General features: G+C 38.3%; 6 protein-coding genes and 1 long non-coding RNA gene across 14 annotated transcripts; 1 reads left to right on the top strand and 6 right to left on the bottom strand.

Annotated features, from left to right (window-relative positions):
* Positions 1–2064: 2064 nt before the first annotated feature.
* Positions 2065–42729, bottom strand: LOC144632475 (uncharacterized). 2 transcript variants are annotated; one of them, XM_078491143.1, is made up of 4 exons: positions 42581–42729; positions 6673–6877; positions 5435–5613; positions 2067–3540 (listed from the first exon to the last, which is right to left on the bottom strand). In XM_078491143.1, exons 2-4 carry the CDS (start codon positions 6860–6862, stop codon positions 3097–3099), a joined length of 813 nt encoding a protein of 270 aa, XP_078347269.1. In that variant the 5' UTR covers positions 6863–6877; positions 42581–42729; the 3' UTR covers positions 2067–3096. The 2 variants fall into 2 exon arrangements, with proteins under 2 accessions (XP_078347268.1, XP_078347269.1); XM_078491142.1 differs by lacking the exon at positions 42581–42729 and having other exon boundaries at positions 2065–3540; positions 6673–7130.
* On the bottom strand, positions 22590–34884 carry LOC144632029 (uncharacterized). The gene is made up of 4 exons (XR_013566849.1): positions 34444–34884; positions 34294–34344; positions 23488–23552; positions 22590–23395 (listed from the first exon to the last, which is right to left on the bottom strand). It is a non-coding gene; the product is annotated as an uncharacterized LOC144632029 (long non-coding RNA).
* Positions 42730–44951: 2222 nt separating the features above from the next.
* On the bottom strand, positions 44952–59459 carry LOC144632765 (uncharacterized). Of its 4 annotated transcripts, none has more exons than XM_078491487.1 (4): positions 59447–59459; positions 50393–50510; positions 48407–48564; positions 44952–46417 (listed from the first exon to the last, which is right to left on the bottom strand). In XM_078491487.1, exons 2-4 carry the CDS (start codon positions 50454–50456, stop codon positions 45701–45703), a joined length of 939 nt encoding a protein of 312 aa, XP_078347613.1. In that variant the 5' UTR covers positions 50457–50510; positions 59447–59459; the 3' UTR covers positions 44952–45700. The 4 variants fall into 4 exon arrangements, with proteins under 4 accessions (XP_078347613.1, XP_078347611.1, XP_078347612.1 ...); XM_078491485.1 differs by lacking the exon at positions 59447–59459 and adding an exon at positions 53759–53802; XM_078491486.1 differs by lacking the exon at positions 59447–59459 and having other exon boundaries at positions 50393–50573.
* A 1331-nt stretch (positions 59460–60790) lies between these two features.
* Positions 60791–65723, bottom strand: LOC144633047 (uncharacterized). Of its 2 annotated transcripts, none has more exons than XM_078491819.1 (3): positions 65475–65723; positions 61981–62141; positions 60791–61422 (listed from the first exon to the last, which is right to left on the bottom strand). In XM_078491819.1, exons 1-3 carry the CDS (start codon positions 65701–65703, stop codon positions 61252–61254), a joined length of 561 nt encoding a protein of 186 aa, XP_078347945.1. In that variant the 5' UTR covers positions 65704–65723; the 3' UTR covers positions 60791–61251. The 2 variants fall into 2 exon arrangements, with proteins under 2 accessions (XP_078347945.1, XP_078347946.1); XM_078491820.1 differs by having other exon boundaries at positions 61981–62138.
* An 11196-nt stretch (positions 65724–76919) lies between these two features.
* LOC144632491 (histone H1.0-B-like) lies at positions 76920–77888 on the top strand. Its single transcript, XM_078491161.1, has one exon. The coding sequence runs from the start codon at positions 77016–77018 to the stop codon at positions 77601–77603; it is 588 nt and encodes a 195-aa protein (XP_078347287.1). The 5' UTR covers positions 76920–77015; the 3' UTR covers positions 77604–77888.
* A 2866-nt stretch (positions 77889–80754) lies between these two features.
* LOC144632400 (CCR4-NOT transcription complex subunit 3-like) lies at positions 80755–97777 on the bottom strand. 3 transcript variants are annotated; one of them, XM_078491045.1, is made up of 22 exons: positions 97569–97777; positions 97411–97478; positions 97215–97289; positions 96994–97083; positions 96711–96771; positions 92651–92718; positions 91058–91084; positions 90461–90529; positions 89978–90046; positions 88944–88988; positions 88097–88144; positions 87816–87882; positions 86958–87112; positions 86276–86438; positions 85776–85800; positions 85302–85600; positions 84381–84811; positions 83347–83461; positions 82732–82930; positions 82205–82337; positions 81486–81611; positions 80755–81192 (listed from the first exon to the last, which is right to left on the bottom strand). In XM_078491045.1, exons 1-22 carry the CDS (start codon positions 97591–97593, stop codon positions 81094–81096), a joined length of 2457 nt encoding a protein of 818 aa, XP_078347171.1. In that variant the 5' UTR covers positions 97594–97777; the 3' UTR covers positions 80755–81093. The 3 variants fall into 3 exon arrangements, with proteins under 3 accessions (XP_078347171.1, XP_078347172.1, XP_078347169.1); XM_078491046.1 differs by having other exon boundaries at positions 83347–83464; positions 86958–87085; XM_078491043.1 differs by having other exon boundaries at positions 83347–83464; positions 97569–97776.
* Positions 97778–98652: 875 nt separating this feature from the next.
* LOC144633743 (spermatogenesis-associated protein 20-like) lies at positions 98653–120393 on the bottom strand. The gene is made up of 14 exons (XM_078492602.1): positions 120123–120393; positions 114352–114416; positions 113543–113697; positions 112848–112994; positions 111811–112015; positions 110711–110841; positions 109189–109293; positions 108429–108503; positions 107311–107529; positions 103972–104164; positions 102757–102925; positions 102004–102212; positions 101040–101239; positions 98653–100404 (listed from the first exon to the last, which is right to left on the bottom strand). Exons 1-14 carry the CDS (start codon positions 120359–120361, stop codon positions 100153–100155), a joined length of 2364 nt encoding a protein of 787 aa, XP_078348728.1. The 5' UTR covers positions 120362–120393; the 3' UTR covers positions 98653–100152.
* Positions 120394–121896: the final 1503 nt, after the last annotated feature.

The following is a 121896-nucleotide window of genomic DNA, read 5'->3' as shown; positions in this document are numbered from 1 at the left end:
ATTTGCAATTAATTCGTTTCATTTGCGCCGAACAAAATCCATTTTATAAGCTTGGAAGCAATGAGTAATTCGATTTTCGAAATACGATAATAATTATGAGAACTTAACATGTGGCGACACCGCCGACATCCGCGATTTTAAGACCATTTCATTCACTCAGTGGGTTTTCTGTACTTAGCTCAAGTTTGCGTTTCAAATTTGACCTCCGATTTTTGAGAATCCCACAATGGGATATCTAATGGTTCATTTGGTCACCGTATTCTTTCCCTGGAAAAAAATTCCCACGAATAAATTAAAGACTAAATAAAAGAAAGTAGTTTTTGTGTTCTAATACTCAATTGACACTTCCGTGATGGCTGTTTTAGGCGGCGTTTAGCAAATCAGTAGTTCACTGGTCCGAGACACAACACAGAAGAAAATAATTTAAAAAACAATTCTTCTGCGTTTGCACGCAACTTTCGAACTCACTCCAGATTACCATATCATATATATATATAAATCGCAAAATATTAAAACCTTGAAAGATATTTCTTTCTTAGGGTCATTCCATTGAAGTTTGCCATTTAAAAATTAAATTAAATGAAACGAAAAAAGTTCAGACTCTACAATGAAAAGGTTAAGCACCGAAAAACACTCATTAATAAGCGAATAATGTTGTAAAACACTAGGTTGTACTCAAAGCAAAACTAAAACAAAACCGGGACGTCTCGTTTGTCTAGGTTAATTAATCCTCCAAGCAGTTTGACCTTTAAGGCTATCAGTAAATTGAAAAATTAAATTTTCGGGCCTTTGATTTTTTCACCGCGCAACACAATATAAAAATAAAATTATAATGTAGAGTATTTTCAAACCCAGAGAGTGGCAAATTGATTTTCGCGAAACAACGCGAATTCAATACAAAGATTTATTTCATCCTATTTAATTTGCGCGACATCGTTTGCCTTTTAAAGCTCTAGCAAATTGAAATTTATTTAATTTCTGAAGCGAAATTTGCGCTTATCCATCAGCTGTTACGAAGAAAACTGACGAATCACTTCAAAAACCCTAATGCACCTCAAACAACTGGAATTAAAACACCCGAAACGGTCGTCCCAAGTTTTCGGTTCACACTTTCCCCGCCTTTCTGAACCAGTACGCTACAATGTAGCAAATTTATTCTATCTGCGCGGAAAGCTTGTTCAACGTACAGACATCAGCAAAATGTATTTGACGTATTTCTGAAAACGACCAAAAAGGCAAATACACGATCAATTTTGCGAGAACAACGCAAGGGGAAAGTAAATAAACAGCGATCAATTCAGCGCTTAGTGAGTCGTGTTAATTGTAAATGTTTGAAATACAATGTGTGATCGTACAGCTAAAAACCACTAGAGCTTTCAGTTTTGTTCTAAATAAAATTTTACAATAACATTTGCTCCTTGTATGTGGCCTCAAGTGCAGGCCAGAATATATAAAACGTATCTGATTAAGGAATAGTTTCTAGCGCTTTGATTTTTAGCCCAAACATCCTCGAACTGGTTAGGCTGTTAAATTTCCTCTTTTTTTATGCCACGACAAAATTAGGTTAAGCATGACGTTTATTTTTCCCGCAAACGGCAAAAATTCAACTTCTGCCGTCTGCAGTTTGGCGTTCGTACGCGGAAATGAGTAGTTTGTGTTTGTTGCGAATGTGGGATTTTTCCCTTATTTTTATGGAATTCCATAAAAAGGTAACAAAATGAAAGGCAAGCTCGCGTTTGCCGTTTGCCGTATAGTCCGTCTGAAACAAGTGTCTGATTTTCTTAAGCGCTTGAGTTTCTTTTTTATCCGAGGTAAAAAAAAAAGAGAAACGTAGCAAAATGAAAATGAAAGTTGATTAAAAAAATCTCCCAGAAATATTTCAATCATTAGCTCCTTTACAAAATCGAGTCACTTGGTTAACGAATAAATCATTATAATTCGAAAAATCTAAAATACGTTATAAAAGAGTTATTTCTTTTGTGTAGATGATTAATGATTGTGAATAACAAAAGAAGAAGGAAAATTTGATCTTAAAAACTTGCTCAAAATTACCGTTGCTACTGTTTTGGATCAAATGAAACCGAATATTTAATAAACCAAATTGGTGTACAAATTTTCTAATTAACTTTAAGTTTAATACTTTGTTTGTTAAAAGCCGCTTTAGACTGATTAAGCTTGTTCGAAAGGGCAGCACCAAAAAATGTTGCTTCCATTTGCCTCACTAAAGGGTCCTTACAAGAAATAGTGACAATGTTATTTACCGCGTAGTTTTATTTCAAGTACTTGGCCGGAACGACCATTAACTTATTACATACAGAGTTTTAACTCGATTTTGATAATTTTACAACCTGATTATAATATTTAACAATGATACTCCTGATAGCTATCTAATGTTTGTTACTTTTTATCAGAGCGACAAAACGTATCTGAATCAAAATTAAGATAATTACCGTCTATACAGAAGATTATCTGATTTTTCGCCAAGATAAGGCGTCCACGACAGAGCTCGGGGTTCTTTTCTACGTTCTACCAATTCGATTCGACAGCAACATAATCCAATTTTATTACCTTGTCTTTATAAAGACACTTGTTGAGAGGTCTTACATGTTAATCTTAAAATTTACCAGCCAAAAATAGCAGAGATAGGAATACTGACTGGGAGCTTTTTCTTAGTAAAAGTACGGAGGCGTGAGATCGTTCCTGTTTTTTCTGACGTGTTTTGGCCCACGACTACAAATTAGGTTGTTGAGTTGAGTTAACATTTGTTTAGTTATTCTGTCACCAAACAAAGCGTTGTGACATTTGCCTCTGTTGCGTTTTTGGCAGAAACGAGAAACATTATATTTTTATTAATCAATATTTGGCAGTGACTCATCATTTCTCTATTAATAAACTGAGATGTATTCTTTAGAGATGACATACGCAAAATGCGCATCGACTGAACTACTATTTACACTTATAGTATACACGAAACACGCCAACACGATCAGTCACTGATCATGACAAAGAGTTCATTTGTCTATGTCACTGATGCTGTTCAACGTGTCAAACTAAGAATCGTTGGACACAATCTCTAATGATCTTCATTATCTTAAATCACAAATTCTGTGAAGTGAAAAGCACTTCGTGTTCTTTAGCCCTTCGTCGAAGTGCAGCGATGCTTGATGTTCTTATCTTCTCAAAATAATCGAATTCTCTCGGGCTGTGTTCTTTCTCGGCATAAACATGGCCATATCCCTTAAATCGCCCACACTGCGTTGGGTACTCCTCTTTGACTGACTTTCGCGCTGCAGTCCCCTGGCTATATTCGTCTTCCGATTTCTCTTCATCGCCTGTTTCTTGTCCTTCCAAATCCACACCGTTGCCTTTTTCCTTTTTAATTTCCACATCGCCGCTAAGTTCTCGGTCTTCTCCGCTGGCTTCCTTTTTCTCCGGATTCTCTTCTGTTTCCTCGTTATTGTCTGAATCTTTCTCCGCGTCTTCACCATCTTTCGCTTTCTCTCTCTTCCGCCATTTTGCTCGTCGGTTTTGAAACCATACCTGAGAAAATGCATCAAAGGATATTTTTAAAAAAACTACTTTAAAAGCATTGTGTTCTCACAGCATGTGGCACCATACAATAACCATTATTATATTTACAACCATCAATACAAAAAACGACTGGTTTTTTTGCATGTTTTAAAATTATTTCATTTCAAATTTTTAACAATGTTCTTTTCAAAATCTTTATCCATTTTAAGCTGGTATTGTTTGGGAGCGAAAAAAATTGTTGACCTCTCATGTAATAAATGTTTTGATATACCAAGTGAAGTCAAAATCAACGCATTTATCAAAACGCTTTCATGTGCCAAGGTGGGATAAATAAAATATTAGGAAGCAATTATTCTTTTCTTGCTTGTAAATGCTCGCTGTGGAATTAAACAATAGACGGCGATACTTGAATTATCAGCAGAACAAGAGAATTTGCATTTTAAGTCATCTGTTGTCAAGTTTGGTTTAGATATCATTTACCTATTCCTGTTTTTAGATGTAACTGTTTTCTTAATGGTAATTCCGGATAATGAAAAGCGACGAAAGGTGTTGAGTTTTAACCCAAACATTTCTACTCGCGCTTTTGAAGTCAGAAAATCAAATCAAAAACCACATTGCGTCGGGATGGGAGAGTAACATTTGGTACTTTTATGTCAATTCCTTTGATTAAAAATTTCCAATTAAAAGAAAATAAAAGAAACTGAATACAGCATGGCACGCTTTGAATTTTGAAACAGCGAAGAAAAGAACTAAGTGTGGCGATAGATATTCAGTCAAAACAATGACTCTCATTACAAACAAAGATCGCATCCTCGATGGGGGGAAAATAATTGCTTCTTTCTTTTAAAAACCGTCGCTCGTGCCAACCATTAATAAAAAGCGAACTGAGTGATCGCGGCTAATAACACTGATTATGATGCTCATATGGTGTTTTGATGTTTATAAAATTCGTGTTACATTTATTTCTTTTTTCAAGTTACACAGAAGCTTCCGAGAGAAACGAAAAGACAATGCGTGCGGAGTTCAATCGAATTAGCCAGGGTTTTCCGTTTTGCTTTGGCTAGCGGGTTTCATTGGCTAGTTTTAGTCCTCCCACCTGTCATGATTTATGTAAGCGAAAAAGGAATTAACGGATAACGTGTCTAAATAACAAGACAACAGGTTAACACAGTAATACAGATCGTAAATGACACGACGTCAAAATTATGAAACAACTGTGTGGTTTTTCCTTTAACCTTTCGACCGGAAAAATACGTTTTTGTTTCTTGTATTAATTTGCTTACCATCAAAGGTTTTTCAGTCTAAATCGACCAAGAAAGTTTCATAAAAGAGGATGTTTTTATTGAATGATTCTCACAGCTAGTTGCGTTTTTTTTTTCTTTCTCTGATCTCGATTTAGCTTTGAAATCACCGTCTCGCAAGCGAGGTTTTAGGATGTTTTGGAATATCGCTAAGACAAACAGTAACAGTTTGAATAAATGTTTTATTTTGGGGTGTGGAACTCAGCTGTTTAACTTAGGAGGTAAAGCTGTGATGTACAGTAAAGCAGAGAAATAACTTGTAAACAGGAATTGACAAATACAACTGTATCCGCTCTAAATTCGATTTTTAAGTCCTAAAACAAATTGTCTAGTAACAAATAAAAAGGAAAAGCACTAGCCTGAAAAGAAACTGCTTTTATGTGCCTGTCCTAGTCCTGGATCCGGTTAAGACTGATCCGGACTCCAGGCTTTAAGAAAGATCTTGCCCGAAGCAACAGATTTTCATTTTCATAACAAACTTCGAAGTGCACCGGAGGGATGCGTTTTGTATTAAAAAAAAAGTGGTACAGACGAAATAGCAAAACAAAAAAATTAAATTCTGTGGTTTCTATTTGCAGACAACGAAGAAACATAAATTGTACCTGGACTCTGGCTTCCGTGAGGTCTAGTCTCAGCGCTAGAGCCTCGCGCATGAAAACATCGGGGTAGTGCGTGGTCTCAAACGCTCTTTCCAACTGCTCCAATTGCCACGGGCTGAAATTCGTCCTTACTCTCATCCTACGGGGCTTGTGAGGACGTAGATGATCTAAGAATCTCTGGCCTGTGGGAAGAATGAAATTAAAAATGCCCTCATTAATACTTGTAACTCTTCTTTTAATCAGCGCGCTTCTTTATTTTAGGGTGTGACTAATGAAAAGCTCGAAACGTGTCGCAGGGTGTTCTTTTTTATTCTGATTTGCAACATTAGAGTGGAAAACTTCACTGAAAATTAGAGTATTGCCCTTACGTTAACTTTTTCCTGTTATCGTCTTGACATGTTCAGGAAAATTATTCATTGTTTCTTTTCAGCCAACGGCAGCAAAGTTATTCTTGTAAAGTGTAAAGATGATGATAACGGCTAAAAAATATTTCGATGCGTTTTTGCTTTGTCTCTCGCTTACGTCTAGGAAGTCCAATTTATCGCTTAAAACACGGTGTCTTTTACGTAATAGCGTTTATTAAAAAAAAATTAATGTCCCACATTTTAAATTCATACGTGATGCGCATAATTAACAAATTTATTTTTACGAACACTCTGAATTCTTTTCACAACTAAAACGCTTGTTTAAGCGACGACACTAATTTCTTAATTTTTCTACTCAAAATCGTTTCCTCGGGAACGTAACAACAGAACTTGTCCGTCGCTTGTTTGTAACATTTGGAAAAGCAATATTGCGATCATTCTTTGCTTCTGTTTTGATTTAGCTATTATTCTGCTTGGGAAATATTTCCCTTGTGTCTTCGTTACCAAGAGGCGGCATAAAACGGAATGAAAATCTTGATAACAAAGCCGAACGTTAATTTGTTACAGTTATCTCTTGGTTTATCCTCAAATCTCGGTTATCGCAAAAGATAATCCGGTGAAAAATCACCGTGTTTAGTTTCTACACTCTCTTTTTATCTAATCATAAGTTCATCTAGAATTTGACATCGTTTTATCGGCCCCCAAAATGTCGAGAACAAATTAGTTAATGCGATTTTTCGCGGCACGAACAATTACTTAATGTTGCGAGACAGATCAAAGACAAAACTGAATCACCAAACAAACTCTAAGCTTGAAATTCGTTCACGCAATTTAAAAGTGATTATTTTGCGATCGAAAATTAAAATTTGTTCTTACCTTGAAAAGCCGCGAGTTGGAGCTGGGGATCCACGTAAGAACTTGGGTGATACACGCAGGGAACTTCGTACGGGCGACTGGCGAAGGAGTGGTGATACGGCTGAAGGTAGCTTGGAACACTGCAGCAAGCATCCGCGGCGTACGGCAAACTGCTGGCGCTGGAGATGTTCTGGCCACGGGGAGACACCATCGCGTAGAACGGCGACTGAAAAAATGTACGATGAGGATGCCCTTGTAAGTTACTTTCCATGATTAAAGGTAAAATGACCGGTTAAGATTATTTTAGTGACGCGATCAAGTTTGCTAAAACGGTGATGCTCGATGTTGATGTGACGAGGCGCGCGGCCAAATGGCTGACTACAAATATCGAATTATGTCGATATTTAAAGCCTGCCTATTATTTTTTGCTAATGGAATTATACAATGAATTCTGAAGTGTATTCTTTGCTCATCCTGAAGTTTGCAAATCAAATAACTATTCAATCAACTGGTCATAATATAATACAAAGGCCTCTAAGAGTGGCTGTTTTTCGCTTGCTGGCTTGTGATTGGCTGGCTGTGCCGGACCGACACCAAATTGGGTTCGGGCGTTAAAGGCTCGGGACTGGAAAATTATTTGCCTAATTAGCGAAAGGAACATTGAATTAAACCGTGTAATAACGCACAACTGGTTAGCGAGGGAAATGTTCCCAAGGATGTACCCGTGAAGGATAGCTTGACGTGAACCAGTTAGTAAGGCCTAGCTGTCATCGCTTCAATGTGGATTCGACTCGGTTGCCATTTTAGCGCAAACACTCCATGTTGCTATTTGAATTGTGGGAGGTACGAAAATTTCACCTGCTCATCGTATGCACAGCTGGTATCTAGCTTAGAGCTAATAGGATCACAAGTGATAGTTTAATGAATTATTCCCCATGTAATAAGGAGACTTAAAATTAGGGGGCGCAAAATACGCGTCAATTGCTCCTTTCGAGCCTCTCGACGAATGAGCAATTTCTCGTCGCCTGAACAAAGCGGCTTCGACCAAATGGTCACACTTTTCGAGAAGCCATCCTAAACGGGGACAAAAACAAAAAGCGAAATTTGGAATACTGTGAATGAAGAGTCCGCGTTCGATATCGGCTTGTTGTCAACTTGTCATGTTCAGTCAAGTGCGTTTGCCTTGTTCAAAGAAAAGAACAACAGCATGAGTAATGATTAATTAATTTGACGAGCTAGCTGCATCGAAAAAATAATTGAAATAAATTCATCATTTAAAGAGATCACACACCTCGGCACCATCGAAGGTAAATTAAAATTCGAATGAGTGATTAGCAACTAAATAGCCATATAAAAATAACACTTTCGGTAGATTTTTTATTCGTCTAAAGTATCGTTTCCTTTTCGTTTGCAATTTAATATTTATCCTTTTTTCTCCCTGACTAATTCCAGACAGCACGTTTAAAAGAATTGCGTTGTTCTATTTATATTTGGTCTCTCCAGCAGGTAAATTTCTTTAGATTTTAATTAAACGTCTCACCCGAATATCCCCGACAACTGTCATAAATACAGAGGCAGCCTTATCGAAGGCTGGTATATTCTGATCTTTTATCGACACTGACTGGCCACAGACGACAAAAAGACAGATAATTGTTAAATTGACCGAGCTGTAAACATTGTATCAGATTAAAAACGGCAGATGGCCAAAAACGTTTTTTAACAACAAAAAATTACCCCGGGAATGGTGTTCTTTGCTATTTTCTTCTGCATTTTTTTCAAAAACCGTTTTTTTTTTAGCATTCAGCTTGAGATTACAGCAAAACAAGACTGACATTTTTTGTTTTGATGTTACAAATACATTGTGAAGCCTGTGGAAGGGAAATAAATAAACTGACGGATTTCGCTTAGCTAAGCATGATAAGAGATCGGAAACCGACCAAGAGAATCAAACGATCGGAATATATCAAAAACAATGAAGGTCAAATTCTTCAACAATAATCTGATCAAACAATACGAGGAAACTTGAAACTTGCCTTTGGATCATTTAGACTTTTCAGAGTTGTTTTTCAAGAAAAATATTAAAAAGGATTTAAGACACATCTTCTTCAGCTGAGTAAGCTAGCATTCAAATTGATGGGCATTAACCAAATATTCCACTCTCATTGTCCCGATCAGCGCTGATCACGTGACCAAACGTGTAAATTGCTTTTACAAAATTGCTTTTAAACACACTTCACTGGGTGACAGAAACGATAAGGCTTGAAAAAAGTGATAACGAGGGTATTACGCATAGAGAGCGCGAAACAAACTGGCGAACAACCCGCATATCTTAATTAAGCAAATTCTTCTAGTTGTTGAGCCGGAATGAACATAAGTCATGAGTCAGTCACCTTCTTCAGAAATCTGACCTTGTTCCTAAGTCCACACCGTAAACAAGAATTTGATATTTTCATAGCTTTTCTTGAATTTGTACACTTCTAGCGAAGTTTTTATTTTTCTATTTTTATTTTCATTATCTCGTGGCGTACCTGTAAACTAGCTTTTAAGCTATGACGCCAGTATGAGCGTTCTGACCACGTTAAATCATGATAAAGTTTATCTTATCTTATCTAATCTTTTATCACCCTTCTCAGTTTATCCCGTTTTTGTTTTGCCTTTGGCAGAGTAAGGATACACCTGTCTCACACTGCAAATGAAACCCAATCGGGTTCAGTTTTCTTTTTTGATCGAGTTACAGTGCTTCGTGTATCAATGGGCCCGAAGAAAGGTTTATTCCTATAATAAGGTAATTGCGATTTGAAATTGCTTTACTCTACGGTTTTTTTATCAACAACTACTAAGTTGGATAAATGTTGAGTTAAGATCACATTTAAACGGTCATAATCTCCTAGGACGCAAACGAATAGCGAAACTACTTTAGCGACAGCTGAACGAAAATCATTTTTCTTTATGGATAGGGATAATTACGTGTTAACTCAGTGTTATTGTAAATTGTATCGACGTTAATGACCTTTGAAAGAAAAGTGGCCAAATAAAATGGCTTTTTAAAAGAAATTAAAACTCCGTTTCGTTAGGTTTACGTTTGAAGCAAATAAAAATCACTCTTAAACTGATACATGCATTATCGGTAATCAGCCGTGAGCTGGTTTTAGAAGCTGTGATGTAGTTTCGGCTTTCATTTTAAAAAATGAAGACTCTTTGCGTTGTAATGTACCATCCCTTTCTCAGTCAAAAGAAGATTTTGAGCAATTCAACACACCTATTATTTTTTGGAATGCGAACGAAAACAAGCCAGTGTTATTCATTGGCCCCACAATTTTCGCGTGATCCTATTTAAGCCGTAGAAAAATTGTTTCTTCGGTATTAAAATTTTGCACTTAACTTGCCACAACACTTTTGCGCCTAAAACAAATCTTCCGTTCGATACAGTTTCGTTGATATTGTAAGCTCCGACCTAATTATTCAATGTGATACGACGTATCTAGACTTAACGGTTAATACCTTCTTAGTTTATTTACCAGTAGATATCGCAGGCACTGATGGACGACTGGAAACCGAAGCAACGAAGCCCGAGCTTCGTTATTACGAATTAATCTGCTTTCTTTTTCACGCCTGCGGCCACAATCTAAGTCTCTGCTTCCTATTCGCTTCATCCATCTCTTAGTTACAGAATAAGTAGCTACTTAATGACCTTAATAAGATATGTTTGCAACCCGCTGCCCTTTGTAATTTTCGGTCAAATAAAAGGAGCTAAACCACCGTGCAGGTAGAAAAACAATCCATTAATCCTTGTTTTCAACGCGCATTTTTGTTTTTGTATTTTGTCTTTATACTTTCGATTTGCATTATCCTATCATGCAAAGTTAGCCTTTTCTATTGCGTCTAGATTCTACCCTTAAATGATAATAATATTGACTGACTCTGTAAACCTTACGTGATGCTGGGATGATCAACAACGCTAGCGTACTAACCGATTTTTTTTAGCAGAATAGCAACACAACTACCGGTACATATTAAATGTCATCTATACAACTCTGCTTTCACTCCGCATGCATTTTACTGAAGCCAAGGCGTGGGTGTTAAAAACGTGCTCGCTTCCATTATAAAACAAGCTCAATAAGAAAACAAACCAAAGTGCCAAATAATGATTTCTTTTGTAGTTATAATTTTCATCACCGTTTCTGTTCATATGAAAATCATTTGATTTTAAACAAGTGGAATTTTAAAATCTGCTCTTCACTGTCAATGCATACCTTACCAACACTTCGGCATCCCGGCACAACAAAAAAACAAGAAACAAAGTTTAATTAATTTTGTGTGGTCCACGCGACCGACCCGGTGGATTTAGTACAAAACAACATTGCTGAAAGACTATCAAAGTATCGTGTTGAAGGCGAGAACTTGTTTTATCTGTATCAAAATGGGCAACGTGCTTTAAAACATTTGCATCATAAAAAAAAAAAACTTTTTTCGGCACGGGCCTTCATCTGCATAGCTTACACTTAACAGGGTTTTTCTTCTCAGAATAGAGCTGGATGGTTAAAGCGAGGAAATGAGGCCAAATGAATGCTTGCATTCGCGAACTTAAACCATGTCTATCAAGTCTATCAATATACTGAACTTTAATAAATTAATAATAGAGCGGAGATGCAAGAATCACATTGGGTATCCAATGCTTCTGATGAGCGAATGATTTCCGTGAAAATCATTTTTTATAACGGTATAACATTTTTTTTGGTCTGGGCACAACCGTACCAAAACGCTGAATAAAATAAATCAACTTTGTTCGACAAGGGTAACACATAATAGCCTTACGACGACTTAAAAACCCTGTGGCCCTCCTTTAAATTTTTGTGGACGCTGGAATAATAATAATTTTAGTGCCCGCTAGTTGTATTAACTTTTGTTTAAACTAGTATACTAGGTTTGGGTAAATTCGAATCACGCAGCAGGACCTTATAGATCGTTTAGGCAAACGAAAAGGCGAAGATATTTACAAGGAGTCAAAAACTGCAATTCGGCTGAGTAAACTGTCAAGCAAATGTTCCGGCTCTTGTCTCGGAAATTATAACTTTGTGTCATAGAAAACTTAAAAAAAAAAATGGTCCATTTTTATTAACAATCTCTATTTTAAGCATTAAACTGTTTAAAAGCGAGTTTGGCTGCGGATGGCTCAGATGGAAATGGATTGCAATTTGAAAACGTTAGCCAAAGTTTCAAAGTTGTTTCCGCGCACCTTCAAAAAAAATCAATATTTATAGCCGAAGTTTGATTTCTATCTCCAAATAAAGGTTATATCTTCCGTTTAATGCTCAAAGACAATGTTTTTCATGGGTAAAGTTGCCTACCACTTATTTCAGAACAGTTTAGACCAAAAAACTGCGAAATCCCTGTGACATAGTCCCTTTAAACTACCTAGTTATGTTGAGCTGAGAGAAACTCGATCTCCAACAGGGTGATACGAACATATATATTTGGGCTGTTCAAAAATCTTTTAAAATCCCTGACATAGCCCCGTAAAGCTGTGCAGTCGAGCTAGGCAACGAGAAAGGCGTTCAAATTAGCACAGAGGAGGTAGCCGCAGGGTGTTCATAGCCAAACAGCAGGGAGCCTGACACCATCTATACTGGTGGCATATTCAAAGAGACGGCTTTTTAAACAAATTAAATGCGGAGTAGTTATCTCTTCTACCTGTTCCGCATGCAGAGGGAAAGAAGAATAGAGGGGAGCCACTAGGTCTGAGGTTGTGGATTTTTTTTCTGTTATATAAACTGGAAGGAATGTTTTTTTTTCGATTCAGGATTGATTGTAAAAGTTCCACACAGGTATATAAAATCCTGTCATATCTAAAACCATCTGAATTTAAAGATAAAGAGCGTTATAACTTTGACTTCACTGCTTGGAAGGATTTTATACTTGATACACGCATGGCTGTTCATGCTAAGAAAACTCAGTCAACTGAAAGACAGAGAGGGAGCTTTCAAAATGAAAAAGAAAATAGCCCGCATATACTTGAACTTATGGGCAGTGGCTAGGCTTGACTTTAACGTGTCTTGTTCCAAGAGAGTGACTTAACAATGATCAAACTGGTTAAATCAGGTTAAAACTATTATTTTCCTGCTCTGGGCTGCTTTTAATGAGGGCTGACGCACGGATCTACATTTTTTTATTCACGACTTTGATAGCGTTTCAGTAAGAAGACAATCTTTAAAATTTCAACTTGCCTCTTGCAGCTAATCAAAAAACATTTCTTTAAAATAAACAAAATAAGCATTTGAAACAATGTTGCGTATCTATATTTCACTTCACTCTGATCTTTGATGTACTTCTGACCGAGCAGAACCGAGCCGAAGCGGGTAATATACCAAACGTGAATGCTTCAGCGTTGAAAATTCATTGTTGTAAATTTTGCTTGTGGTCTTATTCTGTGTATAGTATTTTTACGTCTCCATACTGCCAAAAGTTCAATTAAACCGGTGTCCTAACTCATAAACTGAGCAAAAGCCATCGAAAGGTGGAAAAATGAAAAAAATGAATGCACTGAAGTTTGACATGGTGCGGCCGTATCAGAAAACAAAATGAGAAGCTAGAAAGATTAGATACATTTTGTCACAAAACAAAGGCTAATTAAAGAATTGAAAGCCAGTTTTATAAATTTATAGTTCTTAAAGGTAAGAAGTGTTATGAAATCTTAACTAAAGTATTCTGTATTTTATTGCTCACGGAAACTATTTTACCTGCCAGTGGCTCGCACGCATCATAAATTACCTGCATTTCGTTACTGACATGTGGTCGGATTTTTCTATGGTATGAATTTGGCTATACAGGTTCGTGATATTTTCATGGTATGAAGGTAAAACGTTGTTTATTTTATGTTGGAGCGTGCGGACATTTCCCACGGGAAGCTCATTTTGACGGGTTTAATTCGTACCTGTTATCAATAGAAAGTACGTCACCACTCAGTTATCGACAAACGTGTATACTTACTGGTGGTCTATACGAATATATATCCACCAGTTATGTAGACCGACCAGTGAGTCCATACCGGCTGTATCTAATGGTTTGAATTGATTCAAACGGTTAAATGTATTCCTTTTGATTTATGCCTAAGACACTGTGAAACACATTTAATGATAGTTATCGTTTGCTGCTCAATTTAAATTAAATCACCTCGGTTTGAACAGTTTGCTGACAAACATTTTGTTATTTACCGCAGAGAACCTTTTGAAAAGACTTCGTGATAAAGTGAATGAAATCGAGCATTCATGTGGGCCAGCTTTTCATTAAATCATTTTATTTTTTAAGCAAGATAAAACGCCCGAGATCAGCATCTAGTTCCTAATTTTTGTTTCAGCTCTCGTTATTTTTAAAGATTTCTTTTGCCATAGGTGCATTGAATACGGAATAAAATATTGATAGGTATTACCGTGTTATGGTGTCATTTTGTCTGTCTACTCTGCAGGTTGTCGTGCCATTCTCTTAAGTCAGAGAAAGTGCTTTTAGAGTACCAGCAATACAGAAAGAAAGAAAAAATAAGAACAACCCTTTAAATTATTCTCAAGTTGGTATTATACTGCATTTCCGTTTTTTCAATTCCCCGGCTCAATTCATGCAGCGACTTCGTTTTTACATACATGTTCTGAAAATGTCTTCATCAATCAATGCACAACAATGTGATTTTAAAATTACTGATTAAACTACTGGCGTGGTGAATTATAAAGGTGCATTTTAAAGGTGCATTTCATGAAATCACGACCGCGATGGCTCAGTGAAGTTGCTTGAATGTTAGATGATCGTTTGATTCGCCTACGGAATGCACACTAAATCTCTATAAGAGTCATCTCTCGTTCTCTAAAGAGTGCTAGCGATTAAAGTAGGCCAGTATGGCTATGCCAAATATCTTTTTGGTGGGGCTTTCTAATTTTCACAAGTTTCCTTGTGATCGAGCGAGTGCGAGCAGAATGACATGCCTACCAGGCCGTTTAGAAGTAGTTGGCCTTTAGTATTCTCTCGGATGGCATTTAAAAGATCATTTGTAATGTTAACACCACCTAGGTCATCTCGGATATTTTTGAATAAAAAATAAATGCATCTAAGTCGTTCATTGAGGTCGACGGTGAAACTCCTTATGAAACTGACTGGTAAGGCAAAAGTCATTTGATTCGAACAGCTTTTAACCTGCGCTCATTGAAGAGTTATAAGTTAACGTAAGGGAGGGCTTGGTTTGCCTGAATCCAGGGACTTTTCATGGAGAGCCACTGGAGCTGTAAAATATGAAACAATCTTTACGGCAGCCCCACTCGAAAAAGAAAACTTAAACCATTTGTCGCCAAGGCTACTTGATTTAACTAAAATACTCATTTGCTTAATCGTGACAACAGATATCGTGCAGTGTTGAAGACGACAGTAAAGGTCGCTACGCTGTTCTAACTTTGAACACAAATTCTCAATGCCGAAAAATACCCGTTACTCTCATACCCTATCAATTTACAAGATTGTTAAGCAAGTCGATTTGAACTCCTTTCTAGAATCTTAGCTTTTGACTAAAGCAGTTTCATTACTGATCTAGATAACAAGGTGTGTGTTGTATCAAAAACTCGAGACGATTTACGAACTGACTGTAACGGAGAGCGATCTTTTAAAACGAGAAAAATTTGGAACAACAAAATTGAACCGCAAAGAAAGAAAAACGCTGAATGCGGCTACCAATTATAAAAGAAGCCAAAATAAAGTAAAATACCTGTAAATCTAGCTATTAACGCGCTCCCTTTACAAGGACAGAAACAAAAGAATAAGAAACAACAAAATGATAATCGCTTAGAATTATTCTAGTTAAACCCTCTAGCCATCTTCTAAAAGATTGTTAACTACTGATAAATAGGCTGCACATTACCTGGTAAAGATTTTGCCTGTTTCGGTTGAAATATTGCTCCATGACTTAGAAGATTTCACACGAGTGAGAAACTACACGAAAAATACGGGAATGTTTTCCTCGGGTAATAAATGCCGTATTACCTTTAATTGCAATGGAGTACCGAGTATAATAACACGCATGTTTGTACATCTGTCGTAAAGACGGGCCGCTCAAAGACAAAGCCAAATTTGTCGGTCTCTCTTAGCATGGACTTTAAATAAGGATCCTTTTAAATGAGCATTCGGTTAAAAGCATTACAATGTACACGGTTTATTATAAGCTTGTGATACAGCGAATATAACTGCAACGTTAGTTATGGCTTGGTCATTATGAAAATTATAAGCAAAAGACAGCAGAATGCTATAATATAATTGAAAAATCATACTATTTAAATAAACTTCGGAACTAACGAAAAACATCAAAATGTTTTACTAATGAAGAAAAAGTGTTGTAATAAGTCAGAACTGCAGCTGAGAAGATCGCTGGCTGCAGTTTATTTATTTATTAATTGGCTTTAAATCCGTTTTAAGTGGTACACAAGCACAATAAATTCAAATGCAAACACTAATAATCGTAGAGCGGTCAAATCAGTGGGCTTTCGAGGATCCTGGTTAAACTTAAGGCGTTGGTGAAAATTGATTTAGTCAAAATCTGAAAAAGACAGTCGTTCAAAATTGAATGGCAAAAAGTTTGATTTGCAAAAGGGAAAAGTAGAATATAGCGTAATACCAGTAAAAATAGCTATTTATTCGACAAAAACGTGACATAACCATGTTTTCATTTGGTAAAAAGTGGGACGGCTGTATTAATTGGCGTTTTAAAATTTAAATGATCGAAAATATGTTTCAGCGCATGATTTTCAAAATACAGTGATACAAAGATCAGTTATACAGTACAACTTGTTTTTGATTTAAAGTAGCTCATCTCAAAATGTTTTATTTGAAAGATGAGCGCGTTTAAAAATTTCCTGAACAGAGAACATAACATAACACAATTTTCGTTTGATAAATGTCAGAAATTTTATGGTAACAAAACATTGAGGGTTTGATTTGTAAGGAAAAAATAATATATGTAGTGTCACTGAGTTACAGTGCAAATTGAAAGACCATTAAATTGCAACATCAACATTCAGTCATTTGATAAATTTTAGCAACATTTTCTCCGTTTAATTACCAAAGTGCAAACATGTTAATCTCTAACCAACATCTTAATGGAACGATCAAGGGATTATGTTCAGTCATTTGATGAATTTTGGCAACATTTTCTCCGTTAAATTACCAAAGTGCAAACATGTTAATCACTAACCAACATCTTAATGGAACGACCAAGGGATAAAAGTGAAAAAAAATCGAGAAAACTAGCATTTCTGCAATTGGCAAATGATTGAGCAGGCCCTGGCTGATTACACAGGGTGTCAAGGCAATTATCGCCTGATTCATATATTTATATGAGTGTTGGATGGTCTTGTTTTATTAATTTTTCTGCCTGTAAGTTTACAGCCTTGTAAGAGTTTGAAAGGTTTAATTTTCAATAATTTCTAAACTTTACTCAGTTGCCTTGATCTGAAACAATAGGACAATTTGATTGGCTGTCGATTATCTCAGATATGCATATGTCCCTGCTAAATACCACGTTTATTACCCGAGGCTCTATTTAATAACCATGTCAGGGGTGATGCTGGAAAGCTGCGTTTGTCTTTAATTTAAAACGTTTTAAGTTGAAATTAGGTTTGTCAGGTTCTTGCTATTTCTCAAAGTGAGCAACGAGTCAATTAGTGTATGATTAGCAATATGCTTGCAAATTCAATGCGCTCGCAAATTTCAACAACTAAGAAGATCAGTGATATTCCTTTGAGTCAATTTGAGCAGAGGCCGTGAAAAGAATACAAATAAATATTATTAATTTATATTTGTCGCTGGACTAAGACTCGAGAACAAGGTATATTACAAAATCGATTGTGCCCGTTTTAGCCCTGAGATTTGTGCCCGTTTTAGCCCTGAGATTGACATTAAAATTCTCCTTATTTCTTTACGCGTTTCCAATAATTATCCTTAGAAGAATTTGATTTATCGTCAAGACTTCTTTTCTTCACCGGTTATCACTCGAAGTGAATGCTTCTTTTTATGACACATTGAGAAAAAGTTTAAATGGGATTGCTTCTGGAAAATACAAAGTTTAGCCGACTTGTTTTTCGCAAAATTCGCAAAAAAAAAAAGAAATCTTTATGCGTGCATGGCATCGAAAACGCGAAGTTCATCATTGCACTCTAACTCTCTCATCCTTGTCGTGCCCACTGGCACGTAAGGGCTTATGTGCCCTATTGACTTTTGCGTTAACATCATTTTCAGATACTTTATTTGACCATTAAGTCTCTCTTTTAAGTTTCATTTCCGAAGTGCTAACCATGTATTTCAAAATGAATCGTATTGATAACGTAAAAGATCTCAGATGTTGAGATTTGTTTTCACTCCTGGATGTAACCAAGGATTCATGTTTTTTTTGTTATTATACTCTTTCAATTAAATATATCCCAAGTTTGGCAAGCTTACATAAACTACTGCTGTAAAACCTCCAACAGATTTTATTTTACATGCCTGAAAGATCTTTGGCATGTCGTGAAAAATCCGTTTGCTATTCGTCGTGGTAGTCAATGGCGGCTTCTCCGCTCCTTGTTATCGGTCATGTTATTTGCGGTTTGCTCCGATATTTTGTCTTGTTTTTGTTGAAATAAAGTGTTGTTGTTGTAGGTACAATAATAATTAAATGTATCACCGTTTGTCTCACGATGTAGTCGCTCGGATTGTAGAGCAAGAATTTCAGTGCAACTATCGATATCATACAGTCAACGACTTCGTTAAAACTCGCCATTTCTGAAAGAGTGCACTCATGTATGTAAAACGAACAGACCTTGTGTGTCCGGCACTACAAAATCACACGAATAATAAACTAGTTAACACCCGCTTTTAAAGTTGTAATTATACCCAATGAAAGGGACGTTGAAAAAGTCTGTCTTGTGCAACATAACTGGTTGTTTTTTCGCTTATATAACTTCTGTTTTGGAAAAGCACAGCGAGTTCGAGTTCTGGCCTGTAGCACTGAAGGCGTTTAAACGGCAAAAGGAGTCTTAAAAACGAACTACGGTACCTCTTTGTTTACGCTTTCAATGTTAAACAAAAAATTCAACACGGCGTCTCTAAAATGGCGCTCTAGTGACTGACAAGTTAGAATTCATTTTTTCCACACCTATAGTCAGAAAGGAGCGCTTATTTCTAGAGTTTGTGTCCAAACCTATGTATTATTTAAAATCGTTGAACGTTATGATATTTTAAACGCTTGGGTTAAAGTCGAGATAACCTAGTGCAACAGAGAAAACAGCTCGGACGCCAACAACGAACATCTAAGTTCATAAGTGAGCCAACAGATTGTTTTTAAAACCGTGTAAGTTATTTTCTGCTACAAAACGTCAAAATGAACTACATGATATTGTGCTAAAATATTTTGTTGGACTGATCTACAAGGTAATGATTACTAAGATGAGTATCTCAATGAAAAGAAACTTTTTTAAAAACTTATTGGTTTCGTAACCTCACTCACTAGAATTTAGCCACTAGCAGCAAAGTTCTCACCTTGTGATAGAGTACAAATCAAAGTCTTAATCATACTGCTGAGATTCAAATACGACAAACTCAGATTTATACCAATTTTAGCGGGTTGTTTTTGTTGCTTAACTGCTTTGTCATTTTATTTCTATGATAAAACATCTGCCTTTGCCCAAGCAAGCTTGCTTGTCCTGATTCAGGCCAGTGGATTTAATACCCATTGTCTGAAAAGCGACTTCGTAAGAGATCATTACGATAAACATCTAATGTATATGTATCAGATTTTTCAGTATCTTTGAAACTGCAGGTCGCATGTTAAGTAGGCATGAATGACAAATTTGTAACAATCCATTTAGGTAAAAGTTTCACTCGTTTTAATATATCATCCGATAGGTGTATTAGTGAAAAAACGTTAACTGTGACAAAGTTGCAAAGTTTTCGGTGATTTTTGCTTTGTGATTGTACCCAGTTACTGTAAATCCTGCTTCACACCATAGAAGTGTGATTCAAAAACCTGTTTCCTCAGTGATTAAGATAAAAATCTAAGACGAATTGTATCAAAATGTGTTCATTTTACGTCTGTACAGATTTGAAGGATTAAGACATAAATAGCAAAGGTTCATTAAAATTTATTAGTTTGTAAAACACTGATAAAGAAAGTCTGTGTTATTGAGTTTAAACTTTTTAAACGTTGGCACTCACTTAGAAATGTTTTCAGTAGACTTTAGTCGATAAAGCAACCGTAATCAGTGTTGTGCCGTAAAAGCTTCAGTTGCATGAGGGGTTTGATTGATGGCGCTGTAGTCCACTGCTTACAATGTCAGCCTGTTCAAATACCTGAAATGGCCTATACTATGCCTAACAAGAAGGCCAGTTTCTCATACTTAATCAGCTGTTCCAAGTTTAAACACGGCTCACGAGTCATTAATACAACGCAAGAGAATATTCATATTCTCTTGTACGACGCAATTTGTACATCGAGTCCCATTGCATCATGATTAAAATAGAAAACTCCTCTTCTCAAAACAATCTTAATGAACAATCGATCTTGATTTAAAGAAAGATTGAAAAATCGCTATTTCTAAGTTGGACAAATTTTGGTTACTTTCGTATAAAAAGTCGTCGTTGAATAGCCCACACTTTGTCAATTCAGATCAACAATTTCTGAGCACCTGTGCATTATAAAAACAAACTAAGAGATAGAAAAAAGTTTCTTTAAAAGGCTCAGCCTTAAGCTAAACACGAATTATAGCTATTTACTAAACCCTTTCAGCTAAAAGCAAATCAAACAGTCACAGAGAAAAAAACAAATAAACCATAGGTTTTGCACTTATCCAACTAAAACGACTTGGGATTTTACAACACTTCGATTGAAGTTATGAAAACTTATCCATGGAAACGGTTCGAAATGAATTTTGGAAATTCTAAACACAATAAAGATCTACTTGCCTTTATTCCACGTCAAACCCGCCTAGAAAACCGTCAACCCAGTTTGTTTGTCTAAGTGCGCCTTTAAAGTGCAAACACCTTTCGCTGCGCCTAATGCGTCACGTTTTCATATTCAGTCCAGTTCTTTAACAATAAAAATTCAGATCTCATAGAATACTTCAGAAGAGCCCCAATGGTTCCTTGGAAGCTATTAAAATTTTTATTTTGCTCGGGTGATTAACATATAAAACCGCCCCACAAATAGCCTTCACCAAACTTGTTAACATGAATCAACATGGCGCTTGAAAGTACTGTCGATCGATGGGTTTACACTTAACACCGAGACAGGTGCCTGTTCAGCAGTTATAAACACTCTTGATTGATCTATTAAAAACGATATTTGAATGCTATCACGTGAAATATCTGTCTTCTAATTTGACGCCAACTCGTGTCTAAATAGAAGGATCCATTTGCAACTTACAATCGGTTTCTTTATCGAAAATTCACCGTAAGTTCTGTTTATACCTCTCGTCTTTCGAAGACCACGAATTTATTATTCCCCGCAATTGAGCAAAAGAGAAACGTTTTCCATTTTAATGACCTTGTTAAGTTGTAACAAGTAATTCTTAAGCTGCCATTTATTCAGTGTCAACAATGACTATAGAGTTTGTCGAACACGCTGCTGTTAAATTTGGCAATACCATTCTTACGATATAAGCTGAATCTAAAAAACAAAAGCTTCTCGCACCAAGGATTACGTATGATTGAGAAACATGAGACCTCTTTTAAAAAAGACTATTCAAAAATCGAAAAACGTGGTTAAATGGCATGGGTTGGCACGCGAATCAGTTCTATGTCACGCAAGCTCATGGTCAACTTTTGTCAGCTGTCCCGTTCATTAGTAGGAAAAAAGCTTTTTGAAAGGAGGACTCGGTATTTGTCGAGCCTGAGTGGCATTGTTTCATGCACAAGCCGGTTAGTTTCACTAAACTTCAAAGGAGGGAAATTTTGTACTGATCGAAAAACCTTGAACTTCCGTTCAGAAAAAGATTGTAATTTACAGCATTAAATCTTTTCGATATTCTCTCAGTTTTCCAATTTTTTTCTGAATCTATTCACTAATTTGTTGTGTTTGCTTTGAATGACATTAGAATGAATTAAAGAAAACTAAAAGGCGACTATTTTGCAATTTTTTAACCGCAAAATAAAACGTTAGCCGCCGTTTAAGCAGCTGTTTGATGAGCTATCTTAGTTGTCAGACCTACGGCGCTAGTTTAGCATATAATAACAAAAAATTCAACACCGAATAATGATTGATGTTAATGATAGACTGCTTATTTTCAACCAAAGGCGCAGTGAGTTTGTAAAAATGTGTTAACAAACAGCACTAAAACATTAAACAGTCGACTTTATTTCTATCATCTGTACCCTAACTGATACATGATTTGAAGTAAGCCCCTCGTTTCCAGTAAGCCATCCCCTCCCCGCCCCCCAAATGGTCTTACAAAGAAATAAGCCCCTTACAGTAATTAAAACTTCACCAGAATGTGCCTATCACTGGCAACATTACTGGCATTATAAATTGTAACATAACATCGTACTTAGCAACTTTTAAAGTGATTCATCAACGCTATTCTGGACGTTAACCAGCTGTAACGAGTGTACACAAGCGGATAGGGCCAATTGAACAAATGTGAAAAATTTTTCGAATTGCCGTAAGAATAAATCTTAACAAAAAAAATCTTTCAACGGTCTTAGGAAAACTTTCAGGAAAACTGATTTAACCGTCGTTCTCTCAGTGATAAAACCTTCTTGGCGTTCTACTTCGTAGTCGGAATACTTTTTTTTCTTAGCAGTTTTTTCTACCTCTAGGTTTTTTTGAATGGAAAAATTCTAAAGCGCTATGACTATATGCAAATTGTTGCAGAAAAGCCGACAAAAATCAACATAAAAGCCAGCGTTGAATAGAAACGCGAATAAACAAACAATTTACAGGAGTACCCAACGAGAAAATTTTCAAAATCGATTGGTCGTTGCCGGAAACGATTACTGGACACCCAATAAGTTATTAACGGTTAATAATTAACCACCGTGGGAAAATAATATCCGCTCTTCAGTGCCAGCTAGCAGTAGATACCTAATTCGAGTTGCCAGCCAGGATCACTTTTAAATATTTTTTTTTCCCAGCCAGAGAACTTATTCGAAGCAGGTTTTCCCAGCGAATTTTAACTAATTCTGATTGCCAGCCAGTATCAATTTCAAATATTTTTTTCCCAGCCAGCGCACTTATGCAAAGCAGGTTTTTCCTGAATCCCATTTTTGCCAGCCATGAAAATTGTATTAAAATAGTTTCCCACTTTATTAAATAGCATCAAAGACACAAGTTTACCTTACTGTTTTGATGAAAATTTTGTATACATTTTACTAACCTTACGAAGACAACAGACTCTCCAGTGAAGGGCAGTATAATCAGGAAAGTATCCTGTATCCTTGCAATTACTTTAAATGAAATGTCGCTGAACGTATTTCATGCTGAGATAAATAGCCATCAGTGGCCAAACCTCAGTATTCTGCTCAGCTTTTAATGGTAAATTCAATTTCATTGTATGCTGTATGTTTTTTTAAATGTAAGAATATCTGAAATAAAGCGCGCATTCTTTTGGGGTTATTCTGTCTACTCCTGGTAGCGGGAAACAAGTAAACAAAAATATCAAAATTAAGCGCACCTCCATGTTAAGTGGGAACTTACCTCCAACAATATCACAAGCAATATCACACGTATTGACAACTCGCCCGGAACAATCTGAAAAAAAGGAGTAAATGAACAAATTGATCAATGAAATGGCGCATGTACGATTGAAAACACGTAAATAAAACTTAAAAAAGCAAACGCACCTCCACATAAAAAGTAATTTTCTTCTTACAATGTCACAAGTATCCACAACTCGCTCCAAAACAATCTGAAAAATAGAATGAATAAACGCATTAAGGAATAAACAATGGAATGTATGAGAGAACGAATGAACGAATGAAAACACGAACGATTGAAAGGTCTGACGGAAGGATGAACGATTGATGTATGATCAAGTCACATTCCAGAAGACTACCACAAACTTCATACAAAAATAATTGCAAAGTTTCGCAGCAAAGGTCAAGTCTTGTCAGTCGACAATCGCCGCAAAAGTTTCACAAACTTAATTGCAAAATTCGCAGCAAAGGTCAAGTCGTGTCAGTAGACAATCGCCGCAAAAGTTTCACAAACTTAATTGCAAAATTCGCAGAAAAGGTCAAGTCTTGTCAGTCGATAATCGCCGCAAAAGTTTCACAAACTTAATTGCAAAATTCGCAGAAAAGGTCAAGTCTTGTCAGTCGATAATCGACGCAAAAGTTTCACAAACTTAATTGCAAAATTCGCAGAAAAGGTCAAGTCTTGTCAGTCGATAATCGACGCAAAAGTTTCACAAAAGATAATAGCAAAGTTTGGCAGTCAAGGCCATGTCCTGTCAGAAGACAATAAACGTGAAAGTTTCACAAACTTAATTGCAAAGTTTCGCAGCAAAGGTCAAGTCTTGTCAGTCGACAATCGCCGCAAAAGTTTCACAAACTTAATTGCAAAATTCGCAGAAAAGGTCAAGTCGTGTAAGTAGACAATCGCCGCAAAAGTTTCACAAACTTAATTGCAAAATTCGCAGCAAAGGTCTAGTCTTGTCAGTAGACAATCGCCGCAAAAGTTTCACAAACTTAATTGCAAATTTCGCAGCAAAGGTCTAGTCTTGTCAGTAGACAATCGCCGCAAAAGTTTCACAAACTTAATTGCAAAATTCGCAGAAAAGGTCAAGTCTTGTCAGTCGATAATCGCCGCAAAAGTTTCACAAAGGATAATAGCAAAGTTTGGCAGCCAAGGCCATGTCCTGTCAGAACACAATAAACGTGAAAGTTTCACAAACTTAATTGCAAAGTTTCGCAGCAAAGGTCAAGTCTTGTCAGTCGACAATCGCCGCAAAAGTTTCACAAACTTAATTGCAAAATTCGCAGAAAAGGTCAAGTCGTGTCAGTGGACAATCGCCGCAAAAGTTTCACAAACTTAATTGCAAAATTGGCCGCAAAGGTCAAGTCGTGTAAGTAGACAATCGCCGCAAAAGTTTCACAAACTTAATTGCAAAATTCGCAGCAAAGGTCAAGTCTTGTCAGTAGACAATCGCCGCAAAAGTTTCACAAACTTAATTGCAAAATTCGCAGAAAAGGTCAAGTCTTGTCAGTCGATAATCGCCGCAAAAGTTTCACAAACTTAATTGCAAAATTCGCAGAAAAGGTCAAGTCTTGTCAGTCGATAATCGCCGCAAAAGTTTCACAAACTTAATTGCAAATTTCGCAGAAAAGGTCAAGTCGTGTCAGTGGACAATCGCCGCAAAAGTTTCACAAACTTAATTGCAAAATTCGCAGAAAAGGTCAAGTCTTGTCAGTAGACAATCGCCGCAAAAGTTTCACAAACTTAATTGCAAAATTCGCAGCAAAGGTCAAGTCGTGTCAGTAGAAGCCAAGTTATAAAAGTTTGACAGTAAAAGTCAGGTCTGTTCAGAAGACTAACACCGCAGTAAATTAAAGCAGAAAGGTCTGCCTTGTTTTGGTAGCCAACTACCGCGGCCCCTCTTTAATGTTAAGCTTATTTTTCACCGTTGCACGATACGTGGATAATTTGTGTCATCAGTCGTTTGGTTCTCTTCAACCACCGTGACTCAATCTTGGATTGAGAGAAATCTGTATAAAATGCAACAGACAGCAGATATATACATGTTTGAAAGTAATATTTAGTCAAATTCAAAGCGAAACGTTAAGCATCAGTCAATTCCAGCTGTGCCCGTCCCCTCGGGCACAGGGCTTTTACTCACGTTTCGGGAGTATGGCATTTTCAATTCTATCGTTGCCAGTGGGTCGGAAATTTGACAATCCCGGGATGACACCGGGACATTTGACACCATTGCCATTTTGGTCTAGCACGTGGCAGAAAACGGAAATGTGATTTTTGTTTTGATTTCGTCAATGCGCTGTACACACACTTCGTGGACGATCCCGGGTCTGGGACAAGCCTGGGCATTTGATCAAGAAATTCGTCTCCACCCGGGAATTTGTCAAGCTAAAACCGGGAGATTGGCCCGGGATGGGGATGGGCACTGCTGGAAAACATTGCTGTAACAGTACATTTGAGAGTGCAAGGTGATTTAGCAATAAATGGAACACACAACACGTGAAACTACCGCAGTATTTCCTACAATATGTACGGAAAGAGGGAACGCTAAATTGTCAAGAAATATTTGTTGTGTCGCAAAGAGAGGTGTTTTTGTCCAAGTGCAGATGTTTTTAAAGTAGCTTTAAAGGTTTTCTTTATCAGCCATTTTGATATATTAACAAAACTCATCTCATCAGGATAACACTCAAATTTCGCCGGAATATTCGCTTAAGGTTACCGTATACCTTCAAGGGGTGTTTTTTTTTTTTTTCAAGCCAAATCATTGATAACTAGTTTATCGTCATTTTCCAAAAGTAAAAAAATAAATTTAAAAACTTGAAACGCACGCAAGTTTTTACATAAACGTACCTTATCAATACAAATGTACAAGTCAAAACGTGTCAACCGTAGAGTTGTTCGTGATGTTTTTCGCGGCGATCTCATCTCGCATTTCAAGTCGCTTTTATTCTGTTGTTTACAATTTCATCACAATGATTAATGAAGAATCTTAGATTTTGTCGGTCAAAAATATTAACCCAACACATTATTTGACAAAAACATTTGATCCTTTTGTCAGGGATTTATAAGGCAGCGACAACCCCACGACTTTTAAAAACGCTTGTTGTGACGAATTTGATAGCCTGCGAACAATGCATTTCGCAGGAGAGTTTCACGTTCCCTGCACTCCTGGCGGCACACTAAGCGCTCGTTTGCTGAGGAATTTATAGCGAATTAAATTGCCTGTATTTGGCGTAAAATCTGCTTCTCATCCTATTTTTTTCCTCTGCTTCCAAGACTTATTTTCTTTCCATGTCCCACTGACAAACAAGCGACTACGAAGCGCGAAATGTTTTCCTGTCCAGAACGCCCCTTGGGACTCATTTGGAATCTCCTGGTTTTCACGAGCGATTTTTCAGGTCGCTAAGCGAGTCATAACCGGAAATCTCGTGAAAACAGTTACTTTTCCGACTCGCTTAAAGTTAAGCGAGTCGGCAAACTTCAATGCAATTCTCATTAAATTTAAGCCACCAAATCAGGTAGCTTAAGCGAGTCGGTAATTAATTCCCGCCAATGAGAAGCAACTTGCGGTCATTCATCTGACAAGTCTGTCAAATCGGAAATAGAACACGCGTGATTTCTATGCCTACTGCGAAACTAATTTGCCATACCAAAAGCAAAGACGAATAGTTTTCCGTTCGTGACTCTTTTGCAAATGACGAAAGAGCAAAGCATGGAAAGCGAGTTTCCTTCTTTCAACATTGAAATGCAAAGCATTAAGCTCACTTAAGTCTCCATTCGTTATCCCTTCAGTGACGAATGATCATTTTTTGCAAAGCGGAAAGCCGTACGCGCGCGGAGATCATAATTTTTTCCTGCAAAATCAACTGTGGCTTCCACAACCAGCACAACCAGGACTAATCGCATAAACTCAGTTATAAAAAGAAGAAAAGACATACATGCGAGCTCCGTTTGCATATCCCGCCATTATTCAAAAAGCGTTATTCGAGCGTGTGCTCTCTCAAATTATTTTAAAAATGAAATATAATCTTACTCGTGAAAACACCAATAATTTTTAAGTCGCTTAACGAAGTCTGTAAACAAAACACCTTGAGGAATGTTAAGCGAGACAATCGTGCTCGTGAAAACACAGCCAATGTATGGCGCAGCAAAGGCGTGAAATATTCCTAAACCTTTAGAAGCGAGAAAAAAAAAAGCGTTTTTATGCGAGTGTCTCCTCTTTAAATGAATTTATAGGGTACTTGTACTGTTTGCCACGAAATTTGGTCCAAAGATTCATAAGACATTTAGCAAAAGAACCGTGTGAGAGATTTCTATTTTTCGAAATACAGTCAACTCTCGTTATAGCGGACACGCCCGGGACTTCGTTTCGTGTCCGTAATAGCGAGAGTCCGTAATAGCGGGGTGAGAGGAAAAAAATGGCATTAACATAGGCTCAATAGTATGGGTTATGACGAGCTTATCAACAGTCGTGAAACAACTCAGTAGTCGTTAGGTATGGAGAATGACAATGGTCGAGGGTTTGAGGGTTTGATCTCTCCAAAGGAGTCGTCTGGAAGAAAAGGGCGCAAGCTGAAGTGAAAAAGCAAAGTCTGGTGTACAGCTACTGAAGCAATTGATGCAAAAATAATTATTGCAGAAGACTTCTGAAGTGTGTTTCGACAAATAGTATTCAACACACTGCAATTTTATGTGATAATGTTATGTGAGAAGTTCATGGTGTCCGCTTTATCGAGAGTCAAAACAATAAAATTGTTCTTTTGGTACCACGAAAGTGTCCGTAATTCCGTAATAGCGAGAGTCCGTAATAGCGGGAGTCATTTCCAGTCAAACCTCTATAACTTTCGCCGGGGATCTGAATTTTGTCCGTAATATCGAGCGTCCGTAATAGCGGGGTGTCCGCAAGGCGAGAGTTGACTGTAGATTGGCCTTGTACACGTATCGGTAAATTTTTGATAGCCAAAATTGACAGATAAATTGCGAAGCAACCAATTGGAATATCGCTAAAGCCTCACGCGGTTTTGATGATTAACTCCTTGTGACTGATATTATGCAGAAGTTTTGTTATTCGCCCGAAGCGACATAGTACATTGTATTAACTTTGTATTGATCAGTATATAGTTTACGGTGGCTGAGTTTTAATCAGCGCGCTTACAATTTTTTGGTTAAGGACACCCGTAAAGGTATACGGTAACCTTAAGAAATGTAGGTTGTGTTGATTTTTACTAGGCCGATTAACTAGCTGAACAGTTTCTCTAGGTATTTTGTTTAGTAGTTAAACGTGTGAAGTGTTTTCACTGTGAAACTCAAGTCGCTAACTCAAAAGATACAAATTACAAAAGCGCCCAACATTAAAAAAAAGGGGGAGTCGAAGCACTTTTAATGACTTTTCTTGCTATATTTATGCGAAGGAGATGGACTTTCTTGTATAGGATGCAGTAAATATCTCTACAAATGAGAAGTATGCGACGAAATGATCTTGATCCAGCAGCAAAATAACATCGAACAATCCTCTCCAGAAGCGCAAGACACAGGCGCCGTGAACGGAGCTGGTGGAATTGTAGCCTGCGTTGCAGCCGGACATGCCACAGAATCCTCGATATACCGGCGGTTAAGACTGAATTTTAAATTGGAATAAACGGGGAGAATTTTTTTAACTTGTTTGCCATTTATAAAATTAACATAACCATGGGGAGAGCGTCTGGCAAATAATATTACCAGATTGTTTGGCGGCAATCTGTCACTACACGCAATGTGCGACGTAGTATAACTCTGCGTGAATTTGGCGAGAAAACCCTTGTTTTTCCTTGTGGAAACAGTCTGCATTTTTAACTCGCTTAACAATAAAAAAAGTGTATTCACTGTATTTCCGGACTTTTCCGACGTTATCTTGGTCAATAAAATCGTCCCAGAAGAAACACAACCGTACAAAAGTAAGTGTGCTGGTCACACATCCATCAGATCCATAGATATTGAAACTTGTATTATTCTGTTGATTATAAATAAAGCCAACGAACTCCCTCGCCGTATCATAGTTTGTTTAAGCCTACTACAAAATGTTTCAACCGAACGTTATTTTAAAAACTCATTAGAGAGTCAAGACAGGGCGGCCAAATATACTAAAACTCACTAGTGATGGTGGTCTTACGCCGAGTTTCACTGAAATGCTACAACCGATAAAAAAAAATTGAACGTAAAGAAATTTACTTGAAAATACTCAAGCCAAAACAGGAACGTGGTGAGGTCGAGGTGCGAACTGTTATGTAAGCCATTTCTCGCACCAATACCTTTTGTTTCAGTTGTTTCCGATAAAGTTGAAATGCAGTTTTGGTGCCACAAAGAACTTGAACAATATGAATAAAACTCTCAGCAAAATGTGGTTATTTTTAAATTTTCCAGCTTATCCAGTTCTGAGGTGATCTTAGCCGTTGGGGAATTATGGCCTTTTCACGCGCCATCCCAGGCGAGAATTGGACCAAACAGAGGCGATCACGTTTCACGTTTAATAACAAAACAAATTCACGTAAAAATATTTTCAAATTCTCAAACATGCTCAGACTGTTTAGGAATTGGCGTTTTAAGTAAAGAATACGAACAAAGGATTATTTGATACTTAAATGATCTTTCCAGATCAAAGAGTCCCAAAGAGTTGTCGTCACAAAAGTTATATTTATCTGTTCAAAACAGGCCGCTCTATGGGTCGTGACTGTTTACTTGTACGACCCTGAAACCAAATGGTGAATTTGCAAGCGCAATATAAACACAAAGCAAAGTGCTTCGCGAACCAACATACCATTAAAAATTTGCGTTCACGTGCGCAAAAAATATCTTCAATTTGTGGATCTCGAATCAAAAAACGGGAAGGTAAAAAGTGCCAGTGAAAATTTTGAAAATCTGCAATACGCCCAAGAGAGGTTTCTAGAGGATATGGCATGGCCGCGGGGATGTACGAAAATTCTCTTCAAGTTAAAATATTTATATCTTTCATGAACAAGCAAATTAATTCTTAACAGTTTTATTTTCTGGTACTTTCACACGGTATGTACATAGGACGCGACTGGAGCATGTAACACATTTGGTATGCTACTAGAAGGTGCTAATATTTCATCCTTGCTGTAACCTTGAGATTAATTGGTTTTAAATGTTCAGAGGATGGACGTCTGCACTGGAAGTTCGGTATGGTTTACCAGACGAACATTTGTCAGGAAAAGAGACTTTTGTAACAATTAGTGGATTTACCATAACAAAAAATTAAGCAGTTCAGCTCAGCATGACTAATATACAAATAACACAACAACAGGCCGGCAGGATTGCGTCCTTGTAGCTTGCTATCGTCAATGACAAATGACATATCTCCAGTTTTTCCGCAGTGATTTCGGTGGATATTACATTGATTACAGTGGCAGTGAAATGCTTTATAAAGAGAATTAAACGCCACCGAAACTATTCTCTTTATCTTTTTTAAATGTTAAACGGAAAAAGAAAACTTAATGCAATGACCAAAACCGCCGCGTCACACAACGCTCTCTTCTATGGCATTTTTAGTTCCCGCGGTTCACAGCTCCACTCGTTGGGATGCAGAGATCAAAGTGCAACAAAGTAATAGTGAAGTTTAAACTCATGTCACGAATTTAACAGATTAAAAAACTATAATTACAACAGGTATCAAGCAAGAAATCTGGGCAATCCGTACTGTCACGTTTTTGTCGAGTTTCTGTAATCATGTGTCAACAGTAAAAGGTACAAAAACTTGCTTTGCGTTTCACACTCACTTGTCCCCGCTGTCAGAAAGAAATGTTTTACGTCAAAATTGAAAACAAAAGGTTTTCAGTTCGGATAGAACCGCCGCGACTTTCGCTTTTGTTTTTTTGTCAAGCGCTTCGGTATTCAAGGATCTTCAAGTTTGCTAAAATTTCTATAATTTTATAATCTTCTGCGTGTTCCCTTAGATATTTTCTATCTGAACGATCACTGTGTGACGATACCACTTCAATTTCTTAGATCATAGAATGTTCCTGCATCTTAAATGAACTAGATGGCCCTGGAACGAAAAATGTTTCATGGCCAGATTATGCAAGCAAAGCTCGTGACTATTCAGAGTTTTAAGAAGTGTCAGCAAGACCAAAATAGATCGTTTTGATTGGCTAGATGTGTGTCATTCAATCGACATATATTCCAGACGTCAAAACATCTTTGAAAGTCAAATAACCCAGTGAAAGTACAATGTGCTAACGGCACAGAAAAAAAAACTAGGCTAAAAAGTTAATAGATACACACAGAGAAAAACGCTTTGCTGGTATAAATGTCAGCTTCCCTTGAAAGCTCGATTAAACAGTGCAACTTCTACCGTTCATTCTGGCGTATTAAATATACAAAACACCAGCGCTACCTCCGACATTGACCCGCGAGTTGTTTCCGGTTTGCATTCTGTTCAAAAAAAACTTCAAATTTCCCTTTTTATCGTCTGGTTAAGAATTTATAGAGTAGATCAAATAAGATTAAGATGCAACTAGTGAGTTACTTGAACAAAACTAAACACGGGCAATCGGTTACGGGCGAATAAAAACTGAAGGCAGAAGTCAAAACATGGTCACTTTTCCTGTTGTGAAAACGACGGGGCAGTGCGTTAAAACATATTCACTCCCATGCTTGATCTCAAATAGGTTTCTTTCAAAATTTAAGTTTCAGAAACATTCATTTTATGTTTAAAGAACAAAAGAGGGCCACATAACTAACAATAGAGAGTACCAAAATCAAATGCTTCGAGTTGGAAACGTCTACATGTCAGTGGTTGTAGGCAGTTGCGAGAAGCATTGGTCTCACAGCAGTTTCTTCAAGGGGTTTCTTTGGACATGTACCGTGAAGACTGTTGTTGGCCATTTTTAAGTTTAAATAAAAACTTAAAACTCATTTTTTCAAATAAAGAAACGTTTTTCGGATTTTGCGACTACAAGAGGTATGGTATGTATTCGTTTATTCAAAGTCGGTCAGCAGACACAAGCCGCCATCCGATTTGATATCGCCACATCGCAGACTTTGCGCCAGTAATAATTTGAGTGAATCAATAAGAGCTGGACAGCAAGAGTTTAGCGAAAATACCACCAATATTAGTTGCCGTAATAAATTGAAAATACCGTGTACCTAAAACCAAAGTTTAAGATACTCATATACAGCTGAAAAATAATAATACCTGATGGAATAAGGCGCACTACTAAAATGTCTGGCAATAATAAACTTTCAACAATGACCAATTTGGCAGGAGGCTGTCACGATGCTGTATGTGATTGGTTGCGGTCTCTTTGAAAACGAATGGTGTCGTAATCCTCAATTCTGTTGAGATCTCCGGTCAAAATTATTTCTCGAATCAATAAATTGAGTTGATATTCGCAGAAAACTTAACGCATTACCAAAACGTATCGATCAAATACGAAAAAGATGCAAGTAATTACTTAAACAAAGCTAAATAGCTAAATAGCTAATCGCTTACTCGAGACGTTGTCCCCTGGACACTATGGCCTTTGGAAAAACGCCAGTGCAAAACAGAAATAACCGGGTTCATTAGCTTTCATTAAACATATACATTGTCTCATGCTTGATCTCAAAAACGTTTTGTTTTATGTTAAGACAAAAACGAGGACTAACAACAATGGATTACCACAAGGAAACGTTTTAAGTTGAGAATGGCTTCAAGCCAGTGGGCATGCAGTTGCGAGAAAAATTTCGCCGAGCATTATTTTCACAGCAGTTACTTAAAGCGAATTCTTTAGTTGACACTGGTTGACACGTAACATGAAAACTGTTGTTGCCCCATAAGTATGTTTAAATAAAATCTTAAAAGAAACATATATCGAATTATCGTCTTTACAGTTTTTAGAGCAAAATTATCAACTACAAGAGGTATTCCATCTACAGTCGGCCAGACACAAGCCGCTATCGCCGCTTCGCGGCCAGTAATTAGAGTAATAGTTTGAGTGAATCAATAAGATCTGGACAGCAAGAGTTCAGAGAAAATAACATAAACACTGCATAAATATTAGTTGCTGGGATAAATTGAGAATAGAGTGTTCAGCCTTCAAAGAACTTTTCGATTTCGATTTACTGAAACTCTTATCTTTGTCTATTTAATCGGCGTATGATACGCAGGCAACACCAGCGCTGTTGCCTACGAAGCTGGCGGTTTAGCGGGCGCGAAATGAAAAACTCGGGCAGTTACCAGAAGGATTTCGCCACACATTGGTTTCAAAAACAATTCAAGCAGTTTATTTTGACAAATACCATGAAAACTCTGAGCCCGTTTTAAAAAAATTCTGTCAAACGCCTAATTTTTACAGTTGTGTTGTGCTAGAAAGTAGTAAAACTTCATATTCAGTGAATTTAAACACGCTGTGCCAGTGTTCGAATGAAACACATCAGAGAAAGGCGTAGCCTGCGTTGCAGCCGGACGTGTCACAAATCCTCGATTTACCGGGGTTTAGTTCGTCTGCTACGCAAATAAGAAAGGCGGTTCACTAAGAAAATTGTAAATACAGTCTACTTAAAAGCAGGCGAACAGAGGTGTCAGTGTTAAACCTTGTACAGCTCTATATGAAAGATGCAAGCGCAAAATAAATCAATGTGGGAAATTAAGTCCAACATCCTCGTTGTAAATTACAGGAAACGAGCAAGAACAAAAGCTAGTTGATGACCAACAATTCCTGGACGTATAACGTGAACTGGCCATAGTTAATTGAAGAGATAAATCAGAGTTCAAATGAAGTTTTTATGTACCGCTCTGGACATAAAATTTGCAACGGCAAATAATACCTTTCGAGTGTATCAAAGCTACCAAAGTTATAAGATTAAATAATAACTAAAAGTAGTCTACCTGACTGCCATTATTCTCAGGCTAATATAGCTTGAGCAATGCCGGTAAATTCGCATTATTATACTGAAATATAAAGATAGTAAAATCTTACCTCGAAACGAGTCCAAAGTTAACCAGAACGCGAGTGTACACGAAACCAAATCTACCAGAAACAGTCAAAGGCAACAATATAAGTAACTGCAAGCTCTCAGGCTTTATAAATCAATGAAGCGGAAATGCACATCAAAAAAAACAAACTTACCAAAAGTTAAACTACTCAACGTTACTATTGTGAAAACGTGCCGCCCAAAACGGTCCAACAGTCGAACGCACAATGTGGCCTATAAACCTTGTGAGTGCTGTGAATGTCGATGTCCACTGCATGCCAGGGGAGCTGAGGTTTCACATTACCCCAGCTGTCTGTTAACACTCTCTACTGACGCTTTTGCGTTACACACCTATAGCAGAACTTGCTTTTCAGAGAAGCATTGCGTGACGACAAAAGTGATAACAAACACTGTCTTGAGGGCCTGGACATAATGTAGCCAGAACGGTCATATGATTGTCCCGCTAGCCATCGTCATGATCAAGTTAAAAATTGCCAGCTAGGATTCGGTAATTAGTAATTCCCAGCCAGGTTTCCTTCAATGAGTCCACTGCCAGCAAAATTCAATTCGAAATTTAAAACTTGCCAGCCAGTCAATTCGAAATTTAAAATTTGCCAGCCAGCGTAAGATTAGGCTGAAGAGCGGATATTTTGTGGAACGGATCGGTTGGGCTCTCCTGAATTTATCAAACCCTCCTCTTGCTTTAAAAATTGTAAGCAATTTTCCGAGCATATCAGCTGGCCAATGTATTTACAAAAACATATTGGGCCATTAAGAGCACAGGTTTCCTACGGTCAAACATATGTCGGTAAGAGTCCTTAAATGGATTTCGCTCATACTCTTGCCATGGGTAGGTCTCAATATGAAATAAATCACAGTATACTTTGTTTGGCTAAATATCGATTTGTTTTCGAGAAAATCGATAATTCTAAAATCCAGCAAAATTGACTCTTTCGGAGCTCAAAATTTATGCCGAGTTTGTTAGCTTCGCGTCGAAAAATTAAGCACTCTGGAAGAAAAATACCTATTTAATATCGAAGAATAACATCAAATTAGTACGTCGAAAGCAATTTCTGCTCTTGAAGTCCTTTTATCTACAAAATATAATTAAGTTTATTCGACACACTTTTGATTTAATTCAAAATAGGTCAAACTTATCGCTTTATTTAAGTATGAGCGAAGCGAAATAAATGGCCGAAAATTTGGTACTAGACAGATAAATGATTGTTCTTTTCGATACTAAAAGGATTTCCTAGGGAAATGATTTAGTGCGATGCTTTCAGATCTCAAAGTTGCTTAAAATTCGTTAATTTAACCGACCGTGACATTGTTGATCTTATCAACATTATGTAAACAATCCACGCAAAGGTTAATTTTCCCCATGTAAACTTCAACTGAGTAAAATAAAAACATAGACTTGCTTACCGTGGTGTTCGCTGATACATTGTAAATCCTGTTTTCCTCATTTACGACAAAACCTAAGCCCTCGGCGAAGCTGTTATCCTATTTTCTTGACGCGCCATTTGTAACTGATTTCCACGTCTTGAAGTGACAGTTCTTTTCCATGCATTCTTGAAAACAGTCCAGTCTTAACTGATCAGTGTAAACAGGAATACGAAGTACTTTGCTTTAAATCAACTTAAAGCTTAGCAGCAGTGGTAGATAAATCGATACGACCGGCGAATCTTCGTTTCGAAAACCGCCATTTGAGATTTGTCGGCCCAGTTGTCCTGCGGTATGCAGATAATTAATTCACACTTGAGTAACTTCCGGCACATGAAATCGACAACCACCGTGACCAGATAGCACCTAACCTGCGATCAGGCTTACCCCTCCACCGCGAGAAAAATAACACCTGATCGCAGGTTAGATAGCACCCTCCTTTTCGAAATATTGGTCGAGGCACTATTTTTATCATTTTAACATAAGCTCTCAGTGAAAAACTTTTAAGCTGAACTTGCAATAAAGTTTCACTTCAGTTAGCCACCGTTCGGGAGAGTTGTTAAATGGTTGCATGCATTCCGGGTAGAAAGTTCTTCTGTTGCGTTGCTTCGCTTTGTTTCATATTTTTTATCCAGTTCTTACCCTTGTTCAAATTCTTGCCCCTTCTTCAGTGGAAAATTTGAAACGACGTTAAAATCCGAACTGAGTTGTAAATAGTGTGAAATAATAAAAAATCTAATCTAAAAAATCTAAATCTAGTTGGAGCCGGTCCCGAAGGTACCCGTTTCAGAGAGAGTTGGCTGTACACAAAACCTTAGATGGCGTCGTTGGATCCGTCTCCCGTGAATGTCAGTTAAAAATATATATTCTGTGTAGTCTAGCCTGTAAACAAGCTCTCCTTCTTTCTCCTGTGGAGGATTGGGCGAAATAAAAACGGGAATGAAAGGTGGGGAAGGGGTGGGGAAAAAAGGGACCATATATCATGTCAGGAGCCCATCAAAGCTCCTGATCATGTATATGCAGTTGTAATACCAGTCACGGTAAACAATTTATAATAAAACGCTGAACATTTAACTGTTTACGCCAAGGTGTATATTGGTGTAAAAATAAAGGAAAGGGTGCTTTTCACTTCATTAGATTAAAGCTAGGTGAAGAAAAGTACACGTAATCAGAAGTTTGTTATGGACTTCTGACGTGATGCCATTTTTTGTATTTATTTCTGCAAAGTACAACAAAGCATTTATACCAAAGTAGCATTATTTAAAAAAAAAAAATGAGCATAATTACAGTTGAGCATTATATCGGACAAAAAACAAGCATTGTTAGAAGCATAACATTCCCTTTTTACCAGCGTAATTGGAAGGGCCTCTGGTATTCAGTTAGAAAGAACTTGCATTCAAAAGATACCGCGTTCTAGAAACAAGTCACCCCGTTTTGGCTGCTGATATTTTGGAACTTTTGTGTGTTCAAAATACCATATCTCGTTCTAGATATCGTCTGATATTGAAAATCCCGTTCTAGATCGGGAACCCAAAGCCACGACCTCATTGGACGGCACAGAGCCGTTTTGGGGGAATACCCCAGCTTCGACAACTCCTTCCTAATAAAGTTCGCCTATTGAATTGAGAATTATGGTGATTATTAAGTTATTACTTTATATCTCTTGTTGTTTGGAAACTTGAGTCGTATTATAATTAAACGTCTTATTTACGAAGGAATAGACTGCGGATAATATTTGAAACTTAAACCGTTTTTCACCTAATAGCTTCCAAATCAACTCAAAAACACACCGGAAAACAGGTTTAAAAACAAAATATTTATATAATGACTATGATATTTTTAATACATTTGGGTCCCCTGACGGCGAGGCGCTTTTCTCTCCCCCGCAAGCTCTGGCGGGGGGCACCTTCCCTTGTTTACGCCGGACCCCAACAGAATATATATATGGTCATATTTTTTAACATTCACGGAAGACGGATCCAACGATAACATCTTAGATTTTGCTTTCACCTGTTTTGCCTTGACCTAATCAAGAACTTGGACAAAGGCAAGAACAAAAAAAAACTATAAAGCGAAGCAACGCAACAGAAGAACCTTAGACCCGGGAGTTAAAAGCGCTGTCATGCAACTATTTAATTACATGTTCAGCCCAAAAGTTTTTCATTTAGAGCTTATATTAATATAGCAATAGTATGGTGCCTCAACCAATACTATACCAAAACGCAGGGTGCTATCTGGTCACGGCGGTTGTCGATTTCATGTGCCGGAAGTTACGCAAATGTGAAATACATTATTTGCACACCGCAGGGCCGACAAAATTCAAATAGCAGTTTTCGAAAAGAAGATTTGCCGGCCGAATCGATTTATCAACCACTGCTGCTGTCTGGAACGTTTCGGTCCGATTTTCGGATAGGATATGTCTTCTGTTTACACGGGGCCGTTCTGGAACCGGTGCGGGACGGAACCAAAACTAGACCTGCTATTTTGCAGGTCAAGTTATGGAACCGTTCCGGACCGGTTCCAGAACCGTCCTGTGTAAACACATGGATCGGTGCCAAACGCTTCCGTGTAAACAGAGGCCGATCCGGTCCGGTCCAGTTCGGAACGGCTCCGGTCCGGTCCCGTGTAAACGTAGCCTAGCTGGTTAGAGTATAAAAATGACTGAAAAAACGGCAAGGACAGGACCAACACCAGGTGTCCGTCTTATAGAGATCTTCAATAAGGGAGAGTTGACTCTACAACTGTTTTGCCTTAGCCTAATCAAGAATTTGAACAAGGGTAAGAACTGGATAAAAATATGCAGCAAAGCGAAGCAACGCAACAGAAGAACTTTCGACCCGGAAGTTAAAAGCGCTTTCATGCAACCATTTAACAACTCTCTCGAACGGTGGCTTACTGAAGTGAAACTTAATTACAAGTTCAGCCCAAAAAATTTTCATTGAGAGCTTATGTTAAAATAATAAAAATAATGCCTCAACCAATACACCAAAAAGCAGGGTGCTTTCTGGTCACGGTGGTTGTCGATTTCATGTGCCGGAAGTTACTCAAGTGTGAATTAATTATCTGCATACCGCAGGACAACTGGGCCGACAAATCTCAAATGGCGGTTTTCGAAACGAAGATTCGCCGGTCGTATCGATTTATCTACCACTGCTGCTAAGCTTTAAGTTGATTTAAAGCAAAGTACTTCGTATTCCTGTTTACACTGATCAGTTAAGACTGGACTGTTTTCAAGAATGCATGGAAAAGAACTGTCACTTCAAGACGTGGAAATCAGTTACAAATGGCGCGTCAAGAAAATAGGATAACAGCTTCGCCGAGGGCTTAGGTTTTGTCGTAAATGAGGAAAACAGGATTTACAATGTATCAGCGAACACCACGGTAAGCAAGTCTATGTTTTTATTTTACTCAGTTGAAGTTTACATGGGGAAAATTAACCTTTGCGTGGATTGTTTACATAATGTTGATAAGATCAACAATGTCACGGTCGGTTAAATTAACGAATTTTAAGCAACTTTGAGATCTGAAAGCATCGCACTAAATCGTTTCCCTAGGAAATCCTTTTAGTATCGAAAAGAACAATCATTTATCTGTCTAGTACCAAATTTTCGGCCAATTATTTCGCTTCGCTCATACTTAAATAAAGCGATAAGTTTGACCTATTTTGAATTAAATCAAAAGTGTGTCGAATAAACTTAATTATATTTTGTAAATAAAAGGACTTTAAGAGCAGAAATTGCTTTCGACGTACTAATTTGATGTTATTCTTCGATATTAAATAGGTATTTTTCTTCCAGAGTGCTTTATTTTTCGACGCGAAGCTAACAAACTCGGCATAAATTTTGAGCTCCGAAAGCGTCAATTTTGCTGGATTTTAGAATTATCGATTTTCTCGAAAACAAATCGATATTTAGCCAAACAAAGTATACTGTGATTTATTTCATATAAAGGCCTACCCATGGTAAGAGAATGAGCGAAATCCGTAACAGGGCTCTTGCCAAGAATTTTCATTTTTGTTTGAAATTTGTGCATATGTCCTCTCCCCTCCTCTTGCTTTGTGTGCGTTCCGGCTTCGCTGGCCAATGTTACAACATATGGGCCATTAACGCGTAAGATAGAGTTAATTAATGTTGTTCAGCTTTTTTCATTGAAACTTCGGGTAATTTTTCACCCAGATCAGTGTGGTTTTACTTTACCATTATCGAACCTAACGTCATACGCGTACGACCTATGTGATAGTTACAAAATCGTTTCAGCTAGTACATTGGTTTCTCTGGTTCTGGAAGCACTGTAGAGACCGGTTAAAGGGGTGGGGTGGGATGGTGTGGGGGAGTATAGAAAACGTTTCGCGGAAATAGAACGATCATTTCACCTAGCGACTGAAACGTCTAAATGGATCACATGACGCACGAAAAACTAACTAAAAAACACAGTTTTCGTCGCGCATCTTTTCAGTTCAGGAAATAAATTTACTGAAACTCCCTCGAAATGTAAATACAAGCTCTCGCCCTGTAGAAGACTAGCTTTTCAAAATCAAAATACTGGCCATTAAATTTGTTCTAGTCTATTACCTTGCAAAACTTTTAATAATGGTAAAACTATGCTCACGATTTTTTAGCCCATTGCGTTTCACGCAGGAAAAACCATCATTTCACGTGTCACGCAAAAAATATGCCACTATTTCACGTTCACATAAAATACTCATTGCCATCATCGCCGTCCATGTACGTAGTATAAGGGAATGCTGTCATAATAACCAGTGGAGCCCTCAAACTCTCATTCAAAACCACTTTTAACAACACGACCAATAATACAGTGATGTTTCAGCACTAGACAGCATGGTGTTCGACGAGGCAATAGAAATGGGTTATCAGCTGTCGGGTGTGTCCAAAAGGGCTAATGGACACTAATGCACCAGCAAACCATTTTGTAATTACACTGGCATACTTCCTATTTATTCCCTGAAAAACGGTTGCTTAGTGAGAAGCCCCCAGGGAAAATGCAGACTGATGGCACTCAGTAGCGGATCTAGGGAACCTACAGCTTCCCCACCCTGACCCCTCTCTTATTCCTGAACAATATATGGGCAAAAGGGTTGAAAACCCTGCCTATTGGAACAGAAAATAAATCCTCTTCGCTTCATTGCCCCTTTTTTATGGAGTAAGAAAGACCCCCCCCCCCCCTTTCCCCGTTCCCCACCTCGCTTTTTCCTGAATCAGGTTCGAAATGATCAGTGCTGAGAACGGGACACGCGGAGACATAAACGCAAACTACTCGCGAGACGTGACGTGTGGGTCCCGCAGTTCAGACAATAAACAAATTGATTGGACACAGAGTGATAGTAATGTCTACTTACGAGCCAAACTCTACTGAAGTTCATTCTTTTTTCAAAGGTGGGGGGGGATATTAGCTAAAAGGCTGCGAGGAACTTTAAACCCCTCATATCTGTCTGGGCACACTTGTTCTTTTTAATATCCCGTAAGTTTTTTAATCGCACTGACCCGCTAAAATTTCATCGTTAAATGCAATACCAATAGCGAATGGTTGAAATTTGAATTGTTCCCCACGTTGTTGTCAGAAACAAATGCTTTTTTGTTTTTGTTTTTTCGGCATATTTGCAGCTTTGCGACAACAGAAATACTTAACTGGGAGACGCGCATATAATTTGGATCACAACAAAAGAGCTAAATTCAAGTTGCGCATGTATTATCCAACAGGGTATTTTTTAAGCCCTGGCTAAACGATCAAACATTTTCGTCCAACATCGTGTTTGTCTTTCACAACATGGAGTGGCTAAAAGAGCAAACAATGTTTGATCAAACATTGAACAAAGTGAGCCCACATAACGCTTTGTGCATATTACCGCTGAAGTTATATATGGTGCGACGTCACATAGATTCGGTTTCTGATTGGTTGCTTTTTCCCGCTTGGGCTTGCTATGTTTGTAGAAGTGGCTAAACAGTCAAACATTTGCTCGTGAAGCAAAATGTTGGATGAAAATGTTTGATCTAGATCAAACATGGGAAGCCATTTAAATGCAATGTTGAGAGAAGTGGCTAAACGGACAAACATGCTCTTCCAACATGATGTTGGACGAAAATGTTTGATCGTTTACCCGTGGCTTTATAGTTGTAAAATCCACTTAGGGCTTTTTAGTCTCTACAGAAAAGGCTTTTAGGGGTACCCACTCTCTCTTCCCTTCAAAGAAGAAAAAGGAAAAACACCCGACTCCTCAGTAGCTTCATCGGTTTGTGAGTGTCGTAATACTCAGTACAAACAGTTGAGTTTGGAGTTACAACTATCATTACATACAGTAGTGGAAAAAGTTTAGGCACGGAATTATTTCGCAATCAGTCGTTGATATACAAAATAGTATTGTCGGATTAACAGGGCTCCTATTATTTTTTAAAGCAGAGACTGAGATTTGAAGGATGAGATTTGCATCAGTGTTTTTCTCCGCTATCATCGATTGTGTTTTATCTTGGCGATCGCGCGAATGAGCTACAAATTTTGATGAGAGCGTACATGAGTCGATGACAGTGCGTATAAGTTGAGAGCGATAGTTTGAGTTTCGTCACCTCTCGACGTTTCTATATTCGTTTAATTTGATTCGACCGCAGTGTTTCCTAAAATGCTATAAAATTTACTACTGGCGGTTGTAGCAGCAATTTAACTTAATATTTTAACTTCATAATATCTGTATATGTATTTCTAGCGCACTGTATTAAACAAATCGCAACGGATCCGGAATAGCCTTGTGTTTCGATGTGTTTGTTGCAAGCAAACTAAACACTTTCATCTTTTTACAGTATATATGCAAACATTTACATTTTCTCTCGTTTTGCTTACCTTCTAAGTTGTTGATAAACATGTCTACTGTCAAATACCCCAACACTGTAGTTTTTTAGTCTGTGATTCATCCATTGCGGAGATAATAAGCAATGAGTTAACTTATTTTACAAAAGTTCCAGAAACTGCATTAGAGAAATGTTCAAGTAATGGCGCGACTCGACGCAGGCGGCCATCGATCACGTGACTTTTAAGCAAAAGGCGGGAAATTTTTGACACTCGTGCCCTATTGATATGAGATCATTACGATACTTATGTAAACTCAAGAATTTCAAGTTATTCAATATTGGACACGGTTACTCACCTTCGCTAACTACCACAACAAAGTATTTTTCTGTTGAATACTTGATGTACATGTATTAGAGTTTTGGTTTATAAGACTTAGTTCCAAAAGGAAAGATTTGACTTTGATGGCAGCTTTTTTTTGCTAGCTCTGTACCCGGCTCACTCAAACTTAATACATTAGTGTTCCTTTCTATTTAACTTTCACAAACAATTTTACTTAACAATCCTTTAACAAGAACAGCTTCTTTTTAAGCTTGTTAAAACGGTTTTGTAGTGTGAACGGACCATTAGTCAAGAAATTTAAGATGCTGAATCAAGATATTACAGATAAGAGGTCAGATAACAATCGCGTGGAACATTTTCCAAACAAACAACTTTCTCAGGAAACAGCACACAGTATTTTAATAGAAAACATCGGAAGTACCACGTCTCGTTCCTAATTATGCTTTTCTTTAGCGCTTTGACAAACAGGACAATGTTTGAAAGATTTTTAAGTTTTGTAAGCAAAACATCTATCAGTTACCTCTTCAATACCACACTCGATGCACTCTTGTATTGTAAACACAAGTAGTTTTTTTTTTCTGAGGGACTTGTTCGCTGTCTGATTAACGTCGAAATTGGAGTAATATGAAATATCATTTATATTTTTAGAGAAAAATGCAATTTGTGGCTCGTAATTCAGGAACAACACGTTTCCATACGGACAATTGAGGTTTTAAAATAGAACTTGTAGGACCAACAAAAATACCCTTGTCAAAACCGACATGCGAGTGTTGTGGTATCAAGGACTTAATGGAAAACTGAACAAGAGCTTGTCGCTGATTAATTAAAAGGAGTTTATTTTAGTAACATTTTCTCTAGAATGTGCGGAAAACTTGGTTTTCTGCCTATCAGACATGAAGACGCTATCACGACATAAACTCGTTATTCCTGTTTTACGCAACTACCGATGCTTGAGCAAGGACTTGTTTCTTGTTATCAGCATTTAATCAACCAAAATAAATTAAAACGAATGCTACAATGAATTGCTTTGGCTATTCAAAATAGGTAATACAATGTTATGATGGTATGAGAGATCTATCAAATTTTTATTCCGTTCGCAATGGAGCTATTAATTAAATTAAACACTTAATAATCAAAAAGTTGAACGCAGTTGATTATTTCGAGTCCAAAGTTATTAGTAAAACCTAAAGAGGATTTCCATGAGACGGGTTAAGACAACTCACTGCGAAGGTCGTTATATCTAATCAATTTAACCACTTTAGGCGAATCTGGCGTTCTCTAAATGCTTGGACTTCTTTAACTGTCAAATTAGTCGTAGTTAACAAGGGAAGGAAACAAAGACACACATTGTCGGTGTTTAAACTGTTGATAAGATCTTCAATATACCAGAAGTTGGGGCGTGGCGTAGAAGAAACCACGATTTTAACCCAATTTCCATTTGAATTTTTCCTTTGTTAAAGATTTCCTGGTTTCGTATATTTTGAAGCGAATTTGATTTCAACCGGTTTTCTTGGGACTTTTGATGGCTTGCAGATGAACCCACATTTTCCGATGTTCGATCATTTTATATATTATCACTTTAATTTTATTTTGCTTAAACTACGTTCAAGAAATATCGTTATTAAAACATTAATCGAGACTTGTAAATCTGTTAATCTACAGATCTGGATACTAGCCAAAATATGTCATCTAACAGACTATTGTCAGGATTAAGGTGTATCATAAGCATTTTTTCGGCGAGTGCAGGTCTAAAGTTGTGGTTTCTGATAACCTCTACTGGCCACGGTGATGTTATGAGATATATATCAACTATTGAGTAAAATGGGATCGTTTTCTGTATAAATACAGAAAGGTCGCTGTTCTCAAACACACCTATCTTTCAATGCTTTTTTCGCATCTTTTTACTGAATTCATGAAACATACGCCACAACTGTACACAGAAATTCAGCTTGCGTGCATGCTTTGTCTGAAAAGGGTACCTTGTTTGATGTTGAAGAGGAAACCCACATGAAGTGAAATCCCTTTCTAATCAGCAGAGATAATCATAGTAAAAAAACAAATAAACCAAAGCAAAACAACAAAGCTGGTTTATCTTTAAATGCTTCTTGAAAATATCTCAAAGTCAGTAAAGGTATCTGTTACAGTTTTACTAAATGTAAACACGATTCTCCACCGATTACGTCTTCAGTTAATTTTCCTATACGAATGTACTTTTTTATGCTACTGCGTACGTTTGAAGGAGAATTCTAAGGGTTTACTTTAACAGAAGAGGGTTGGTTACAAAAAACGTGTGAGGATTTAGTATCCTAACAATATACTATCATCTATCGGTATTTAGCAGTCCCTAACGAGACAGTTATTGACAAGCACGAAGTCACGAAAAAAGATAATTTATCACTTGTAGTTATCAAATGTCAGAGGAATTCCATCTGCACGGATAGATACGAGTTGAGTAGAAATTGAACATGAGGAATGTGGCATAATTGGATCAAATAAACTACATATACAGCGTCAATTCTAAATGGGCGGCATAAAAATAATAAATATAATTTTTTTCTCGAGGAAAACTAAACTGAAAGTAAATTGAAGTCCTTAGAAAGATGAGCTTTGTACAAAGAACGGGATTATGTCCAATATTGATTGTAAAACTAACTTTGAATTTTAAGATTCCTTGTTGCTGAAAAAGGAAATATGAACAAGCATAGGTACACGGCAAAATGTATTTAAATACTGGGATTGTAAGAAAACAAAACAATTCTGGAACAGAAATAAAACATTCATGACAATACAGTCACACGTTTAAAGATTACTGTTTTTTTTTCTTCAGTTTAGTCAGCTAACATAAGAAACTCGAAGTTGCTTTAAATGTTCCTCTGCTTTCGTTCTTAATCGTGAAATACTTGAGCTACGAAAGTTTTCAAACATTTCAGCGTTGTAAGGTGACACATGCTCGGTGTGGACGTATCTTTCGGGTATACTCTGGTAAGAACCACAATGTCTTGCCATAGGAACATAAAATGGCGCAAGGACTGTACCTTTTTCAGACAAAATGTCATTCGTGTCGCAGTGGACTTTTTCTTTTTGCGATTCTCTTCTTTCAGAGATGGTTGTTTTACATGAAGTCGTGTCTGAAAGTGTAGTTGTAACACGCGTAGGATCCCTTGAGCGAGTAGCACAGCCATTCTTGTCAGTCACTTTATCTTGCATTTCTTTAGTCGCGTCAATAAGTTGTTCAATTCGAAAGCTTTTACCGATATTTTGAGAAACAGTGGCTTGTTTTTCAGTATGTGGATGCGGAGGGTCTTTTCGTGACAGAATGCTCTCGATGCTAAAAGAGTTTGACGAGAGCGTTGGCTGTGCAGTGTTCTCCACACTCGTTGGCGAGGGAGGATCAGTTTCCTCTGAATTGTTTTCTGAAGTCCTGTCAAACACCTCGAGAATTTTCAAAGTCACAGCAGATTTTTCGACCTCACTTTTCTCTCTCCTGCCAGGTCTCGCTTTGGTTTTCTCTTCTCTTCGTAGTTTTGCTCTCCTGTTTTGAAACCAGACCTGAAAATTTTCAAAGCAGAACCCATTTTAATGCAAAAGCCAAGATAATGTCGCACGAAGACAAAAAATTGACCCAATCACAACAGCAACAATAATGGAAACATTTTACTTAATTGTTCATTTATTTTATCTAAAGACAGCCCAGCCATAAATCATTTTTGCAATGATTTAAATTTACAACCCGGGTCTCTAATTCAATCCACGAGACCGCCCTATAACTTTACAAAGTATGTAAACAAAACGGCTCGACGTTTTCATCGCTTCAAACGTGTTTACACATCCAAGTATACAAATCAACTTCTATAAATCTTTTGGCAGTAAACTATATTCTACGTAAGCCACTTCTGCCAAATAATGCGGCCATGTGTAAAAACATACCGCCAAGAATTAGCATGAGCTCAAGAAGATAAAGGTAATGGCTTCCTCTTTCTGCAGGACATTAATCAATCGTGACCCTTCTCATAGTAATTTATTATGCTTTGACAAGCAAAAAACTACGAGGTTAAACTGAGGAAGTAATTCGCATCAAAGGAGCCATTTGCAGCGAAATATTTTCCCACTGTGGTGTTCTGAAACAAATTTTATCTACCTTGGTACCAGCTTTGTTATGTTTTGCACAAGAAATACTATTGTTCAAAGGTGAATGGCTGGCTATTGATTACTATTTGCTTGCATGCTTGTAAGGTTGGACGCTCAAGAAATATTTGAAAATCGGCAGCAACATTAATCATCGGAATAGTGTGGTTTCTTAGTCAATTAGAGCTTCTAAAGTGTGCTTAACAATGAACGTTTTAACACCGTTTAAAGGCGTTAAAGGAGATGAACGAAGAACCGGATTCCCAACCAGAGCGCTGCCAAAACATTCCTTTATAACCAAAAAGCACTCCACAAAACCAAACTTTAGAAATGCTTAGCACAATTTAAACAGCTAAATGTCCGACAGGCAATTTATTTATTGATTTATAGCAGGCAAGGTGGGAACTGGTTTAAATTCTCATCCATCTCGACACCTATGCTACCAAATCTCACACCCTCAACTGAGAAACATGCAAATAAAACTTTTACGTGTCTAAAAAGCAAGGTGCTTTACCGATTTGATTTCTTTCGCAATAGCTTTTCAAGTTTATGCCTTCAAATTTCAAGGAAAACGAGACAAAATCTCTGCACGAAGCCATGTCTCGGACGCGTGAAACGGAAACTGTTGGCGACTCTAAGTCGCCAGCAAAATTTTCGCCATTACGAGCTCTGCGCGATAACAGAAACGCCATCACAAAATGGCTGCCATTGCTTATTCTAAACTCCACTGCAAGCCCTTAACGGAAATGTGGAGTGCAATTGTGGTAGAACACTGTCTTTGGATGGGAAAATAGAGGAATTATTTAATCGCCTATTGACAAAAAGTGGTTCGCAACAACTGGCTAAATTTAATTAGGTGTGTAAATCACTGAACACGACAGGAACCAACACAGTTGGGTGTCCACTTCGTTCCCAACCATAAATCAACCTTCTGTTCTGAAACTTTCTTATGCTTTACTTATCCGATTATTACGAACACAACAATAGTAAAAGATAACTAATTTGTCGATTTCTGGTATTCTTTTGAGGAAATTGCGCGTTTTTAGACCGAGAAAGTCTTCGAGTTTTGCTCGAAGCCAAAGAGTCTGTTCTTCGTTCGTTTGACTAGTGTGAAAAATAACTTAGGCAACCTGCGTAACGTGTTAAGAGAATTATCGGTCAGGCATCTGTTCCGAATTGTATTGTACAAACTTTGTATTATAACAAAAAGGTAACCAAAGATTTCTACAGCCCGTAATTTTTCGACTATAAGGCTGAAAAGGTACACAGGGTCTAAAACTGGATCGAGATTTAAGGTTGAATTCTGAAGGAACTATCACGGTCCTGTTTTGACGCAGCCCCAACTGCATGCACAATAACAAAACATGAGCTATGCCAGTAAGTGCGAATTATTTCAGTGATATTTTTCCTTACTTGGACTCTTGATTCGAGTAAGTCGAGCTTCAGAGCGAGTGCTTCTCTGGTGAAAACGTCTGGATACTGCGTTCTCCTAAAAACCTTCTCCAGTTCTCCAAGTTGCCAAGCGTCGAAGTTCGTCCTGCTCCTTCGCTTCTTGGGTAAGATTGGAATTTCTGCAGGATGGCATCGCATCGTAGCAAAAGGAAGAACAGAAAGAGATTCATTTGTTAACCGTATTACACTGATATGCAGAAGACGCTGTGAGAACGCGTATGTACAGCACTATAAGACACAAAGCTAGAACAAACAAAGGTGTCAAGAAAATATGCATACCTATGGCTTCAATTATCTCGACTTCGGAGTCCGAACTCAAGTCTGCTAAACTACCAAGAGTAACCGGGTAATGGAATAAATTTGCATCTGATCCAGCATTTGTCGCGCACGAGTAGCGAACAGTTCTCCCAGCTGCGTGCGCATAGGATTCGCCTTCAGACAACATGAGATTAAACGTTGGAGGATGAAAATTCATAATCCCTCTCTCACTCCCGTGGAAGCCGGCGCCAAACTGAATGTGGTAGCGCTCCCGACGTGCGCTTTATAAAAAACGCGCGCGCTCGTTTCCGTCAGAAAGGAAGGATTGATTACGCGCCGAAGCTTTAGGCGCCTCGTTAGGAAAGCAGTACTAGTTGTTAACAGAAACCTTAGACCATTGCCATGCCACTGGTAGGCAGAGATGACTAACAAGCCGTCAAGTCAGCTGTCCAATTATCTAATTACGGCTAAAGTAATTAGAGCTGATAAGCTAACGTCCCGACGCCACAAATATCACTCGACACATCAGCAACCGGAGCCGCGCCGCTGCACGATTGTCTACTTCGCGGGCTAATTGGTAACTGTTTGCGATTCGGGCTGTTTATACTACGCGCTTAGCTGTTGGGTAAACAATTTGGCAGTGTATGATTACTATTGCGCCAATTGGTAAAGAGAGATTAGTAAGCTAAGCGCGTTTTAGTACTGTACGTTATCGGCGGACTGTTAAAGAAATACTGTGACGTGCATTTGATAAAATTTCATTACACGGATTTGTGAGTTTGATGGTGTTGGTTATTGCTTGTTCAATTTTAAAAGCGTAACAGTAATAAATCAAGGTCTTATCCACTATTCATCTGCGATGATAGAATAAAAGTGAAGTGCAAGCTCTTTTTCAAGAGCCATGCTCGAAGCTCTTATGTTGTCGTGCTCAGTAGCATATCTGTGGAGATGAGAAATCAAATCACTGCGCGCATCTGGATTTAACAAACACTTTCACAATTAAATTACTAGAATATTTTCCATATCGCTTCTAGGATCTGAGAGATTTAAAACCTGAGACCACACACGCCCTGCTGTCGCTCTGTCTGAAAATGATTTAATTTACGCTTTCTAAGAAGATCACCTTTTGGAGGACTCGCTGGCGAGCTTACACTTTGATCTGATTTGCTGCAGTTTCAAGACTAGCGCGATGTAAAAATAAAGAAGGATATGGTTGGCTGACGCGGGACAAGCGGAATTCAATCGAAAGTTCAGTCGTTCTATAGTGGTCTGGGGTGGTTTATTATTGTCAGCGAGCATAACAGCAGATCATCCAGTTTGATGCCAGGAAATTCAATTAGGACAGATCGTCTGACTTGTGATTCTCGCCTCTTGAAAGACTCTTTCCTGCGGCGGTGCTGTTCGTAAACTATTAACTACCACCTCAATTTCCTTTTATAATCCCATTCCTCATATATTTTTTTTTTAGTGTAGCTCATTGGGTTTTATGTGGAAGGCGCGCGTGTTTTTTTTTTTATTAAAAAAGGTTTAATTTTGGCTTCTTTCTAACAAGGAATTTCCTTCATCTAATTATTAACTAGCTTATCTTCTGCTAATCTCTTGTCTTAGAATTTGATAGTATGCTGGAAGTTTAATGTGCTTTAATAGACAACTTCAAATTTTCTTTTGTGATAAAAGTCATTCCCTTACGAGCTGAATTCCTGATGTGGATGATATGTTTCTGTTTAGCCATACATGAAGGTTGCGCACCCATCCCTAAGTGTTTTCTCGATCTGTAGATGCTGCCTTTGTTAAGTGTGTCCTAGCCCTGCAAAAACAATGTAGTTTCAAAAAGAACAATAAAGTACATGTTATTCTCATCAAGGTGGGGCGGGGACATGAGCTTATCTATCTTACTGGATAGTTTGAGAGAAAGCAGAAGTATTGGATGGATTGAATAAAATTGATAAGAAGACCGCTTCAGACGAATTTCAGGGTAACAGAAAGGAATTTAGAGGTCATATCATTTAAAAGAAATAGAACTTTCGAAACATATCTCGAAATGAACTGATACAATAGCGTAAGCTTTCGAGACCGTACATCCCTACTCAAAACTCTGAGGAGCAACCCTTCTCCCCCCCCCGAGATATTACTATACCATGTAAAACCACGCCCTAGGCCCTACAGAATGGCTGGCGCCCATTGTCTGTTGGATGTTTGACTGAGAGACAATTGTTTTCACTGCTTACTATATTGTCTATATTCATAGTGCGTTTTTCAGTTCAGATGATAAGCAAAAGTCTTGATTCTTTTTTTAGCCCCAAACTCGAAGTATCAATTTTTCATAATGGTTGCCAAGCGTCAGTATTTAGTTCTGAAGTTTTTTGTATGGTACTTTGATCAAGACAATGTTCCCTTGTCCATGACTTCCATAATTCCGATCACCTGTCTGTTTTAAAACGTAATGAGTCAGTATTCTGAACAAATAGCTAAAAGGACCAACATCAAAACCACTGAGTCCTTTTTTCTTTTTCTTCTTTTTTTTTTCTTCTTTTCTTTTGTTTTGTTTTGTTGTTGTTGTTTTTTGGTGAAGGGGCTTCGGTTGCGTTGGGGTCTGACGGGCAGTGTCCATACCTCAAACTCTCTAACATAAAATTGCTGGCGTGTCAAGACAATTATGATCTTTATGCAAAATACTAATTGCTAGGGCTTGCAAACTATAAGCTACCTGCAATGCGTAGAACTTATCCTGATAATAAAGATTTCAATATAAATTTATGTACTCATAACAAAGTTCAAATTAGAGAATGTTTTAAGAAAGTTTTAAGACAATGCTATTGTAAGTTAAAATATCAATTATGAAACATTTCTACCATCTAGAATATCGCCGATGTAAATAGCACTGACACTGTAAACTTATCTATAAATAACATTTGTAAGTCACTCTGAAAATATATTTAAGTGAGCCTTCACAGTAAAATCTTTGAACGAAGCTGTTCATTTCAGTAAGAGAAGCTCCCTCCAAGAACTGATTTATCACTACGATGAGAGGAGGATTAGTTTTATGATATACTAGAAAGTCTTCCCGTGTCTTCAGCCGGTACCAACTGGCACTGAAAGATTGAACAAATAAGCTGCTGGGAATTAAATTCCTTGCACTAATTGACATTGCGCCATAGCTAAAGAAATATATACATGTAACAAAGGAGCTGTATTCATCATACTTTGATGAAGCATAATTTGCGCGGAAATATTCTATGTCCGATACTCATTGCTGCAAATGCCAGTATTTATTCTTGGACCAACGTTGAAGAGAGTAACAAATAATTGTTAGGATTCTGCATGATGGAACAGTTTATTTCACAACATTGCAGTTGACCTTTGTTCTAACCTCGTCGCATCAACCATCATATAGCAATTTATAGTAGCTCAAGGAATAAAATATTCTGAAAAAGGCATTTGTAAATCCACATTAGACTGCTAAATCGTGTGAAGACGGAAAAACCGTAGTCTCGATTAGTCGGAAAGTATTTTCATACAGTACTCGACATAAAACACTAAAGGGGTCAAACATAGATTCCCATCCCAAACTAATTCTAGTCAAACAGCTTGCAAAAAAAAAAAATTATTCGCCACACCAAAGAAGTAAAAAATCATATGGGTTTTTGATGTTAGTTTTTTTAAGACACGAGGTCTAATGCCATCACTGATAATATTGTTTAAAGAATGGATAAATCTAAGACGATATGACATACGAAGCTAAATTGTACTTATCCTTTCCCCCTTTGTAGCTAGAAGGGATCGGGAGAAAGTCGTCTCTCCGAACAGCTATTCGGACTAGTTACAAGTATTTCGGATTATAAACAATAATTTTTATCTCAAGATCTGATTCTCTGATTGTCCTTAGTATAAACTGTGGTATTCACTAATCGGCCTATGCACCCAGGCTGTATGGATGATCATGTTTCATCGTTTTTAAGCCAGTTGATACTTAGAAGTCGGATTGAACAATGTTATCTATTAGAGACAATAACAAATTGGTTAATCTTTACACCGAATACTACGATACGGAATGGTAAATCCTTAGTTATACCACTTAGTTATACCTCCTGCACTGCTAAATGGCTCGATGCAACACTACTTTAAAAACAAGACATTATAAATTCGGCCACATCATTAAAGCATGGATTTGCTAATAAAGGCAAAGAATGAATCCGTGTAGAGCTGATAAAAAGCTAGCTTTATTTTAATTTATAACTTGTGTCATATATTAGCAGCAAACTTTATGTATCATCATGTTTTAGTAACAAAGAAATTATGACAGAAAAGAATAAAAACTGCAAAGGACCTGATGAACAATATGACTACTCACCCAGACCAGCAAAATAGTATTCAATTCATGATCCATGATAAATTAAATCTTATGACCTTGAAACTTTTTGCTATTTAGAACTGCACTAACAAGACTTAACGTTGGCTTGGCTTGCATGTTCATAAATCATTGATTAAATTATAGATAGAACAGTGATAATGCTCTAGAGACAAATTACAGTATTCTGTGTAGAGTGATGTAAAAAATATGTTTTATTATGATCATACATTATTGATTAAATTATAGATAGAACTGATAATTCGGCTATATAGACAAATTACAGTATTCTGTGTCAAGATAGATTTAAGAGATATGTTTGATTTCTCCGAGGTCAAAATACTGTGATCAGAAATGAAATAAATGCAAATAAATGCATCGCATCACAACAGCTCTAGGATTCTTGCTTGAACCTAGGGTTGTTTTATCGAAAAAAGTCGCTCAAACAAAACTTAAGAAGAATTACGACGTGATTACCCAAAGTTCCTTAAAATGGGCTCCAAAAGAAGATTTCGAAATAACTGTTGACGAATGCTCGACTGCAATGAAATTTGAAATCGGGGCCAGCTAGATGGAATATTTTTATATATATTATTTTGTGCATATGTTGGCCTTCAATGAAGAGACATGATTCGAAGAATCTAGGAAGTCCAGTGAGCATATCGCCAGCAATTATGAGGTAACCAACCCTTATTATACTGCCATACCTCAGTCAAATCAATGTATTGGTCCATCCCAGGATCAACTTCTCATGAAATAAGTATCGGTGTAGCACGACAGACTGGACAATTGCAAAAAAACAAAAATGGGAGACTAACACCGATTCAAATCGTGTACTTAGTTACGGTATACCGTAACGAAAAGAATTAACACACAAATTATCAACTGCAAAAAAAAGGAAATGCCTGAAAATTTGCACTAACCGGGGAAAACTAACTACTGTGGGGGTGCATCCCTATCAACGACCTCTTGTGATAAATTGCAGACGTCTTCATAAAAATGGATCAGTTGATAAGTGTCTATACTGCTTGACCTATAAACTTAAATTTTACGTCTCTGTCCGAACTCAATGGACTATAAAATACAAGTAGTTGATATCATTTTAACAGATTATAGATAGTTATAGCTTCGATCCTTCTGGCCAAATGAGATGAACAAACACGTTAAATTGAGTCTTCAGTATACTGGATTTTTCATACGATTCTACCCAGAAATTATCCTTGAGATCCAGTCAGAAGATGAATTTGCTGTTAAGGCTGATTTCGCCAATTTGAACAGTTTGAAAGTAAACTTTACTTTAATAAAACAAACAACGATAAAATGTGACAGCTTAGTCGTAATATAAAGCTTTTTTGCAGTCAGAGTTGAATTGAAAACCGTTCCTCTAATTGAATGCCCGACTTCAGTGCTAAACTTAGAAACTGAAGGTGTGGTTCGCGTGCAGCTGCAATACAATACGGAATCAGTTATGTTAGGAATTGTTTAACAAAGAAAGGAAGCTAATTTAGAAATGATCTATGATTTAGGTTAAGTGCTCGGCCTCTGGCCTTGTCGTGTGTGCTTTGTAAAAAGATCTAACACAGTTAAAAATACAAGGTTAGTTTCAAAATGCGTAACAAACAGTGAATCTTGACACAAAGTCATTGAAACGAAAGTGGTAGACTTACATTATCCATGTATTGCAGCTTCATTCTACGTTAGGAAAACTGGTATACAATTAAAGCAAGCAGGCCGAAATTGGCCTTATTATCTCGTCTTAACTCAACCAGCTAGAGAAAGGTGTCCTACCCCGCAAAAAAACTACCCCTCTGGAAAAATAAGCAAATAACAGAGCATCATCAAGAGGTCAACTCCCCAGTGATATTCTAGAATCTTTTGAGCCCATTCCAATTTACCCCCTTTTTAATCAAATCCACTTTACAATGCAAAAAACAATAAGTGGTCTCTCTCTAGAACATTAGTCCAAACTTTTTACTCTGGCTTTTTTTTTAAACTTGGTTTCCCGGCCTGTAAATGTGCTTATTTCCGTTGAATTGTTATTTGGCAATTATTTGTTCGTGCATACTTCTATGCATATTTGCCGTGAAGGACCCATGGATTGCACGTAACAAAGCCTTCTTGAATGAAATTGTGCCCGCGAGGCTAGCTAACTATAGCGAGGTCACCCAAACTCCTTGACATCAATTGTTTCGGCCAATTGAACAACGGGCGTTTTAACGTGTGTCCAAAGTGATAAATTGATGTTGTTTTTTCGAGTGACCTAAATGTTCAACATGACAGCGTTAAGGATGATACTAAAACAGGCTGAAAAGAGAAAGATTAATGGCCCCGAAAAGCTGCAGTTAAAAATGAACTGCTGAAACCTTGGGAAACGAGAGCTGTCTGAACTGATTAGCGAGAATTTGGAGTCGACAAGCAGCTGTCAACAGGACTTCCTGATCAGTTCGAATCTAATAAACGGATTATTTTCCACTGATTTTAACCTAGAATCATCGGCTACATCACATGCTTTCGCAAAATGAAATAAATATTTCTCTTTTCAATAAAATATTCCTTCAAATTACAGAATTAAAACTTTCTAAAATGGAACGCTTTTTTTTCAACTGTTTTGAAAAAAAAATGGTAAATAGTTTGCGGTCCCACCAGACGATACGCCTTCTCATGTCCCTCCTTTAAATTTTTAGACCTACTGCTCAAATTTCTACCCTAGATTCTGAGGTATGGTACATTATATTTCAACTTATATTAATACAGCCAACACTGATTCCATTTTGATCTGGCACCAATTCCATTTTGATCTAGTTTAGTCTCACTCAGATTGTACCAACTTGTGCTTGTTTTTGAGACGTTTTTAAAGTGCTGAACTGCTCGCAGCAGGCGGGTTTAAGTACAGTAAAGAATCGTGTCCAAACTCTGTCTAGAGTGAAAACCTAATTAACTTGGTAGGGCATTAAGTATGGATCTCCGGGAGATTGAAAGAAAACGATTTTAAAAATCAATTTAGGTGCTACTGTGCGTTTTTCTCGCTGTTTCTTTCCTTAGAAAGTACATAAATTTAGCATGTGCTAATCAATCAGCCAAAGATATCGGGAATTTTCAAAAGTATTAATATAAGAGTTTAATTTGCAACACATGGGAGATCTTTTTTTATTAAATAAATACCGTAAAGCTTAAATATAACGACTTATACAGAAAGTCTTTTTTCAATGTCGTAAACAGCTAAACCAATGGAGTGCTAATACCCTGTTAATTCATGACGTAACGGGCAATAAGAGTGAATGTCAATTCCGGGTTCTTTTCCAGTTTAATAAGACAAATTTATTTTCTACTGAGGGCCGTACACTGTTTTGCAGTGCGAAATTAACACCTGTGTTAGTTTTAGCTGGGGGAATGAAGGGTCAGAAAGGTGAAAATCCGACGAGATAATTAAAAACTTTATTCATCGAACGTTCTAAAAAGTCTGGATCCGCACGCAAATGCGATGATTGACTTGTCGGGTGTTGTTTATCCACAAATTGCACATGACGCCGTGGAATATTTTCTAACCTCGATCACGCTAAATGTCGTTTGACTGACCCCATTTTGGAATTTGGCAGGGAATGTAATGTCGTAATTCGATTGATTCAATAGAGTTGATCAGCCGGGGATGCCATTAATTGACTTAAGTTTTCATCGGTTTAATATGCAAAGAATGGGATTAATCCCGTCTATTAACTCAATGGCCACATGCTGGGCCAAAACGCAATGAACTCCATCGGCATTTTAAAAGTCTATCCTTCGAAACAGCCAGAAATGAATGAAAGGTCACTCGATTTAAGTAGATTTGCAGATTGTGGTGCAAAAGCCTGAAGCGGTATCAAGCGTTCAGTATGAGGTGCAAAGAGGTTTATAGCGTGATTAAAAGTTGCCAATCCAATTTGTGTCCTAAAGCTTTCAGCAAAGATTTCATCGTTCGGTTTAATCCTTTGAATACCCGAATGAAAGATTTCAGTCTGGGCCGGGTATAAATCACTAGGTTGGATACGACTTAGCATATTAAATTTTCGAACAAGAAGGTACTAAACACATGTTATACAAATTTTAAGGCAAAAAGGATGGTTGATCAATTAGACTTTTGCATAAACTGCTGACACTGCTATTGGTAAAATTAGCACATTTTCTTCACGTTCCAGAATTTGAAAGCTGCTGTATTGGAAATATAACTGAGTATCGCCGAAGGAAATGTTATTGGTTGCATGTTAATATGACTATAAGCTAACTCATGTAGCATGCATCAGTGTGTTCAGACTATTATTTCTAAATGCAGCTATCCTTTCATCGAACAATCTTTTTGTTATGTCTACTCTTTCCACTAACAAGTGAAATATTTTAGTTTTCGGCGACTCATCATGAACTGTTTTCCAATTCAGCTTAGAATACTTTTTTCTGGTTTTCAGTATTAACTTGAAATACAAAAAGCACTTTATTGCTCAACAAAACACTTAATTGCTCAACTTTAGTAACTTTATTCTTAAAGCCGGCTCTAGCTCTTTTGTATATGTTTCGTTATTTTTAGAACACTTGGGGCAATTTTAAGGTTACAAAATGGATCAGAAACACTTTGCACCCTCTCAAACGCATCCGCTTGTCCCCCGGCAGTTAATTCAACCGGCACGCATCTTCCTTCCCAATTAACTTTTCAGTGCTCACGGAAGATCCCTAAAGAAGGGAAATAAGCTGATCTCCACGAGGGAGAGGAATTTCCGTCATGGAAGGTTTATTTAACATTTTACAAATGTTAAACATAGAATCTCACCAGGCAGAACTGGGTGACCCATATTCATTATTGATCTGTGGATCACATATTTTCAACATAGCGACTCTCGCCGGGGGCATGTAAAGCCAGAACTTTCTTATAAAAAAAGAATTCAATATTGTTTTTTTCACATTCCAAGTCTATCATCATCATTACACTTCTGAATAGTCTTGTTTTATTTTAATACTGTTCGGATCCAACTGACTTTAATGAGTAAATTGACAACAGAGGTGCAGTGGTATCTCTTTTTTTCCCATCAATTTCTTCCATATGCGAATTATTTTATTAACTTTTAATCACCCTATATTTCATCCCTTTAAATGCACACCAAGAGATTTATGTTTGTTTTAATGTGGCCCTTTGAATCTTCGTGATTAACAAAATGCAAAGACCCCATGACTGCTTGTCAATGTTTTGTCCTCCGTGCAGTGCAGTCAAGATAATAAATATCTCTTGGTGGGGTAGAACTCTGTGGTGCAGTTGAACAGGTCAGAGGAACAACGTCAAATATTTACATTTCGCAACAACTTCAAAGGCATCGTTTTTTGAAGGGGTCGGCGACGCCACGGTCAAGTTCGGGAGATATATGATTTTGCTTGTACTATTTTTGTTCCGGTAACATGAGATTTGGAGTCCAACATTACCAAATGCGACGGTTGAAATGTAGTAATCAGTTGCTTATAGAACCTGCATGCACTCCGATATCAAGGCTGGCTGGCTACCATAGTTTCTTGTTTTGCAAGAGGTGATTTCGGAAGGCGCGGTTGCCTGGCGTTGGACGTGTGGCCTCTCTCCACCCAGATTAATAAAGCCGTTCACCGTGTTCTCTGATTGGTAAAAAGCTGTGTCAAAGAAACGTTTTCTACCGAACATCTTTGTGTTTGTGTTTTTACAGAGACTCGTAGAAGTTTAAGAGAATTCAAAATAGCTCCCGGGGGCTACTCAAAAAAGTTTTATACGGGGAGGTTCCGCCCCGAGGTCCAACCTCTTACCCTTTATGTACCATTTTGACAGAAGAAGTACCCCTTTTGTAAACCTTTTATTGAAAAAAAGGTACCCCTTTCAAATACCTAAAAGAAATTACGTATACCTAAAGCAAGGGGTCTTATTGTCATTTTTATGTAGCGTTAAATAAATTAAAATGATACAGCCATTGTCTGTTCGAAATATTTTAATAAAAAGCCCTTTCAAAAACCTAAATGGCAGATTTCCCTACCCTCTCATATACCTAAACGTGTAAAATCCCTACCCTTTTACATACTTGAAGCATGAAAAGGGTACCCCTTTCGGGCGAAAACACTCAACTTTTGTTATAGGGAAAGGGATTTACACCAAAGCTTACACATGTTTAGATTAAGCTAACATTTTCATGGCGAAAACAAACCTGCACTATTTTCTATTTTAATTTACCGCCTATAACAAAGTTCAGTTTGATTTCTTTTAATTTTAATAGCAAACAAGATTTTCTGCGAGTCAAAATGTGTTACACGTTCCTCGTCGATCGATGTCGAAGCAGTACTTTTATAGTACATCTATCTAAGTCTTAACTGTTTATGATGTAAAAATAAACTGTTTCAGGTTACAGTGTTTATCATCTTACCTTTTAACTTCGGTCTTTCAGCGGGGAATATGGCGAAAAGAGCGTCGAACTTTATCGCTTTCAGTTTGAATATTGAAGACGATGGCCGAAAAATGGCGGGAAAATTCGCGCTCTTTTAGTTTGTAAACGTCACTTTTTTAGACTGGGTTAGTCGCTGGGTTAGTCTTTTCTTTGACAATCTTGTCATACTTTTCTGTCCTAGCTTTTGCTATAGTTGTACAGCATTTTCTTTGGAAAATCCACAAAATTGTGCAGATATCGTTAGATCGAATCTATCAACTTTATTGGTCTTAAAATTTTACAAATAAAAGAAAAAGAAAAGGACCAAAAAGGAATTGCGCGAACGGGAAAATAGTAACCCATGCGGGGCGCAACCCTAAAAACTAAAAAGAATGGCGATAAAAATCTTAAATTAAAATATATATATATGTATATACAATAAATCTAACTAATTACAATAGTTAAAAATTATAGTTATAAAATCTAGTTAATTACTTATAGCTAAAGTTATAAAACAAGATGCAGATAATATTAATTACAAAAATTAAGAGCGGTGGCAAGGGCAGTTACGGAAGAGGAACCAGGTGCAGGGCATGTCAATATCATAGGTAGTGTCCAGTAGAGTAAAATAAGTGGCGCGCAGAAAATATTTGAATAAACTTGGGCTAGAAAATTTGTCGTGAGGGGCGAGGTTACAGATAGTGTTCCAAGGTTTTACAATTCTATTGAAAAAAGAAGCTTGAAAAGTTGCGGTTTTACAGTAAGCAGGTTTAAGTACGAGGGTGGGGTTCTTAGAGCGGGACCGGCCATGCGTGACAAAAGTAACATATTGATCAATATTTAGGTCAGTGTATCCAGAAATGTCAGTTCCCTGTCATATGTTAATGGTAGCAAGCGAAGAGTCAGCAGTCGTTGTTTGTAGGATATGAGACGATATGAGGACAGTAGAAAGATTTTTGATCGGTTGCTTTCGAATTGTACATGGTAAAACGTAAATTTTAATCAGACATCACAAACTATTTGTGTGTTCATATAATTCTTTAATTTCTATTTACAGTATGATACGTGTAAGCAACTCTTTTCTAATGCATTTATAATACAATACAATTAGTATCAGCTCGACAAAAGCAAAGCCGCGAATAAAACATCACTTTTGAGTATTCTAAGCTAGTAAATCCAATGTGTCTAGAAGGTAGAATGTCAAGTTCTTTAATAAAAATTCAGTATTTTTATCATAGGCCCTTGTTTAAATCTTCATTGTGCTAGCACTGGCTCAAGAAAACGCGTGCGTGTCATAAGCTTTGACGAAGCTTACACCCGTCGAGGTGAAAGCTCTGCTGACTAATCACAGTCCGACGCGCGTGCCAATCAGGTTCAAAACAACTGTCACTCGTGATTTGGCGCGCACAGATCTTTCCCGCGCTAAGCTTTGATTGGGTAACTGCACTTTTTGTCGTTTTTCTGACATCTTTGGAGAACTGCTATAAGCTACCGTTCTATGGATAAGCCATAGAACACATTTTGACAGACTATCAGTATTTTTGGTTAAAAAAACTTGCACTGTGAACAGTGTATTAAGCTGTATCGAAGCTGACCGCTGACTGTGGTCGTTTTTAAACCTTCTTTGAGAGAGTTCTCATATCCTCACTCTTTGTTTGTTTCTGGAATTTTTTTCATGCTCTGAAACAGGCCAGACGAGGTCTTATTATTGATGAATCGAATATGTACAAGGCCCCTGAGTAAATTCACTTCCACTCGAATCCAGTTCAACCTGATATAAGGTGCAATAAAAGGGAAATACAGATTCACTCGACATCAACTTGTTCCAGTTCTTTGTTTTCCTCAACATCAATCTGATGTTCTGTGTCCAACGATTGCTCTTCTTCTGTAAGCTCAGCTTCAGTATCATTGCTGTAACATTCAGTAGAGCCGTGCCTTTCTCGTTTTGCCTTTGCTCGACGGTTTTGAAACCAAACCTGCATAAGATTGATATAGAATTTAGATTAGTTAAAAAGTCCAAAAACGTTTCTAAGTTTCAGGTTTAAGGGAAGTTAATGTGTTTTAACCCTTTCGCCCCCAAATCAGTTAAACAATGTGTCCACTAGCGTGGCATTAACTTTTGAGTCTGAATAAAACAAAATGTGGTACTGTTTATTATACTGTAACAGATAGTTCTCATTTTAAGTCTGTAGATTAAACCCAAGTGTGTGACCATTTAAGTGAAAAATATTGTGAGCAGTACTTTCATGTGGTGATGTTTATTATACTGTACAAGGTTGACAAACAGTTAAGTCCCAGACTGTGGATGAAACCTTGAAGAAGTACTTTCACGAAGTGTTGTGTATTGTGCTGTACAAGGAGGTTCTAACTTTTACTTCTGTGGATAAAACCCACATCAAATGACCATTCAAACGACAGCCATTCAGGAGCAGTACTTTCATGTGACCCTGTAGCCCATACGCCCAATACTGTCTGGCTTTTTAATTATACCCTTTCCTTTAACCCCCAAATAAAAACATGTGAAAGCCTTTTACCTGAACTCGTGAGTCTCTGAGACCCAGTCTTAGTGCGAGAGTCTTTTTAAACACGCTGGTCGGGTATGGATTAAGAGCGAATGCGCGTTCAAGTTCATCAATTTGCCATCTTTTGTAAGTGGTTCGGTTTCTCCTTCCGGTTTTGTCGTGACAAAAGTCTGCTGCAAAATGAAACAGATAACGTATGAATAGAGCTCACATTAATTTGTTAATTGACGAGAAGCTAGGACATACTAGTGTGAGAGATATTACTTTATTGTAAGTATAACACTGTAGCCGGCGTGGTGTTCTATTTTTTCAGTACCAGAGTTAAATTTGCTGTTTTTCCAGTTTTTAAATCTGAAGATGAAACCCTACCGTGTGACTATTTTAATCGAAAACTATTTTGTAGTACTTTCATATGTTACTGTTTATCAAACATGTCAGTTGTACAAGTGGCCCTATGTCTGAGGATAAAACCCTAGTGCCTATTTTAATTTGTTCCGTAACACTAGTACTTCTTAAATAAAAACTTGGGAGGACTCGGGTTCTCTTGAGGGTGAAAAAGCCATTCAATGCAGCAGTAAAATATATAATTGCAATTTATCAATGATGGCTTTATATTAAGCAGTATTAACATTAGCGGTGAAACACAACTCAGAACTGAGACTTTGGTTAACTTCGCATCACCTAACACTTCACGACCTTAATAATTTGGCCAACCCAAGCCTTCGTAACATGCGCCTGTGTAGTTGTTGGGCGCGCGCCTTTGAGTTTCCCAAATGCGCGCCTAAACATCTATACTAGGTCCCTGCTACGCAGGCTAGGCCAACCCTGAATAAAAAGCAGCGAATCAGCAAATGGTCTTAGAAGTGAGGCCACGAGCCGTCAATCAACTGGCGCAAACTGTTTGTGCACGCCGATTCGTGAATATAAAGAGCCCCGCCCAGAAGAAGCCGCGTTGTTTAATGAGCGCAAGGCGTTATTTACATGTTTGGACATCTCCAGTTTACACAGTTCAACAGAATAGCTATATTGACCGACACCTGTGCATATGTGTTAATACTGTATTCAAGGTGGTAAAACATATTCTCTGAAAGTGTCACGATAAAATTATGACATTAAACATATCATAGAGGAATCAATCAAGATAGCGACTGTAGCCTTTGTTCATTTATTGAACTGGGCACAGGAAAAAATCGCCAATTATTAGAAAAACATCTAGGTCTTCTTGTATTTAATTAGTCGATTTAAAATGATTAGTAAAAGAGCTAAAGAATCGAATGAGCATTCAAGCTGTGTATTTTTTCTTTTCTTTGCGACTTCATAGCGCAAAAATAAATTGACGAATAAAAGCGAGAAAGATAAATAAATGTGTAAGGCACTGGTTGGCTAAAACCTTGATTGACATCAAATATCTCCCTCAATGTGCATCATAGGCGACTGAACAGTTTGAGATGCATAGTTAAAAATCTATTAGTTAAATGAGAATCCATTTATGAAAAAAAAATGTATCAGTCATCTCGAATCAATTCCCATCCGAAAACTTGATAAGCCTGAATTTTCAGTTTCTCATTTTTTCTCATTTCGCCAAACGGTGAGACCGTTCTTAATTGAGTAAAACACACTTTAAACCTGATCCCCGAGCGCTAAAAGAGGAATTCGAAAACTGAATAACGATTTATACGAAAATTTCCTCGCTCAAACTGGAAATTTCACTTTTCACCGCAACTTATCGCTTTAATGTTACCGCACCGCTACAAATGACCAATTTGCGAAGATCATTACAATCATCATACCAAGATCATGCGAATTTATCGAAAGAAACATCTTTCTAGGCCCGCTGGCCGCATTTACAGCGATAATGAGGCAATTAAGAAATACTTGGATGGTGTGAATTTTTGAATCAAGGTTTTTGATTTAAAGACTCGGTTTTGTGTATTCTTCAAAACAAGGGTGATCGTCCGCGCGGGCTTCATGTTTTCACAAGCTGACAGCTGGACAAAGATTGTGCGACCAAGTATCGTTTGGAAGTTAATTACGTTGAATTTTATGTCGAAATCGATCTGTAAAAGACTGACATATTGGAAAACATTGATATTAAATAAAGATTTCTGCTCCTTCCGCTCGCGCTTTTTTTATGGCGTCCCAGCTAGTAAATCAAGTTTAAAATGAATACCATAAATTAATTGGTACTTTTGCCATGCCATTGTCAAAAATATTAACTGTGTTTAGTTTGAGTCGGCGACTTCGACGCCACTGCATTCAGCAACACCCCAAAATAGAAACATAATGAAAAAAAAGTAGAGTTTTTATTTGGCTTATAACCAAAAAAAAAACTTCTTAAAAATTGTAGTTTTTGTGAGAGGGAGAAAAACGGATGAAGCCATATAACTATTAGCGACAATTAAGCTGAGTTATTGAAATATTGCATTTCTTTGAGGATCGATTTTACATACGTTAATAAGAATTCCATTTGTATAGCCAATATTTTAGTATTTAAAAAACAGGGAGAGTTAAAAATCCACCCAGATATACTAGCTCCTGCAGGATTTTTAGCATGAAAGAAAAGATACACGTAATTAGTTTATTTTATTACAAATGTAGATACGTCGACACATTTTCCGTACTCGTGCCTCGATAACCAATACATGTACATGATTCGAATTTGGATATCAGCGCGAAATTGAATAATTATCAATCACTAAAAAAGTTTTGTAATAGATCAAAAGTGTAGTGAAAAGCGTAAATCTCTTCTTGCATTAGCGGGAGAAAAGAAAAATAATTTGCTATTAAATCTATCTGAAATTAGCCGCTTATGAGCCGGAATAGAGATTACACAAAAGCACTTAAAGTGAGATCAGAAATCTGAGTTCATTATTGAAGTTACCGAGCTATTGTCCTTAAAAATCGAAACATTTCCGAAACAAAACCTCATCGAAGAGGAAAAGATTAACTTCTGCATCAGAAGGCACCTGTTTTGGGCTTTAAAGACAATTAGTACTCAAATTTTCGCTAATAGAAAATTGGTTCTGGATTAAATCGAGCCATGAAGAAAGTTGAATATTCTTTTTCCAATAAATGTTTTTCCACGCAAAAACCAATACTGTCATTCAATTCTACTATGCTAGAGCTTTTCAATGAAACGAAAGGAGACACTCTAAGCAATACACAATTTCGTCAAAAATTCATGAAAGACTGCTCTTTTAAACAACTTTTCTTAAAAAACTGAAGTTCATACAATGCCGAGTTTTGACTCTTTTTAACGTACTCACAAAACCACACAAAGAAGCTAGGAAAAGGGTCGATATTGCGCCCCAAAATCAACCTAATAAACGCAGTAATCAGCGATTAAATCGTGTTAAATACTGTGTATTCATAAAACCGGATGTGTAAAACTTCAAAACGCACGTTAAAAGCTTGTCCATGAGGGTTTAGTCAACATTTATATTGCATATTCGCTGGGAATGTCACTGAAGAAAACAAGCTTACAAACAAATGAGCTTAGAACATACCGTTTTTCAGATCATCCATATCTCTGGGTCTTCTTTCTATGTCGGATTCGGACAAGTTTCGAGTTTCACCCTCGACAAACTGCACTCGATTCCTCTCGCAGTAGCACTCGCAGGTGCAACGGGGGACGGATACTACTTGATAAGGCGAAACAGCTCCGTATCTCATGCCTGCCAGGCGATACGGATGGTGATGCGAGTATAGATGATATTGATGTCGCAGTAGGTCCATGTTATTATAATGTTGCGTTTGGTGCTCGTTTCGCAGAACTAAATTAACTACCAAATTCGCTACAAATATAGAGGACGAGTTTACAAAGCTGTCCAATTGTGTATTGAATGCCCGCAGCTCTTAATTGAGACTGGTGCAAAAGACACCCGTCAGCCAATACCGGTCCAGCGTGTCAAAAGCTTCATACCTCCCTTTTGTTAAAAGACACAAAAAATCATCTCGAGAGCTGCAGAACGTAGCATTATGTTGCCATGGAAGTAGGGTCGAGTAAACCAGCCGCATTTGATTGGCTTTATAGAAGTTGTTCTTTTGTTAAAGTTTCGAATCATAGTTGAATTCTTTAATATATTATTGAAACTCCAAAAGTCTTCGAAAATTAAGCCTTTGCTAAATATTCTGCAGCAACAAGAAAACTAACATTTTCTTTCAGAATTAATTCGGGATAGGCTTGCTCAAAACTGCTGTTGCCGCACATTCAGAACATTAAATTTTTCTGCCAACAGCTACATTTGAATAAAAGACGCTGGTCGATAAATAAACTTTGCGCATTCTTATTTAATACCTGCAAATTGTATTTGCCAATACATTTTTTGACTCTTACAGTGGTAACGGATAGAAAAATTACATGTAGCTACTTCATCGTGATTTTTCCTGAAGATAAAAACGATTTTAAAAGTATGACGCATAGATCCGTAAAATAGAATGCACAATTCCGAATGACGATTTCCTGCCGGAAATTTCAGATTCCCAATTACAATATTTTCGCATTTTCTAAGGCAAAAGTGAAGGAGGGTTTATTTTCATCCTTTCAAACAAATCCCTGCACTCAAGCAAGCTGAATAAAGGTGATTTGGCGATGGGCAGTTTATTAATGTTTCATCAAGTTGATTTTTTACAATACAGCTCATCAAATTTTAATTCTCAAAGAAAACTCTTCAAGCTAACACCTTTTTAAAAAGACTGTCTCGTGTCGCTTTCTTTGTCTTTTCAAATAATCTTTATTCGCATCTCCGTATAAAACTTGAACTCGCAAGTCGGAAAAGAATATCCTTTTCGAAGTTTAACATTCTCGAAATTTACACTTCTTTAATTAAACTGTAGTTTAAAACTGTTCGCATATTCTGTAAGAGACTGTGTGGACGATCAGCCAAACTGACTATCTATGTAGATTTTTATTCCTTGCCTCGTGTGTTTGTTGAGGATCAAGAGCAAACAAATCAAAATTCGTTTCAGAATTCGCAAAAGTTTGAGTTCCCCAGCCATGTGCGAGTAGCTATATAGCACAGCATTTGATCGGGTTCTTTGTATCTTTTATCGAATCTCACAAGAGTGTCTACAACGATCGACATAATCCACCAGTAACAGCCATATATTTCCATACTCATTCTACGTTATCTGCCAAGAAAAACAAAAGAACAGGTTGCAATAAACACACAATTCAAAATCTTTTAATCCGCACTCGTCGCCGAAATCTCAGCCGAACCACTTGAAATTGATCCTATATGTAAAGCTCAATTTCCTCCTAAATTTAAAGAGGCTTTTAACCGAACCACAAGTGAGAGTGATTTGGTTACTGATAGCTCATATGAGCCTGAGCTGATTATAAAAAGATTTTCATTGCTTCGGTAAACAGCCAACAAAACCATAATCATTACTCTATTTTTCAAGACTGATCAGACTTTGATTTGGGTAGCATTAACATACCAAACAAAGCCATCTTTTAAAACCATCCTACGCCGGGTTAATTACTCCTTTCATTCGCTACAACAGAGGCTCATTTGTTTCTCGTCTTTTCATTTGGGCTTATTTGTTAATAAGAGAACTAAATTTTCTCCTTGTAATGTAAATATATACCGCCAGTCACTCTTTAAATATGCGATGCAATTCTTTACTAAACCGTTAAAAACATCGTCCAAGGTAGCTAAGCGAAAATACGGTATCACAAAAGTTTAAACTGAATCTACGAAAACCAGAATGTAGCTCACGAAAAGTCAAAAAATTAACTTAGATGCATTCAGATCTGGGGGGGGGGGGGGAAATAAGTATTTATTAATGATGTCCGATTTGCTCACTTCGAAACAAATTATATAAACAATCTACTCTCTTTCTCTCGCTTTTAATGTAACTGTTAAGAATGATTTCAGGCAAGTTAAATTTCTTCAAAATTTACTCTACAAAGAAAACTTTTATTTTTGCCCATCGTAAACCAAACTCTAAATTAATTCTTCAATATTTCATCAAATTTCGGGGCTTAACAAAATTTCCCGACTCTAAAGCATTGATAAGTGGCCGATTCTTTAATTCGCGTTTTCAAGGCTCGTGAAGATCAGCTTACAGCCCGTTTCCAGAGAGGGATCGATCAGTAGGTAATTTAAAATTAATAAAGATTTTAACTCGCTGAAATGAATAGTGAAACACAACGGGGCAAATTATGCCAAACATTAGTGAACAATGCGGGATAATTTACGTAAAAAGGCGTCGCTCAGCTGTGTATACAAAGTGTGGCTTGCGGTATATTAACTTCTGATGATGTTAGATGAAGAAAACACCCTGAACAAACCTTGCAGTCTTGGCGCATGGCGGTGTTGTTATTACGTGAGGAAAGTCAGTGAAGTTGAATCGCTTTCAGTACAGATGATGTCGCAAACTCGCCGACAGCACGCGTTACTGTTTATACTGTAAGGGGCTAATATATACGGTCTCTAGGAGATGTAAGAGCGAAATAGACGTTACAAACTACGAAGCATTCCGTTTTACAATATATGTGTGTGGCCGCATTAGTCGCGCTAGTGTGAATCTTAGCAGTAAAAAGTAATTGATGTTTTGCAGTGTAAATCAAAGTGCAAAAACCACACTGGACAATTTATCCTCTTCCGGCAAAAGTCAAATTAACGTTTGGTTGCCTATTGGAATTTTTATATGAAGCAAAAACCGATTAAACAATCAAGCAAGTTTATTTATTTGTTTATTGTTTTCAACAAAGGGATAGTTTAAGGTAGTTTATTTCCCCGGGGCCTATTTCAGAGAGAAGTATTGGCAATTCGGTGGACAGCCCGGGGACAGAACGTATTTGATTGCAAGTCATGTGCACCCCTCACGTCATCATCGTCATGCCAAAAAAAAAAAAAAAAAAAAAAACCAAAAAAAATAACTAAATTTCGTCGCGCCAGTAGGGGCATAAGGCCGTCGCACCCCTCACGTACATGTACAGTAGAACCCCGGTAACTTGAACTCCGATAACTCGAACAACCCTGCTAACTCGAACTAACTTCCATTTCCCTTAGATTTGACCCCACTTTTCAGTCATTTTTACTCGGTTAACTCGAACTCGGATAACTCGAAAACCCTGCTAACTCGAACTAAATTTCGTTTCCCTTGAACAAAATTTGGGTCAAATTTACCCCGATAACTTGAATTCCGGTTTTTACAACTCGCCACGGTTGCCCATTGATTAGAGCAACGAACAGATTACGTATTTGACAGTCATTTTCCACTCTTATCATAAGAATGTATGGTCGTGTTAGAGTTTCTGAAAAATACGAGAATCTCACAAAAACAAGATAAGTTCAATTTGCACTGTACTGTTTACTGAAGTGCTCAAAATCAGTAAACTATCAATTATTAACTTGGTATTAACTTGGGGTTTGGACATTATTTGTGTCGAAAGGGGTTGGTGAGAATTGATTTTGTTCCTTTGGGAGGGGTACGGCCTACGTTTTGGCTACCCGGTATATTGAACTCATCTTGCAACCCATTCACTTGCTAATTATAAAACAGTCCCTTATCCTTGAAGGCGGTCTTTTACATGTTCTGGCCAACCTCGTTCCCCATTCGGCCTTGAAAATAATTTATAATCTTTGCGTTGTTGGAAACGCCCAGCCGAATTTGTGAAAAAAAGTAAAAACTGTGAATTGAAAAAGTCGAGAAAAAGCCTACACCCAAAATATAAAAGACGGACTTTTTAATCGTTTAGTGTAGTTGTTTGGTGTCACAATTTCACAAAATAGTACTGTAAGAGTAGTGACTGTAAAAAGTAAATGTGGATGATAAACAACTTTAAAAGTGTAAAGTTACCTCGTTCTCTTGTTCAGAAACTGTCACGAATTTTATACCATCTTAGAAAGGGGGCGGGACATAAAAAGAGAGAGGTGGGCTTATTTGAAGCTCCAAAGGGGAGGGGGGTTATTAGTGAGGGTCGTAATAAGGCTTGAGATTTTCGAAAACTATCTGGTCAGTTCGAAGTCAAACCCAAAGGGTATCAAATATAGTTAAAGTTCAAGGAAGACACAATCTTAACATTTGTCAAGGAAATTTATCCAAAAATTTCTAAACAACCTCACATTATAATCTTGAAAAGTTTGCTCAATTTATAACTCTGGTATTCAGAATGTTAAGATTAGCTTAATTGACGAGGCTGACTAATTAATCAATTTAGTTTTGTTTGTATTATTTTGTTCTGACTCTTACTCAGCTTGTGAAGTTCTGTAATGTTCACGACAGGTAAAACACAATCAAGCATTTTTTCAATGACAGTATTTTCCAAATGCTATAAAATTCTGAAAAGATCACTCCCCCCCTCCCACATCCCAAATATCAGGCACAAAAATCTTTCCGATAATAAGCCCTCCCGAATGTAAGGCATGGGCTTAAATTTAGCAACAGCTCTTTAAGAAACATGTTACTTTTCAGACCATAAGCCCTATTTTAGAGGTTTTTGTAGTTTTTGAATGCTTAGAGAACTGTGTTGTTTGTCTCACGGCTGGAGAATTTTTTTAAGGTTTCATATTGTTATGTTTAGAGGTTTTTTCCACGTAGTACTTTTGTATGCACTAAAAAAATATACACAGTATCCCGTCTAGATGGTAACCCAGAGATTTTTGAACCGCAAATTTCCATCCGAAAATATGCTCCCCGTATATAAGCCCTCCCTGGAAATAAGTCCACCTGAAAGTTTTATTGAACGAATATAAGCCCAGGGCTTATTTTCAAAATGTTACGGTATTGCACAAGACGACTTACTGAAGGTCAAAAAACAATATTTTTTCAAGTAAAGTTCTATGTTTAATGCCTATATATGTATTTAGCCCCCATTTGAAGGCCAGTTTGGGGTTGTGCTCTCGCCACAATTTTTTCGCCCCCCTCTTTCTGAATTTCTTGGATCTGCTTCTGTTTTGGTGTAAAAGACATCAGTGTATATACTTCAGAAACCACGCCAACAAAAAAAGAAGTCACAGCTTTTTAGCTGAATAGTGGGTGCAGGGGTCAGGGGGTCAGGAACTCTTAGAGGGCGAGAGAAGAGGGCAGGAGTGGAATTCCCATGGTGGCAGGAACCAGGCGAAATTGAGAATGATTTTGCAACATTGCATAATATTTTGCACTAGGCAAGGCACCAAGGGTCAGTAACCATTAGGGTTTGGGTGGTAACTGGGAGTAAGAGGTACCAGAGAGGGAAGTTGAGACCCCCCTCCCTCCCTGAATTGAAATGGGTTTGAAATATAAAATAGAAAAGTTCTAAAAATGGCTCAATTTTCATATATAACCCCTTAACTTATGACAGGCATTTAAATTCAGCTTTCAATAGTCAATCAAATCACAGTTAATAACAATCAAATTACATGTAAAAGTGAGGTACAATTTTATTTGCAAAGTACAGAGCATTATGATGTTACAAAACAGTAACATTCGTCATTTCAAACATTTAATGAGTCACTAGCACTTTACTCTGAAGAGACTACCTGCTCTGAATTTAAGAAATATATTTGATATATACCTCGTTTATATACTTGTTTATTTATTGCAAAATTGCACTCTTGATCTTGACCAGTATGTAATGTACCTTATTCTTACTAATTTTTGCGTGTACTTAATTCCCGGCCTTACCAATCGATCAAAATCGATGATCGGAAATCAATCAATCAATCGATTTCGGTATCGATTATCATCGATTTCGGTTTCATCGTGGTCGGCCGGGTTAAATTTCGCGAAAATTCGGGAGCTGAATTTCACAAGTATTAAATTTCGTGATTGCAAGAAAAATTAGAGAAAAAGTGTACTAAATTTCGCGATTTTGTCAGTGTTTATATGGATCCGTCGTCAAAGACTAAGCAACTACTGGAAATATAAAAAGATCTTGCTCAATGTAACTACAAGCCGAGGGGCCTGCAAACGGCAACTTTGGTGACTGTACTAGAGGTTTTGGCTGAAGAAAACAGTAAATGAGGAAGGGTGCTAGTCGAAAACAGGATGGAAATATATTTCCAAGGGTTGCATTGATAGTGCAGTTCCAAACATTTAAAATTTGTATTATTTTGATATATAATATGGTATTAATTTTCGCGTGTTTAAATTTTGTGAAATGTATTTTTCACGCATATTAAATTTTGCGATTATTTTGAAATCGTGAAAAATTAGTGTGAACAAGGTAGTATAATATTTTTTATAAATATTTTTACATAGTTAATACAATATTGAGCTTTTAAAGAACGTCATTAATCTATTTTAGACATTGACAAATATTTCAGAGAAAAGCTGTCCTGAACATAATTAATTAAGAGTCGAAAGCTAAATGTACATTAATGTACATTGATGGCTATACCTAAAAATAATGGTCTTAAGTTTGGGTGTCTCTAAAACTTAGACCTAATACCCCATCAAAATCTCTAAAACAATGACCTAAGACAGCCCTCCAAATCTCTTCAATTAAGACCTATTTAAGACCCCCTCTGAATTTCTGAATTAAGACCTAAGGACCCCTCAAATAATGACAACATGGCTATGTAGCAGCTCATTTTCAGTTTTCTCAAGCATGTTGAATGCTTTTGACATTACCCATGCAGACTGGCCTTAACGATTGCAAAAACAAACAAACAAACAAACAAACAATGACAGCAAATTGGAGTAAAAGAGATCCATGACATTGTTTATTTTTCAAGGCACAGCATGGAAATAATTAATCATTATGTTATCACATAATATTACCTTATATACATTTTGAATTTTTTTTTTAACAACAAGAAGCTCAGATGTTATTAAATTGTCCCCCCCCCCTTAACTTTGGAAGTTCTTAACCTTTGAGAGACCGTACAGGTGTATTTTCATCCTAATGATGTCACTAACTGAATGTAACACAATTAAAGTAATTGATTCACATAATTCAACAATAACAGCATCTGCAAAGAAAAATAAAGAACAATTTAAGAGGTTATTTAGCTGGTTACTGACACCATATAGGGTATTTTGTGTAAATATTGAACAAAAGAAGAGAAAATTTTGCACAGGCACTAGTGAGCTTAGTACTGAGTATGCTTCTAAATTAAATGCTTGGTAATGCCTTTTATTTTCCCGCCCCCCCTTGAAAAAAAAAAAAAAAAAAAAAAATTTTTACAAAAAAAAAAAAAAAAAAAAAAAAAAAAAAAAAAAACAAGAAAAAAAAAAAAAGAACGAAAGAAGAAAGAAACAAAAAAAAAAAAAAAAAACCCAACTCGCAAACGGAATGGAAATCATCTTTAAGCCCAAGTGGCTCTTGCTCTTGGTACTTAACTTTCCATAGTACGTAGCGCATTTTAGAGAATATTTTGTCAGGTTGTCCCAACAAATTGCCAGTATCCATTTATGCACCTGGGTGGAGAGATACACTATGAGAGTAAATTGTCATGCTCAAGAACACAACACAGTGAACCCAGACAGGGCTTAAGCCTGGACTGCTCAATTTAGAATCCAACACACTAATTATTTTTTTTTAAAAAAGGAAAGTTTTTTAAAAATTAAAAAAAAAAAGGGGAGGAGTGTTTAATTGAAAAAAAAAAAAAAAAAAAAAAAAAAAATTTGCAAAATATTTAATTTGGGGTTTTTTTGGCCTAAAAATAAAAAATTACCACTTTATCAGATATGATAAAGAGTTTTTTAAATAACCAGTAGGTTACTGTATGCCTCCCACATGCTGCTCTATAATACTCTACACATAGTACAAAATCAAGCCCAGCTATGAAATCTGATGTTACTCTATTATATACAACTTTAATTTTGAAGCCTATCTGCTGGTTACAAGCTCAGTGGCCCACAGACCCAATATTTTTATTAACCCACCAACAACCCTAAATTGTCCCTCTCTCAATACCTTCAGCAACAGTATACGTAAACAATGTGCTGGGCTGATAGTTTGCCCAGTGGTGACTGTAAGAAGTTTGCAAAAGATGCCAATTCCAAGCTTAAAAAAATCCAAATCCAGGTGACTTATTTTGCCTGAAAAATCTCTTATCCCCACCCCCCACCTCCCTTCCATATCCAAAAAAAAAATGTCCAACAATAAAAATTCAATAAATGTTCAATTCCCTAGCTCCAAAATCACTAAAAAACAATCAATATGGAATCTATTTCTTGAACCCTTCAGGTTTTGCAAACCTCCTGATAACTCGAAGCAAAAGTCATTTCCCTTGGATTTGCTTCATCACGCGGTCAAACACTGCAATTTTACCTCCCCCCCCCTCCACCCTTCCCAATTTATTGAAACAATTTTTATTTTCATTGCAGAATCAAGAAATCGGGATTTCACTGTAAGCTTAGCATGAAAATGCACACTAAATTCAGCATTTCCTTCATTTAGGTACGACTTGACAACCAGAAGAGTTTGCATACATGCTACAGCATGTTTTATAAATAAAGTACACAATTCAAATACATACAAATAGGACTATTATACGTGTAAAAATTGACAGAAATTATCAAATAAAGTGTTTATCAAATAAATTAAGCTTAAAATGTTTGAGGTAAAAAAAGGCTAATAGTAAAAAAATAGTCTGCCCTAGTATACACTGTACATTCTAAAAAATCCCAAAAATCAAAATAATGTTTTGTAACTGTTTTGCTGGATAATAAACAATCCATGAAACATTAAAAAGAATTTTCAAATAGTTTTTAAAAGATATTTTAATGGATTTTCAAAGAAGGAATCACCTTTTATTCCGTGAACAGGAAATACAGGCGAAAAGATAAGCTAGATGTGGCCAATGAGTTATAATTACATGATGTTAAAAAGCACATTTAATTATCTGACAAATTATTCACTTCAAGCAAAAACAGTTTGTGTCATTTCAACTGAAGAATAAATACTAAAATATAAATATATTTTTACAGAAAAGTTTCCATAATAAGCACAAAAAATTATAACAACTCCTCAGAAAAATAATTTTTCATAAACCCGACAAAGCTGAAGGAAAGATCTCGAAATGATTTTTGGAAGTGAAAGTACGTCATTACTTATGCAAAATACGTCTCGACTCTTGGATTGAAGGCACGAAACGTGTAAATTCAAACTTTATTCCCAAACAAGCTCTCAAAAAGCTTCGCCACAAATTTATATTGAAAAATGGGTGTAAAGATCTCTTACAGAATATTTTATCTGTATTTAAAAAAAGTTCAGAGTAAAATACAATACACTGACTGCTAAACTGCTTTTGAAGACGTAAACAATCGTACTGTTGGAAGCCGACTTAGCGCTCGCAGGGTGTGTCGAAGATAAGAAGTAAAATTTTCAAAAATACGTGGAAATATATCTTGATCGCTAACATATTTGCTTAGAATTTTAAAGGATAAAATTTTCAAGCCATTTAAGAAAACACTGGAGCATTTTTGTTCTTATTTAACCAGCACTGACACACAAACTAGATTTTTGTTCACCAATACTCGCCGCGGAACATTTTAGCGCTCATGAATGACCCGACGCTGTGAACGAATACGAAAAACTTTCAACAAAATATCGCATGTTTTGCGCCAAATTGCGCTCTATATATACAAAATGAAGAAAATTTGCTTTCAACTTTAAATCTTAGAGCTAATAAATGACTAAAACGGTGCAAAACACTCGCAAATGTACTTCTTAGAGTTATCGTAGACTGACCCTTTGAAAATGGATATTGTATTCGTCGAAGGCGCGTTGTCTTCGAATAAACGTTATAACTTTTAGGCGACAAAATTAGCTAGAAATGCACCAGATTTCTTAGCAGAAGACAACAAGGAACTCTTCTGGTTATTTACAACTGACATCTGTAGCAAAAGAGAGCTAGAGTGTCGAAAAATAGACAAAATCGATGCGTTGTACGTGTAACCGTAATCGCCAAGATGGCGGTTAACATTGTTGGGAACGTGGTGTACGAAACAAACTTCAAAAATTCCTCACTGGAGGAACAAAATTCATACATAAATAGCTCAGTTTCAAGAAAAAAGTAAATTGCAGAAGCTTATTTTCTTAACTGCTTAACAAACCCCTTTTAATGCGAATATAAGCGCTTGTAGTTCAAAGTCAAGGAAGAACGAAGATGAACAAGCATCTTGAAGAAACGAGTTGACGCAAATTTGTTTCTGTCGGTATACACTAAAGTTTGAGGAATATTTGTATCTTTAAGAAAATTAAAATAGCCTCATACACACAAAGAACTGAAATACTTCAGTTCTGAAGCTAAAACACTGGTCTTACTATTATTAGAGACTGATTTGCAGTTAAAATAATTGAAAGTTGAAAAGTTGAATAGATTTCGCGGATCAAACGAAACAAGACGCTGAGATAGTAGGAACCAAATACTGCATTCTCGAAAACTTTTTAGGCCTAAAATAACAAAATAACCACCAAAATCTATCACAAACGAGTACTACTGATTGTTAAAATCACTTCTGACCCAAAGAAATATAAAATACAAAAAATATTAGGATTTTAGGGGAAATGTTTACGAGGAAAGCAATTACGACAGCTCGCAGCCACTTGTCGAGATGTGTTTGTTGTCTATATTTAACAAAATTTTAAACGCACTTCTACACCTCCACCAGCCCCTTTTACGACTTAAATGCAAAGTTAGATGTTTAAACTTTGCTAAACCAAAGAAAAAGTAATAATTCCTTCCATCCTGTGTGAGCTGCAGAAGGTTCTTTGCAAAATGTCAAACTAAACCAAAATGGAGTTTCGCACTTATCGTTAAACTGCAGAAAATCATAAGAAGAAATTTTACGTTACTTACCGCCGATAGGAACGTAAACTAAGTTACTTTCGTTCGAAACCATTTTCGCGGAGATCGCTTGACGGAATTATCCTGTATACGACGAAAAGTTGGGACAAGAAGCACAACTAGCCCAATGGCGGTCTGAAATGGCAACAGTTCGTGCCTGTTTCCTCAGTGGTCCGCATTCGATGTATGAATAAGATGCGCGTTCGTAGCTGCGTCACTTCTCCCCAAGCGACTCCGAGTAGAGGTTCGTGAGGTTGATTGTCTCGCTATCGATTTCTTCCGAGATACCTCGTTGTCAAATTAATATAATCAGTCACCATGGGCGATACAGCGACGGCGGCTCCAAAGGCACCCAAGAAGAAGGCACCAAAGAAGCCTGCCGAGCACCCGAAGTACGAAGAAATGATCATCACTGCGATTAAAGAGCTGAAAGAACGCACGGGATCCTCGCGACAGAAGATTGTTAAATACATTTCGGAACATTACAAAGTTGGAGACAATGTTGGAGTTCAGGTGAAACTCAACCTTAAGAGACTTGTCGCGGCCGGTAAACTTATCCAGGCGAAAGGAGTTGGCGCATCTGGCTCATTCAAGGTGAACAAAGCGGCCGAAGTTAAGCCGAAACCTAAACCGAAGAAGCCCGCGGCCAAGAAACCTGCGGCCAAACCGAAGAAGAAGAAGCCCGCAGCGAAAAAACCTGCTGCAAAGAAGGCTGCCGCAAAAAAGAAGCCTGCTGCCAAGAAGAAGACTGCAAAGAAACCTGCAGCGAAAAAATCGCCCGCCAAGGCCAAAAAGCCAGCAGCAAAGAAACCCGCAGCGAAAAAATCGCCCGCGAAGAAAGCCGCAAAGAAACCAGCAAAGAGCCCGGCGAAAAAGAGCCCAGCCAAGAAGAAGGCAAAGAAATAAGTGGACTTAAAAATATTTCTGGACTTGCAGACATGTCTTATGTTTATATAAAAAACTATCTACGTTTGACTTTTTAAGTTTAAAAAACCTTTGCTATAGCAGAGGGTGCCAAGATAGCGTACGAATAAGAATTTAAGAATTCTTTCTGTAGATGTGAATTTCTGTTACATGTATCAGTCATTATTAGGTTTTTCATAGCGATTTATTTATGTAAAGTACAGGTCAGATGGTGCGTGAGGTACACGAGAGTTTTGTAAATAAAGAATAAGAATTTTTATAAACATACAGGGTGTTGTAAATTATTACAATTTTCCCCGGCCTTGTTCGTATGGCCCCACCCTGTTTAGACTTGAGCATGCCTCGCTAAATTTGGAAAAACTTGACTTAAACCTCTCCCCCTCCCCCACCCCCAAAAGAAAAAAAAAATAAAGAAAGAAAGAAAAAATTAATATCCGAAAGTGTGGCCCCGTCCCCAGGGCCCAGAAAGATAAAATACTTCCAGATCCGGGAAATTCTCCTTCGCAGCCGCTTTTTGGGACGTCACGCAAAGAAGCGACTTCTTTGGGGGGGAGCGTTGCGGGACGTCCCAAAAAGCGGCTGCAAAGGAGACTAGGAAATGTCCGCCGCTCTTTCGGGTCCGGGTCTGTATAAAGGTTGTCGGAATAAAGCACAAAACTTCACGCGACATGGACGGAAGACGTTGCACGTGCTGAGTACTAATAAGATGGCGATATGACAAACGCGAATTTGCACGTTTTTTTCTCTTCAGACATGTGGAAAAAAGGTACTTTTAGTACGCTGAATTTTAGAAGAATTTTCAGACCTCAAAGATATGCGACAGAAAAAGGGCTCCTGAGAGGAAAAACAAAATCTTCACGTGCAAAAATACAAACTCTTTGCAAACTTGTACATTTCCTCTTGGCCAATATGCAAATTCAAGTGAATACCCCAATACCCAGACCACCTTTCGGTCTTGTCGCGTGCACTTTTGTGCCTTTTCCGACCAACCTCGTTCCCAGGGCTTTTCCCTTGGTGATTTGGAACGGAACGAGGTTGTTTTCCGACAATTAGCTGTATATTTTTTTGTTCCTCCCCGCCCGCGACAAGTGTTTATCGGGAAGCGCTGGCTCATTTCCCGTAGAGCGGCTGATAATCGAGTACAAGAAACTAAAAGTAAAAGTTAGAGAAAATTGGAATATAACACCCCTGATTTTAGAAAATTGATGGTTGGAAGAAACAATTCAGCTCAAAGTGAGCTCAGAGTGTTTTTATTAGAAATGGAGGCTGGTGGCCGCAACTATATCTGACATTTTGTATTTATTTGGTCAGGGAAACTTTATTTTTGTCTGGGATAAAGACACATGCGCAGGGTCGGCAAAACAATGTCTGTGGCTGCTGCCATGCGCCAGGCCCTCCCGGCATAGAGTGATCCTGACTAGGGGGGATTAGAGTGATCATTAGACTAGCTCTATTTTGTATCTTTGAAAAGAGTTGAAAACTGGACTGATGACTAAGACCTAGATTCAGTCAGGAGCCCATTTCTGATCCGGTTGAACCTCTCTGATGCGGACACCGAAGAGACAGAGCAAAGTGTCCGCATTAGAGAGGTGTCCGCATTAGAGGTCACCGGTGTCCGTCACCTTCAACTTCATTGACGCTTCAAGTAACTAAAATGAGGCCCACACTCGTCTTTAAAGCGCGTCTTAGTTAATAAATATGCAGTATTGAGTCACACTGCCTATCAGTAGAGTACAATATTGTACAACCTAGCTACATATACTGTATACGAATCAAACGAAATTTTCTGCAACGCACAATTCCGAAAACGTCTAAGGCCCGGGCCAAACGTCGAACTTCACACGAGTCGAACCTAATGCAAATGAGCAAAACCTGCCTAAGATGAATTAAAGTTATACGTTACGTTATTTTTGTAGCCACAAACTGGAAATTGCATTTAGAACACAAAATATCATCGCCTGATCACCGGAGTGTCCGTAATAGAGTCTAGTTCATACGAATTTGCTTCCTAGTACGGCCGAGATTTAGTGTCCATTGTCCGTATTGTAGAGGTTTTTTCTAAAGAAACTGATATGAGAATTTTGTTAGGACATCGGAAATTGTCCGTAATTGAGAGGTCTCCGTACGGAGATGTTCGACTGTACATTTCTATTTCTCGTGTCTTTTTATTGCTTATGTTTCATGAAGTTTGAGATTAGTCGACGTCAAACTTGGAGGACAGGAAATATAGGCAGAAAACCTCACTAAAAGTTAAAAAAAAAAACTTGTTGAATTTTTTTTCTTTAGGACAAAGCCGGTCTCCCCGGCCTCGTTTATCAGGTGGCCAGCCTTGAGGCTTCAAAGTGTTCATGTTTTCAAGAAAGCCTAAAGTCGCTGACATACAGAGACATGTCGCAAACACAAAATCACAAGCCGGTCCATGGAGTAAAATGTGGCAGGAGCAGGCTACTGGGACACGTTGTGTCGCAATGAGACGTGCAACTGCAACGTTGCCCTGCCACGCGAACGTATTGTGATTGTCCCTGCAACATGTCCCTTATTTTTGTGTCCCCGCCCCCCACCCCCTTGCTTCTTCCGTTTTGCGCTTGCGTCCAGTTCTCTTGCTGTTCTCACTGCGCGCTCATCGATCGAAAAAACACGAAAAAATAGAGGGCTGTGGACAGTCTAGATTGATTTTACAAAACCCGTGACACTAATTATACTGTTTCTTTTGACAACGAGATACGACAAGTGAATTCTTGTTTCTGCGATTTTGTGCAATGATCACTTAGGCCCCGACTAAATTAATCCGGATAAACTGGAGGGCGAATAAATTTGAAAACGGCATATAAAATATTTTTCGTCACACTAGTCCGAATAAACTTGAAGGCGCATCTGTATTTTGTTTAAAAACGGATAAAATGCGTTTTTAAAATGTTTACCGTCCACACAAAAACGCAACGCTGGCGTTTTCAAATTAATCCACTTTGAAATGTGTTTTCGAAATGTTTTTTCTGTCCACACAAAAACGCAAAGCCGGCGTTTTCAAATTCATCCACTTTGAAACGCGTTTTTGAAAAGTTCCGTTTTGGGTGAACAATTTATCCGGATTAGTGTGGACGGGGCCTCAGTCAACAAATAAACCACAGTCGTGTATGCTTCAATTTTTTAATGAACGGAATTGTTAGAGCTAGCATTCATATTTACAATTATAAACAAGCCAGTGTTCATAAAACAGACGAGGTCGGACGAAGCTGTCAAGATCAGCTGCGTCAATCCCTTCAAACTAACCCAACATGGACACAGCCGGTAAAAAAATCTGCACGAGTCAAGTGTGTCAATATGTTCTCTTTCCTTGTCTTATTCACGTGTTGTTAGCACGAGGCTCGTGTGCCACGTGCTATTTATGGTTCTTTTGCTCGTGCTATCCGTGAGCTTTGTCAGTGCCCCGCGATTTAGACCATGCCTGGTTATTGACCGTTCCTATGTTCCTCTAAGGGAGTTCCTTGTCTTCCAAGTATCTATACTCAAACGTGAAGCCTTCCTTTTTCCTTTGACCCCATTTTTCATAGTCGAAATAGATGTAGGTACCCTGAAAGAACATAGAGAAGAGTTAGTGTCGAGTGTCTCTAGAAGCGAAAGTCGCGCGCTTGAGCGGGAGAAATCCACCGCGTGCGGAAGCGCGGAGGGACTTAAAGTACCGAATTTAGCAAGTTGCCGCTGCATATCGTCCTCAGAAACAATCTGCGCCAAGGAAACAATTTTGGGAAACAATGTTTCGTCGTTTGTGGTGGACTTAAAAACTGCATAACGGCAGATTACGACAATACTCCCGACCGAAACCCTGCATTATAGGATCAAAACCCACCCCATGCCCCAGCTTACTTGTTCATATTCGTCCGTGATGGCCTTTGGTTCCTCGTGTCTCTGAAACCACATCATGTACTTGGTGTGGAATCTCCATGATTGCTTTTTCAAAGCCTTCGCTGCTAAGTACTGCGCTCTTGTTCCCTAAAACGTTTATAGTAATTCTCTTTACTGATGGCTATACATTGTTTTTAATGTTAGTTCTAAGACTGGTAGCATATCAAGACAACATGACTGGCTGACCAGCCCCTCCCTAGTTTATGCGTTTTCTGCTATATTGAATGAAAGCCAGAAAGGCGAAGTAAGATACTGATACTAAGTTTTGGGAGTTTTCACAAAAAAGATGGTCTTTTCACACAAAGCACAAAAACACAAAGCAGGCTACAATGGCTACAATCACGTGTTGTTGTTTCGAAAACTATATCATGAAAGTTCGAAAGTAAAACCCTCTATTGTGACAAACCTAAAGTTACAACAGTTTGGCAATTCAAGCAATTCAATTAAGTAAAACGACTATCACTGGAAATAACTCCAAAGGTAGCGGTACTTTAAAACGAAGTATATTCTCTCTTTCGTCAACAATACCGGTTTCATATCGCCGCAAATCGTCGAGACTAACCCTTCAAGTTTAACCAAAACTGTGTAGGCACAACTCAAGACGAACTAACTAAAGGTAACAATAGGCCGAAGGGAGCAACCAAAGCAGCGAAGATATAAAATCGTTAACACTAACTCACCTCTTGGTAATAGAAAATAAAGAATAACGTCTCTGTGGACAATCTTTGGAAGAATTCTATGGAGTCTACGTGTTGTGGAGGATGTTGATGGTGATGCGCCGGTGTAGGGTACGGATTACGCGGTAAACAAGGTCTGTTGACAAACAAGATCAAATAAATGCTTAGTAAACACATTGACAGTGTGTTTGGTCACTGCTGAAAACTCATACTAAACTTTAATTTTCTTATAAGAAAAAGGGGAATAGTAAGTCGTTAACGTATCAAGCTCATCCTCGGAGACCAAGGGGCAGTTTGTCGGGACCAAAACCAAACGAAGTAAATCGCGCAAAAATCGGAGCGTCGAAAGTTTTCAAGTGGGCCAGCCCTTCTTTAAAACTTTCCTTGCCCCGATTTTTGCAACGATTACTTCGTTTCTCCCGGACTAACTGCCCCTGGGTCTCCGAGGACGTATCAAGCTAAAATACCGATGTCCAACAGCATTAATACTCTCAAAAGGACGAACTTGGTATAGGATCACAACAGCATACCTGACTTTCTCAGAGTCCGCCGGAAGTGGTAAGTGATGGTAAGCAGCCTCTAGCATGGCCAGCTGATAACACCTCTCCTTGTTCAAGGGCACAGGACCTAAGGGGGCCACGCCCAGCAGGGGCTGGAGGTGCGCCGTGTTCGTTTCTTGCAAAGCCTTGCTTTCGTCTGTTGTTTGACTGCTGCTTGAATCAAACAAACCTGAAGGTGGACAGACAAAATTGAGCTTAAAACAGTTCTTCAAAAATTCATGTTTTGGCAAAACGATAAATATAACTCCTTTTTGAATGTCTTAAGTCTGATCAAGTCTAAGGCCCAGTCCACACTGACCCAGGTAAATTTGAAAACGGAGAAATTTAAAAACGCCGTGTAAAATGCTTTCCGGCCACATTAACCCAGGTAAATTTGAAAACGATACGCTTTTTTGGTGAGCGTTTTTGAAAAGCTCCGAAAACGCCGATTCAGTGTGGACGGTTGGCCTAACCAGGGAAAAAAAAGATGCGTTTTTAAATTTACCCGGGTCAGTGTGGACGGGGCCTAACTTTGTAGCTTGAATAATTAAATGGGCAATAAAAAAAATGACCCTTTATGCTTCATTAGGAAAGCAGCTTTTTTACCTCTACTCTCTGTACTGTAGTCTGTTGGTGTAGAGACAGGATTGTTTAACCCTGCTGTAGCCACCGCCTGTGCTGCTATAGACTTCAGTGACGAGAATGTATTGGATGTCGAAGGCTGCTGCAAATTTAAAGGAGAGAAATGTATCATATTAGCATTTTCTCTTAATACTGTTGATAAACCATCATAAGGGACGAAATGTAGTAACAAACTGGAAATGCCAAGACTAGATGGATATCTTTGGCAGAGTGTCCAATAAGCTGAACTCAGAGTAAACAAATATGCAAGACTAATCAAGGTGCTAAGAAAATAGACTTTCCAGGTTGCCCTTGTGCACTAGCCTTTTTTAAATGACCTGTAATTCCTCTTCATCTAGCTGGGAAGACACTGAAAATTTGCTTTCCCGTTCAGTCCTTCAAACATTTTGTCGTTATAATTTAAAGTTCAAAAACAGTTTTGAGGCGTCTCGACTCAAATTAAACGAAGCTTGAAATTATGCCAGCTTGTGCCAGACAGCAAGAAAACGGCGCAAACAGTTGAATGGTTTTCAGTTCTGATTGGCTGGCTTCGTTTTTTCTTGTTTCTGATTGGTCCACCGCAACGGGCTAAAACATATTTTAGCCCGCTGAATTCTGCATTTTAGCCCGCAAAATACGCCCACAATGCCTGATGAAATGATTATAAATGACCTTGCTTCATTTGCCAACTAAAAAGTTCAAAAAGTGACAGATAGGACTTGCTTTTCCTATACACCCTGCTAATGCCATGCCTACTTAGCTATAACTGTTTTGTTAAAAAACAACACTGAGAAGATAAAGACAAGACAAAAGTCTTTTAATAACTCTCACATTTTCCATAAGCAAGAAATACCGAGATACCCAAACAATAGTGCAAAGGGTCACACAGCAGACATCTGTTAAACAGGTTTGTATGTTGCAATAAAAACAAGATTTTGTGAAAACATGACTAAAGGTAGCAGGGATGAAATGCTACTGTCTTTTCGAAAAAAAAAACAAAAACCAACACTATTTAATACCTGACTTGGTCCTGAGTTTGACATAAGATGAGAACCACTCAAAATAGACGCTTGTGGATTCGACGACGACACCAAAGGCTCTCCTCCCAATGACATGGTGGGGTTGGATAACACTGAACTAGAATTTGACACCAGTGGTGCAGCCATTGACAAGTTAAACCCACCAAGATCTGTTGTTTGAACAGACGAAGGGACAGAACTCGGAGGAAGGGTAGATGTCAGACTTGTCGACACAGATTGTATAGGTGCCTGCGACACTGTCGACGTCGAGGGATTGATCCCAAGAACAGAACTAAGAACAGGTAATGGTTGTGGTAAGGGATTAGGTTGTGAAGGAGGTGTTGCTGTTGATATCGTGGGAGGAGAGGTAATGGACAGAGATGCAATGGACGACACAAAGTCAGAGATGCTTGACGCAATGCTCTCTGTTTCTGAAAGATACAAAGTAAATTGACATCAGTGTGTTAAGAGAGAACACTTGAGCAGCTAAGACTATTCTTTTAAGTCTAGCAGTTACTCTTCCAGCCGCCATAATAAGGTTCCCGGATAAGAGTTACTCACACATTTGGGACCACAAATTTTATCTGTAATAGATGAAGTTTGTTTACCCGGGAGTAGATTCTTTGAGCTGGAACTTCAACTCCTGTCCATAATAACAGGGTGTTTGTAACAGTCAAGTGTCCACAAGGTGGGAGTTGAATACACACTTATATAGATATTTTTTAATTTTGCAGAAAAAATTCTGATCTTCAATAAAATCATCAAGGCTATTATTAAAACCTATAGAAAACTTAAAATAAAAGTCCCTGACTCTAACAAGAATTTAAGAATTTTCCTGACCACATTACAACTCCCCTAACTTTCTCCTGACCCATAACAGCCATACATGACCTGTTTATTTGAACATAATGAAGCAATTACCAGGAAAGTGGTTACTCTGCATAGACTGGTCAGTACCATTTCCAGCCAATGAACTGGTCCGTGACAAACTACTGGGCATCGTTGTTGCTGCTGATGAGACGTGATTGACTAGTCTTGATGAAACTACTGAGGGTGGGGGAGATCCAGGTGCACTATCTACATGGTTTTGCTGTGCCCCGGCAACCACTGCATACCCTGACACGGGAGGTGGTGGCGTGCTGGGAGGGGGTGTCTTTAGGACAGGATCCTCTCCATTACTGGACTCGTGATTCTCAAAGGCATTAGCATAAGCCATTGAACTGCAACAAGCAAAAAAACAAAATGATGTTAATTCCTTAAAGCATTATATAAAAGGAGCAGCTGACATTGCACAGCTCAGACAATTTTTATTCCTATTCACCGACCAAAAAGCAAAAATGAAAAGAAACCTGTTATATAAAAGAACATTTAAGTTAGAGGTGAAAAGATACTCACTTAACTACTTTAGCTGTTGTATTACCTAAAGGATAACAACAAAAAAATGATTAGATTAAAATGAAAATAAAAACAGCTCTTATAACCTGCAATCAGGCCTATAAATATTTAAGTCTAGTGTTCTTCAAATAGGAGTTGTTACAGTCCTTTTTACCACATTGAAGAGTGACGTGCATTGTCTTCTTTCTTGCATTTCCCACAATCAAATGGTTGAACGAATAAACCTCTTTAGCTATGTACGTAAAGTACCCATTTTTAGATCATGTGATACCCTCCAGAGAGTTGTTCATGTGTCTATCTGGAAATTATTCATTCATTTCCATGTGAATTTCTTTGAAGTGGAAAAAATTATTCTTAATGGTAACATCACATGGTCTGAAATGGGACAACAAACAAATGAAGCTAAAGAGGTCTATTGATAATTGAACCTGCTGCAGCTACAGCTTAAAAAAATTTCTAACAATGATGAATGAAAAGTGCCTTTGAAAATTTATACTTACTAGCTTTAATGATAATTGGACTTGATGTGCTTGCTGATGATGTCTGTGTGACTGATGGCTGGCTAAAACTGTTAGTCTTGAACGTTGGTGTCCGAGGGGGTGAGTTGTTCGGCAGGCTATTCCCTGTTGATGAACCATTCTTGGAGTTTTTCCTAGGTGAGCTCTGCTTGAAAAGAATTTAAAAGCAAACATCTTAGCAAACTGTTCTCCTTACAGTATTGGTCATGAGAATTAAGATTGTTGGAAATATTGTGGAAGTTGCATCAAGGTGCTAGTGGTTCAACAGGCCAAGACTTTAACGCGATTTCCAGTCCATACTGTGCAATCGCTACCTGAAACTTTTATGCAAAGGATGGAATGTTTAGTTGCCATAATAAACTTTCCAGGACAAACTACCTTTTTCTTCACTATTACCACCAGTTATCATTGCAAAACCATAAGGACGAGTAGAAGTACCTTGACGTTATTCCAAACCAACGATTTAGCTCAATAATTATTCCTGAATGAGACCCCTGTAATGGCAGACTGCCAAACTTCATGTACGTATTACCCAAGTGTAACAATGGCGAGTACTGTCAAAAGTAAGTTTCTGTCTTTGACACGTTTACATTGGTGAGTAAAATATCCCCTAGGACACTGATTTCGCTATACTGATGGCACAACACTTGAAAACAACTCTTACCAAATTGATTTTGGTCCCTACTCCAGGTGTTACTGGTGTTCCAGGTGTGGTCGGTGTGCCAGGAGAGTTTGGCGGTATTGTAGAACTCGGCGACAAAGGAACATGATTAAGAATAACGTCATCGTCATCTGTTGGAGAAGTTGCCAGTGTGTTCACTGTTAGGGATAAATTGTGTTACACCACATTGAGTTGCTTACTTAAACATGTTAAGACCTGGGTCAGAAATTTTAAAGGAAAATTACTTGATATGCTAACCCAAAATCTTCTTTTGCCTCAACATATCATTTTGTAACTGTCTTCAGTTTTTTAGAAAATTCTAGTTGTTCAGACAAATGACCGTTTTGCAATATGGCTTAATATTATCTAGAAGAGTGTCTACCATTTTGCTTATAAAATTTTTCAACTTATAACCATTGCCAACAAAGAACAGCAGTTTCTTGGTGTGGCAGATAGTGTACAGTCAACTCTCTCTTAACGGACACCTCTATTAGACGGACACCTGGTGTTGGTCCCATCCCTACCCTGTTTTAGTCATTTTATTGTAACTAAACTCCCTACAAGGTGGACACTTCTCTAAAATGGACAGTTGGAGCCGGTCCCGACGGTGTCTGTTTTAGAGAGAGTTGACTGTAATCACCAAATGTCACAAAACAAAGGATTCAAAAGACAATAAAAAATACTAAAGCACAAAAGCTAAAATAGTTTTCACAACACAAAAATATACCCCAAAGACCTGGTTACAGTAAAATAAACCTGGCAGCACCAAGAAAGACAACAAAGAATTGTGTTTGAAACCATATTTTCCTAATGAGAGGACACAACTGTTTCGCTTTCACATTCCTGTGGCAGAACACTTACAGGATGCAAGATTTTCTTCAAGGTCAAAGTCATCATACATGAACTCATTTTCTTGAAAGTCAGGTTCCTGCAAAACAATCACAATATTTTATTGATGCAATGGCTTAGTCTGTATATGAGCCTAGTGGCACATCAGTTTGGAGCGTATCCCGGACTTAAGCAAAAAAAACATTTTTCAGTGACTTGAAGGTGAGCATGAAACAAAATCTCTTTACTCCAGGTACACTTCTATAACCCTGAGAAGAAATATTAATGTGGTGGTTCAATTTACATGTACATACCTTGTAGCAGTCCAGATAATAATCCATATCTTCTTGTAATTTCCTAATCTAAAAAAAGGGGGATCAAAACCTTTAAATCCAACAAGCAGAAGTACAAGTGGAGCACCAAAAATTACTCTGAGGTGGGGTAATGATATATATTGTAAGCAGTTGCTGTTTGTGGTTTTAACAAATGAAGATTTGGCCACTATTTTAAGGTTTAATAACTGAATGAAAGACTTAATCAACATCTTGTGCCTTGTGTTTTCCACACAAAATCCTTATTTGTATGGTCCATATGTCCACAGCTGCAAATAACAGTCCGTCATCGGACATTGGCCCACCAAAATTTGCTAATGTCCAACGAAATCCCAAGTGTGGTTGACATGATGTCCGGACAATTTTTTGCTGATTTGTTGCTATGACTGAGCTTTCACGTCATTGCTAGTGGGAAAACAAGTCACACTGAGAAAAGATGCATCTGACAAAACAAAATAACAGATTATACTTACAAACCATTGATGGGAAAACATTAGTATTCAGGGCTCGAGACTAACTTTTTAACTCACTGGTTTATTGACTAGTGACATGTCAGATTTTACTAGCTAGCCAAAAGTAATTTTTCACTAGTCAGATAAATTGATTTCTTTGAAGAACTGTTGACTTTTCCACGTTTTTCACTAGCCAAAGTGGCTAGTAGGAATGCTAAGCCTGGTAGCCAAAACCTAAATTTTAGAAGTCTTTGGCTAGTTGGCTACCAGTAGTCTTGAGCCCTGGTATTTATAGAAAAAATACACTCAACTTATTTTTAATGTTCAAAAGTCATTTTATTCTGCGATGCAAGTTGCTAAACAAACATAACACATACCTCATCAGGTTGTATTGTACAATTGTCCAACATTCTAAGGATCGTCTGAAAAAGGTAAACATACACATTACTCAATCATTGGGTCCACAGTTCCAAAGATATAAAAGGTAAAGACTGTGCTTGGGGTAAAATGGCTTACACTCCAGAGCTTATCATGCCTTCCGTAGCATAAAGCGACAAGGAGTATTGCTACTTCCCCTGGATGGGATATTTTTCTACTATAGTCGATCACTGGTAACCAACCAGCAGTTTGTCAGATTGCCTCAACAGTATACTTAAGGACAGAGAGAGGCACAGCATAATGAAACTGGCCAGCACTCAAACTCAGACAAATCAATCCCGATTCCAACAAACTACGCTGTTAGGCCAGAATGCCAAATTTACATGAAAATCACCCCAAATACTGTACCTTCAAACTATGATAACAACAAAAAAATTTGCACTCTGCATTCAAACCCGAGCTTGAAAGTCTGAGTTACGCTGTTAAGCATGGTTTACAACTACATTTTTTTGTGGTTACATGTATCAGCAGATGGAAGTCAAGCACAGGCCTTTTTTAGACAAATTTCCCAAGTATTAGCAGTTCCCCTTTACACCCAGGAGTATAAATGAACACTGTGAGTCACCCTAACACACAACAGGAGAAAATTAAGTGAGGCTCAAATTATAGTCTGGTAGATAGCAGGCCTGATATACAAAGTATTACATCACACATCATAACTAATGGTGATCACTTCATAAATGCTCCAGGATTTCTAGGTCACGCTTTGAATAGTTAAGCATTCATCAACATTTATTGATCAAACATAATTCAGTAGACTCCAGATTTCTCTAACCTCTAGGGGAAACAAAAATTGCTATGAGAAATCAGGAGGTTCAAGAAATCGAGGTAAAATTACATAGAAGTACTATCCAAGGGGGAAAAAGTTGGTTAGAGGAATCAGGAGTTCCGAGAAACGAAGGTTTTGTGAAATCGGGATTCTACTGTAGTTACAATATTGCACAGAAAAAGATAAATGTAAACGTCTAATTACCTCCCATTGTTGGTTGTGGTGCCGATGTCTCCCAGCCCATTCATTTAACTCATCCACTTTATCTTGTCTCTAAATAAGTGAAGGAAGATGGTTCATATGTTAAGTTCATTCCATCCAAACCAGTACTGACATTCAATACTCAATAATACATACACACAAATCAGACTGGTTGCTTTACAATATTCACAATGTCCTTAACTAATCTTATTTCAAACACACACGTAAAAGCAATTACTTTAGGTGATTTAAAGGTTCCTATAGATCATTAAATTTCAAGCCAAATGAAAATAGCTGCATCACCCCCCCCGCCCCTACCAAAAAAAGGTAATTAAATCTTGAATTTGTAAGCGAGTTATCCACAACATGCTTTTATATTCAAGTCAACAATTTGCTAAGCCAATTAGAATGCAACAACCACTGAGCTCCTGAAAAATTATTTAAAGCAACCCTTGCACATTTTTTTATTTCATAGAAGAGTCTTACGTCTCTATCAAGCTTCTTCTTGCGTGATCCTGCGTGGACCTGTTCTATTTCAGACTCAATTTGGTCCACCTTGGAACACAAATAAATAAATAAATAAATAAATAAATAAATAAGCAAATAAATAAGAATGCAGTGAAATGCTATTTGACTAAGTAAACAACAAAGAGTTGTATCTGCACTGCCAAGCAGTCAGCAGTTATGCAAGATCCAAGGAGACATTTGTGTAGAGCATTGGTTGTGGCATTCGTCCACAAGCCTTGAGCTTCAGTGCTCTAGTGTAAAGTTCTTGTTTCTCATCTAGGAGATAATGTACTTGTCCCAGTCTCGGGTCAAACTGTGCGGTAATGTGTACTCATGTTATCGGTCAAAATGTACCAGACAGATTTGTAGAGCCAAGTTTAGAAATGCCATTTTGGTGCCCTAAGGAGGGGTACCAATAGAGTGGCCAATCTGGGATTCACTTCCGCTAAAAAAAGCGATCAGCTCACTCTCGTTCTCATGAAATGGCAAACATTCACATAAACACTTTTCTTAACAGGACAAGTCATTTTATTAAACGCACATGACAGCCTTCTGCAAGCCTGCTATCTGGCTTACCTCTATTTGTAACCTTTCTAACACTTCCTGCAACGTGAAAAGTTATCACAGAATTAAAAAATTTTCACCAACTTGACCATTAAAAATAAATTCAGTTCATTGGTAAGTGAAAGTAGATAGCCACTTGAGAAGTAGAAATCATGTTACATGCTTCCATAGAGTTATTGAAACATAAGTGGATATTTAAGATAATAAGGATGTAGCTATGAAAACACTTAGCCAGCTCATCAACAAGCTGAGCTGGCTTTTCTGGCCTAGGCAGCTCTAAAAGTTTACGTAAGTCTTTGCTTTCATGTGAAATTTCAGCCGGATTTAAGTTCTCTTTCAGCCGGTGAAATTAGCCGGCAGCCGGCCCTTAGCGACAACCCTGAATTCTACACTTGGTACAATTAAATTTGGTATTTTCCTTTGTTTTGTATTCATTATCATATATCACTATACACCAGAACACAGAAAAATACAAAATTGTACCAAAGGTAAACTTGAACCACAACACATCAGGATCCGAAATTAAATTTTTTACATCGGCGCCACCTGGCGACCGGACCGAAAGTTTTAGTCGCCAGATGGCAACTTCTGGTCGCCAATGTTTTTCGATTGACTTTCCTTTTACACTTAAAAGACGAAACACTTGTTCTTCTTGTGTATTTTTGGCCATTCATATGCTCAAAAACAGCTTACTTATACCACAAAACAACGATGACAATCACTCAAAGAAATGCTGTACCCGCCTATAAGTAGAGTCTTAAAAAGTCTTCTTTATCGAATGTTAACTCTCTAACATTTAAACGGAAAATACTTTACAGTCTTACCCAAACATTCCGCTCTTTAATAATATAAAAAACATAATTTCCACCAACTTTCTGACATATTTCGACAGGTAGTTTTTCATTTAACAGTGACAACAAGAACGTGTTGCGTTCGTGGAACGTCGTAGCTTAGTAGCCTGGCATGTAATTGGAAATATCTAAATCTTCCACAAAGTTTTTTTGCATCTGTAGCCTTACCAGTTTCAAGTAAATGACGGAAATATTTCAGCGTGTCCGCGGACATGACATCGCCAGAATGAATATTCATTGCATGGACCATTGCATGCGAAAGAAAGCACATGTCTGGGCGCGCCCGCAATAGTGTCATGGGGAAAACCGCTGAGGAAAACAACATGGCGGCTTGCAATGTTCGAATCGTGTTGATCGCAGCTGTTGGCTGAGCTGTTGGGGAGTTTATACATTATGTAGCGAGAAATTTACTTCAGTGTTATCTCAAGGACATCACTAAGATAAAAAGTGAGTCAATAAATTGTTAAAAAACGGCTCCGAATTTTATTTTTAATCAATTTCTCTGAATACTCTTACAAAGCAACTTAGTCGCCAGTGGGCGATCAGTTGTGAAATTCTGGTCGCCAGCTCTCAATATTTAGTCACATTGGCGACCAGGAAGGCGCAATTTCGGACCCTGCACATACATGTGGGACAAATGTAATTGGCTTGAAATTGTACTTAAAACTCCTGGTGACAGGAGTGGCAGCCCACACTCATGCACAATGTTCAGTACAACACATTTATTTAGAACTGATAAAGTGAATTCACTCACCGTCATCCAAATCCTGGCTTCCTCTCTCTCTTTTGTTGCTGGGTCTATCTTTGCAGCAAGTCCAAGGCCTATGTACATAACAATAATATTACAGGATCATTGCCAAAAGTGTCAACAAATGTATATAAGGGAATTTTGCAGTGGCATTTCCACAAAGTGGCACTTCATCCACTGTTCCCAATCAAATTGGAATTTAGAAGTGTTGGTTTTTGTGGAGAGAAGAATACTGGAGAACCCAGAGAAACCCCTCGGAGCAAGGACGAGAACCGACAACAAACAAATGTTCAGAAAAGGAAGACATGCATACCACTCGTTATGACTAGAAGTGATTAATTTTAATCTTCTTGTGACAAATATTAAGAGAAAGTATGTCAGAAAGAAAGGTAAAGTCTTGATAAAACATGACAAGATCTATGCCTCTTGTGATTAATGGGGGAAGGGGAGGGGGGCTGTAAGTCAATTATTTTCTATTGCAGTCTGTTTTTTTCTTAAAATCACGAGCGGAGTACTGGGCAAGGGTTTGGGAAGAGAAGGAGTTGGGACACTATGAGGATGGGAATTGGGACCCTTTCTCATCTTTATCATCTCTCACTTTGCTCCTTTTGGCAATTTGTATATATCTATATTTTGATACATTTTCGCAATAGCGACGTGCGCAAATTGTGCATCACTACGAAGGGAATGACGTGGCTTTATTTTTAGTTCATGGTACACGCACAAACATGCGTGCGGGTGAACTTTAGCTTCGTAACGTCACGAACAAAACAAACTCTGTTTCAAACGTACAAAAAACATTCGACTGAACTGTATCTTTTTTTTCCATCGCTCTTTATACTTTGTCTTAAACGTAGACAGATTGGGGTCAGTGTCGAGGACATTTTGAACTGTCTTAGAAAAGAAAAAAAAAGATATATTTGATAGATTTCCGTAATAGCGACGCGTGTGGGTCGTGCAGTGCTACACGGTTTTTGGTTCATTGTACACGTACAGAAATTCGTGCGGGTCAAAATCAGCTGCGTAACGTCACGAGCCAAAACGAACTCTCCTTAAGCAAATTTAAATAGAAAAACATACAAAAAATCCGCCAAGATTTTTTTTCTCAGCTTATAATCAAAGTTAGTTTTGGCTTTTGCTAAAGAGGGAGGGATAGCATGTGAAATTACTTCCGATTGCGGCAACTTCCGTTCACGTGGACTTTCCGTTTAGGGTCCCCTACGTGAAAACCTTTTGGCCTATTGATCCATGTTGCAATTTTTAGAACATCAGAAATTGTGTTTTGATGTTAATATATTTATTAAACGTATCATGTTAATCTAGGCTACCCAAACATTTCATTTCTTTTCACATGTGCATCGCCGCTTAATCGACGTTTATTTGGGGTTTTACTAAGGGGGGAGAGGTAGCGTGTGAAATTACTTCCGTTCGCAGCAACTTCCGTCTACGGCTCAAAAAGTTAACTTCCGTTTACGTGTAACAATTTCCGTCTACATCTACTTCATCATAATACTCTCATTCATTGATTGCGTGCCTTACGGCACGCACTCGAGCATGAATGAGCGTAAAAAAGGTTTGAGTTATCAGTGGATCAAGTTAGCAAGGGTAAAAGGGGAATCGAGAAAGGTTTGATCTGGCGGGAGGTTTCGAGTTGTTGGGGGTGCAAGTTATTAGAATTCAACTTTCATAACCGTCACACTGACAATTACGGATGTACTGTCGAAACAGAGGGTGCTAATGGGGTTAACAGTTAACTGACAATTGGCCATAAAATTAGTAGTTAACTGATATTTGGTCAAAAAATTAGTAGTTAACTGATAAATGAAACGTTAACAGTTAAGTGACATTCTGTTAATTATACTGAATATGATTGTTGTTGTTAATAAAAGCAACAAGTGTTTTCCTAACAGCAAAGCTATTTCGTGGCATTTACCTGCCCCACTTCGTGACCAGATGATATATTAACTGGTATTATAATTATGCAAAAGGTACTAGGGTCGTACCAGGCACATGTTGATCTCCGTGATGGCGTCAAGTGGGGCGTGGTCAAAGTTATTCTAAGTTTTTATCGAGATGATGACAAAGGATCGGCATTCAAACGACACAGAGGTTGCATACCGTTTGACATGGCAAAACACAGCTTGTAGACATTTGATTCATTTCATGGGAATCAGTCAAACGACAAGCGGAAACGTTTGGACTCGGGGCATTTGACTTAAAGTTGTTACCTTCAAACACACGGAACTGCCATGGGCACTAAAATGGGGGACGCGTCAAACTAATCAGTTCTTGACATACGCACCCATTACAAGCCCACATAAAAATTTCAGTACACTTTTATTACTCCTCGCGTAACCTACCAGGAGTTAAGAAAGTTTTTATCAATGGGGAGGCCCTTTAAGGCCTAAGCAGTCTTAAAAGACTGCTTAGAACAAATTTCTATAAAACAAAATTTGAGGGGAAAAAACCGACCAATAGAAAAGCCCTGGGACGAGGTTGGAAAAGTCAAGCACTTCAAATCGCATCTTATCGAGAAAGGTTATCCATGGCAGAAAGCTTAGTTTAAAGAACTCTCACGGAGGTTAATTTTGAAAACAGGAAGTACTAGGCCCTCCAACCAAAAAATAAAAAAAACGAAAAAATTAAATCTTGCCTTTTGTAACGCAATATCAACCAGCAGTACCAAACACAGTCCAAACTTGAAGCAAATACTCATGAAAAATTGGTATTTAACAGAACAACAACCATTGCACAATAATATATTCAAAGACCCTTCCCTAATATTATACAACAGGGGTAGGTCTCTCAAAGATATACTCGTGAGATTGAAACTATGAAAATGACTAATACAGGTGCCTGAGAGTCGTACATGCCTATAAATTTATTTTTTACACTGACGTGCTGAAGTAAGGAAAATTCAGGTTATGACGCAATAATTTTCGCTATAAGAAATTGAAAGTTAATAGATAACTAAAATTAGTAGTTAACTGACAATTGGCCAAAAAAATAGTAGTTAACTGACGATCGGCCTTAAAATTAGTAGTTAACTGACAATTGGGTACCCCCATTAGCACCCTCGAAACATGTTTGTGAAAATTAAAAAAGTTGTATTGTTTTTGAAAATTCAACTGTTGTTTTGATGTCTATTACTTGACATTAGCGACCTTCAGATTTGACTATGAGTATGAGATCAAGTACGAGTATGACTTTGGTATTTCAAGACGTTCCTTAGCCTAAGCTATAAAACTTTCCTGTTGTTGACTAACACACGAATAAACGTTAGGGATACAATTGGTGTAACAAGTGATTATAGGAGGCACACAAATTTTGTTTGAAAACTCATACCTTGTACTTAATCTCAAACTCATAGTCATAGTCTAAAGGATGTTGCCATTATATTACAGACATAATGACATCAAAACATGCCAGTTTAATACATTCAACAACTGGTTGCAATACATTGTTCCAGAAAAAATCCATACCTCTCCCAAGGAAGGTTTTTGGTTTGGATCCCCCCACCCCTCTAGAAATTCTAGTTAAGGCCCATAATTTCCTTTACAAATTTTGGTTGTTGAGACCCCCCACCCCCTTGGAATTTCAAGTGACCTTCCATGGGGTGGGTATGGATAATAGGGACCTTCAGATTTGACTACGAGTACGACATCGAGTACGAGTACGACTTTGGAATTACAACACAATCATATCCCCCAAGCTATAACTCTTTCCTTTTGCTGACTAACACATAAATAAACGTTAGGGATAAGATTAGTGTGATAAGTGATTATAGGAGGCACACGAATTTGGTTTGAAAACTCGTACTCGTACTCAATCTCGTACTCGTAGTCCGATCTGAAGGTCCCTAATTTCTGGAACTGCACAATATGGAAAGCTTGAAGGAAACAGGAGACTTAAAAAATTCTTTACCTGGAACAGATTTCTTATTTACACTTTCCACAAAATCAGATAAGCTGGACAATAGTAACTGTGACATTTCAATAGAATACTTTTACATTGTTATTGTTATAAGATATATTACATATAAAAAAAAACTTAATCAATTTAATACCTTCTTTAGAATAGGCCTTTGTTTTAGTCTCTCTCTCAACAACTTTGAATCTTTCCATTTGCTAGAAAAGAGCACAAAAATGAAAACAAAAATTAAAAGAAATACTCACTTCCTTAAAAGTTTATTGAAAGGAATTTCCCAGATAACAAAATAAACAATATCCAGAATACACCAAGTTAATTCCAAGCAATAAATAGCAATTTAAAATTAACTATTTTTAAAATGGCGGCTAAACTCTTGGGCGCCATTTTGAAATAACTTTGCAATTGAACGAGGTGTATACCGTCTCGATGAGTTTTCTGTTGTCCTGGAGAGTTCTCTTGTCCTTGATATCGTTGGACGCCATCCAGGTCTTAATCTGGTCTCGCAGTCGCTGCGAAAGAACCGAGAAACTTTAAATTTCAAACTGGCGGTAAAGCGAAATTGGACATGTTTGGAGAGGGCACAATTTGAGTGATATAACAAACAGCGAGACAATAATACAATCTTAGGTTTTATACAAACCTGTAGTTTCTTGATCTCCTTTTTAAGATCTGCTTCATATTTCTCTTTTTGATTTGCGTTCGTCGCATTGTGTACCTGAAAGAATACGATACAATTTAGAACGGTCCAAACTGTCCAAGTGTGAGCTCAACGTGCTGAGAATAGCATCACAATCATGGCTTGTTGGAACTTTTTGACTTGTAACTTTGCCAAATACCTTTTGCCAGATGTCTTCAAATGTTTCTACACCTTCTTGAACTTTCTTTAGGCAACGGTCAATTTCCCCTAATAATACACAAGCAGAATAAGAAAAGGAAGTTCGACACAACCTTTGCAGGTCAAAAAATATCACTGAAAGCCATGCACTCGCCGTACCTTGAAGCTTCCGTTTATCCGCCATTACCTCGCTGCGTCGCTCTTAAGAAGCATAATTTCGTAGCTGGGAGAACTGCTAAGACATTCGGCGTTGAAATTCCGCAATAATGAAGAAAATTGACGGAAATTAATTCACGAACAGTAAGAAATATCCTCGAGAATGATGCTTTTCAACTCGCCATAAAAAATACTATGGGATGACTGTCGGGAAAGCGCATGAGCACAAGGCCTACTTGACATGCGCTAACGTGTGCTTTCCTGAGTTCGAATATTATGAATTTGAAAACATCACGGCATTTAGCAGTGAAGGAAGGTCATGACAAATAGAAAACCTGTCTGTTTTCTTTCTTTACTAAACGCTGGATGTTAGGAGCGAAATATTTTTGTAGAATTTTCGGTGCTTTCTATTTATTCGTGTCAAGTCTGAACTCGCAAACTTGTTCCCAGGCCGTTAACGTGCGGTCTGGTTTTGGCGACGCCTGACTCTTTACGTGAATTCACTCACGCCACCACCGCGGACAACGAAAAATGAGGTCGTTCGAAAATAAACCATAGAAAAATGTGAAAACACAGCTGACAAAGTCAACTCCCTACGAAACGGATCATTTCCGAAGGCTTGCAATTCAGGTGCTCACAACACCCTTGTACCCTGGTATTTGCCCCTGATCATGTGATCATGGTATGATTCGCTGTTGACAATCACGACAATTTGTAGGGGGGGGTCCTGAAAGGGGGAAGGGATATAAATCTCATTTCCCAGCCTATTGTTTTTCAATTTTTTTGCAAATCCCATTCCCAGCTCCGTTGTTTATTTGCTTGTGATTTCCTGTCCCAGTGACCCAAATCCCCTTTTCCAGTGAAAATTTGCCCAAATCCCAGTTCCCATTTCACCGCTTTAGGCCCCTCTTTGTAGTATTGGACATCATTCCATATCGTTCTCTTTAAACGTTACTTCAGAACCGGGGACTCTGAGATGGAACGGATTGAATTAAGATTACAGTCAAACCTAATTGGGGCATCAAAGGAGCAGAGCGCTGTCATCATTATGAACGCGTCTGTATTTATTTAGCGGTAGAATCAATCAATCAATCAACAACTTTATTAATGTGTCAAAGGAATTCTAGCCGAGAGTGAAACACTCTCTACTAATAGGGGACACATAAAATAAATAAAAATAATAATAATAAAAAGACTTAAAATTGATATTTACAATAAAAACAGACTAAAATTTAACTACGCTATTTACAAATAATTTCAATAACAATTCTGATTTCTCTGGGATCTCTGGGATCCAATGAACTGTCCGTAATACTAGGAGAAGTTCTAACTAACATTACCCCCGCTTTTGGCTAGCCCTGCTTTGAATTTGATTTTGCAAATGTCGTCGTAATATAAAGGTGTCTGTTGTATTGAAGTATCCTTGTGGAGAGGTTCGACTGTAAGTACTAACTGATGTGCCATTGGCATTTCCCAGAAAATTGCCGTCTTCAACCTTAAACGGTATCGGAGAGGAGATTTAAGCTTACTGGCTTTGCTATTAACATAATTTTTAAAACAAGTTGTCAAGATTTTAAAACACCCATCCCCCTTGCTTCTCAAATTTATGAAAAGTTGTCAGCATTTCAGCCCTACGGTAGCCTACGTACTAACGTCTCCGTTTTCCTTCGGAAGTGATCCTTTCTCCAGATCCGTTTTCTTCCCCAGTAACTTTTTAGGAGCGACCCAGGTTTACGGCAGAGAGAAATCAGTAATAATTTGAGTCTATACTGATAAGAGTCGTTTAGAATGTTAGAGAGGGTAAGGAGACAAACGTTGTTTGTCTCCTTATAAGAGGTTTCTTTTTGTGAAGGGGCTTGCAGAAGGAACATTCTGTGTTTAACGAGGTGCCTACACTTTCTCTTCTTGCTTGTCTTAGGGACAACATATTCTCGTTCCCCGATTCCTTGATTCACTTGGTCTGTCTGGATTCTGAGTGGTGTAGTTTCATCTTTAAGCGGGTTCTTTCATTCCCGTACTGTTTTACGATTAATCATACTCGTGATTAAACAAATCGGACTCCCGATTATGGTAATCACTCGGATGATAACAGACCGAATTGGACTTCACGCAGTCATATTACCATTATAAAGCAATATAATATTTTTTGATTGGCTAGCGAGGAGAGGAATTGATTCACTTGCAATGGCTTCCTGGCGCGCGTTTGAGATATAAATAACCACAAAGACGTCAGGTTACTTCGTTTATTTCGCATAAAACTTTTGGCCTGAGTTTTTTCCAGTTATGTGAAATTCCAACTTAGGCAATGCAAACTCCTATAAAATTTTTATATGCTTATTATTTGTATTCTTTAAAAGATCCTATAGTCGACTCTGGTGTGAGACGAGAAAAGTTACTTTTCCCAGCTTCGTTCGAGCTTCGTCCACAAGTGCCTATTTCTTTATAACACGAAATGCTGTTGTTGTTTCTGGCCGGGCTTTTTTTTTTTATCGACTTGCCCTTCTGGTACATCGCAAGGCGCAACACCAGACGTGTTTCATCCGAATGACTACATTTATATAACGTAAAAGCAACCCAGTTTCATCGTCTATCTCGACAAAATCTTCTCCAGTTCTTCTACAGAGTTCACCGGTAGCGAGCAAGTGTAGTTCTCGCAGACGTATGCTGTGGCTTTGCCATCCTTTCGTTCCAACGTCTTGAAGACAGACAGCTTAGATGCGAGGAAACTATCTTGTTTGCCATCGCATAACATGAGGACTTTGTTCGGCATGTAGTGAGAGTGAACGCACTTCAGAAGATTCTTCGTGTCCTCGGAGTCCCGGTCGCCAGCGATAATGATCTGAAAATGGATAAATTGCTGTTAAAGAAATACAGAGGTTTTTCAAGCTGAGATCTAGAGTTCAAAGGAGAAAGGCTCTTTCCAATACAGAGCGTGATATAAATAATAAATAACATAAGTAAATGGGAATTTGCAGCGGCATTCCCCAGAGTGCATGGCTCTTCATTCACACTTCCAGATCGAATTGGAATTTAGAAGAGTTGGTGTTTGTGGAGGGAGGAAAAGCGGAGAACCCGGAGAAAAACCCTCGGAGCAAAACAATAAACTAAGTATCTGTAAAAGAAGTCAGTTCAAGGACTGTCTACCCTATCAGAAGTCAGAAGTCAGAAGTCATGCTGTTTCCTCAACCAACCACAACTAGCAAAATTAACACCAACAACCAGTTGGCGTTCGCGCGTTTTCCTGCACTTGGCGTTTGGTTTTGAGACGGACTTTATAAATATATTTCTTTTGTTTAGAATCTCTGATATATGCAAAGCAACAATAAACATTTGTTGAAGTTACTTTGTTGGGAAACATTCTGAAAATTTCGCAAATTTAGTGTCGCGAAACATCGCCTTCCAATATCTCGAAACAAAGTTGTGACGAAATTTTCCTGCAATGAAGTGACAAAAAATTACAACGAAATAATTTACCTGTTTTTTAGGTTGAAGGTACATGATATAGTTTGACACCAACTCGGGCAGTGCAAGAGGAAGCTTGGACAGAAGGGTAACAGATGCCTTGATGAGCTCCTCGGCCCTTGTTAAATAGTCCTTCTGGTCCGTAAAGCTGGACAGTCGTATCAGGTTACCTACGGACGATGAGTTGGCGCTGGGCTCCGCACCATCTTGAGCTACAAAAGAAACAACAGAGTTGTCAGCAAATCATTATAGTTTTAAGTACGAAAATGGATGACGAAAATGGCTCTAGAACGGTAATCGAATCGGATGAACGGCCACATTTAACTTGTGTACAAAGCTAATTTTTGACTTCAGTTGAACAGGCTTTCGTAAGCGGGCACCCTTGAGACCTGAAAAAAGTGTCCGTTAAGGAAAGGTGTCTTCTTATGCGGAAAGGTTAAAAATGTAGTGCTTGTACAATGTATGGGGCTGGGACCATGTCTGCCTACGAAAGTTGTCCGCTAGCAGAGGTTCAACCGTGCTATAACAAACTTGATATGTTCTTTATAAAAAATAAAAATAAATAAATAGAAAATTACAGCGGCGCATCAACGGCGTGGCTATTCGTCCACTATTTCCAGATCGAATTGGAATTTAGAAGTGTTGGGACTTTAAATACAAAACCTCCCAATATATCACCATATATATTTTTTCTCTACATTTAGATTGGGCTGGACGGCATATTTGTCCCTCATTCGTGGTGGACGGAGAACGCCATGCATCTCCTTGCCGGATAGTTCAATAAGTGCATTGACTCCTTTAAATATTCGCCGAGGGATCGCCACGAAGAGAGACGATAAATACGGTACTGAGGTGAGAATATGTAAGGTGTGCTCTTGAACAGCGTTAGTAGTTCTTGAATGCACAATAAGATTTGCCATAAAAAAAAAAAAACTTGCTCGTTCCGACTGTAACACGCAAACAAAACTTTCCTTGCCTTCTTTCATCCTGACAAGAATGGAAGGATCATCGGGGGTCGCCATGAAGTACCCTGCCCCAGCACTGTCCCAAAACAGTTCATCTAGCTTGGCCTGAAGTTTTACGGCCCATTCTAACCACTGTTCGTCCAGGGATGCTTCGTACAGGTCCAGTAATCCGCGGATCATGAACACGTAGTCGTCTGCAAACCCGGAAATGGGTGTGTCGCTGAATGAGAAAAGAAAACAAGATTGGAGGCAGTTTCTAAAGAGACGGGGACATATACGTGTTTTAACCTTTTCAAACCCATTCAAATGAAAGCTATTGAGTACATAGTACTTTCATGTGGCACTGGTTATTATGCTGTAAAATTTGGTTCTAACTTTTAGGTCTTTGGATGAAACCCCAATGTGTGACCATTCAAATGAAAGCTATTGAACAATGTCTATTATGCTGTGTAAGGTGGTTCTAACTTTTGAGTCTGTGGAAGAAACCATAGTGTCACTGTGTGACCATTCAAATGAAAGGTATGGAGCAGTTCTTTCACATTATGTTGTACAAGGTTATTACAGTATAACTTTTCAATCTGTCGATAAAACCTGGGTGTGAGGCGATTCAATTTAAAGATACTTAGTTGTTATTCCTGGTTGAGCTGTTTGTTTGTCAATATTTTACAAAATGTTTTTTTAGCATTTTTAAAAATGAACGGGGTAAAAATATTATTTTAAACAAGCCAACAAAGGAACAACTCCAATGTTCTCTGAGTACTTACATCTGCATAACCTCGCCACCTTCGCCTCGGTAGCAACTACGCAATAGTTTTCCAGATTTCTCGTCAAACAAGTGTTTCCTTACAAACTCGGCTGCTTTAGCTGCTCTTTTTTCGTAAACATCTTCACCTAGAACTTGGGCCGCACGCGCCAAACCAGAAATCATGAGACCTGAAAGGCACGGGACACAGTCTAACTCAATTTTATATGAATAATCTTGCTCCCAGCTTGATCGTTTCTCTAGTACTGAATCTGGTGCTCAGCACGAGTTTTATTTTTCATGCAGCAAAAATAAATAAGAACAAATGGTAAAAGATGCACAGTGGGTGATACAGGTGTAAATGCTAGCGTTTTCTCCGTGACAACCACTACAACGCTTACGGCAAATAGAGCGGTTTTCACTTGAGTATGGAAAACCAAAACCAAAGCATTAACAATGTCCAATCACAAGAAATGCCAGCAACACAGTGAACCAATAAGAACACGAGGCAGATACAAGTAATCGGCACTAAGCGCGGGAAAACGTGTGTGACCAAGTTGCGATCGGTTTTTGTTTCGTATCTGATAGTTGAGAAGGTGGCACAAGTCTTTCACACCAATGCCAGAGGGCGATGGGGCACACTATTCCAACGATGTCTGCACATGCGGTATTCGTGAACTGCGGCTCATTCACGTATATTTAAACAATTAGACTACGAGCCCGAGTTTTCTATGAGCGAGTAGTCAACGAGGCATAAGTTTAAGTAAAAACCCTAAAGAGTTGCAGTCCAAATCCAAAACCCACAATTTTATGTATTTTTGGGCCAAAAATCAAGAATATTTAAGATCGCGTTTTATCGGCACATAGAAAACATTGGCAGAACCAATCAGATTCGGGGATTCCAATCGAACACGGCTGAGTTTCTACCAATACAATTTAGCCTCCGCTAATGTAGTTCTGTTTTTCCTCTGGTTTGGCGTTTGCCGAGCAAATTAATGCGCATGTAGTTGGCTCAAAACGTTCGTGTTACTTGTTGTAACCAATCTGAACGAACATACGGTATTTTCAGCCAATCAGGAGCAAGTCCAAACCCAATCATGACTTGGCTTACGTGCTGGCGTTTTTCCGTGTTTGACCTCGAGTTAGGATTGGTTCCTTGCGTTAGCAACGCTTGTTGTGATTGGCCAAAAGTGAGTAGCTCTGAATACTTTCAAAAGTGATTACAGAAGAGCCTTACCGTTCCAAGCTGTGATCATCTTGGTGTCCAAGTGAGGTGGGGGTCTAGTTCGTCGTTCTTCAAACAGGATCTCCCGAGCTCGCGCAAGCTGTTCTTTAGCTTCTGTTTCGTCCACGTCACTGAGCCGAGCTGTCTCTTCTAAGCTGCGTCGGACTATTAGGACATTCTTACCTCGTAGTTCTTTGTGAGGGTCCTGAAAGAAATCAGAAAGACACAAGCTTAACTCCTAATTCCAACTCACATTAACATAGAAGGTAATGTTTCAGAAATTCCACGTTGCAACGTTTAGGCCTGGCCAACGGAGACGCAAGTAAACGAAGTTTTCAACTTGCGTCCACTTGCGTTTCCGTTTGGCCTTGCGTGCGTCTTGCGTTGACTTGCGTTCACTTTGCTCGAAATCAAATTTGCACGCAAGTCAGCGCACGTTTTTCACCGTTGGCCACCTAAAGCAAGTCAAGGCAAGTCGTGTTGTTTACATGAAGTAATTAACTGTAGCGCGCGCAATGGCTCCGTACGCGCATCGTGTACAAATTTTCTTGTGCAAGCTGTAATGCTTGTTACGTTGGCGAAACAAGCCGACATTTCTCCACGCGCGTTCACGAGCACTTGTCATCGGACAGAACTTCTCACGTTTATAAGCATTTACAGGCTTCAGAGTCATGCCGTACCTCTTGTAACTTAGACTGCTTCAAGATCTTAGACTCTGCACCTACCAAGTACCAGGTTAAGCTTAAGGAGTCTATGTACATCAAGTGGGAAAAGCCGGACCTTAAGGACGTTCGCGCGAAAATCTTCCAACATTGCAATTTTTCTTAAAATTTCACCAGAGCTAGTTTATCAGTTACTTTTATCAGAAGTGTAAAAAAAGTGGGGGTCACCGACTTCGTTCCCGAGATACGATAAGCAAAAGAGGGCGCGTATTTGGATAAATTTCACTTCGTCACTCGATATGATCACAGCGGCTTCGGGCGACAAAATATTTTAAATAAATTGATGTAGGCTAACTTTCTTTGCCTAAATTTATTTCAGCGGGTCTATTGTACAAATATATTTCGCTTTTGAAGTCCCTTAAGGAAAATCTTGCCTTAAAGAATTGGATTTGCGAAAACTCGAGGCTGGAAAATGTGAATTTAAAATGATAATTAAAATGAAAAATGAAAAATGCGCTTGATGGTAGTATATTGTTTCCATACGTTTCGGGGTTACTGCCCCTTCTTCAGTGGAAAATGTGAAATGCCATCTAACGGAAATCAGCACGCGCGCGTGATCAAAGTATTTGAAAATTTACAAATCAAAACGTACGCCACAAACGCGCGCGCTTGTTAGAGTGAACATTAGAGAAGATCAAATAAAGCTAAAGTCCACATTCAGTCCACAAGGTCGCAGGGTCTTGTGCCGGAAAATCAGCTTTGCCTCAAAACGCTTCCTTTCCATGGTGTCAGTAAGTTCGGCACGGAGCACTGACACAAGCATGTCGTTTGTGGTATGTCCTGGCAGGTTAAAATGTTCAGCCACTGGAGCATCGCTTTGTATAGCGATAGATCGTAAATGCTCTCTGAATCTATCAGCCAGGCGTCGGCCAGTTTCCCCGATGTAACACTTGGCGCACGCGCGGCATTGAATCATATATACCGCATGTGTTGTGGTGCAGGTGTATCTTTGGCGAACATGGATTGATCCACCAGGTGTGTTGATAACAGGATTCGCGTTGGTGTAATCGCATGTCTTACAACGGCGTCTCGCACAAGGGGATGTTCCAAAATCCGCGCGGTCGGCAACAGTTCTTTCATCTCCTAATGTGCTCCGAACCAAGGCATCGCGTAAGTTCGAGTCGCGGCGATATGCACACAGAATTCGGACAGGCTGGAATATTTCACCTGTTTGAGGGTCGTCTTTCAGCAAGCCCAGATTCTTTGTCATGATGTTTTTGACTTGTGCATTTGAGGGGTGGTATGTAAGCACAAGCGGGATTGTTGGCTGCTGAGATGCTCTTTGTGTTGGTGTCTCTTGTAGCAAATCGTCCCGAGAGATGGATGCGACTTTATTCAAGGCCTGGTTGACAACATGTGGCGGATACTTGCGATCCAAGAAATAACTGACCATCTCCTTGCTTCTCTCATTGAAGTCGTCGGCTTCACTGCAAATGCGTTTCAACCTGAGCAGCTGGCTGAAAGGGATCGATTGTTTGCAGCGGATCGGGTGAGAGGAGAAATAATTCAAGTATGAGTGAGTGTCAGTTTCCTTGTAATGGATGGTTGTTGTCAGCCGATGCCCGGAAGGTTTGATACAAAGGTCTAAGAACGACACTGCTTCTTCGGAAATGGACCACGTGAATTTCAAATTCGGGTGGAAATTGTTCACAAACGATGCGAAATCTTCAATCTCTCTCTTGCTGCATGAGGCTGCTCCCATGATGTCGTCAATGTACCTTTTGAATAGGTCTGGCGTTCTGCCCGGATACTGTTCGAAGATCTGTTCCTCTATACGGCCCATAAACAAACAGGCGTAGTTTGGACCAAATCTACTGCCCATAGCTACCCCTCCAACCTGTTCGTAATAGTTGTCATTGAACGCAAATGTGTTCAGAGTCAACACAAGTTCAGCTAGGCGCAGCAGAGTATGCGTGGGAGGTTGAAGGACAGAACGCTTGTTCTGGAAAATGTGACTGATTTGGTCGCGCGCGAGGGGAGAAAATGAAAAAATAACAAACTTCCAACATTGGAATTTCGCTCATTTTTTGTCAATCAGTAGAGATTTATCAGTAAAGGTGGTATATCCCGAAAAAAGTGGGGGTCACCGACCGTTTAAGAGAGGAAACTGCAAGCGAAGTTAACGCAACGGCTACCCACCTTATATGTGTTTGGAAAGTTTTCTCAGCGCGCGCGCTCATGCATGACGTGGCATGACGTTGCGACATGAATTACGTGCGCAGTAAGGATGCGCATAAACAATTAGCGCGAACGTCCTTAATCAACATGTCAAACACATCAATTTGACGCTTTCCCTCTAGCTGCACGCGCGCGCGCTTCTTTTTAATTCCGTTAACTTCGAAATTTATCTAGCGTATTGCTTTCCAACGCAATGTAACGTATGATTTGTAACAGGCACGTTTTAAATCATTGTAAACTTTCATAACCGTCACACTGACGATGACGGATGTACCGTCGAAACACGTTTGTGAAAATTAAAAAAGTCGTATTATTTTTGAAAATTTCTACATCTCGTGTGCAGTTGCGAGTAAACTTGCGAGTCCGTTTGTCCAGCCAACGCAAGTTCAACTTCCGACTACTTGCGTCTTGTTGGAAGTTACATGTTTCAAACCGGTCTTACAGGTTTTACCTGATGAGGTTTGACATTCCCCTCACTCTCCACCCCATAGTGCTTTAAGAACATGTACACTACAGGGACACTCTCGCCAGACTTAGTGGTGACCCGTTCCTCTTGCAGCAGCTTTCTGATCTCTGTCTCTTCCCACACACAGAAGGCCCCCTCCTTCTTGTGAGTGTCTGTGTTGCTAGGTAACGAGTCGGCATCTTCAGCAGAAAAGAAACCGCCAACCTGAGTGAATAAGGGTAAATGTTAATTTCCTCTTAGGCTAAGAATTAACCCGGGGGAGGGGAGGGGGGGGGGGAACTCGCATATGAAAGTGACGGGGATGCTCGTCGTCTTGCTTAGGGGTGTAAATTTCGGATTTTTGGTCTCGCTTAGGGTGTTACGGGCAAAACGCCAATATTTTAAGCCAAAATGGTCTCGTTTAGGGTCACACACGAAGAAATATACAAATATACAATCTATTTTTAGTTTTTTAGTATCTTTTAGGGGTCAAGAAAAGCTTGAGCCACACCCAGAATGGTCTCTTATAGGGGTTATTTTTAAAATTTCCGACGAGCATCCCCGTCCGTTTCATATAGGAGTCCCCCCCCCCCCGGGAGAATTAAATGATGGGAGGCATGGTGGCCTATTGGTTAGTGTGCTGGACACTAGATTAGGTAATCAGGTTTGAACTTTGGCCAGGGTCATTGTGCTATGGTCTTGCGCAAGATGCTTTACTCTCACAATGCCTCTCTCCACCCAGGTGTATAAATGGATACTAGCGAATTTAATGCTTGGGGTAACCCTGTGATGGACTGCCATTCTATCCAGGGAGAGTAAAAATACTTCAAGTCACTTAAGAATGCTAATAAAACAGTGTATACCAGCCTGGGAAGCCACTAAGGCTTGTAGAAAGACTTAACCGCTTTACTTTTACAGCAAGGCGCCCAAAAGTGTGACCACCTTTAATTAATTCACATTCTTTCGTGCATCCACCATCCAATCAGAAGCCAAGGACAGGTTCCAGTTGACTTCTGATTGGATTAAATCTGCACGGAAGAATGTGAATAAATTAAAAGTGGTCACACTTTTGGCGCCTTGCTGTAAAGGATCAAATGAAAGGTGACAATCTCAGTTTTCTGTACCTTGTGGCTTAAATCCCGCATCACATACAGCAAGATGTCTCTGGTAGTTTCTGCAAAGTTCTCATTCTTGCTGGCCTGAAGACAAGTCCACCGCAATAAATATAAGTACAATCAAATTGGTCAAGCATTACTCTCAATAATAAACAGTAAATTCATTGATAAAAATTTGATTTCATTCTTCTTTTCAAACTGTCACTCTTAAGAAAGGTGTTCACTTATGGGATGTTAAAAATGTAATGCTTGTATGTGACTGGGACCAGGACTACATACCCTCCTACAGGAGGTGTCTTTTCAGGGCTATGTGGGGGAGGGGGAGGGGCTGTCTAAACTGAGGTTCAACTGTATCCTACTTGATAGAGCCAACTTAGAAAAAAAAAACATTTTTTCTCATTTTCCTTGATGTGGGAAGCGCGGTGGCCTAATGGTTAGCGCGCTCGCCTCCGAGTCGAACGGCCCGGGTTCGAGGCCTAGCCGGGGCGCTGCGTTGTGTTCTTGGGCAAGACACTTTACTCTCACAGTGCCTCTCTCCAGCCAGGTGTATAAATGGGAACTGGCAAATTTACTGCTGGGGGGTAACCCTGCGATGGACTAGCATCCCATCCAGGGGGGAGTAGCAATATTCCTAGTCGCTTAATGCTACGGAAACCGGAATAAGCTTCAGCCTGTATGAGCCACTAGGCTTGAAGCAGACTTTACTTTTTTACTACTATGCACTGTGTCTGTTTATTTATTGTGAAAGCACTGGATTGAAATGTTTCACCTGGTATCCATCAGCATACAGAGCAGCTAGCTGAGCCTGATCATACAGCATCTTCTCAAAATGAGGTACATGCCAGAAACGATCTGTTGAATACCTGTGAAAGCCCTAACAAACATTTAAAATTATTTCCCAATATTTACTACCGGTATTCCTGTTCTTGTTCAGTTTGCTTTGAACTCTTTCACATTTTTCTTCCTTCTTACTTAACAACTATACAGTAGAATCCCAATTTCTCAAACCAATTTTTGCCCCTGATTTCTTGAAATCCCGATTCCTCAAACCAATTTTAATACAGTAAACACCCGCGTGTAAGAACCTACAATTTTCTAAGTTTGGCAAAATAGGTTCTTGTATTTGGGGGTAGTTATTGGTAATTTAGGCTAAGTAGGTTCTTAATAAGGTTCTTAATTTCTAAGGAGGAGCCATAGTTTTTGATTGTACAAGAAGAAAAAAAATGGGTTTGGTCCTTCATTATGCAGCATTTATTCATAACTGTATTGCTTCAAGCCTCATGCAAGGTCCAAAGAAGACAATATTTGTAAACAGTCTATGTAAATCTGACTTTTCTTTATTTGTAAATACAGTTTGGGATGTTCTGTTAAAAATTTTCATAAAATTTTTCTATAACCCACATATAAGAACCTGCTGAAATTTGCTTGGCTAAACAGGTTCTTATATTTTGGGGTATTAAAATGGCAAATTTCTGCCAGCAGGTTCTTAAACCACTAGGTTCTTACACGCGGGTGTTTACTGTGTCCCTTGGAGGTTCAAGAAATCAGGGTCAGTAATTTGTAGGGTAATTTTTTTACATTGCATAATATTATTATGAACAAGTTATATCAGTATTGTATACCTGCCAACTCTCACGCCTTGGGCGTGAGTCTCATGCCTATGAGTTGAAAACTTCGATCTCACGCCAACTCACCCTTACAAACCAATTTCTCACGCCTAGTCGAAAAATGCGAGTTATTACAACCAAAAACGACACATTTTCCAAAAAATGTAACCTCAAACCAGTGTGTGAAAATAAAACTCCATGTAAAATGAGTAAATGGCGATACCTTCCCCGAAATGACGGAGTTTTGACGAAAAAAAGCATTGGGAAAGAGGTCGTGTTTAGCAAAACACGCCCACGCACTGGGATCGGGAGATGTTCGGAACGTCTTCGGAATACTTTGGACGTCTTCGGAAAACTTCGGACATTGTCGTATCGTTTTCGGAAATCCTGGCACTCTCAGGATAAAAATCTCACGCCTTTGACCCAGAAAAAGTTGGCAGGTATAGTATTGTAATGTATTGATCTTTTTGATCCAGTTGAATTAAAAAAATAATGTTGTAAAAGATATTTTAACATATTTTAACACAGCTCCTTCAATAATGACTATACAAAAATGTTCTCACAAGTGGTTTGACTTTCACATTGCATTTTTACTAACTAAAAGTCACTTTAAATTAAATGCTAAATTGTTTTATTTTATGTCCCATAGACTGAGAAGCTTCTACACTACTTGTCAATCCTAACCTGTCCAATATGATCATGAATTCCTCCTTTTTCCATGAATTCCAATGTCTTTGTGACCATGCCAAGTGCCTTCTTGCCATCTTCAGAACCAGACTTGTAAGAATAGTATCTCAACAAAAAGTTAAAATTTGCTGCAGAAGAAAAGAGACAAATTTGAAATTGAGGTCACTACAAGCAATGTTGATGGAGTAGTGGACTAATGATTAGCACATCAGCCTTCAGATTGAGTAGTCCGCAATTGAGTGCCATTGGGGCTCACTGTGATCTTTGGTTTTTAGACACTCTACTTTCACAGTGCTTCTCTCCACTCATTCATATTATAAAATGGGTTCTTGTAAGGGTAGGATAGCGCAACAAGATTCAGGGGTAACCTACAATGGACAGGCATCTTATCCAGGGGGTAGTTGCACTACTACTAGTTATTTCCAGGGGTAGGGGTGGGGGTGGGGGTAGGGGTGGTGGTTGGGTTTTTGGACTCCCATATGAAAGGGACAGGGATGCTTGTCATCTTACTTAGGGGGTGGGGGAGGGGTAAAATTTTGGATTTTGGTGTCACTTAGGTTGTTCAGGACAAAATTTATGCAGTGCTGTTTTGGTGGTCTTGGCCAATCAGGCATGAAAAAATGGTATCCTTTAGGGTCAAAAAACTTGAGCCATGCCCAGATTGGTCTCTTTTAGGGGTTTAATTGAAATTTCTGACAAGCATGCCTGTCCTTTTCATATAGCAGTCCCCCCCAGGGTCATTTCATGCTACAGACACCAGAAAAAGCTCTCGACTGGCAGTGTGATCAATTTTACAGACTACTTTGCAAACAAGAAACTGCAAACAGCTTTTATATGGGCCATCTTAAACGCAAGACCGCATTAGTGTATTTTTGCAAGTTTGGCGACGATTCAACCCGATCACCCCAGGCAACCTTCAGTTTGCTTGTCAGAATATAACATTACCAGACAATATGTATTTAAACAGATATTGTATGACGGCACTGGACCAGCTCACGCCAGGACCATCCTGACACAAAAAAGAGAATGCAACTGATTTATTGATTTGGGGCTTAGCAACCCAAGTAATAAGGTAACACTGTGCAAATTTCACTCACTTGCTTGTGGGAATTTTGGTGCTCCGCCATATCCACCATATTCTTCATCAAAACTTGTGCTCATGTCACTCAGCAGCTTGTCTATACACTCAGTACTCGGCATTTCTCCTGCCTCGCTTGCTTTGTGCATTTCCCCGGTATGTTGCTGGATGGCATTTAAAATTATATTTGCCTGCTGATTCAGTTTGTCTTTGTTTTCTTGCCACTGAAAACACAAACCAATCAGTGAGATTTAAGAGTGGATTATTCATGGTGGGGTGGGTAAGGGGGGACAGAATCAATCAAATTGCAAAATTCTGGCATAAAAAGTACTTGTTTGCACTTAATTAGAGTGAAAAATATATCTTATAAATTTTTTTTGAGGTTTTTGTATAAGGATAGTGTAATTAGGTGTCCCCCATTAGCAAACTGTTCAGTGAACTAGGGCCACAGGGTTACCAGTCTATGACTGTAAAGTGTTCCCTCGTTAAATAAAAAGTTACTACTACTACTACTAACTAGAATGATTGTTGACACATTAGTTAAGTTCATTTTTTATGCAAAAATTTATGCTTTAGTTTTCTGAAGCCAAAATGTAAGCCTACTTTAAGCATGAACTTGGTCATGAGCAAACTAAAAAGAAAATACTGGACACATTGCAAGTTAACAGAGTTAACAACAAAGAGCACCAGCATTCCCTCGTGATCAGAGGTGTTTTGGATATGCCTATATGTCACGCCTCCACGTGCTCTTGATTTTTGGTGTGTTTTCAGCATTGGCCAGTGGAGCATTGTTTGTCTGGGAGTTAATCGTTTAGTCTATTCTCCCCCTTCCCTCCCTCCCTTTCCACTGTTTAATCAGTGTGATGGGTGCCTGTCCTCCTTCTTTTCGCATGGGGGCTCATGGCTGGGTTGCCAGGAATCGCCAGCCATGGGAGCAGTCTCCATCTAGGAGCTGGCTGCCAATAGTGGAAGCTCCTGGATGTCCCAGGCATCCAACCTCCATTAAATTTTAGCGATGCAGTTGTTAATTCAATATTAAACACTTGTAAGTCGAACCTGCTTGGAAATGTGGTTGAGAATAGTTCTAAATCCTGGTCGACCCCCAACCTGGTCTTCAGGAGGGAAATAAGTTGCACCCACAAAGGGTTTCAACTCTGGTGTTAGCCACACACTCATTGGCCAGCCGCCACCCCCTGTCATGGCCTGTCAGAACATAAAGTGACAAAATGTAGTATTAACAAATACATTAAATAATAAATTAATAAACTTTGTTTTACAAGGGGTGACACAAGACAGCTAGTCTTACAAGCCAGTGCCCTCAGATTCCCAATTGAACTGGAATTTAGAAATGTTGGTTTTTGTAGGCTCGATTTCCACTGTATTCTCGGGTCCGGTCTTTGTTCCTCCCCGAGAGAACTTTCAGGGGGATGACCGCGGACTCATTTTCCTGAAAAAGTGTCTGGAAATTGAGCCTATGGTTTTTGTGGATGGAGGAAAACCAGAGAACCTGGAGATGCTTAAGATGTTTTGACTTTAGGGATCGGGAAAATTTTAGGGACTGCTCATGCCATGCAGTGTGTGAACCAGGTGTTTTTCATGTGGCTATTTATTTGCACAGTTTTATTCTCACTTTACAATATCACAAAACATAATATTATTGGTCTGACATTTAGCATTCAACTGACTTCAGAAATTCCCACTGCAACTAATTAACAAAGGCACCTTTTAGAGAATTAATTAATATTTTATACCTGAATGTACGTCATGTAGACCTTGTCCACATCTGGTCTTTCTTCTCGGTCCACTTTCACAGAAACAAATTTGTCGTTGAGGATTTGTGCAATTTCTTCACTCTCAAAGGATTCTCTTTCCATCACATGACACCAGTGGCACGTGGAATAACCAACTATAGAGAAGAATAAAGGGAAATAAATATTATTATATGACTAAGGCAGTCAAAGTTATGTGTTCTTGAGCAAGACACTTTACTCTCAGAGTGCCTCTCTCCACCCAGGTATATAAATGGCTATCGGTGAATTTAATGCTGGGGGTAACCTTGCTATAGGCTAGCATCCCATCCAGGGGGGAGTAGAAATATTCCTAGTTGCTCAATGCTAGAGAAACCGGAATAAGCCATGACTGTATGGACCACTTGGTTCAATGTAGACTCATAAGGTAGTCAAATGTCAATAACTAAAATCAACCAATCGGATTGCTCCATTGCCGGTATTGGACCGGGTATTGTCCCAAATGATCCCACATCAAGTTAAGCTGATTCTATGCACTGTTAGTAATGGCTTACAAAAGTACAAAATAAACCTGACTTGCATGAAAAACCTTCTCACTGCATGATAAGGAATTCTTTTCTTACTGAAACAACCAGTTGGTCTTAACCATGTAAGTTACAATTTAAGAGTCAGAATCAAAACACTACAAAATTTATAATAAAAAACTTCCACTTTTTAAAAGATAGAAAAAGAAGCACTGCCTCCTTTCTTGCTCGTTACATGGTATTTGTAGTTTGAAGACAGGTAATAATAGGTTTGTATTGCAGACTCACCAGATAAGAAAATTGGTTTGTTTTCTTGTTTTGCCTTTTCAAATGCTTCATCTCCCCAGGGATACCTGACAAACCACATCAACATTAACTTGACAACAATATGATTCAATAAATTAGAGATTACATTGGGACTAATAATATGTCCTCCAAGTTTATTTTTTTCTTTAGTGGCCATTTGATTGCTCAAATTTGGTCGCCAGTGACAAATTTTAGTCGCTAAATTAAGCTCACGCTTTCACTCCTTCTTCTCAATTCTGGTCACCAGGCTGGTGACTTCGGTTCCAATTTAGTCGCCAGGTCCAAAATGTTACTTGCCATGGCGACTAAAATGGTCTTAACTTGGAGGGTTGATGTTACAGCAAATTTTGTTCAAATTTGTTTGATAACACATGCCAGGACTACTTTCCAATTTAGGTTTGGCACTGTGCCCAAGTACGATTCTTGCTGGGCACTAATGTGAACATACTAAGCAATATATTATTGGATGAGGTTGAGCATGATATCGTGAATTATCAAAACCGAGGTCTGTGTTATCTGCAGAAGCTGAAGGCTGAGGCAGATAACACAGACACGAGGTTTCGATAATTCACGATATCATGCGAAAACAGAAAATTTTCAATAATTGTTTTATTATATGTTTTCAAACAATTTGCCATCAATTTTTAGTCTAGCACCGGCGTAAAATTTCGTCAGAACATTGGCCAAAGCGGTTTTATCTCGTGGTTCCTCCAGGTTCTTTTTCCTCAAATAATTATTCAGAATTTTTACACTTGTTTTTGTTGTTCTCTTGGTGTTTTTAGAATCTTTATTCTCGATTAAAACTTTCAATTCCTCTTCAGAAACGGAGGCGAATCGCTCAGCCAAATTTTCAAAAGTTTGACAGCACTACACGGAGGAGGGGCTTGGAAATTAGGCTGACTTTGAACTCGATATGATAACCCAATATCTGCTGCAGATATTGGGTTATCATATCAAGTTCACATGCTACTGTATATTGACTGAATGCTCTCGACCAATCACATGTTTCAAAGTAATTCTTATGTATAATAATATAATTTATCAGTACTCGGTCACTTATAAATTATGGTACCTGAGTACTTTGGTTCTCTGTGTGCGAACAAGATGCTATTTTTTTGCCGGTGCCCTGGTACGAGTGCTTAAGGCTGGTTTTCATATGTCGGAAAAATCCCAGACGATCGGGGATTTCACTGTTTCCCGACCGTCCCAGACTTTGCCGACTAATGAAAACTCGAAATCGTAAATATCCCCGATCGTCTGGGATGGTCGGGGACAAATCTGGAGAATCGGGAGCGTTTCTATTTTCCCGACGCATCCCAGATTTCTGCGATGGTCGGCGATCGTTCCCGACATATGAAAACTCAATTTTGTACCGTCGGGGACGTTCGGGATGGATTTCGCTCATTACCAATCCCCTACTGCTAGGCTCCAGTCCCCCTGTCACACATAAACATGGCGTCTCACGAGGAAGGTGCGAGTACGAGTGAAGAAAGCTATCTCAAATCTCTTGCCGAAGCGGCGAAGAAAGGAGACGATAGTTCTTTTATGGATATCATAAAAGAATTCCCCGTTATTTACAACCGTGCCTGTGCAGAATAACAACGCCTGGCGAAAGATTTCAGAGTTGCTTGATGTAGAAGAATCCAAGTGTACGAAAAGATATGAAAACATAAGGACAACTTTTTCGAGGTACATACGGAAGGTAGTTGGAAAAAGTGGCGTCGGCAGAGATGACATTAAGTTAGATCCAAAGTACGAACACTTGAGGTGGCTTGCAACCTTCATTAAAACAAGACTTACTTCTAGCAATGTGCAGTTAGTGCATGAAGTAAGTGGTGAAGAGCAGACAAACTCAGATGACGGGGAATCAGAAGTGTTAGATGAAGGGGACAGGTTTGCATCAGAAGAAACCTCTCCGTCCAGGTAAATATAGTTTATTTAATATGTATGTACAGAAGTCTGCAAGTAAGAGTTATTATTGTTTTGGTTTGTTGTCAACATTTTGATGATGCTGATGATGACAAACAATTTATTATTGGATGAGGCTAATTTTTCTGTTACTGAATGAATGAATGAATGATGTAAATGTTTCAGAACTGGTTGATGTTAGCATACAGTGAGGCTAGAGGGGCTCAGCAGATCACTGAAACAGATAAATCAAATTAATTTGAAAAGGTTATTAACCCTAAGTAGCATGGTTACAGCTGGACTCAAACCCTTGATTTCCAGATTGCAAGCCTATTGCTCTGATACAAAGTTAGAATTCCTTTTGACAAAAGCATAAAATATTATCTTTTGAATTCCTTTTTCATTCTTTTGAACTCAAATTGATGACAGGACCCTTATTTTATCATTTTATTTTTCTAGTGAACCTAGAGATTCAACTGAGCCTGAAGGCAAGAAACCAAGTCAAAAGAAGAAGAAGACATTACCAAAAAAGCGGTGTTGGTCTCCTGCTGTAAGTGCCCCTGACCCAAACTTGGAACTATGTAAAGTAATGCATAGTTTCCAAAAGTCATTAGATGCTAGCTGCAAAGCACAAACACCTCCAAAGACAGACAATAATTCTGATACACATTATTGCTTAAGTTTGGCAGAGAGAATGTCTGGTTTGGACAACAAAACTAAAGCCTATGTGCGACACTCAATTGAGAAGTTGTTCTTTGACATAGAGTCAGGTGCATATGCTACAGTGGTTCCAGCAGCCCAGTACCATGCAACACCCTTTTTTAATACTGGTCAGTTCCATCAGATGCAACCAAGTCCAAGTTTTTCTCAAGACCTCAGCCACCCATTAATGGATTAAATTACATTAATATTAATGTTTCTTGTATGTTGACATTTTCTTTCTTTTGTGTACCAAACAAAAAGCACCACTGGATTATTTACCTTAATAATCTGTCACTTTATTACATACCAACATCAAAAGGCCATGTTAAGTAAATCAATATGTTGTGTTTATACTGGCTACAATTTATTGACTATGTAGGTTTCAAATGACATAATCCTTTTTTATATTTACATAATTTGTGTTAATCTCTGTTGTAAATGATTTATGAGAATGAGTTCCAATATCAACAGGAATGTTTGAGTACTAGTATTACTTACTCACTGGCTATTTCAAAGGACATAATTCTTTTTATTTTACCTTTTGTAATTTCAGTGGCATAATTTGTAGTGAGAAGTTCTAATATCAACAAGAATGTTTGTTTACTAAAAAAACTAAAAAGTAACAAATGATTAGACCTGGTTTGAAAATGCCTTTGAGATTGCATTCGCTTTTCAAACACTGGTTCTGGTTTTAAAAACGCAAAGTTTTGTAATATTGATGTCAAAAATAAATTTAATTATTTTTGTGTTTGAACGGATTGTTTTCGATTTTGTTTAAATTCTACTTTCCAAATTTCCCTAGAGTATCTTCATGCATGAATTATAGTACTGTTGAGAAATTTAATGGTGAATTTGACTCTGATAAACTGCTTCAGCATAACAGTTTCCACAGTTTCGCACATGTGCCAGTTGCCAAGGAATAGAACCTTCCTTGCTGTTGAAATAGCTTTCAAACTTTTCTCTGACCTCCTTTGCATCCACACTGTGCCTATTGATTCTAGCCTGAAAAGGACGGATCCCTCCTCCCAACTCAGTGGCTTCTGCTCTCCAGTCACCTTCAATAATTGCCCCAGTGTTGTCCTTGGAATCAACAAAACCTTGTGGAGCATTATAGGCATTATCAGTCAACATGAGATAATTGTGTAGACATAAACAAGCCTTGATGATCATGTCCACATGCTCTGGTGTTGCTTTAATAGGCCTACGAAAAATTAACCATCTGACAGTACATATGCCAAATGTATTCTCAATAATTCTTCTACATCTACTTAACCGATAGTTGAACACTTGGCGTGATTCTGAAAGTCCTCGGCCAGGGTATGGTTTCATTAAGTAGGGTTTAAGACCAAATATGTCATCACCCACTATAACATAAGGTAACATGTGGCCATCAACTTCAGTAGGATCAGGAATGTCAAAAAGGCCATTAGCAAAGCCTTTTCCAATGTCAGACTCATTGAAGATACTAGCATCATTGTCTTTACCATAGCTTCCTACATCTACCATGGTGAAGCAGTAATTGGCATCACACATCGCCAATAGAACAATACTGTGATATCCTTTGTAGTTGAAAAATTCCGATCCTCCATTTGGTGGACATTCAATCATCACATGCTTACCATCAAGCGCTCCAATACAATGTGGAAAATTCCATTCCTCAAACATTTCATTCGCAATATCTTCCCAGTCAGATGAGTTGCTTGGGGACTTTAAATACACGTCACTAAGTGCATTCCAAATGCCAATGCAGGTCTCCTGAATAATATGACAAATGGTGCTCTTTCCTATACGGAAGTTGAAAGACTGGGATTGTTGAGAATCGCCGGTTGCAAGGTATCTCAAAGTCACGACCAATCGTTCAGCCGGTGATATCGGGTCACGACTTCTACATGCCTTCTTTTGAATGTACGGAGCAACAATGGTTAGCAAATGTTCAAAGCGTTCTGGACTCATTCTGATATATCGAAAGAAGTACTCTCTGTCTGAAAGGCGCAACTCGGCAAACAGTGTGTGAAACTGACCATATTTTTCTCGCTTTTTCAAATATTCCCTGATCCAAAACCTCTTGGTTCTTCGTTTGGTCGGCTTCTGCTTTTTTAGAATGGAAAACCTTGCATTGACGAGTGCAAGAACACAGATGTACTGAGAACGACGCAGCATAAGCTCCTTTGCATCCATGTTGTTTCGTTTGTGTACAAGTTTCAATTTTTGGCGCCAAATTCAATATCGGAAGAATCTGGGACAGACTTCTGACGACTATCCGATATATCGGCAAAATCTGGGACGGTCGGGAAACAGTAAAATCCCCGACCGTCTGGGATTTTCCCGACATATGAAAACCAGCCTTTATGGTCTGGCACCGCATGAATGAAATGTAAGAGTATCTCTAGGCGTACTGGGGTCTGTTATCTGTTTTGCCTGTTTATGCAGGTTTAATATATATGGTTTTGACTTTATTCTTCGCGAGCCATTGGACGCGAGCCATTGGATTTGAAAAAAAAAAATGTAGAATCTATCTCTTATTCCTTATTCCTAATATTTCCTGCGAAAATTTTATTTCACAACTCGCTCCCATCAATAAAACGTTTCCGCTATTGTTAATGACATTTCTCACGCCTTGATCATGAATGGCGTGTGCGGAAGCCATTAGAAAAACAGACACTTCCGTTTTGCACGCGGCTAAATATAACTTTTCTGTCTTTGACATATCCCAAGGCCTAGACTAGGAGACTACCTCTCTGTCCCCTTATCCTCTCTTGGTGTGAACATGGTCTAATAGAAAGCTTGAGCTTGCTGTCTAATTTTTAAATATAAACATTGTAAAGTACTCGCTACCCTTGGGAATGAAATGGTTAAATTAAATTTTCTAGCAGCTTATCATTTAAGGATTAAAATTTTTTAACATTATTATGCAAGAGATTAATATAAATATGGGTGATGTAAGATACAGGCATCCTGATCGACCAATGACAACGCCTGTTTATATCAATTAACATGCATATAAAACTGTTAATAAAATGACAAACAGAAGCACGAAAATTTTAAGATTTTTAAATTGTATTTGCATTGTTAGCAATTTGAAATGTGAAGGACTCTAACAAAATCACCAAAACTCCACATTTACTTATTGATTTAATACTTACCAATCTACAGGGTTATGCTTGTGTTGGAGAAGGTAGGGAGATTTCGAATGCTGCAGTCGGTTTGTAAATTTAGGTTTCACATCTTCCCCGCTTCCACTAGCCGATGCCATCGTGCGAAGGTGAGGCAAAGAGTATCTATGAAAATTTACGGAGAGGCCTGCTTTTCTTGCTGCGTTTCCTCTGTTTCCCAAGAACACCGATCTAGAAAAGCAGCGAGCAAAGATCGGCAAGGAAAACATAGAAGAACGCTCCCTCGCCTCCAAGGAGTGGGGCACAGGAAGACCAAGTAACTACGTGGTGTAACAATCATAAAGTGGTTTGCGCTACTCTGGGCCCAAGGCGGCTGCCAAGTGGCTGAAAAACAAGCTGTTCACAGTTTTGTAGTTGTCGACAATCGATTTTTATTCTCAAGTCAAAACCATAAATTCCGGAAATAGGCCCCGCGCTAAAAACAAAAAACCCTGGCGCACAGAAATTAAACTTCATGCGAAAATTGCTTGCTTTCATACAGGGCAAGAAAAGGCTGAGCCTTCTCCTTCCCTGCTTTCAAGCCCACGTTATAAATTGCTGACAGTGTAGAGAATAATACACATCTCATCTTATTAGCGAGTCTCCTAGCTTTATAGGTCCCACTGATGTATATTTTATTTTTAGTAAACCTTTATTCCGATGAGGCCCTGTTACGGAGGGGGGTTCAGTTATCCCAGGGCTCCTGGTTATCCCTTATCCCTTTAATTCGGAGCACAGTTATTCCTTATCTCTTAAAGTATCACCAGCGTTATCCCTAAAAGTACGTGTATGATGGTAAACGAAGAAAAAAGGGGACGGCCTAAGAAAACATCGACCACTTCTGTACGAGGCAGCTCGAAATCAAGGAATTCAATGTGGTCTCTCGCCCCAGGCATACCCAGGACAAAAGCGGTGCTCTTGGGTTCAAAGTGTTGCTTAAACTGTCTCGTTACGACCGATAACCAACCAAGGGTGAAAAAAAATTCAAGCAAAAGTGTAAAAAAGACAAGTGGAGTGTGCTAAAAACAGAGCGCGGACGTCACAGAGCTTATTTTGTTATCCGTTAAACTAATCCTGTTATCCCTTATCCCTTGACTATTTTTCCCGTTATCCCTTATCCCTAAAATTATTTTTCCTGTTATTCCTCTAACAGGGCCTCTCCGATATGCTTCTGATGCATGCTGATTTGGTTTTGAGCACATTGTTCGGTTCAGGGTCTTGTATTTGTTGCTGGAAAGTTCTTTTTCAGACGTGTAATGTTTCTTAGCAGTAAATAAATAAATAAATAAATAAATAAATAAATAAGTAACCAAGGGCTCACACGCGACAGTATTCTAAACAACTGAGAAAGCTACTTTCTGTATTACTTGACTCAGACAAAAATGTGATCTTTCTCCAAAAAATATCCAAGTGCTGTGTCCCTGTTTTTGTTTTACATATCCATTTGATATTTAAAACAAATTTAAGTAAAAAAGACTTCTATGAAGTAACGCAAAGCATCCGAAAAATACAACAGTTTTGCTTTCAGGCGGTAAATCAGCATTAATATCATCATCATTATCATCATCATCATCATTTTTATTATTATTATTATTATTATTATTATTATTATTATTATTATTATTATTATTATTATTGTGAGAAATTCAAACTAAGCATAAGCGACTAGCGGATGCTTCAAAACAAAGTGATAAACTCGAAGTGTCCCTGCCATTACCGCTACAGATCTCGCGAACAATGACTACATTAAATAATAATGACTGAT

Source organism: Oculina patagonica, chromosome 12 (assembly GCF_052425735.1).
Source record: "Oculina patagonica isolate OP01 chromosome 12, crgOcupat, whole genome shotgun sequence".
NCBI lineage: Eukaryota > Metazoa > Cnidaria > Anthozoa > Scleractinia > Oculinidae > Oculina > Oculina patagonica.
The sequence above is the reverse complement of the archived record's forward strand: the minus strand, read 5'-3'. Positions and strand labels throughout refer to the sequence as shown.

Coding starts and splice junctions, on each gene's coding strand:
- LOC144632475 (XM_078491142.1), bottom strand. CDS start 6,922: ATGGAAAGTAACTTACAAGGGCATCCTCATCGTACATTTTTTCAGTCG. Junction 5,614..6,672: donor CCAACTCGCGGCTTTTCAAG/GTAAGAACAAAT, acceptor TTCTTCCCACAG/GCCAGAGATTCTTAGATCAT. Junction 3,541..5,434: donor TCACGGAAGCCAGAGTCCAG/GTACAATTTATG, acceptor GCATTTTCTCAG/GTATGGTTTCAAAACCGACG.
- LOC144632765 (XM_078491484.1), bottom strand. CDS start 48,920: ATGAATTTTCATCCTCCAACGTTTAATCTCATGTTGTCTGAAGGCGAA. Junction 48,565..48,724: donor CGAGATAATTGAAGCCATAG/GTATGCATATTT, acceptor GCCATCCTGCAG/AAATTCCAATCTTACCCAAG. Junction 46,418..48,406: donor TACTCGAATCAAGAGTCCAA/GTAAGGAAAAAT, acceptor GAAAATTTTCAG/GTCTGGTTTCAAAACAGGAG.
- LOC144633047 (XM_078491819.1), bottom strand. CDS start 65,703: ATGGACCTACTGCGACATCAATATCATCTATACTCGCATCACCATCCG. Junction 62,142..65,474: donor TATGGATGATCTGAAAAACG/GTATGTTCTAAG, acceptor TTCATTTTGCAG/CAGACTTTTGTCACGACAAA. Junction 61,423..61,980: donor TCAGAGACTCACGAGTTCAG/GTAAAAGGCTTT, acceptor AATCTTATGCAG/GTTTGGTTTCAAAACCGTCG.
- LOC144632491 (XM_078491161.1), top strand. CDS start 77,016: ATGGGCGATACAGCGACGGCGGCTCCAAAGGCACCCAAGAAGAAGGCA.
- LOC144632400 (XM_078491043.1), bottom strand. CDS start 97,593: ATGGCGGATAAACGGAAGCTTCAAG. Junction 85,601..85,775: donor ACAACAGCTAAAGTAGTTAA/GTGAGTATCTTT, acceptor TGCTTGTTGCAG/TTCAATGGCTTATGCTAATG. Junction 83,465..84,380: donor CAAACTCAGGACCAAGTCAG/GTATTAAATAGT, acceptor TTAAATTTGCAG/CAGCCTTCGACATCCAATAC.
- LOC144633743 (XM_078492602.1), bottom strand. CDS start 120,361: ATGTTTTCCTTGCCGATCTTTGCTCGCTGCTTTTCTAGATCGGTGTTC. Junction 113,698..114,351: donor CAAACCAATTTTCTTATCTG/GTGAGTCTGCAA, acceptor TCTTCTCTATAG/TTGGTTATTCCACGTGCCAC. Junction 108,504..109,188: donor TGTATGCTGATGGATACCAG/GTGAAACATTTC, acceptor ACTTGTCTTCAG/GCCAGCAAGAATGAGAACTT.